The 136,208-nt window shown below is 48.3% G+C and overlaps 3 protein-coding genes across 3 annotated transcripts in view; 2 read left to right on the plus strand and 1 right to left on the minus strand.

Annotated features, from left to right (window-relative positions):
• Nucleotides 1–37,160: 37,160 nt before the first annotated feature.
• On the minus strand, nucleotides 37,161–41,704 carry EGR4 (early growth response 4). Its single transcript, XM_081960155.1, has 2 exons — nucleotides 41,338–41,704; nucleotides 37,161–39,429 (listed from the first exon to the last, which is right to left on the minus strand). Exons 1-2 carry the CDS (start codon nucleotides 41,471–41,473, stop codon nucleotides 38,081–38,083), a joined length of 1,485 nt encoding a protein of 494 aa, XP_081816281.1. The 5' UTR covers nucleotides 41,474–41,704; the 3' UTR covers nucleotides 37,161–38,080.
• Nucleotides 41,705–61,269: 19,565 nt separating this feature from the next.
• Nucleotides 61,270–114,556, plus strand: ALMS1 (ALMS1 centrosome and basal body associated protein). The gene is made up of 19 exons (XM_081960336.1): nucleotides 61,270–61,516; nucleotides 66,617–66,751; nucleotides 70,034–70,220; nucleotides 74,279–74,399; nucleotides 75,663–77,886; nucleotides 79,018–79,171; nucleotides 81,220–82,554; nucleotides 86,100–86,230; nucleotides 90,969–92,613; nucleotides 93,536–93,661; nucleotides 96,246–96,428; nucleotides 98,967–100,150; nucleotides 102,780–102,888; nucleotides 104,411–104,647; nucleotides 105,391–105,638; nucleotides 108,644–108,821; nucleotides 111,079–111,139; nucleotides 112,894–112,993; nucleotides 114,209–114,556. The coding sequence occupies exons 1-19, from the start codon at nucleotides 61,481–61,483 to the stop codon at nucleotides 114,251–114,253; spliced, it is 8,439 nt and encodes a 2,812-aa protein (XP_081816462.1). The 5' UTR covers nucleotides 61,270–61,480; the 3' UTR covers nucleotides 114,254–114,556.
• A 4,757-nt stretch (nucleotides 114,557–119,313) lies between these two features.
• ADAM33 (ADAM metallopeptidase domain 33) overlaps nucleotides 119,314–136,208 on the plus strand; it is a gene marked incomplete at its 5' end in the record, with an annotated part of 65,329 nt that continues 48,434 nt past the window's right edge. The window contains 3 exons of the mRNA XM_081959979.1: nucleotides 119,314–119,393; nucleotides 123,278–123,632; nucleotides 129,661–129,746. Of these exons, the coding sequence (XP_081816105.1) occupies nucleotides 119,314–119,393; nucleotides 123,278–123,632; nucleotides 129,661–129,746 (521 nt within the window). The remainder of the gene's footprint in view (nucleotides 119,394–123,277; nucleotides 123,633–129,660; nucleotides 129,747–136,208) is intronic.

Genomic DNA, 136,208 nt, shown 5'->3' on the forward strand with positions numbered 1-136,208 from the left:
CAGGGGGTCCCCTGCACATTTAGGGAAGATGCTGAGAAGCAGCCCCAAATATTTATTTATTTTTATTTATTGGTCAACAAGGACAAGGAAACGAATAGGAAAAAAACACATAAAAATGGCACAAATAAGTGGGTATAAATAAGCAAAACATAGCCATAAACACATAAAAAGAGTACATATAAATGGGGCAGTAGGACAGGGATGGTAGGCACACTAGTGTGCTTATGCACGGCCCCTTCACGCCCCTCTTCAGAAACGTGTAAGGTCCACAGTAGACAGATCAAAGGTAATGGGGGGTTAGAGGAACTAACAACAGGATCAGGTAGGGTATTCTTCACGTTTACTACCCTATGGCTGAAATCGTTTGTCCTGCAATCAAGATTAGAACGGATTACATTTAGTTTGGATTTACACATAGCCCTTGTGTTACTGTGGTCGAAGTAAAAGTAGTCAGTAACAGGTAGGACGTTGTGGTAGATTATCTTGTTCACTAAACTCAGGTTGGAAGGTAGACGGCGTAGTTCAAGGTTATCCAGGCCTAGAATTTCAAGCCTGATAGTATATGGGATTTTATGACGAGCAGAGGAGTTGAGTACTCTTCTTGTAAAATACTTTTGGACCAGTAGTGAAATTCATTTTTTTTACTATCGGTTGTGTGGGTGTGGCTTGCTGAGCGTGGCAGGGGAAGGATACTGCAAAATCCCCATTCCCTCCCCACTCCAGGGGAAGGATACTGCAAAATCTCCATTCCCTCCCCACTCCAGGGGAAGGATGTTGCAAAATCCCCATTCCCTCCCCACTCCAGGGGAAGGATACTGCAAAATCCCCATTCCCTCCCCACTCCAGGGGAAGGATACTGCAAAATCCCCATTCCCTCCCCACTCCAGGGGAAGGATGTTGCAAAATCCCCATTCCCTCCCCACTCCAGGGGAAGGATACTGCAAAATCCCCATTCCCTCCCCACTCCAGGGGAAGGATACTGCAAAATCTCCATTCCCTCCCCACTCCAGGGGAAGGATGCTGCAAAATCCCCATTCCCTCCCCACTCCAGGGGAAGGATGCTGCAAAATCCCCATTCCCTCCCCACTCCAGGGGAAGGATGCTGCAAAATCCCCATTCCCTCCCCACTCCAGGGGAAGGATACTGCAAAATCCCCATTCCCTCCCCACTCCAGGGGAAGGATGCTGCAAAATCCCCATTCCCTCCCCACTCCAGGGGAAGGATGCTGCAAAATCCCCATTCCCTCCCCACTCCAGGGGAAGGATGCTGCAAAATCCCCATTCCCTCCCCACTCCAGGGGAAGGATGCTGCAAAATCCCCATTCCCTCCCCACTCCAGGGAAAGGATGCTGCAAAATCCCCATTCCCTCCCCACTCCAGGGGAAGGATGCTGCAAAATCCCCATTCCCTCCCCACTCCAGGGGAAGGATGCTGCAAAATCCCCATTCCCTCCCCACTCCAGGGGAAGGATGCTGCAAAATCCCCATTCCCTCCCCACTCCAGGGGAAGGATGCTGCAAAATCCCCATTCCGTCCACACTCCAGGGGAAGGATACTGCAAAATCCCCATTCCACTACCCCCCCTCTTTCCTCACCATGGCAACTTTATGGCTTGAGCACTGCATGTGGAACTGCCCTTGAAGATTATCCTGGAGCTTCTACTGGTCCAGAATGTAGCAGAACAAGCAATCATGGGGATCCCTCGGTATGTCCATCTTAACTCTTCTGTTTAGTGATTTGTCCTGGTCAAATTGCTTCTCGCTGCACTAGGAGGTTACTTATAAAGCCCTACAGAGCACGGGGCCTGGTTACAGGTAGTCCTCATTTTACAACATTTCATTTTAATGACCGTTCAACGTTACAAATGGCATTGAAAGAAAGCAAGTGGAGGACTGCCTGTATTTGAGGGGGCCTCCTACCTCCGGTAACATTTTCCCAGCTGATTTGATGCTGTAAAGGGGTCACACTCCAGAATTCTTCAGCTGAGTTCTGACATCTATCAGTAACCTCTCTCGTCATGACTGTCCTCTGGAATAGGGTACCCTGTGTAATCCAAACAGCCCTCCCCACAGCTGGCTTTGAAGGGAAACCGAAGAGCTCCTCCTCCTCGCCACTTCTTTTAACTTACCGTATTTCTCAGACTATAAGACGCAGTGGTATATAAGGCGCACCAAGATTTCAAAGAGGTAAGTCAGGAAAAAAAGTTTTTGTCCTCCATGGCCCCCAGAAGCCCTCTGCAGGCTTCAGCAGGGGTTGGGCAAAAATGTCCCCAAAATGACATTTCCCCCCTCCCCCAGCCCTGCTGAAGCCTGCAGAGGGCTTCTGGGGGGTGAGGGAAGGCAAAAACGGCCCTATTTTGTGAAAAACGGCCTGTTTTTCACAAAAATGGGATGGGGTGGGGCTTCGGGAGGCCAAAAATAGCTGTATTTGGTGTATAAGACGCACCAACATTTCCACCCTCTTTTAGGGGGAAAAAGGTGCGTCTTATACTTTGAAAAATACGGTAGATTTTTTCTTCTTCTTCCTATCACCCAGTTTATTCCGCCCTATCCATCTATTTCTTGGTTGCTTCTCCTTGTCTTTATTGCCGTGCCTTTCATCTTTGAAAGAGTTTGGAAATCACCCCCAACTGCTCCAGGCAGTCTGGCAGCATATAAATTTAAATAAGAATAATTAATACTTGCTTGGTCTATCCACAGCTTGTTTACTTATCTGTTTGGCAGTTAAAAAAAAACTATATCTGTCCCATCTCTTTTTCTTCCTTTGCATAAAAGGAACGGTTGATTTGAATTTCCTGCACATCACTCAAGACTTTTCAAATACGCAGCTTTGATCATCATAACAGAGAGCGGGGGGGGGGAACCCCAAAACAACGCACATTAGCGGATTAAATTAGAGTAATTCAACAGTAGACTCAACCATCTGCCGAGATCCTGACCTCCACTTCACTATGAAGTGTTCAGATGGAAGCAAAGCAAACATTTGCTGGGAATATTTTGATCTGGATTGCTGGATGGACGGCTGGGGAATTCTGGGAGTTGAAGCCCATATCTCTGAAAGCTGAGCAAGGTTGACAAATAATACTATGGTATGTTTGATTTTCTTCCTTTCCTTGACTTACAACCACAATTGTGCTCCAAATTTCGGTTGCTAAGCTAGACCATTGTTGGGTGGATTTTGCCCCCTTTTACGACTGTGAATCACTGCAGTTGTTAAATTAGTCACAGGGTCATTTAAGTCAGGGGTCACCAATCTTTCGGACCTCAGGGACCACTAAATTCATAATTTTAAGTCCTGCGGACCACTAATACGATCTGCCTAATGAGCGGCTGGGTGGGCGTGACTAGGTGGTCATGTGACTGGGAAGGTGTGGCCAACTCAATTTCACTCACATCAAGGGGCAGCTTGCTGGCTTCTACTCACCCCTCCCTTCCTAGCCCTTCCTCCCCTGCCCGCCCAGACTCCTTAGGGCCCCCAACAGGAAGCAGTTGGCAAATTTGGATCTGTGGTATATACTCTGTGCCCTTTTGTTCTGAGTAGAGTTTCCTGTTTCCTGTTCCGGTTACAATAGTTGAGCAGTAAAGCACATGGTGACTGTTCTCTTAGGGCCCCAACAGGGAGCAGTTGCTGGAGCTAAGCAGCCCCCAGGAGAAAGAGTTGGCAAAAGAGCTCAGTTCAAATTGGATCTGACCAAGAAAGAGGCTCAGCAGAAGCACCTCACTGAGGACTAGGAGCATAGGCTTTCCAAGCAGAGGGACCTGAGGGAGTGCAAGGCCAGGTACCGGTGCCTGGAGGCTCAGTGGGCTGAGAGGGTCAGCCAGTTCCAGGCCATGATGCAGTCCCACTGGAATGAGGCCCTCCGGCTCTTTGCCACCCACGGCTCTTCCCTCCAGCCTTTGCCCAAAGCTCCCCCCCCCAGGAGGACGAAGCAGACCCCAAGTGGGAATTTCTGACCCCCTCTGACCCCCACAAAAAGACCCCAAAGGAGGAGACTCTCTGCAGCAACACAAACGTTCATTGCACGTATCCGTCCCAGGGGCCGTAGTTTGAGGATCCTGGATTTAGTGCAATATAAAAAAGCGCAAATAATTTTCCTGCCGACCACCAAAATTTTCTCGCACACCACCAGTTGGTGACGACTGGTTTAAGTAAATCTAGTTTCCCGATCGACTTTGCTGGTCAGTTTGCCAAGCTGAGTTTGCTTGTCAGAAGGTCGCAAAAGTTGATTGCGTGACCCTCGGACACTGCAACCGTCATAAATACAAGTCAGTTGCCAAGGGTCTGGATTTTGATCATGTGACCATGGGGACACTTCAACGGTCGAAGGAGTGAAAAATGGTCCTAAGTCTGTGTTTTCAGTGCTGTTGTAACATTGAACGGTCACTAAATGAACGGTCACAAATCTAGGGCAAACTGTACTTCAAAATTCTTTCCCCCTTGTTGACATTTGCAGCCTCCCCATGGTCATCTGATCGAAATTCATGTGGTTCTCCCTTTGGGACCTTCTGACAAGCAAAATCAGATTCGCTCAAAGACCGTGTTCCTCACTTAACCACTGGAAAGACTCACTTAACAACTGCGGCAAGAAAGGTTATAAAATTAACAATCTGTCTAACAATGTCTCACTTACAAACTAAGAATGTCTCGCTTAGCAACAGCAATGTTGGGCTCAATTGTGGTCATAAGTCAAGGACGATAGAGATTAGAGGCTGGGTGAATTGGATGACCTCAGGGGCCTTTCAGGACCTTGGAGAGCAGACAAGAATGGCAGCTTCCCAACTCGTCTATTGGCTTTCATACCTACATACCCATCATGCTCTTCCCATTTTGGGACCTGTAGTACCATGAAAAGTACAGAAAAAGAGTAAGAAATAGTAAGAAAAAAGAAATACAAGCCAGCGATCCCAACGTTATCCAACAATATGTTGTAGTGTGTAATTCTACATACCACTCAAAACACAAAGCCCAAAATAGGTCCTTGCCAGCACCCAACACCCAAATGAGCAGAGATTAAAACTAGATCAACAATCAGGAAGAAAGGAAGGGAAGGAGGGAGGAAGGAAGGAAGGAAGGAAGGAAGGAAGGAAGGAAGGATGATGGATGGATAGAAGGGAGGAGGGAGGGAGGGAAGGAAGGAAGGAAGGAAAGAGGGAAGGAAAGAAGGAAGCAAGGAAGGAAACAAGCTCTGGGATTTGGGATTGGCGGGATGGTGGATGGATGGGTGGTTGGGAGGGAAGAAAGGAGGGAGGGAGAGAGGGAGGGAGGAAAGAGGAAGGAAAGAAAGAAGGAAGGGAGCAAGCAAGCCCTGGAATTTTGGATGGGTGAATGGGTGAGGGGGAGGGAGGGAGGGAGGAAAGAAGGAAGCAAGCAAGCCCTGGGATTTTGGATGGGTGGATGGGTGGTATGGTGGATGGATGGGTGGTTGGAAGAAAGGAGGGAGGGAGGGTGAGAGGGAGGGAGGGAGGAAAGAAGGCAGGAAGGAAAGAAAGCAGGAAGGAAGGAAGGCCTAAAATTTAGAATGGATGGATTGATGGTGGGAGGAAGGGAGGGAGAGAGGGAGGAGGGAGGAGGAAGAGAAGGACGGAAGGAAGGAAGGAATTGACGAAGGAAGGAAAAGACAGGGAAAAGAAAGGTGTTTCCGTTGAGTGCATTAATTCCCCCCCAAAGCTGTCTATCATAACTCAGTGCTGACAAATATGCAAAACTTCTCAGCAAATGGGTTTTATCCCCCACATGTTATGCACCATTTTTAGATTTCATGACCCCCGTTCATGTTTCACCAGCTCAGCCCAGAAAGCTGCCTCCGTGCTCACCGTCCCGAACCCCTTGCCAAAGCCCGTCATCGATTCGCGCTAGAGATTCCTATCGCATTGATGCATCTTTATGTTCATTAGAGGAGCCCTCCCCCCCTCTCCTGTCGCTCAATCCCTTGTAAATTGGAATCCAGAATCTCCTTTGATTTTCACGGCTGCCACATGGATTCCGAGCTTTTCAGGAAACAAGACTGAGACCTGGGCAAGAGAGTGCTGCCCAACAAACAGTGGAGTGCAAGAATAAGAGGCACAGAAAGGCCATCAAAAGTAGAGTGTCCAACCTCAGCAACTTTAAGACTTGTGGACTTCAACTCCCAGAATTCCCCAGCCAGCATGGCTGGCTGGGGAATTCTGGGAGTTAAAGTCCACAAGTCTTAAAGTTTCACGATCAACTCCCAGAAACAGTTCTTTTTACCTTCCAAAGCAGAAACCCTTTCAATTTGCAGTAGCCTCCTTGGAGAAGGAAGGAAGGAAGGAAGGAAGGAAGGGAGGGAGGGAGGGAGGGAGGAAGGAAGGAAGGAAGGAAGGAAGGAAGGAAGGAAGGAAGGAAGGAAGGAAGGAAAGCTTAGAATTTGGGCTGGCTGGCTGGCTGGCTGGTTGGTGGGAGGAGGGAGGGAGGGAAGAAGGAAGGAAGGAAGGAAAGGAGGAAAAAGGGAGGGAGGAAGGAAGGAAGGAAAGAAGGGAGGGTGGAAGGAAGGAAGGGAGAGAGGGAAGGCAGAAGGAAAAAAGGAAGGAAGGAAAGAGCCTGGGAGGAAGGAAGGAAAGAAAGAAAGATGGAAGGAAGGAAGGAGGGAAAGAGGGTGGGAAGCAGGAAGGAAGGCCTGGAATTTTGGCTGGCTGGTGGGAGGAGGGAGGGAGGGAGGAAAGAAGGAAGGAAGGAGGGAGAGAGAGAGGGAGCGAGGGAGGAAGAAAAGATGGAAGGAAGGAAGAAGGGAAAGAGGGTGGGAGGAAGGAAGGAAGGCCTGGATTTTGGCTGGCTGGTGGGAGGAGGGAGGGAGGGAGGAAAGAAGGAAGGAGGGAGAGAGAGAGGGAGCGAGGGAGGAAGAAAAGATGGAAGGAAGGAAGGAGGGAAAGAGGGTGGGAAGCAGGAAGGAAGGCCTGGAATTTTGGCTGGCTGGCTGACTGGTGGGAGGAGGGAGGGAGGGAGGGAGGGAGGAAAGAAGGAAGGAAGGAGGGAGAGAGAGAGGGAGCGAGGGAGGAAGAAAAGATGGAAGGAAGGAAGAAGGGAAAGAGGGTGGGAGGAAGGAAGGAAGGCCTGGAATTTTGGCTGGCTGACTGGTGGGAGGAGGGAGGGGGGAGGGGGAGGGAGGTAGGAAGGCCTAGAATTTAGAATGACTGTTGGGAGGAAGGAAGGAAGGAACACGCAAAGCCAATGGGGAAGCCAGATTCATTTAACAACCGTATTCCTAACTTAACAACAGCGGTGATTCACTTCATAACTATGGCCAGGAAGGTCATAAAATGAGGCAAAATTCACTTAACCCCCGTCTCGCTTAGCAACAGGAATGTTGGGCCCAACTGCGGTTGTGAGTGAGAACAATCCACCCATGGAACAGAAGTTGCCTTCAGAAGTTCTGGAAGCTTTCAAGAAGAGACTGGGCTGCCCTCTGAAGTGGGCGGGGCTGGGGGCTGGGGTTGGACTGGATGACCTCCAAGGTCCCCTCCAACTCTGTCATTCTGTCATTCGTCAAGGACTGCCTGCATTACCCAGCGGGTTCTCCCTGATTGTCTTCCACCCATGCAAACTTAATTTCCATTTTCAGTGGGGGAGGAAGGAGGCGGTGGCCGCCTGCCATCTTTCGCCAGACGAATATCAATCCCACCCGAAGCTCCAAGGACGAAACCTTCTCCGCTCTCCAGACTGAAATCAATGGTTGGCATCGAGCGCTCCGGAGCTGCAGGCAAACGGTCAGTCTACGGTCGCACAACGGAGTGTCTCCTCTGACACGCAACTCAACCCTCCCCTGGCTGTTCAGTCGACACCCCCTGAAGCCTCAGCTGTTGTGTCTGAAGCCACGACACTAGGGCAGGGGCCCGTTTACATCAGGGGTCTCCAAACTGGGTGACTTTAAGATTTGTGGACTTCAACTCCCAGAATTCCTTAGCCAGCAGAATTCTGGGAGTTGAAGTCCACAAGTCTTAATGTGGCTAAGTTTGGAGACCTCTGATCTAAGTGGAGAGATTGCAGAGGAAGGGATTACAAGAGAGTAAGTTATGCTGGCTGGGGAATTCTGGGAATTGAAGTCCACAAGTCTTAAAGTGCCCAAGTTTGGAGACCCCTGCTTTACATAATATTCCCATACCCATCATCCCCAACGGGGTGTCAAATCAGCCACCGTGGGCTCTCGCCATCCATAGCGGCCTTGAATTCACTAATATATTTGAGTCCTCTACCTACTCTTGACTTACAACCATGATGGAGCCCAAAATTTTACATCACTAAGGGAGTTATTTGTCCAGAGAGCTTTGACTCGATTTACGACCTTTCTTGCCACAGTTATTAAGTGGAATATTTGCAGTTGTTAAGTAAGTCACAAGGTCGTTAAGCGACTCTCTGCTTCTCAGGAAGTCACAAAAGGGGATCGCGCGATCCTGGGATAATGCCACCGTCATAACTATGAGTCAGTTGGCAAGCAGCTGAATTTTGATCATGGGTCCACAGGGATGCAGCCATGGTCGTAAGTGTGAAACACGTTCAGAAGTCATGTTTTTCAGCACCATTTTAACTTTGAAAAACTGTTGTAAATTAAGAACTACTTGTATTAAGTTTCCTTTGACTATCTTTCTCTCTGTCTGTCTGTTTGTCTGTCTCTCTCTCCGTCTTTCTCTGTCTCTCTTTGTCTCTCTAGGTATCTGTCTGTCTCTCTCTATTTCTTTCTCTCTAGCTCTCTGTCTATCTGCCTGCCTGTCTGTCTCTTTCTATTCTATCTCTCTCTCTTTCTATCTCTCTATCTCTCTCTGTCTCTCTCGCACACACATACACACTCTCTCTCTCTTTCTATCTCTCTATCTCTCTCACTGTCTCTCTCTGTATCTATCTATCTATCATCTATCTATCTATCTATCTATCTATCTATCTATCTATCTATCTATCTATTTATCTCTATCCTATATCTATCTATCTATCTATCTATCTATCTATCTATCTATCTATCTATCTATCTATCTATCTATCTATCTTATCTATCTATCTATCTATCTATCTATCTATCTATCTATCTATCTATCATCGTCTGTCTGTCTGTCTGTCTATCTATCATCTATCATCTATCTATCTATCTATCATCTATCTATCTATCTATCTATCTATCTATCTATCTATCTATCCATCCATCCATCCATCCATCCATCCATCTATCTATCTATCTATCTATCTATCTATCTATCTATCTGACCTGGCTTTCTACCAAAGTCAATAAAGGCAGTCCTTGATTTACGTCCATTCATTTTGTGACATACAAAGTCACGCACTGAAAGCGTGACTTTGTACAGTTTTCATCCTTACGACCGTGGCAGCTTCCCCGTGGTTGTTCACGTGATCAAAATTGGGCCGCCTGGCCACTGACTCGTATTTATGACGGTTACAACACCCTGGGGGTTGTGTGATCTCCTTTTGTGACTGACAAGCAAGGTCATTGGGGAAGGCCGATTTGCTTAACAGCTGCGGTCATTTGCTGAAGAATTGTGGCCCCCCAAAAAGTTACAAAATGCTACGCAACTCCACAACTGCCTTGCTTACGCAACCGAAGTGTTGGTCGTAAGTTGAGGACTCCCCATACAGAAGCGACTTGTCCCATCAGCGTTGATGGGAATATTGTTGTGGTTCCTTGATTCAGGAACTTTGATTCTGGATTCAGCTGTTGTGTGTTGTGGACACTGTTCCTTTTTGGCTCCTTGGGGGATTTTTTTCCCCTTCTGGTTTTCATGTTCGGAGGGGCTGAACCCCCAGAATGGAACCTGGCCTGGTCTGCGTGAAAAGCAGCTGCCACGGTGGCTCCCTTTCCCCGCCTGGATGAACGCGGCAGGTAAACAGAGGTTGTCATGGAAATTGTGTGACGCATCGAGATAAAAGAGGTTGGAGAATAAGCCAGCTTTTTCCAATGGGGGCGGGGGGGGGGCCTCCAACGGGTTGCAATGTTGATCTTCCCTGGCTTGATGGGAAGACTCGCTATGGAAGCTCACCTGGTGGGCGCTGAGGGTTCAGAGGCCCCCTTTGTCACGAGGGAAGGGCTTTGACCCAATGCAATCCCTCCATCACTCACTCCATCATTCACTCACTCCATCAATCAATCATTCACTCACTCAATCATTCACTCAATCACTCATTCACTCAATCACTCAATCATTCACTCACTCACTCAATCATTCACTCACTCAATCATTCACTCAATCAATCAATCATTCACTCAATTACTCAATCATTCATTCACTCACTCAATCACTCACTCATTCACTCACTCACTCAATCATTTACTCACTCACTCACTCAATCAATCAATAATTTACTCACTCACACTCAATCATTCACTCACTCACTCAATCATTTACTCACTCACTTAATCAATCAATCAATCATTCACTCAATCATTCACTCACCCACTCAATCACTCAATCATTTACTCAATCAAGCAATCAATTAATCATTCACTCAATCATTCACTCACCCCCTTAATCACTCAATCATTTACTCAATCAATCAATCAATTAATCATTCACTCAATCATTCACTCACTCACTCAATCATTTACTCACTCAATTACTCACTCAATTACCCAATCATTTACTCAATCAATCATTCACTCAATCATTCACTCACTCACTCAATCATTTACTCACTCACTCAATCATTCACTCACTCAATCATTCACTCACTCACTCAATCACTCACTCACGCAATCACTCAATTATTCATTCATTCACTTAATCAATCATTCACTCAATCATTCATTCACTCACTCACTCACTCAATCATTCACTCACTCAATCACTCAATCAATCAATCAATCATTCACTTAATCAATCATTCACTCACTCAATCATTCACTCATTCACTCATTCACTCAATCATTCACTCAATCATTCACTCATTCACTCACTCAATCATTCACTTATTCACTCAATCATTCACTCACTCACTCACTCAATCATTCACTCACTCAATCACTCAATCATTCACTCACTCACTCAATCATTCATCACTCAATCATTTACTCACTCAATCAATCATTCACCCATTCAATCAATCATTCACTCAATCAATCAATCAATCACTCATTCAATCAATCAGAATAGAGCTGGAAGGGACCATGGAGATCTTCTAGTCTGGCCCTCTGTTCAAGCAGGAGACACTATACCATTTCAGACAGGTAGTTGTCCAGTCTCTTCTTCAAAACCTCCAGGAATGGAGCACCCACAACTTCTGGAGGCAAGATTAATTTTTGTTATGAAATTTCTCCTTAGTTCTAGGTTGCTTCTCTCCTTGATTAGTTTTCATCTATTGCTTCAGGTGCTTTGGAGAATAAATTGTCCCCCTCTTTTTTGTGACAGACCCCAAGAAGAAGCTGAGAAGCTGCTCTGATGTCACCCTTAGTCCTTCTCCTCTGAGCTCTTGCAGAATGCAGAATGATAGAGTTGGAAGGGACCTTGGAGGTCTTCTAGTCCAACCCCACTGCTCAAGCAGGAGACCCTGTGCAATTCCAGACACATGGCTCTCCAATCTCTTCTTGAAACACTCCAGTGTTGGAGCACCGACTACCTCTGGTGGCAAGCTGTTCCACGGGTGAGTTGTCCTCACTGTCAGGAAATTCCTCCTTAGTTCCAGGTTGCTTCTCCCCTTGGTTAGTTTCCATCCATTGTTTCTTGTCCTGCCTCCAGGTGCTTTGGAGAAGAGCTTGACTCTCTCTTCTTTGGGGCAGCCCCATGAGTTTGTATACAGAATGACAGATCTGACAGGGACCTTGAATATCTTCTACTCCAGCCCCCTACTCAAGCAGGACACCTATAGGGGGCTGGACTAGATGACCTCCGTGGTCCCTTCCAATTCTGTTACTCTATTAATTAACCAGGGAGGACATCTTGCCACCAGAAGGTCTTTTAATGGAGATCTTTAAGAAGAGATTGGACAACTGTTTGTCTGAAATGGTGTAGGGTCTCCTGCCTGAGCTGGGGGCTGGACTAGAAGACCTCCGAGGTCCCTTCCGACCCTATATTTTGTTACATCGATTGCTCCTCCGATCTGCAGTTCCCAGCTGCCTGTTTGAGATCAGCCAAAGGTGCAAGATTAGCACCGACTCTTAACGCCAAACAGGCCCACTGACCAAAAGGAGCCTGTGCCCCCCCCTCACCCCCTAATGGAGGAAGGAAGCAACCCCCCCCCCCCAAATAAACCATGGAGATGATGGAGAAACAAGCTGGGCCCTGGCACAACAACCACAGAGGTGTAAAGTAGATGAAAGAGCGAGAAAAATCAGTCAGAGGCTAAATATACACAGCTTAACACACACAAGTGAGCTAGCAAAGGAAGGAGAGGCAGGCCCGCAGCGAGTCCTCGCCTTATGACCACAACTGATCCACACGTTTCCACCGCTAAGGAAGACTGCTCAACGTGTGGCCTGCGCCCCATTTCACGACCCGATCGCTGCAGTCGTTAAGCGAACCTGGCTTCCCTCCCCTGTTGACTTGGCTTGTTGGAAGCCGGCTGGGAAAGTTACAAAGAGGAGAATCGCACGACCCTGGGGACAACGCAGCCGTCATAAATACGAGTCAGTTGTCCAAATTTTAACCGCACGACAACAGTGGGGATGGGTGCCAAGGCTGTAACTGTGAAAAGAGGTCACAAGAGAAGACTGTGCTGTAGCCATTTCGAATGGTCACTAAATGGGTGGTTGTAAGTCGAGGACTACCTGTGTTGCCTATTCAGAACAGGGCAAAAAATAATCCAACCAACTGAACGCCTCCAGAGATGGCTGGAGAAACAAAACCCTCGTTTTTGTACGTCAACAACAAGAAAGTTTACTCAGCAAAATTGTCTTGTGTCTCCTCAGGCAAGAAAAGAGGTCAGATGTGTTAATAAGGAGGGAGAAAGCAGGAGGTAGAGAAAGAACAGATGGTTGCAAAAAGGCAGAAGAAGGAGAAACAGCTCTTGAAAACGTCTATTTCCATGTTTCTCAGTCTTGGCCATGCAAAGATGGGAAGACTTCGACTCCCAGAATCCCCCAACTAGAATGCTTTAAGACGGCTGGACTTCGACTCCCAGAATCCCCCAGCCAGAATGCTTTAAGACGGCTGGACTTCGACTCCCAGAATCCCCCAGCCAGAATGCTTTAAGACGGCTGGACTTCGACTCCCAGAATCCCCCAATCTGCATGCTTTAAGACGGCTGGACTTCGACTCCCAGAATCCCCCAATCTGCATGCTTTAAGACGGCTGGACTTCGACTCCCAGAATCCCCCAGCCAGAATGCTTTAAGACGGCTGGACTTCGACTCCCAGAATCCCCCAGTCTGCATGCTTTAAGACGGCTGGACTTCGACTCCCAGAATCCTGAATGTTTACATCCACACATATTAACATTGCAAGATTGAAAAACATGCTCTATCTTGTTCCCAGCTTCTGTACTTTAAAGAATTTGGGCTGGGTGGGGAATGGCATCTATTAATTTATTTTTTTTAATGACCTGCAGATGACACCCATTTAATCTTAAGGGTAATCCTTGATGACCACAACTGAGCCTAAAATTTCCTTTGCTAACCAAGACAGTTGTTAAGTGAGCTTTGCCCCCTTTTACGACCTTTCTCGCCACAGTTGCTAAGTGAATGACTGCAGTTGTCAAGTTAGTCACACCGTTGTTAAGTGAATCCGGCTTCCCCATTGATGCTGCCTGCCAGGAGGTCGCAAAAGGGGATCACGTGAGCCCAGGAGGCTGCAATTGTTGTAAATACGAGTCAGTTGCCAAGTATCTGAATTTTGATCGCAGGAAGATGGGGGAAGCTGCAAGAGTCGCTTGTTTGAAAACCCGCCATAAGTCACTTTTTTCAGTGCCATGGCTTCGAACGGTCAGTAAACAAACCGTTGTAAAACGAGGACTGCCTATATTGGCCGGCAGTCAGGGTTAACACCTGTCCTTCTCTCCACTTCCAACATCCCTTTGCAAACCAGCCATCCCTTGACTTGTAAAAAGTGAATAATTGAAGCGTCTTTTGTTTTGAAACAGCCGATCCTAATTCGGGCCTTCCAAACTGTGAAATTATTATTACGTGTGAAATTATAATTGCACTCCAGTGTGACATTATTATTACTGCTATTATTGTCGCTGTTCGGATTGTCATTTTTATAGCAGCTGCGGCTTTTGCTGGCCTCCCACGTACCCAGACATTCCAACTGGCAGAATAAGTGTGCGATTAAATAACCTCGGAGCGGCCTACTCCAGCCTATCTTTTCTATCTATTTGAGCACCTATAAAACCAGGCTCATAAAAACTTATAAAACTAGAATTCCTCCTCTCCCTGTCACCCAGGACCATTCTTAAAAAAAAAAAGATGGTTTGTGTGCAAAGAGGCAACCATTAAGCTCAGGATAGCAGCGCCTGACCAAAACAACTTTTTGTAAATAAACCCAGTTACCCAGCAATTTATTTCCAAAATAAAACTTAAGTCTTTTCCTTAAAGGACGACACAAAAGGACTCCGTGGAATTTGGAAGAGGCCACACAGAGCAAGAAATGAAACAGCCAGGAGTTCATCTTCCCACGAATAACAGAGTCGGAAGGGACCTTGAAGGTCTTCTAGTCCAACCCCCTGCTCAGGCAGGAAACCCTCTACCATTTCGGACAATTGGCTATCCAGTTTCTTCTTGAAAGCCTCCAGTGAGGGAGCATTCACAACTTCTGGAGGCAAGTCGTCCCGCTAATTATTAATCTCAGTCAATCAGAATAGAGCTAAAAGGGACTTTGGAGGTCTTCTAGTCCAACCCCCTGCTTGAACCCCCTCCTCTACCATTTCAGACAAATGGTCATCCAATCTGTTCTTGAAAGCCTCCAGTGATGGGCCACTCACAACTTCTGGAAGTAAGTAATTGTTCTCACTGTCAGAAAATTTCTCCTCAGTTCTAGGTTGCTTCTCTCCTTGATTAGTTTCCACCCATTGCTTCTTGTTCTACCCTCAGGTTGAATCTCTCTCCTTGGTCAGTTTCCATCCATTCTTCCTTGTCTGGCCTTTGGGTGCTTTGGAAAATAGCTTGACCCCCTCCTCTCTGGGGCAGCCCCTCAAATATTGGAAGGCTGCTCTCCTGTCTCCCCTGGTCCTTCTCTTCACTAGAGTAGACATCCCCAGTTCCTGCAACCGTTCTTCCTATGTTTTAGCCTCCAGTCCCCTAATCCTCTTTGTTGGTGTTTCTCTGCACTCTTTCTAGAGTCTTCTGATGGCAAGCTGTTCCACTGGTTAATTGTTATAATTGTCAGCAAATGTCTCCTTAGTTCCAGGTTGCTTCTCTCATTGATTGGTTTCCATCCATTATTCTTTGTCTGGTCTTCGGGTGCTTTGGAGAATAGCTTGATCTCCTCTTCTTGGTAGAAACCCCTCAAATACTCAAACACTGCTATCCTGTCTCCCCTAGTCCTTCTTTTCATTAAACTAGACCTACCCAGTTCCTGCAACCGTTCTTCGTATATTTTAGTCTCAGGTCCCCTAATCCTCTTTGTTGCTCTTCTCTGCACTCTTTCTAGAGTCTCCACATCTTTTTTTTAAACATCATGGAGATGTTAACTGGATGGAATAATATTCCAACATTTGCCCATTCACAAAGGGACGTTTGCCCCTTCGCGCCTGTCCAAACCCAAATTCCTAAGGCCCTGCCTGCCTCCCACCCCCTCCGCGCTCTTAGCTCCCTGTGCAAACAGCCATTTCTAAAAAGCCACCCCAGCCGAGAGAAAAATCTCACCGCCCCTTTCCACCCAAGCCCACTCTTCCTCTCATGCGCAAATAATCCAGAAGGCAAACATGCCAGGCACCGTGGTTTTAAATGAACATTTTCACCCAGTTAAGCGAAGGGGAGGGAGGGAGGGAAGGAGGAGGTGTGTGGAGTTTTCAGGCGGCCCCCAATATTTGCAAAGGCCAGTCCGTCTTGCCCACTGCACAGATTTTGACCACTTCCTGGCTTCCCAAATGCACGGCGCCCGTTTCAAACCCTCGCTGGACCAACAGCCCCCAAGCTGGTTTTAAAAAATTTAAAGGGTTGGTTTTTAACTCCCTTTAAGCCTCTCCAATTTTCTCTTACTAAGTCGGTGGGTACTTTACGCTGCCTATATTCCAATAGGAAAGTTTCCCATCTGAGAAGTCAGCCCCAGGGGAGATCTGCAGTCTACTTTATTTCTTTATTTTATTTTATTTTTTTTAAAAAGGATTGAAGGGGCGTTTGTCATTGTGCTTGTGGCTTGGCATTTCTAGGAGCCAGGAAAGAAATGGGGGGGGGGGAATGGAAAGGAGTAATTGATTGGTGGGATGAAATGGCAGAAGTCAAAACTGATAAGACACACAGCATCTGTCTGTCTGTCTCTCTCTCTCTCTCTCCCTCCCTCTCTCTCCCTCTCGATCTCTTTCCCTCCCTCTCTCTCTCTTTCCGCCCTCTCCCTCTCTTTCCCTCTCTCTCTCTTTCCCTCCCTCTCTCTCTTTCCCCCCTCTCTCCCTCTTTCTCTCTCTCTTCCCTCTCTCCCTCTCTTTCCCTCTCTCCCCCCTCTTTCTCTCTCCCCCCTCTCTCCCTCTTCCCCCTTTCTCTCCACCCTCTTCCTCTCTCTCCCTCTTTCCCTCTCTCTCTCCCTCCCTCTCTTTCTGTCTCTCTCTTTCCCCCCTCTTTCTCCCTCCCGCATCTCCTCGCTTTCTCTCTCTCTCTCTCTTTCTCTTCCTCTCTCACTCTCTCCCCCTCTCTCTCCCCCTCTTTCTCTCCACCCTCTCCCTCCCTTACCCTCTCTCTCTCTCTCCCTTTCTCTTCCTCCCTCTCTCTCTCCCCCTCCCCCCCTTTTTTACAATAGTCCACATGTCGGTCCCCTTCTCCAGCATGGATAGCGCGCTGCGAGGCTGCCATAGCAAATTCTCACCGATGTACCAATGGGAGGGGGCGGGGGGTGGTGTCTGTTTTCTTCCCAGCTCTTTCAGCCAGGGGAAGGGGATTGAGGGGGGGGGGGTCGGAGGCGTTTTCCCCTCCCCAAAATCCCCAGCAGGGTCCCTGGCACCCCTGGCTCAATCCAGAGGGGCGCGATAGGGTGGGGAGGGGGGGGGGAAGAGAGACTTGGCCGAGGAGCCAGCATTGACGGTCTCGGGAAGGAGCCTCGGCCTCGCCACGCATAGCCAAGAGACCCCTCCCCGATTTCTCCTGCCCTTTGGACTCAGCCGAGCCTTTCCCGCCCCCCTTCCCGCTCCGGCCGAGGCTTTAACCCTTCCCGGGCTGCAAAGGGAGAAGGAGGGAGGAGGCGACCCCCATTCCCCCACCCACAAAGAAGCGACCCTCCCCAGGCTGCCCGCCCGCCCGCCTCCCCCTGGCCGCACCTGCGGGTCCCTGGCGCCTTACCTGCAGCGCCCGCCGCTCCTCTCCTAGACCGGCGGGATGCGGGGATGCGGAGGGGATGCTGATGCTGCTTCGGGGGGGGCGCGGCTGGGGAGCGGCCCCGGGCCCGCGGAGGCGCCGCCCGGCCGGGGAAGGGGAAGCGGCCAGCTCCCGACCCGCTGGCCGGCTGGGCAGAGACGCGGCGGTGAGGATGGAGGAGGAGGAAGGGCGCTTCCTCTCCTCTCCCCCAGGGGGCGCCCGCCCTCGGCAGCTGTGCCCGGGGAGCGCAGCTGGCGGCGCGCAAGGATGGGGATGGGGAGGGGGCGCAGGAAGCCCTTTGTTGGCTTGCCCGGCTTGCAGAGGAAGAGGAGGAGGAGGAAGAGGAAGAGGAGGAAGATGCTGCAGAGGCTTCAGCACCAAAAGAAGGTGGAGAGGGGTGTTGGGTTGGCAGCCCCCACCTCTCCGAGACCCCCCACCCAAAGCCGGCAGCGCTGCGGGCCACCCAGCTGCCTGCAACGCAGCGCTTTTTGGTCCTGGGGGTGTGTGTGAGAGGGTGGGTGGGCTGCCTGGCTGAAGCCCCCCTTTCTGGGGAGGCTCCGTCAGCCTGGATGAGACACGCGTGGCTGCCCCTTGCACGCCCCCCGGCTTTCTTCCCTTCTTGCAGCAGGAGGGTGTGTTGCATTACCCCCCCCTCCAAGGTCACCCCAAGCCGTGGACGCTGGGAGGGAGCGGCCAGGGGTCGGGCGGGGGGGGGGCGTGTTGGCGCCTGCAGTGGCCGGGCGGGGGGGGGCGCACATTTTGGACTCTGCGGCCCCCAAAGGTCTGGCCTCCCCCCTCTCCTCCCAGCCCCACCCTGAGAAACAGCTCCGTGGGGCAGCGTGGATCAGGTCCCACCACCCTCTCCTTCCTTGTCTGGAGGGAGGCTTGATGGAAATCCAGAGAAAGTAGGAATGGCAACCTCAGACCAAACACGTGTGTAGCTCGGCCCATCTGAACCCGCATGCCTTTTAAGAGGGGTGGGTTTCAATCTTGCGGGCAGGGGGATTCTGGGAGTTGGGAGTCCCACCCACCCACCCACCCATGGCTTAAAGTTATCTGGAAGAGATTGGATCACCCATTGGTCTGAAATGGTTTATATAGGGCTTCCTGCCTGAGCCAGGGGGGTTGGACTAGATGACCTCCAAGGTCCCTTCCAACTCTTGTCATTCTGTTATGAAAGGAGGGGCGAACTCCTGCAACGGCACACACCTCTGGTTTGAAACCTGGCCCATTGGTTCTTGCCCATCTACCTGGCCAGTGACAGATAGACTGGACTGATAACATGACAATCGCTTTCTATTTTGGGTGGGTGGGTGGGGAAATCAAATGGGTGGGCGTGTCCATGACGTCAGTAAGGGTTGGGCTTGACTCCGAGAGGCCTTTACCCTATTAATGTAGAGCCGAGGTCTTCAAACGTGGCCACTTTTAAGACTTGTGGATGTTTTACGCCCTTTCTTGCCACAGTCGTTAAGTGAATCATGGCAGTTGTTCAGTTAATAACATGGTTGTTAAGCAAATCGGGCTTCCCTGTTGACTTTGCTTGTCGGAAAGTCGCAAAGAGGGATTGTGTGACCCCTCGGGACATCGCCATTGTCATAAATGCGAATCTGAATTTTGAAGATGTGGCCAAGGGGTTGGGGTAATGGTCGTAAGTGTGAAAAACGTTCCCAAGCCACTTTTTTCCCCCAGTGCTGTTGTAACTTGGAACGGTCGCTAAATGAATGATAGAACCCAAGACACTTGAAACTTACTCATTTTCACAGAAAATACTAAGAAAATTCTCCAGGCCACTTTAAGACTTGTGGACTACAACTCCCAGAGATTGCAGAGGAAGGGATTACAAGAGAGTAAACTATGCTGGCTGAGGAATTCTGGGAGTTGAAGTCCACAAGTCTCAAAGTGACCAAGTTTGGGGACCCCTGATTAGAGGTTCTCACCATTGGCCCTGTTTGCACTTCTCTGTGCCTAAATAGAGGTGGTGCTCGATGTACGACCACAATTGAGCCCAAAATTTCTGTAGCTAAGCGAGACCTCGGTTAAGTGAGTTTTTTGCCCCACCGTTCTTGCTGCCGTTGCTAAGTTAGCAACACGGTTGTTAAGTGAACTGGGCTTCTCTACTGCTGGTCAGAAGGTCTCAAAAGGGGACCGCGGGACGCCCCAATCATCATAAATACAACTCAGTCCGAATTTTGATCACGTGGCCATGGGGAAATCCTACAACGGTTGTAAGTGTGGAAAAAAATGTCCTAAGTCACTTTTTTTCAGTGTCCTAACTTGGACTGGTTGCTAAATGAATTAGCTTTTTGCCTAGCAGAAGAATGAAGGCGAACAGACCACGAAGCCATCAACCCCAAGGACGCAAAGCCAACACCAACACCGAACCCACATCGCACACCGATTTGACACCTCGCACTACGCTGGGTTAAATAATCCACAACCCTCCTCGCGACAAGCCATCAATCTCGGCTTATGATCCTTAGGATGTTGTGTGCGACCAGGTGGCATAATGGGAGAAAAACTCAACTGCACTGAGGCCTGGTGTAATGTTTGAACCCTGCGTAATGTAGGGGGAAATTGGAAAGAATTGGACTCTGGGTAGCCTTTTGCTTTCCTGAAAAAGATATTTCTATATTTCCTTCCTTCGGTCCGTCTTTGGTTTCACCGTTTATCTTCGTTTGTTGTTGATTTAGCTTGTTTTATTATTATTATTATTTCTTTTATTCATAAAACATAAAACTCGGCCACCTGAACATTCAAAAACGCGTCCCAAATACCATTGACTGGTGCTAATGGTTGATACTGGTTGCTGCCAGCATCCTAAGTATCAACCAAGGACCTTCTTAAAATATAAGATATTCCGAGTAGCACAGTTTTTTGCAGTTCTGCTGGTGTTATTGCAGGAAGCTGCAGTTTGTTGATGTTGTTGTTGTTGTTGTTGTTATTATTATTATTATTATTATTATTATTATTATTATTATTATTATTATTATTATTATTATTATTATGTTAATCTTTGGTGAGATTTACAGCATTTGGGGCTGGTTGATAGCTCAGCAGCTCAAGTCCTAACCAAGGACCTAGGAACTGTTAAGATAACATTGGAGGATATAAGTTTTTCCAAGTAGGGTGGTTTTTGTAGAGTCAGAATGTTCAAGTCAGGTAAATTTAGAATTTCCAAATAGCGAGGTGGCCCTTTAGGTATTGCTCCAAGGGCTCCAATTACAATTGGGACAACACATGATTTCTTTTTCCACAGTCGCTCAACTTCAATTTGCAAGTCCCGATACTTTGTGATTTTTTTCTTGCTGTTTATCTTCAATTCGTGCATCACCAGGTATTGCAATGTCAATGAACCATACTTTTTTCATTATTATTATTATTATTATTATTATTATTATTATTATTATTACTACTATTATTATTGTTGTTGTTATCATTATTATAGCCCTCCGTGGGTTTTTACCATCTTCTATTTTCAGTGTCTCTGTCTCTGTCTCTGTGATATTTAGTTGGTACAATCTGTAATTTCTGGTGTGTGTGTGTTGCTTTTTTTTTTTTAAACAAAATGTGCTTTTCTTTGCTCTGGAACGTTTTGAGCAGATGGGACCTTCAGGGTGCACCAAGGCAACATTGGAATCAGCTGAGCATGAAGGGGGAAGAAGGGATTTCCAAGATTCGAGCAGAGAACCCCGGAGGTTTAGCCCCGGAGGCTGAGCTGGGAAGTCTACAAGGAACCTTAAAACAGCAGGAAGTCAAGGCAGGAAGGCAGGGGGGAGGAGGAGGGGGAGGAGGAGGAGGAGAAAGGGAAGGAGAAGGAGAAAGAGATGGAGAATGGGGAAGGCAGGAGGAGGAGGAGAGGGAAGAGGAGGAGGAGGAGGAGGAGAGGAAGAGGGGGGAAGAGGAGAAGAGGAGGAAGAAATGGAGTAGAAATAGGAATAGAATAGAATGTGGAATACAACAGAACAGGGAATGAAATTAGAATAGAATAGAATAGGAATAGAATAGAAGAATAGAGTATAGTATAGAATAGAATAAATAGAATAGAATAGTGGAATAGACTAGAAATCAGAATAGAATAGAATAGAATAGAATATAACAGGGAATGATATGAGAATAGAATAGAATAGAACAGTAGAATAGAATAGAATTCAGAATAGAATGGAATAGAATATAGAATAGGAATAGAATAGAATAGAATATAGAATATAGAATAGAATATAGAGTAGAGTAGAATAGAATAGAACAGGGAATGAAATGAAATGAGAATAGAATAGATGAGAGAAGAGAAGAGAATAAACAGAGTTGGAAGGGACCCTGGAGGATTAGAGGAGGAGGAGGGGAAGAGAGGGAAGAGGAGGAAGAACATAACTCTGGGAATTGAACTCCACAGATCTTAAACAGTTGGATACCCCTAGTCTAGGAGTGGCCTTCTACTTACGACCCATCACTTAGTGACCGTTTGAAGTTATGACTCTCTGGGAAAAGTGGGTTGGGAGCTGCTTCCAAAATTGCATCACCCCCCATGACAGCCCTTCGGGGACTTGTTAACACAGCCGCATTCACAGCCAATTGCAGCGTGCGATGGTCACGTGACTGCCTTTTACCAACCCCAAAATGAGAATCACTTCCGGTTTCCGTCAAAACCATGCCCTAGTGAACCATGAGTTCATTTAACGACCACCGGGTTTCCTTAACGACTGCTGCAAGAAAATCTAGTCAGTTTAGTCTAGTCAGTCACTTGATGACTCACTTTACAACTTCAGGATTAAGGACCGCAATAGGCAGGCTCCATAATGGTCGTAAGTCAACAGCAACCTGTACCGCTTCATTACTCATCAGAAAAAATTGAGCATTTCTTCTGAGCTCCACTAGGTGGCAGCACCTATTGTTTCCTGTTCTTTAGCGGCCAAGATCCTTCATTTTCATTTAGATTTTTTTAACATTCATTTTTATAGAAATGTTTTTTTTTTAATTTTTATTCATAATAGAATAAAAAAAATAGCTTCCCAACGATCGTGCGGCTCGTCGGAAGCTTTTTAAAAAGGTTTTTAAAGCATTTTTCCCTGCCAGCTCATCCGAAAAAATACTTTAAAAAGCTTTAAAAAGCTTTTTAAAAAGCTGAAATGAAGTTGGCCACGCCCACCCAGTCACATGACCCCTCCTCCAAGCCACGCCCACAGAGCCGGGTGGGGGGATTAGATTTCCCCACTGCATTAGGGGGAAGCTTAGAGCAATCCTGGTTTAGACTTAACCAAAACTATGGACAGAAGCCAGTTGTGTCAAAAGTCTGAATTTTGATCCCATGACCAAAATGGGGGGATGTGCGACAGTCGTAAGTGTGAGAACCTGGCATAAGTCCCCCTTTTTTAAAGTGTCGTTGTAACTTCAGTTACAAAGTCGAGAACTCCCCGTTTCTTGCTGCCGGTTTTACGACATTTTTGGATTCTGCACATCGCCTGGAGTCTTTGATTTTTCTGGCCTCGTAAATCAAAATTAATCATAATCGCAACCACGAGGTCAAGGGATTTCGCACTCTGCCTGCCAAGAAGTGAGCAGGAGAAAGAGGGATAAGGGTTGGACCTTGAGTGGGCCGTTATTGTGGGTTGTTTTTTAAAAAAAATATGGATGGTTTTTCTGCTGTCTGCTGTAAAATAAACTGAGAACGGAGTGCCTGAATTTCGCCTTCCCAGTGGCTTATCCAAATCTTGTGATCTAGGGGAAGATGGATTCCCATCATCCACTTCCTTAGAGGACTGGCAAATGGACAACTCAAAATAGTCCCACCTTGGAGGTGTGATTGAAACGCTGAAATTTGAGAGATACAACCCCCCCCACCTCACCCCGCAAAGCCAGGTTTTTAGAAAGTGGACGCTTTTCGTAACTCTTCGAATCTCATTTTATTCCTTTGGAGAAAGAGGGGAAAATACTTTTAGTCTCTAGTATGAAGATTTGGGAAGGAAGGAAGGAAGGAAGGAAGGAAGGAAGGAAGGAAGGAAGGAAGGAAGGAAGGGAGGAATCAAAGAAGAATGGAGGGAGGGAGGAAGAAAGAAAGGAAGGAAGGAAAGCAGGCAGGCCAGGAATTTAAGATGGATAGATAGATGGATGGATGGATAGATGGGTGGGTGGGTGGAGAAGGAAAAGGGAAGGAAGGAATCAAAGAAGAATGGAGGGAGGGTGGAAGGGAAGGAGGAATCAAAGAAGGATGGAGGCAGGCAGGCCTGGAATTTAGGATGGATGAATGGATAGATGGATGGGGAAGAAAAAGGATGATGAGAAAAGGACAGGAAAGAAGGAATCAAAGAAGAATCGAAGGAGGGAGGGAAGGAGGAATCAAAGAAGAATGGAAGGAGGGAGGGAAGGAGGAAGGGAAGGAGGAATCAAAGAAGAATGGAAGGAGGGAGGGAAGGAGGAAGGGAAGGAGGAATCAAAGAAGAATGGAAGGAGGGAGGGAAGGAGGAAGGGAAGGAGGAATCAAAGAAGAATGGAAGGAGGGAGGGAAGGAGGAAGGGAAGGAGGAATCAAAGAAGAATGGAAGGAGGGAGGGAAGGAGGAATCAAAGAAGAATGGAAGGAGGGAGGGAAGGAGGAAGGGAAGGAGGAATCAAAGAAGAATGGAAGGAGGGAGGGAAGGAAGAAGGGAAGGAGGAATCAAAGAAGGAGGGAGGCAGGGAGGCCTGGAATTTAGGGTGGATGGATGGATGGATAAGGAAAAAGGAAGATGAGAAAAGGAAAGGAAAGGGAGGTCTGCTGTCAGAGCCCTGGACTGTGTAACCTTGGAGGAAGCTATAAACAATGGTGGCCTTCTTGAGGAATAGCCAGAGAAGTTCTTAATGGGAGAATAAATCGATCCGATTTAGGCCAAACGCCAAGCCTGCCTTCCCCCACCTGGACCCCTTCACGACTGAACGGACTTCAATTCCCAGAGTTCTTGGCAAGGACCCTCTTGGCTGGGCAACGCAAGAACTGAAGGCCAGGGAGCTGCAGGTGGTGGAAGTTGGCGAGGGCCGCCCTAAACGCCCATCAAGTCATTCGTTTGATTGAGATCCTGGGCAACTGCATTTACTCTACTAAAAAATTTAAACAAAACAGACTTTAAACAAATGACGGCTTATCATTTTATAGTCCACTTGGAGAAGTCAAGCCAGAAGGATGGAAAACATCTCTCTGCCGGAGAGATCTTTTAGAAAAAAAATCCTTATTTTTGTCTTTGCTTTAATACACAACAGTGAAGGAGTTGATGATGGGAAAAATACATAGCAGGTTGAAGCCAAGTTGGTTTGATCATGTGTTTGTCTATTACATTAGAATTGGAAGGGACCTTGGAGGTCACCTAGTCCAACCCTGAGGTCAAGCAGAAGATCATTTCAGACAAGTGACTGTCCAGTCTCTTCTTAAAAACCTCCAGGGATGGAGCACCCACAATTTCTGGAGGCAAGTCCTTCCACAGATTATTAACCTCAGTCAATCAGAATAAAGCTGGAAGGGACCTTGGAGGTCATCTAGTCCAACCCCTTGCTTGAGCAGCTATGAGCCTATGCCGTTTCACACAGGTGACTTTCCGGTCTCTTCTTGAAAGCCTCCAGGGATGAAGCTCCCACAACTTCTGACTTCCCAGTTTCTGGGAAACTTACAAGACTTCCAGTGTTGGGGCATTCACAACTTCTAGAGGCAAGGAGTTCCACTGATTAATTGTTCTAACTGTCAGGAAGTTTCTCCTCAGTTCTAAGTTGCTTCTCTCCTTGATTAGTTTCCACCCATTGCTTCTTGTTCTACCCTCAGGTGCCTTGGAGAATAGTTTGACTCCCTCTTCTTTGTGGCAACCCCTGAGATATTGGAACACTACTATCATGTCTCCCCTAGTCCTTCTTTCTCTTAAGCTAGACATACCTAGTTCCTACAACCGTTCTTCATATGTTTTAGTCTCCAGTCCCCTAATCCTCTTTGTTGCTCTTCTCTGCACTCTTTCTAGAGTCTCCACATCTTTTCTACATCACGGCGACCAGAACTGAATGCCGTATTCCAAGTGTGGCCTTCCCAAGGCCTTGTAAAGTGGTATTAACACTTCACGTGATCTTGATTCTATCCCTCGGTTGATGCAGCCTAAGACTGTGTTGGCTTTTTTGGCAGCTGCTGCACACGGCTGGCTCATATTTAAATGGTTGTCCACTAGGACTCCAAGATCCCTCTCACAGTTACTACTATTGAGCATGGTACCACCTATACTGTACCTGTGCATTCTGTTTTTGTTGCCTAAATGTTCTATTTAATAGCAATAATAAAAAGAAGGAACAAAACTGAAAGATAACCATGGGGGAAAACGCATATATTCTCAAAGCGGAAAAAAACACTGCTTTTAGAAATAGAAATGGAATAACAGAGTTGGAAGGGACCTTGGAGGTCTTCTAGTCCAACTCCCTGCTTAGGCAGGAAACCCTATACCGTTTCAGACAGATGGCTACCCAACATCTTCTTAAAAACTTCCAGTGTTGGAGCATTCACAACTTCTGGAGGCAACTTCTGTTCCACTGATTCATTGTTCTAACTGTCAGGAAATGTTTCCTTAAGTTGCTTCTCTCCTTGATTAGTTTCCACCCATTGTTTCTTGTCCTGCCCTCAGGTGCTTTGGAGAATAGCTTGACTCAACTTTTTTTTAAAGGTGACAAAAAAAAAGGAAACAAAATATATAATTACAACCATAAGTTTCAAATTTATATGTACTCAACTAATACAAATATTATGCAAGTATGTATATATTTATTTCTAATGCACTTATATAATTATCATACTTAAAAAAAAACAACCTACTGTATTTCAAAAAAAACCAGTCCCACATTAGAACTGTCCACAGAGTAGCCCTGAACTTATGACCACAATTGAGCCCAGAATTAGTCGTAACTAATGCTGGTTGTTAAGTGGGTCACCGGGCTAGATTTTTTTCTGCAGCGGGTCTCACGTGAATAACCATTGTTGTTTGGGAAATGCCACCGTCCTTAAGTGAATCCAGGGTCTAAAATAGTGAGCCAGTTTCGTATAGTGGTTAAGGAAGCAAGTTAGAAACCAGGAAACCGGGAGTTCTCGTCCCATCTTAGGCATGGAAACCAGTTGGATGAGTTTTATTTTATTTATTTATTAATCATTTTTATATGCCGCACCCTCTCGACCAAGGGACTCGGGGCGGCATACAATTTACTACATAACAAATAAATGACAAGGAGGAGATATACAAAAAGCATTGTACACACACAATAAATAAATAATCAATTAATTAAAAACAGCAAAAGGCAATTAAAAAAGGCAATTAAAAAAACAATTAAAACACCCAGAGTCAAACCTAATTTAAAATTGTATCCAGAGGGATTAGAATAGCTATAATTCAAGCCAGGCCGGCTAGTCGGAACAGGTGGGTCTTGAGCTTCATGCGGAAGGAGCGGAGATCGGTTGTTGTCCTGATGTCAGGGGGGGGGGGGAGGTCATTCCAGAGGGCTGGGCCCATCACAGAGAAGGCCCTGCCCCTCGGCGCCGCCCTCTGGCACTGCTTGGTGGACGGCACCCGGAGAAGTCCTTCCCTGTGAGAGCGAATTGGTTGCAGGGATGTATGGGGCAGGATACGATGAGCAAATCACCAGGAGACAGTGAGTTCTAGTCCCACCTTAGGCACAAAATCTGGTTGGGTGACTTTGGATCAATCACCAGGAGATGGTGAGTTCTAGTCCCGCCTTAGGCATGAAAGCCAAGTGGGTGACTTAGGGCCAATCATCAGGAGACAGGGAGTTCTAGTCCCGCCTTAGGCATGAAAGCTGGCTGAGTGACAGCCATATAAAATTATGCTGTGAGATGGGTAGCAAGGAACTTTAATTAATAAAAACCTTTAAGCAAACAAAATAATAGCCAAAAGCCAATATGGGTTTGTCAAAAACAGATCATGCCAGACTAATCTTATTGCATTCTTTGACAAAGTGACAAAATTAGTGGACCAGAGGAATGCCGTCGATATAGTTTACTTGGACATCAGTAAGGCATTTGATAAGGTAGACCATAACCTACTACTAGATAAAGTAGAAGAATGTGGGTTAGACAGCATCACCACCAGATGGATTCGTAACTGGCTGACCAACTGCACTCAACGTGTAGTCCTCAATGGAACTGCATCTACATGGAGGGAGGTATGCAGTGGAGTACCCCAAGGCTCTGTTTTAGGCCCAGTACTCTTCAACATCTTCATCAATGATTTGGATGAGGGAATAAATGGGGAACTCATCAAATTTGCAGATGACACCAAGCTGGCAGGAATAGCCAACACTCCACAAGATAGGCTAAAGATACAGAAGGATCTTGACAAACTTGAACATTGGGCAGTATCTAATAAAATGAAATTCAATGGTGAAAAGAGTAAGGTTCTACATTTAGGCAACAAAAATGGAATGCACAGGTACAGTATAGGTGGTACCTTGCTCAACAGTAGTAACTGTGAAAGGGATCTTGGAGTCCTAGTGGACAACCATTTAAATAGGAGCCAGCCGTGGGCAGCAGCTGCCAAAAAAGCCAACACAGTTCTAGGCTGCATCAACAGAGGGATATAATCAAGATCACGTGAAGGGTTAATACCACTTTATAATGCCTTGGTAAGGCCACACTTGGAATATGGCATCCAGTTTTGGTCGCCACGATGTAGAAAAAATGTGGACACTCCGGAAAGAGTGCAGAGAAGAGCAACAAAGAGGATTAGGGGACTGGAGGCTAAAACATATGAAGAATGGTTGCAGGAACTGGGTATGTCTAGTTTAATGAAAAGAAGGACTAGGGGAGACATGATAGCAGTCTTCCAATATCTCAGGGATATTGGAAGAAGAGGGAGTCAAACTATTCTCTAAGGCACCTGAGGGTAGAACAAGAAGCAATGGGTGGAAACTAACCAAGGAGAGAAGCAACTTAGAACTGAGGAGAAATTTCCTGACAGTGAGAACAGTTAATCAGTGGAACTCCTTGCCTCCAGAAGTTGTGAATGCCCCAACACTGGAAGACTTTAAGAAGATGTTGGATAGCCATTTGTCTGAAACGGTATAGGGTTTCCTGCCTAGGCAGGGGGTTGGACTAGAAGACCTCCAAGGTCCCTTCCAACTCTGCTATTGTATAAAAAACAACAACCAAGCACTCCAGGAACTGCAAAATCAACATATCATCAGAGCTTCGTCTTGAGTTAACTGCCTTGCCACACGCAGATTAGTGCCAACCCAACTGATACATTCCGGATATGTAGATTTTTAAACCTTTGATTCTTCCTTTTGCAAACATTCCACGTTGCTGTTTTGTACTAAATACCGGCAAATACTGTTAACTGGACTCAGAAAGGGCTCAATGGGTGTCCCAAAAGCATTTTTCATCGTTCAGGTTCAGCGAATTCACATTTACCAAACTTTGTGGTTATCCCAGAGGTCTTCAAACTTGGCTACTTTAAGACTTGTGGGCTTAATTGTACAAATTGTATAAATAATAATAGCAGCTAGAATTGTTATTTGCAAAAAACTGGGAAGCAGACAAAATCCCATCGGAAGGGGAGGTAATAAAGAAGATATTAGATTGTGCAGAAATGAACAGAAATGACATTGAGAATAAAGGACAAGGAGGAATCAGTGTATTACAGGACATGGGGGCAATTTTACGAGTGGCTCGAAAAAAGATATAAATAGAAAGAAAAAGGAACAAAACATGAAATAAATATCTCAGGTGACACATGATTAAATTAGGGGGAGGGGAAATGAGAAAATATTAAAATATGAATATACAGGCAAAAAATTATATAAGCGGAACTAATGTTAGAAATAAAATGTAAACAGAGAAAATTATTGGTATGAAAAAATAAAGTTGGGATCGCTGAAACGTCACCCCAAGAATCCATCAGAGAAAGTAAATAAGCAAGGGCAACAACGGAAAGGAAAGGGGATGAGGAGGGAAAAGAAGAAAGGGTAAGACAGAGAAAGTAAGGATGGGGAATTAAGAGTAAGAGAGAGGGGAAGAAGGAGGAGAAGGAGGGAGGAGAGGGGAAAGAGGGGAAGAAGAAAGGAGGAAGGATGAGGAGGGAAAGGAAGGAAGGGTAAGACAGGGAAAGTAAGGATGGGGAATTAAGAGTAGGAGAGAGGGGAAGAAGGAGGAGAAGGAGAGAGGAGGGGGGAAAGAGGGGAAGAAGAAAGGAGGAAGGATGAGGAGGGAAAGGAAGGAAGGGTAAGACAGGGAAAGTAAGGATGGGGAATTAAGAGTAGGAGAGAGGGGAAGAAGGAGGAGAAGGAGAGAGGAGGGGGGAAAGGGGAAGAAGAAAGGAGGAAGGAAGAGGAGGGAAAAGAAGAAAGGGTAAAGCAGAGAAAGTAAGGGTGGGGAATTAAGAGTAGGAGAGAGGGGGAGAAGGAGGAGAAGGAGGGAGGAGGGGGGAAAGAGGGGAAGAAGAAAGGAGGAAGGAAGAGGAGGGAAAAGAAGAAAGGGTAAAGCAGAGAAAGTAAGGGTGGGGAATTAAGAGTAGGAGAGAGGGGGAGAAGGAGGAGAAGGAGGGAGGAGGGGGGAAAGAGGGGAAGAAGAAAGGAGGAAGGAAGAGGAGGGAAAAGAAGAAAGGGTAAAGCAGAGAAAGTAAGGGTGGGGAATTAAGAGTAGGAGAGAGGGGGAGAAGGAGGAGAAGGAGGGAGGAGGGGGGAAAGAGGGGAAGAAGAAAGGAGGAAGGAAGAGGAGGGAAAAGAAGAAAGGGTAAAGCAGAGAAAGTAAGGGTGGGGAATTAAGAGTAGGAGAGGGGGAGAAGGAGGAGAAGGAGGGAGGAGGGGGGAAAGAGGGGAAGAAGAAAGGAGGAAGGAAGAGGAGGGAAAAGAAGAAAGGGTAAAGCAGAGAAAGTAAGGGTGGGGAATTAAGAGCAGGAGAGAGGGGAAGAAGGAGGAGAAGGGGGAAGGAGAGGGGAAAGAGAGGGGAAGAAGAAAAGAGGAAGGAAGAAGGTAGAGAAGGGGAGTTAAGAAGATGGAAGGAGAAAGATGTTGCAGAACAAGATGGAAAACACATGGTGGCAAGAAAGAGACCCAAAATCCACACATTCAAAGTTGCTGGAACTGGGTATGTCTAGTTTGATGAAAAGAAGGACTCGGGGCGACATGAGAGCAGCGTTCCGATATCTCAGGGGCTGCCCCAAAGAAGAGGGAGTCAAGCTATTCTCCAAGGCCCCTGAGGGCAGGAGAAGCTGCAACGGATGGAAACTTATCAAGGAGAGAAGTGTAGGGGGAAAAAACCATCCATCTGGTTCAGTTCCAAGGGGGGGAGAAAGCCTTCCCAGATGTTGCTCCTAGATCTGAGATGAGGGTCTTTGGAGCTAAACCATGGTTAGGAGATGGCTTTGGGAGGCCACCTCCCCAATCACAGGCTGGTTTGGTACCTAAACTCCAGGAAGCCGCATGGAAGAGGAGACGGCATTCATCCTTCGGTGTTTGGTTGTTATGGCAACAACTGCTCTAAATTCCTCACGGGTAAACAAGCCACTTCTGCAGAAGGGGGAAAGGGAGAGGAACTCTTGAGTAGCAACCCCAGGTTTACTCATTGGGTACCATGGGTTGGAAGTTCCTGGAAGGGCTTTTCAGAAGGTCCTTGGTGTGGGGGAGCTTCAGACCTTGCTCCGCACCTGAAGCACCGGATCTCCTTCATGGTTTCCCATCACGTTATTACGGGAGGACACCAATTCACAAGGCAGATGCCCTTTCAGTCTAGTTAGGTCACGGATGGGCAAGTATGGTCCTTTGACGACCTGTGGATCTTTCTCCTTCTCCTTCTCCTTCTCCTTCTCCTTCTCCTTCTCCTTCTCCTTCTCCTTCTCCTTCTCCTTCTCCTTCTCCTTCTCCTTCTCCTTCTTCTTCTTCTTCTTCTTCTTCTTCTTCTTCTTCTTCCTCCTCTTCTTCTCCTCCTTCTTCCTCTTCCTCTTCTCCTTCTTCTCCTTCTTCTTCCTTCTCCTCCTTCTTCTTCTCCTCCTCCTTCTTTTTCTTCCTTCCTCCTCCTCCTCCTCCTTCTTTCTTTCTTTTTCTTCCTTCTATCTTCTTCTTCCTTCTTCTTCTCCTTCTTTCTTCTTCTTCCTCCTCCTCCTCCTCCTCCTTCTTTTTCTTCCTTCTTCTTCCTTCTCCTCCTCTTTCTTCCTCTTCCTCTTCTTCTTTCTTCTTCTTCCTCTTCTTCACTTCTTCTTTTCTTCTCCCTCTCCCTCCTCCCTTCTTTGCCTTCTCCCCCTTCCCCCCTCCTCTTCTTTCATCGTCATAGCTGTCTGGGGAATTCTGGACCTTGAAGTCTACATATCTGAAAGCCACCAAGGTTGAGAAAACTCTGGCTGAAAATATTCTTCAGCATGTTAAGAGTTTTACATTCATGATGAATTGTAAGGCGCAGCTCACTTAATGCCCTTGTTTGCCAGTGGAAATTCTGTTCCTGGTTGGAGTTTTACATCCAGATTTTCCGCATTTCATTCACTCAGCTGTAAAATCTTTTGAATTCCTGTTTGTCGGGTGGAGACTTTGTGGCCCTCAGTTAAGACCCAGAGCACTTTTCTCCTTGGAGAAATACAGATACGGTAGTCCTTGACGTACGACCCCAATTCAGCCCAAAATTTCTGTTGTTAAGTGTGACCTTAATTTTGCCTCCATCTTACGACCTTTCTTGCCACAGTTCTTAAGTGAATCCCTGCAGTCGTTCAATGAGTCGCCTGGTTGTTAAGTGAATCCGGCTCCCCCTATTGACTTGGCTTGTCGGAAGGTCGCAAAGGAGGATCGCACGACCCCGGGACACTGCGACCGTCATAAATAGGAGTCAGTTGCCAAGAGTCTGAATTTTGATCACGCGCGACCATGGTGGTGCTGCAGCAGCCGTCGTAACCACGAAAAATAGTCGCAAGTCCCTTTTTCATTGCCGTTGTAACTGTGAACGGTCACTGAATGAACTGTCGTAAGTGGAGGACTACCTGTAATTGTGACTGTGACTGTGTCACTCCTTGAAACGGGGAGAAAGCAATTGAGAAGGACTGAACGAACGATTGAAGTACGGAAAAACGTTTGACTCATCTGTCTGTTTTACTCACAGGAAACAGTCTTGTACTTAAACAGTTCTGAATGCCGGGGAAGATGACACACAGGGAAACATCCCTTGGTGTGATCTCACCGCTATTATCCTGGGTGCGCGATGCTGAAATTTCTGACAACAAAGCTCCCGATTCATCAGAAGAGAGCCAGAAGGGACCTTGGGGTCATCTAGCCCAACCCCCTGCTCAAGCAGGAGACCTTCACATGAAGTGTTAATACCCCTTTATAATGCCTTGGTAAGGCCACACTTGGAATATGGCATTCAGTTTTGGTCGCCACGATGTAAAAAAAGGATGTGGAGACTCTAGAAAGAGTGCAGAGAAGAGCAACAAAGAGGATTAGGGGACTGGAGACTAAAACATATGAAGAACGGTTGCAGGAACTGGGTATGTTTAGCTTAAGAGAAAGAAGGACTAGGGGAGACATGATAGCAGTGTTCCAATATCTCAGGGGTTGCCCCAAAGAAGAGGGAGTCAAACTATTCTCCAAGGCACCTGAGTGTAGAACAAGAAGCAATGGGTGGAAACTAATCAAAGGAAGAAGCAACTTAGAACTGAGGAGACATTTCCTGACAGTTAGAACAATTAATCAGTGGAACAGAAGTTGCCTCCAGAAGTTGTGAATGCCCCAACACTGGAAGTCTTTAAGAAGATGTTGGATAGCTATTTGTCTGGAACGGTATAGGGTTTCCTGCCCACGTAGGGGGTTGGACTAGAAGACCTCCAAGGTCCCTTCCAACTCTGCTATTGTATTGTATTACCTATACCATTTCGAGGCCCTTTGATTCTTAAGGCTTCACAGATGATACTGGCTTCACGGCCACATGCTTGCCACGCTCGCTAGAGGTCTTGGATGGCTTCCTGCTGGTGAACCGAGCCCGCTGGCATCCCTCCATCTTGGCAGCATGGAACGGTAGAGCAAGCATCAAAAAAGCTGCTTCGTTTCTCAACCGGGGTAACTTGAGGACGTGTGGACTTCAACTCCCAGAATTCCCCAGCCGGCTGTTTCAATCACTACGTGCCCACTGGGGAATTCTGAGAGTTGAAGTCTTAAAGTTGCTAAGGGGTGTCCAACCTTGGCAGTGGCAGCCCCCCAGGGCTTTGGTGCAGGCCCAGGCATCCACATCCCGGGCGTATCCCACGTGGCTAATTGTTCCATGTGGCGCAGCAGCTGAGGCAATTTCAAATTCAGAATAGAGCTGGAAGGTACCTTAGAGGTCTTCTAGACCAGTCCTCTGCTCTGATGTGGCCCGCCAGCGAATCTGGCAGCAGATTCGGGCAGATTGAGGAGGTTGGGGAGGAACATGGGCCAGTCCTGGAGTCTGGGGAAGGCTGGGATGAGGGCTCTGCGTCGGAGGCAGAGAGGGGACCAAGGCCATCTGGTAGTTATTTGCTGCCTCCAGAGCTTCCAGAGTCTGACATCAACGAGGCAGAAGAACAGCAGGAGCCTGTTCCCAGTGTGTGCATGCGCAGAGCTGCCAGAAGGCAAGAACAGTTAAGGCAAAAGGGGCGACTCAGGAGTAAGGCTTGGAGATGATTGGCTCCCCTCATACGACATAAAGGAGGAGCAAAGGGACGTGAGCTTTTGCAGGAAGCAATTAGTTCATTCTGGTCGGTTCAAGCTTTGAAAAGTTCTGTTTGACTCTGTGCTCTGTTTGGCCTTGCAAAACTAATTGGAAATGAGGTTCCCGGCAGCGTTTCAAGGGAGATAAAGGTGGGGGCTTATCAGCCTTACCCTGGAAGACTGTGGCAACTCGAGCAGACATCTGCCGGACTCTTCACAGAATGTTTGTGAATCATTACGGGCTGTGAATGACCACAATTTACAGCCGTATAAATAAAAGAAGGTTTTTGAAACTGTGATTTATGCTTTCTCAGGAAACCTCAGTCAGAACATGCTCAAGCAGGAGACTCTGTTCCATTCTGGACAAGTGGCTGCCCAGTCTATTCTTGAAAACCTCCAGTGACGGAGCACCCACAAGTTATGGTGGCAAGCTGTCCCACTGGTTATTTGTCCTCCCTGTCAGGAGATTCCTCCTTATTTCCAGGTTGAATCTCTCCTTGGTCAGTTTCCATCCATTATTCCTTGTCTGGCCTTCGGGTGCTTTGGAGAATAGCTTGACCCCCCTTCCTCCTCTCTGGGGAAGCCCCTCAAAATATTGGAAGGCTGCTCTCCTGTCTCCCCTGGTCCTTCTCTTCACTAGAGTAGACATCCCCAGTTCCTGCAACCGTTCTTCCTATGTTTTAGCCTACAGTCCCCTAATCCTCTTTGTTGCTCTTCTCTGCACTCTTTCTAGAGTCTTCTGGTGGCAAGCTGTTCCACTGGTTAATTGTTATAATTGTCAGGAAATTCCTCCTTAGTTCCAGGTTGCTTCTCTCCTTGGTTAGTTTCCACCCATTGCTTCTTGTCCTGCCTTCAGGGGCTTTGGAGAATAACTTGACCCTCACTTCTTTGTGGCAACCCCTGAGATATTGGAAGGCTGCTCTCCTGTCTCCCCTGGTCCTTCTCTAATACCTGGACCACTCTCAGTAATTACAGGTAGTAGGAGGCCTTGTGAACTCCTTTTCACACACACACACACACACACACACCCCTACTGTGAAAAGAACTGGTGTGAAGCTGTGGTTAAAGCGACCGATCTAGAACTGGAGGGGTCTCCGCCATGGGGCGGTGTTGGGCGGTCACAAGGTTTTGTTCACGAGGCTTGGGGGGGGGTTGTTGTGCGGGGGAAAATGCATGGCTTTTAGCTTTGGGAGGAGGAGTGGAAATAACCAGGGGGGGGGGGAATCAATACACACCGTGGGAGAATGGCAGAGATGCTCTTCGAGGATAAATGGGGGGATTTGTGAGTTGTGTGCCAAGACATGAAGGAAATTGTATTGTGGAGCAAAGTGGATAAACCCTGTTGATGAAGGGGGTCAAACCTGGTTTCATTGGGGGCTGCATCAGGGTTGGGTTTGACCTCGGAGGGCCATGGTGGGCATGACCCCAGACTCATGCTGGGGGCACCTATGGTGGCCAAGTGCTAAGGCAGGACTTTCCTGGGACCCTCCCTCCCTCTCTTTAGAACCTTCCTTCCTTCCTTTCCCTCTTCATTCTTTCTTCTTCCTTCCCATCTTTCCTTCTTTTCCTTCCTTCGTTTCTTCCTTCCTTACTTCTCTTCAATTTCTTTCCCTCTTCATTCTCCTTTCTTTCTCCTTCCCCTCTTTTCTTCTTTTTCTTTCCTTGCTCTCTTCTTGCCTTTTTTTCTTTCTCCTTTCCTTCCTTCTTCTTTATTTTCCTTTTCATTCTACTTTCTTTCTCTTTCCCCTCTTTTCTTTTTTCCTTCCTTGCTCTCTTCCCATCTTCCCTTTTCTTTTGTCTTTCCCCTTTCCTTTCCTCCTTTTCCTTCCCTCCTTCTCTTCTTCTTCCTTCCCTCTTCATTCTCCTTTCTTCCTCCTTCCCTCCTTCCCTTCTTTCCCTTCCTTGCCCTCTTCCCCTCTTTCCTCCTTTTTCTTTTTCTTTCCCTTTCTCCTTTCCTGCCCCTTCTTGCATGCTCAAATGCAAAAGAGGAAACATTTCTCCTTTTGTTTTGTTTTTAATTTGTTTTGCTAGCCCCCTGCCAGTGGGCTCAGCTCAAAAGTTGGCAGCCAGCCAAGCCCTCTAGTGAGTGAGGCCAGTGAGTGTCCATGAAACCAGTAATGTCCATGAAGCCTGAAGAATCACTCTTCCCCTAAAAGTCCCTGGGGAGGCAGGGCTTTGTGGCCCACCAGCGGCCGGTGGAGCTGGCAGCAGAGTCGGGCAGGGAGGAGGTTGGGGAGGAACACGGGCCAGTCCTGGGGGGCTGGGGAAAGCTCAGACGAGGGCTATGCGCCGGAGGCAGAGAGGGAGCTAGACAGCAGTGAGGCAGAGGAACAGCTGGAGCCTGTTCCCAGTGTGCACATGAGCAGAGCTGCCAGAAGACAAGAACAACTAAGAAAGCAGGGTCGACTTGGGAGTAAAGCCCCACCTCGGAGCTGATTGCCCCGCCCATAGGAAACAAAAGAGGGGCGAATGGGGAGGGGGCTTTTGCAGGAAACAATTCGTTCCTTCGGTCGGTTCAAGAGCGGGAAGTTCTGTTTGTGACTATATGAGACTCTGTGCCAAGGGTTGCCTTGCCCTGCGGTTGGAAACCAGTTATCTGGCAGCTCACCAAGTGAGATAAGGTTTGTGTTGATAAACATTCCTCTGAAAGGCTGTTTACCTTGCTGAGTGTGAATGAAAAAGATAATGTGCGAGATAAGGTTTGTGTTGGTAAAAATTCCTCTGAAAGACTGTTTACTAACTTTGCTGACTGTGAATGAAAGAGATAAGGTGCGTGTGGATAAACATTCCTCTGAAAGACTGTTTGCCAAGCCTTGCTGACTTGGATCCCCTCCTGGGCTTCAAGCTGGTGGTGGTGGTGGGTGTCCAATCCAATCCCCCAGCCCATCTCCACCTGCCCTCCACAGCGCATGGCACTGTGCCATTAGGGCTCGACCCATCTCCCCCATTCCCTCCCCAAAACCCATAGCTGCACTTCAGACGGGAGTTGTACATGAAAGCAAATTTGTTTATTGTAAAAATAAACATGGTTTTTTTTTCTCTTAACACATATCATTGGTTGTTTTTTTGTTTGTTTTACAAAGAAAGAGATTTGCATTTCTTTAAAAATGAAAAAAACCCCACCCCACCCCTTCACAATGTTTATAGCAAAAATGTTCATTGAAAGCCAAGGTTGGTTATTTAAAAAAAAAACAGAAAATTCCAGAGCAACAATTGGGATTATTCACAAGAAGCCATAAATCATGCTGTTATTGTTGTTGTTTTTACATATTCCCAAGGATGATTCTTCTTCTTTCTTTTTTTTTACACATCCTGCTTTTTAACATGAGGAAACGTAATCATGGCATTTCTTTTTGTTGTTATTATTGTTGTTGTTGTTTTTTAAAAAATGGCCCTTCTCTGGAGGTTCGTTAAAGTGCTTATGAAAGAGAAAGGTTCAATTCATACCAAATTATAAAGCGCTTCCAAGGTGATCCAAGGTATAAAACGTAGGCAGTTATTCACGCGCGCGCACATGCACACACACAGAGAGCTTTAACTAAAGCTAAATACAAAAGAAATAATAATACATTTTTTTTCTTTGATTTTTGTCAAAGAAAACTCCGTCCTGCTGCCTCGGAGCTGTCCAGAGGGCATGGTGCTGAAGTGCATTTAAAAGCTGTAACAGTTGAGGAAAACGGGCCCCTACGTCACTATGGAGGCCCACCATAGATGAACACAGACTGAGTTTGAACTGTGGCTGGATCCCAACAGTCTTTTCTGCCCCTTCCCTTCCCTTCCCTTCCTTCCTTCCTTCCTTCCCTCCCTCCCTCCCTCCGTTCATCTATGGAAGTTGTTTTCTCCTCGGCTTCCCTTAGCCAGTCAACCAGCTGGATGGCCTACCCTTCTGCCCATCAACGCTCATTTCCTTTCCCATGTTCCCTGCTGCGGACAGGTATCTCCTCTCCCCTGAGCATCCCTGCAAAGTGCTTCAAAGAATTGCCACTCCCACCCACTCACCAAAACAGCAGCGTGTCCCCCTCTCCATCCCCGGGGGAGGGGCCCAGGGGCCGTGCCGTTTAGAGTGTCCCGAACGAAAGCCCCATGGTGTAAAACCCGAGTCCTTTGAGTTTCTCCTCGGCCCGCGCCTTCTGTTTCTGGTGAACTTTGCTGTGCCTTTTTTTCTCGTCGCTCCGGGCGAAGCGCCGCCCGCAGTCATCGCAGGAGAAGGGCTTCTCCCCTGTGTGGGTCCGGATGTGGGTCGTCAGATGGTCACTGCGGCTAAAGTTCCTCAGGCAGATGCGACACTGGAAGGGCTTGTGGCCCGTGTGGATGCGCAGGTGTCGGTTGAGTTCGTCAGACCTGGCAAAGCTACGGACGCAGTTCTCCACCGGGCAAGCAAAGGCCTTCTCATGAGGTTTGGGACAAAAGCATTTAGAAGAGCATTTCCCACGGCGTGTCTTCTTCTTGGGCCCCGCCAAGCCGCCGGAGGTCCGGTTAAGTCCCAAACTGTTGGCCGAAGAACTCGGGAGGTGAGCTACAAAGTCCGTCATGGGGACCGACGACGAGGATGGTTGGCCAGGCAGCTTGAGACCGTTGGGGTTCATCAGGGAGGTGAGGACGTCCGGGTGGGGGACAGGAGCTTCAAACTCTTGGCTGAAGGGCGGGGAAAGTTTAGGGGCCTTGGTGTCTACAAAGTCGGTGGGGAGTGGGCCGTGACTCAAGAATGCCTCAGTGTTGCAACCAAAATCCAAGGGAGGTCCGTAAGAGCTGGAGTGTCCCAAGAGAGAGTTGAGCTCCGACTGGCAGCTGACCGTCAAGGCGTTCTCCGTCTTGGAGACCATGTGGGGAAACAAGGTGGGACTCGCCTCCACGGTGGGGTGGAAGGTCTCCGAAGGGGGGACCTCGGCTGGCAGGTAATGATGAGGCTGGTTGAGGGGCTCCCAATGGGAGCAGGATGACTTGAACTTCTCCGCGGTGGGGGAGACGGAGGACAACTTCAGCTCCTGCTTGGAATCCAGCAGCTTCTCGTGAAAGAGACAATGGGAGGAAGAGGTCCGAACTTCCGGAGAGGCTCGGTACTGCGGGAGGCTCTCCGGACTCGGGAAGGACGAATAGGCTTGTTCGGGCAACGACGGCTGCACAGATATGTTGAGTTCCGGTTGGCAGGTGGAGTAGAGGTCCAGGTGGTTTTGCAGAGCTTCCGGGATGGAGTAGCTGGCCTCGGGGGGCCGCGGTTGAACTTCTGGAGCAGAGAAGGGAGAAAGGCCTAGGATCCCCGACATCAGGTTGAAGAGGGATTCCTGATCCTGGCATTGTTCTGTCTTGATGAACAGGCTGCCGGAGTAGCTGACCGGTGGAGACGCCTCTCCCGAAAGGAAGTAGTAATCCACTGGCTCGGAGTTCATAGTTGCTCCCATCAAGTCGCCTGGGGGGGAAAAACCAGCCAAGGGGAGAAGTTTGAGAGTCAAGGAAAACTACTCCGGTTTCTAGACTTTGATAGTATGATTTATTTTTTCTGCACCGGGTGTATCAAGGGAATCACCGGGGTTATTAAGTGAATGCCATGGTCGTTAAATGAATCCGGTGTCCGTAATCATGAGCCAGTTTCATCTAGTGGTTAAGGAAGCTTAGAAACTAGGGAAACCGGGAGTTCTAGTCCTGCCTTAGGCTGGCTGGGTGATTTTGGGCCAATCACCAAGAGACGGTGAGTTCTAGTTTTGCCTTAGGCAGGAAAGCCAGCTAAGTGACTTTAGGTCAGTGTTTCTCAAACTTGGCGACTTTAAGTCCTGTGGACTTCAACTCCCAGAATTCCCCAGCCAGCTATGCTGGCTGGGGGATTCTGGGAGTTGAAGTCCACAGGACTTAAAGTTGCCAAGTTTGAGAAACACTGCTTTAGGTCAATCCCCAGGAGATGGTGAGTTCTAGTCCCGCCTTAAGCAGGAAAGGTGGTTGGTGACTTTGATCCAATACAGTGAGTTCCAGTCCTGCCTTAGGCATGAAAGCCAACTGGGTGACTTTGGGTCAATCACCAGGAGACAGGGAGTTCTAGTCCCGCCTTAAGCATGAAAGCTGGCTTGGGTGATTTTGATCCAATCACCAGGAGATGGGGAGTTCTAGTCCTGCCTTAAAACTACCTCATTTTGCGATCTTCTCACCAGCAAAGTCAAGGGGGAAACCAGATTCGCTTAACGACGATGTTACGAGTGTAACAACTCCAGGGATTCGCTTAACCCATGTGGCAAGAAAAGTCGTCAAAGGGGGGGGGGGGAAACTCACTTAACAAATTTCCTCACTTACAAACATAAATGCTAGGGTCAATTATGGTCGCAAATTGAGGACTACCTATATAAAATGAACTTCTGTGCCTTGGAACATAAATAACAGGGATAATATTGTTAGTGCTAACCTGGGTTTCTCTAGACTAGAGTACCATTACCCAAGCTTAGGAACCTTAGGATGTGTGGACTACAACTCCCAGAATCCCCCAGTTCTAGTCCCTCCTTTGGCATGAAAGCCAGTGGAGTGACTCGGGAAAGCTGGCTGGGTGGCTTTGAGATGATGACCAGGAGACAGAGAGTTCTAGTCCCGTCATAGGCATGAGAGCCAGCTGGGTTGAGCTAGATGACATCTTGGGAGCCCTTCCTGATTTGACTCTAAGGGCCTTTGTTGATGCAAACATCCAGCTCCAAGCCCCCCTCCCCTTTCAGGTGATCTCAGCAGTAGGAGGTCACTCAGTGACCTCTTCCAAGCTTAGCTACCCCTTTAAAAATCATTCCAGGACGATGGGAAAAACCTAGCATGAATATTATCAGGTGGGGAAAAAGATGTGACTTTTTAGCTCCAGGGCATTCCCAACACCGAATCCTTCTCCCTGCACCTTCCAAAGGTGGTCATCCAAAAATACAGGGGATCAAGATGAGCCCCAGAACCACTCCGCTGCGTCTGGGCAAGCTTCCCCAGTCATGGCTGCTGAAAACAGGTGGTAGGAATCCCTGCCATTTTGAGATGGGCATCACTCAATTGCATTCCTCCGCTCCAGAGGCGGCTTAGGAAGAAAAACAAGGTTTTTTTTTCTCCCCCCCCCCTGCAGAGTCCCCCAATTTCTACCATTGCATCATAAACACACACCCAGCTTCCTGCCCTTCAGCCCCCTCCTCCAAATGCTGAAAGGTACCCCCTGGCTGCCCACTGCTGGCGTAGAGAGAGAGAGAGAGAGAGAGAGAGTGACAACAAAGTAGACTCCATTTAAAGCCTCATCTTGAAGCTTCCCCCAAAGGGGTCACCTATGAAGAGTTTGCAGCCTGGTCTTCACCTCCTCCTCCTCCCTCCTTACCTGCGAAATAATCGGGGGCTTCTTCCCTGGGGGGCTGCTGGCTCAGGAGAGGCGGCAGCTGCTCTCCTTGCTGGGGGAAGCGTCCGTCTTCGAGTCTCGGGTTTTCCTGGCGAGAGAAGTCCATGAGGTTCAACATATCCCAGGAGGAAGAGGAGGAGGAGGAGGAGGAGGAGGAGGAAGGCAAGTGGGTGGAACCAAGCCCCCCGAGAGGGGCGACTTCCAGGAGCGCACGTGGCCAAAGGGGAACCTGGCGCGCTCCCCACCCGGCGTCCCCTGCCTTGCCTTGCCCTGGGCCGGGCCGGCCGCCTCACCTGCCCGCCAGCCTCACCTGGGCTGGCCGGGCTCCGCAGGTGCTGGGCTGCCTCCTGTTGTTTGTAAGCAAAGAGCCCAGGCGCTGCAGCGTGGCTTTTTATATCTGCCTCGGATCTTCCGTTGCAGCCCGGTGCTTCCATTTCTGGAGTTCCCAAGCCGGGTTTGGCTGTGACGTAAATGCCCATATATGGACTCAGGATGCAGGTTAGGGAGACCCAATAAGGAAATCTCTGCTGGTGACGTTGCTCTGCCCTCCCCCCACTCCCCATTTCTCTCTCTCTCTCTCTCTCTCCTCCCGCCAGCAATTTTGGCACCTCTCTTTACCATCTCACCCTTTCTCTTTTTTTCCCCTCTCCCTCTTTCCAACGATAATTAATCTTTCTCGGGTTTTTTTTAAAAATACACAAAAACCCTGGGAAATCGCTGAAGCATCAGGAAGTGGCGGGATGGGAGTGGGGGAGAGTCTCTCCCCACCCGCCCCCCACCTCTTGCCAGAAATCTGGGGGAAGCCAGCTGCAACCCACACATCTCCCCCCCCCCTGCTTCTGCACTGCTGCAATGGAAGGGCAGATTTTGGAGGCAAAGTTCTCTCTCTCTCTCTCTCTCTCTCTCTCACACACACACACACACACACACACACACACACACACACACACACACGGCCTCCACTGAAGCTCTCTGCTCCACTGGTGGTTTCTGAGCTCTGGGTCGTCGTCCCCCCCCCCCCCCCCCCCCCCCCCCCGCCTCCTGGGAGAAAGGTGGTATTCAGGTCAGTGGGACAGGAAGGCTTTGAATAACAAAAAAAGGGGGGGAAAGGGTTGGAAGGAGGAGGAAAAGTGGACCAGGTGACTCTTTTTAAAGGCAGGTGAGTCATCAGGTGTTTGAATGGATGCTTCCATCACTTTGTGCTGGGGGAGAGCCATTGTTTTGTCATAGTGTTGTTTTGTCAGCACTATGAAGCGGTATATAAGTCTAAGTGCTATTGCCCCTTGGACTGCAAGGCCATCCAACTGCAAGTTCAGTCCTAGAGGAGATCCACCCTGACTGCTCTTGAGAAGGCCAGATCCTGAAGAGGAAACTCAAGTACTTTGGCCACCTAATGAAAAGGAAGGACTCCCTGGAGAAGAGCCTCATGCTGGGAAGGATGGAGGGCAAAAGAAGAAGAAGGGGACGGCAGAGAATGAGGTCGCTGCATGGAGTCACCGAAGCAGTAGGGGTGAGCTTCAATGGACTCCAGAGGATGGGAGAGGACAGGAGGAACATTGTCCATGGGGTCGCGATGCATCGACTTCGCAACTAACAACAACAAAAATTGCTATTTCTCCTCCCTGGTGGACTGACTTACTTCTTACTTCTCCTATATGGGAAAGGCTGACTTTGGAATCATTTGGACAAAGGGTGAGTTAAGAACTGTGGCCTTCTGGGTCTGGAAGAGAATTCAGGTAGTCCTTGACTTACAACAGTTCCTTTAGTGACCGTTCCAAGTTACGAAAAAGCACTGAAAAAGGCTACTTGTGACCATTTCTCACACTGACGACCTTTGTAGCATCCCCGGGATTGTGTGTGTGATCAGAATTTGGATGCTTGGCAACTGGTTCATGCTTGTGACTGTCGCTGTGTTCCGAGGACGGCCTTGGGAGGCTTGAAGGACCAGGTTAGCCCCTGATTGTCCTGATTCAGTTAGTCACTAAATACATAGACCAGAGAACTCCTCGAGAAGTTCCTTATGCAGAGAAAGATGAAAGCAAGCAAGCAAGCAAGCAAGCAAGCAAGAAAGAAAGAAAGAAAAGAAAAAGAAAGAAAGAGAAAAAAGAAAAAAAGAAAAAAGAAAGAGAGAAAGACAAAGAGAGAGAGAGAGAGAGAAAGAAAGAGAGAGAGAAAGAAAGAGAAAGAAAGACAAAGAAAGACAAAGAGAGAGAAAGAAAGAAAGAAAAGAAAGAAAGAAAAGAAGAGAATGATCAGCAACAAGGCGGATGGGCTCAGTTACAACAGCGATGTGGGCATCTTTGGAACATCTGGTTAGGGACAAATCATTTTGGAGAAGATCTTATCTATGTATACATTAAGGGTCAACTTAACTTGATAGTGCATAGTCAATCAATCAGTCAGTCAACGCAAAGAACTCTGCAGAAGGCTCTGATGTTGGGAAAGGAAGAAGATGAAGATGACAAATCGACAAATTGGATGGACTGAGCTATAGTAGCGATGGGGGCAGCCTTGGAAGACCAAGTTGGGGACAGATCACCTTGGAGAAGGTCTATCTATCTACATAGCCATTAAGAGTCGGCCTGACTGGATGGCACATACATATTATCCAATCAGTTAATCAACGCAAAGATGCAGCTCTCTGGAGAAGCCTCTCAGGCTGGGAAAGATGGGAAGAAAGAGAAGAAGGGGACAACCAGCAGGAAGGACAATGGACTCACAGATGGTGGTGGTGCAAGAAGAATGGAAGGATCGGGTTAGCAACAGCTCACCATGGAGAGAAACTCATGTGGTTGCTGGAAGTTGAAAATGACTTAATGGCACTCACTCACTCACTCACTCACTCACTCACTCACTCACTAACCCAACCAACCAACCAACCAACCAACCAACCAACCAACCAACCAACCAACCAACCAACCAACCAACCAACCAACCAATCTGCAGGCACCTGTGCAAAAGTCCAATGCTTATGTTTTGCAAGAATGAAGTCAAGATCTCGATTGAGCTTTGAAAGCTGATGCGGAAAACAGACGGGGAATTTCGCCTCATTGCGAGAACTCTCCAAGGTGCTGAAATCGCTTATTTTCTGCCTGACTCGAGTCTACACCAAGCAACGTGGAGAATCCTCAACTTAACATCATTTAGTGACCTTCGATCGGCGTTGGAAAAAGTGAGTTGTGACCATTTTTCACACTTCTGACCATGGGAACAACCCTATGGTCACGCGATCAAAATTCAGAACGCTTGGCAACTGACTCATATTTATGACGGTTGCAGTGTCCTGGGGTCACGTGATACCCTTCGGCGATCTTCTGACAAGCCAAGTCAATGGGGAAGCCAGATTCACTTAACAACCGTGTTCCTAACTTAACGACGGCAGTGATTCAGTTAACAATCGTGGCAAGGAAGGTCGTAACAGGGGGCGAAATTCCACAAATGTCTAAGAGCCGTGGCGGGACGGTGGTTAGAATGCAGTACTGCAGGCTAGCTCACTGCTTACTCCAGGAGTTCGATCCCGACTGACTCAAGATTGACTCACCCTTCCGTCCTTCCATGGTCAGTAAAATGAGGACCCAGATTGTTGGGGGCAGCACGCTGACTCTGTAAACCACTGAGAGAGGATTGTAAAGCACTGTGAAGCTGTATATAAGCCTAAGGGCTATTGCTATTGCTCACTTAGCAACAGAACCTTTGGGTTCAATGGTGGTCATAAGTCGAGGACTGTCTGTATTGACAATATCCAACCTTGTGCCCTATCTGGTCTGGCCTCAGAAGCTAAACTCTGACTGTGCATCCTAGGTTTCATTGTAGTCTGTTGAAACCAGCCCTTGTGTCTAAGTTGAGACCTCCCCCCCCCATAGTGGTGCAAGGAGAACCCCATAATGAAGTGAAGAAGTTTTTAGATTCTAGACTGCCGAGGGGCCGTTTGCAATATTTAGTTCATCGGAAAGGCTGCCCTTTGTCTGAAGTGACCGGAGTGAAGAGTTGGGATGTGAAAGCAGACAGGCTGGTTAAGCAATTCCATGATCATTCGAATTCCACTTGTGACTGCAGGACTGTATCTTTGTTGCTTGTATCCTTACCATTCATACTGATATGGATTGTTTCCTGAGTACTTACAGTATTTGTACCTTATGACTATCATTAAGTGTTGTGCCTTATGATTCTTGACTAATGTATTTTGTCTTTTTATGTACGCTGAGAGCATCTGCACCAAAGACAAATTCCTTGTGTGTCCAATCACACTTGGCCAATAAAGAATTCTATTCTATTCTATATTCTATATTCTATATTCTGTATTCTGTATTCTGTATTCTGTATTCTATATTCTATATTCTATATTCCTTATTCTGTTCTGTTCCATTCCATTCCATTCCATTCTATTCTCTATTCCTTATTCTATTATTCTATTCTATTCTATTCTATTCTATTCTATTCTATTCTATTCTATTCTTATTCTATTCTATTCTATTCTATTCCCTATTCTATTCTATTCTATTCTATTCTATTCCATTCCATTCCATTCCATTCCATTCCATTTTCTATTCTATTCTATTCCATTCCATTCCATTCTATAAATATCCTGATAAGCCAAAGGGTCCCCCCTGGGGTGGTGGGAGAGGTGGTTAGCTGTATTTTAACCCCATATTACAAGACACACTTTTCTGCTGGGGGGAGGGGTGGCTTGTCAGACCTGGAACCCAATTTTTGCATTGGGCCTTCAGACCTGGCAAATTTTTCTACTGTGGGAAAACGGGAGGCGGTATTATATGGAGTATGGTTGATATATAGTCAAAATAACGTTCCTTTCTCGGAGAGTCAAGGACACCTTGCCCTGCAGCTGCGAAGGTGTGACTGGGAGGCATCTCCAGTTTTGGATGGTGCCTGATTGGGACGTGTGAAGGACAGGTGGGAGTGCTGGGCAGGGACCTGGACTTTCTTTTGGGTGGGGAAACTCTGGAAGCTTTTAGATTCGGGTTTTCCCAGATGTACCAACATGACATCTCTAATAAAGTGGAACGTTTGAGGAAACTCAACCCTTGGAGTCTCCGTTCATTGGGGGTGTTACTTGGAACCCCGACAGGAAGGAGATGGCCAGTAGCTGGACATCAGGAAAGGAGCTGGGAAGACATGGCCAGGGGCTTCCTTACTGCTGCTGACACACCAATACGGACAGGTCGATCTTCCTTCCTGGTGATTGGGTGGAGTGCGGTCTGGATTCCCAGGAGGGAGGGGCTGAATTCCAGAGGAACAAGAGGCAGCAAAGTTTAGAGAGTTGGGTTGGGAGGAAGAGGATTCAGAGAGCTCCTCCAAAGATATCGTTTAAGTCTGACAAGCAGTTGTTTGAACTGGGCACGATTTGTGTCTGCAGGTCTGTGATCGCCAACCTCTGGCAAGGCTGCCTCGAGTGGCACACAGAGCCCATTCTGCGGGCACGCCAGCTGTCGCCAGAGCTGAGCTGCACCCCGCATGCATGCCCACCTCCCGCCAGCCAGCTGGTTTACTCTTGGGGTCTCGGCTTTGCATGCACAGGGAAATGGCGCATGCATGCGGGGTACATGCTCGCATTGCATTTTGGGGCCTCATGCACCACCCCTGCACCTCATTTTGGCATTCAAAAACAGGGCACGGCAGCACCACATAAGCCCTCCCTGCACCCCCTTTGGCCTGGAAAACTCCTGCACCAACCTGGAAGCCAAAAATGGGCAAGAGGGGGGAGGAAGCGGGGCGCATGAGCGCGGGGCAGGGGGTCACACACGCATGTGCGGTGGGGGGGTCGAGCATTCATTGTATTATGGAAGTGAGTGCATACGGATCAGGAGTACAGCTAGTCCTCAATATACGACCACCAGGGAGCCCAACATTACTGTTGTCAAAGGAGACATTTGCTCAGTGGGTTCTGCCTTGTGTTACGACGTTTCTTGCCACGGTCGTTAAGCGAATCCATGCCGTTGTGAAGTGAACCGAGCTTCCCATTGAGTTGGTTTGTCGGAAAGGAGAGCACGTGACTGCCCCCCCTCCAAAGACACCGCGACCGTCATAAATATGACCCAGGGGGCCAAGCCTCTGAGTTTTGATCAGATGATCCCAGGGAGGCTACCAAGGTCGTAAGTGTGAAAAATGGTCGTAAGTCCCCTTTTTTGTAGGGCCGTTGTAACTTGAAATGAACTGTTATAATTTGGGGGCTGCCTCTACAGTTCAAAGTTACAGCAGCACTGGAAAAAGTTACTGATGCCTGCTTTTCACACTTAACGACCGTTGCAGCATCTCTCGTCCCGTGCTCACAATTCAGGCACTTGGCAACTGACTCATATTTATGACGTTCGCAGGGTCACGGGATCCCCTTTTGCAACCTTCTGACCAGCAACGTCAAGGGGGGAAGCCCGCTTCGCTTAACAACAGGTTACTCTTTTAACGCCTGCGGTGACTCTCTTAACCCAGGGGTGTCCAAACTTTGGAACTTTAAGACTTGTGGACTTCAACTCCCAGAATTCCCCAGCCGGCTAGCTGGCTGGGGAATTCTGGGAGTTGAAGTCCACAAGTCTTAAAGTTCCCAAGTTTGGATACCCCTGCTTTAACCGCTCTGTCAAGAAAGGTCGTAAAGTGGAGGCAAAGCTCGCTTAACGATGGTCTCGTTTAGCGACAGCAACCTTGGTGGTCCCTTGTGGTCGTAATGCGAGGACTAGCTCTAACTTGGGGTGCTGAAGAGGACAGCAAAGCAGCCTTGCATTACGCAGCAGAAAAGGCCTTAATTGTTTTAGGGAAAGGGGGAAAAAGTTAATTTAGGTTTACACCTCCTCTCTCTCTCTCTCCTTGTACTGTTTACACCCAGAATGCACCAGATCTCATCCAATCAGGAACTACGAGGAGCACCGGATGGTTTCGTTTGCTTCCTGTTTGCCCCCCCCCCTCCCTCCCTCCCTCCTGCCTTCCTCCTCGCTTTTCTGATTGTGGGCTTGTGAAGGTTGCGTTGCACTCGGCAGAGGAAGCCTTGAGACGGGGAAGGGGGCAGCCTACTTCCTTTGCCCTCCTCATCCACAGGGAAGGCGATGCCTGGACTCCTGCTCGGCTCTGGCACTGGGAAATGGGCCAGGTGCAAGGCTCACCTGGGAGGGTTTTATCTTGATAGAGAGATAGATGATAGATAGATAGATAGATAGATAGATAGATAGATAGATAGATAGAGAGAGAGAGAGAGAGAGGCAGGCAGGCAGGCAGGCAGGCAGGCAGGCAGGCAGGCAGATAAAGATAGAGAGATAGATACAGATAGAGAGAGAGAGACAGAGAGAGAGGGAGAGATAAAGATAGAGAGAGAGAGACAGAGAGAGATAAAGATAGAGAGACAGACAGACAGACAGACACAGATAGATAGATAAAGATAGAGACAGACAGACAGACAGACAGATAGATAGATAAAAATAGAGAGAAAGAGAGATAGATAGATAGATAAAGATAGATAGATAGATAGATAGATAGATAGATAGATAGATAGATAGATAAAGATAGATAGATAGATAGATAGATAGATAGATAGATACCCATCTATCATCTATCATCTATGTATATGTATTTATATATATCTCCATCTGTCTGTCTGTCTATCTATCTATCCATCCATCCATTTATCTATCGTCCGTCCATCCATCTATCTATCTACATCTCTATCTCTATCTACATCTATACCAATACATCTATCTATCTATCTATCTCTCTATCTATCCATCCATCCATCCATCCATCCATCCATCCATCCATCCATCGTCTGTCCATCCATCTCTCTATCTACATCTACATCTATACCAATACATCTATCTATCATCTATCTATCTATCTATCTATCTATCTATCTATCTATCTATCATCCATCCATCCCTCTCTCTCTCTCTCTCTCTCTCCATCTCTATCTACATCTATACCAATCCATCCATCCATCTATCTATCCCGTGTGTGAGTGTGTGTGTGTGTGTGTGAATAAAGTCAGGATGTAAATAAACAAATAAAACCTAAAATAATCAATCTATCTATCGTCTGTCCATCCATCTATCTATCTACATCTCTATCTCTATCTCTATCTATCTCTATCTATCTATCTATCTATCTATCTATCTATCTATCTATCTATCTATCTATCTATCCATCCATCCATCTATCTATCTCTAACACACACACACACAGGCACACAGACAAATACTTTTTGTTTCAATTGTTTTACAAATAATTCAAGGCAGTGGACATATCCAGCCCATCTTCCTTCTCCTATTTTCCCCGCCACAACAACCCTGTCAGGTGGGTTGGGCTGAGAGATGGTGGTGGGGATTTATATTGTAGATTTTTAAGGTTGGAAGCAGTTCGGATCCCCTGTTTTAAATCTGTTTTTTAAAAAACAACATTAAAATAAATAAATAAGACTTGTGAAGGAAGTTTATCCCCATTTTACGACCTTTCTTGCAGCTGTTTTTTAAGTGAATCTCTGCAGCTGACAAGCTGGTAACCCGGTTGTTAAGCAAACCTGCCTTCCCCCTTGACTCTGCTCGTCAGAAGGTCGCAAAGGGGGAAATCACATGACCCCGGGGACACAGCAGACCGTCATAAATATGAACCCCCTGCCAAGCATCTGAATTTTGATGGCGAGACTCTGGGGATGCTTGGAATGGACATAAGTGTGTGAAAAACAATCCTTTTTTCAGTGCAGTTGTAACTGTGAATGGTCACTCAAAGCTGACCTCCATATTTGTGTATTTTTACACACTTTAAACTTTTTAAAGGTGGCTCAGTGGCTAAGACGCTGAGCTTGTCGATCAGAAAGGTTGGCAGTTTGGCGGATCGAATCCCTAGTGGCGCGTAATGGAGTGAGTTCCCATCACTTGTCCCAGCTTCTGCCAGTGCCAACCTAGCAGTTCTAAAGCACATAAAAAATGCAAGTAGAAAAATAGGAACCACCTTTGGTGGGAAGGGAACAGCGTTCTGTGCGCCTTCGGCATTGAGTCATGCCGGCCACAAGACCACGGAGACGTCTTTGGACAGCGCTGGCTCTTCGGCTTTGAAACGGAGAGAGGAGCAACGCCCCCTAGAGTCGGGAATGACTAGCGCAGATGTGCAAGGGGAACCTTTACCTTTACACAATTTTTTTTAAAAAAAAAGCAAAATAGGACTCAGAATGCTGGGATTCCAGGACTTTGAAGGTGTTTTTTAGGGATGCAACAACTTTTGTGTGCACACCTCTGGAGACCTTTGGGGAGATGGACTTCTTCCTTGCTTCCTAACAAAGAAGTCCATCCTCGGAGTTTAACTCCTGGACCAGCTATGAAACATCTCGCGTATCTGTCGATCTTCCCCCTTCACTCCTGAGAGAACATCAAACGTGGGGATGGGAAGACAAACGATGACTTAGGGTTGGTTTGTTGCCAAGAAACTCACCCAATATTGCTTTTCAAAGGACGGTGGAGCTGACCCTTCGAGGCAACTGCCCAACTGACCGGGCTATGGTTTTCTTTTCAGGAAAAATTCTAGAATATGCTGTTGAGTTCCTATAGCAACCGGCCTGGGGCAATCAACTTGACACGTTCTGGCCAACACTCTTGGTAGCTTCTGGACATCTGGCGTGGAGTCATGACTTTGGAAGAGAAACCAAGAGTTGAATCAAGAGGAGGAGAATTCTCTTCTCTTCCGGCTGGTCAGCAACCTAAACAACCTGGGTCTGTTGATGCTGAAGACGGATGCCTTGGGTGGCTTCATCCTGGAAAGAAGACCTGAAGGAACCATGAGAACTTCTCAAGAGCGTGAATGAGTTAGGACAGGCAGGGATTGGCTCCTCAAGGATGCAGAACAACAGAGTTGGAAGGGACCTTGGAGGTCTTCCAATCCAACCCTTTCCTCAAGCAGAAGACCCTACTCCATTGTGGAAATTTTTTTGTCCAATCTCTTCTTTAAAAAACCTCCAGTGTTGGAGCATTCACAACTTTTGGTGGGAAGTTGTTCCACTGATTAATTGTTCTAACTGTCTCCTTAGTTCTAAGTTGCTTCTCTCCTTGATTAGTTTCCACCCATTGCTTCTTGTTCTACCCTCAAGGTGCCTTGGAGAATAGTTTGACTCCCTCTTCTTTGTGGCAACCCCTGAGATATTGGAAGACTGCTATCATGTCTCCCCTAATCCTTCTTTTCATTAAACTAAACATACCCAGTTCCTGCAACCGTTCTTCATATGTTTTGGCCTCCAGTCCCCTAATCCTCTTTGTTGCTCTTCTCTGCACTCTTTCTAGAGTCTCCACATCTTTTTACATCGTGGCAACCAGAACTGAATGCCGAATTGCCCAGTTTTCTTTCAACCTTCTTTGCCCCCGTTGTTAAGATAATCACAGCAGTTGTTAAGTGGATTACGCAGCCGTGGAACGAATTTGCCTTCCCCTCAATGACTTTGCTTAGTTGGAAACCAGCTGCCAAGGTTGCAAACAGAGATTTTACAGGATGTTGCCAATGTCTTAAATCCATTTTAATCGCTTTGTTATCAAGGCCTGAATTTTGACCACGGGACTGTAAGGACTGGCGGTCCCAAGTTTGAGGACTGGCTGTCAGTCGCTTTTTTCCCCCTATGCTGTTGTAACTTTGACTGTTTGCTGAGCGACCGTTCATAACTCGAGAATTCCCCAGAAAGGAGAAAAGAAGGGAAAAGATTTAGTAGTAGAATAGAATGAAGTTTGGTAAATATAGCCAATGGTATATATAGGCAATAGGATGTGGGGGAAATAGATTAATCCTATTAATTGTGGAAATTAATTAAGTGAAAGGTTTAACTATATAAAATTAAACTTGAGGATATATGTTACTGATAGTAAAACAGAATAATAGATGGAAATGATGTGTTGAATTTGATTTAATTGGAGAGGCAAAAATGATATTACAATACAATACAATAGCAGAGTTGGAAGGGACCTTGGAGGTCTTCTAGTCCAACCCCCTGCCTAGACAGGAAACCCTATACCGTTTCAGACAAATGGCTATCCAACATCTTCTTAAAGACTTCCAGTGTTGGGACATTCACAACTTCTGGAGGCAACTTCTGTTCCTCTGATTAATTGTTCTAACTGTCAGGAAGTTTCTCCTCAGTTCTAAGTTGCTTCTCTCCTTGATTAGTTTCCACCCATTGCTTCTTGTTCTACTCTCGGGTGCTTTCGAGAATAGTTTGACTCCCTCTTCTTTGTGGCAACCCCTGAGATATTGGAAGACTGCTATCATGTCTCCCCTTCTTTCTACTAAACTAGACATACCCAGTTCCTGCAACCGTTCTTCATATGTTTTAGTCTCCAGTCCCCTAATCCTCTTTCTTGCTCTTCTCTGCACTCTTTCTAGAGTCTCCACATCTTTTCTACATCGTAGTGATCAGAACTGAATGCCGTATTCCAAGTGTGGCCTTACCAAGGCCTTATAAAGTGGTATTAACCCTTCACGTGATCTTGATTCTATCCCTCTGTTGATGCAGCCTAGGACTGTGTTGGCTTTTTTGGCAGCTGCTGCCCACTGCCTATTGTTTATATAGTAAGAAGAAATTAAAGTTAAGCTGGACAATATGGAAAGGAAATAAGATGACTGAAATGTGAAATGGAAATAGGATGTAAAATGAACTATGCAAAGCAGAAGATGGAAAGGGGGAAAAAACTGGACAACACTTGGTTTATAAAAGAAGTTGAAATACGTAATAAAAAAAACTGTTTTTTAAAAAAAGAGAATTCCCCATCCTAAAACGAAAAGGGAAAGAAGAAAGAAGAAAGATGCCTTCTCTGATTTTATTTTTTATCGATTTTTACCCCCTTTCTTTCTGATGAAGGTCTGCTTGTCTAGCCAGGAAGGAACATTTATTTATTTATTTATTTATTTATTTATTTATTTATTTATTTATTTATTTATTTATTTATTTATTTATTTAGAAAGAGAGAGAGAGAGAGAGAGAGAGAGAGAGAGAGAGAGAGAGAGAGAGAGAGAGAGAGAGAGACAAAGATTTGGAAGGGAAGTGCAGAGGCGAAGAATTGACTCCACCGTCTCCATTCCACGTTCTGCGTCAGGCGCTCCTGATTCCCCAATTCTTCGGCAATTATGCACAATATTCCTCTTGCCAAAAAGCCTCAGTAAACACCGTGGTTTCCTTTGTCTTGTGTGCGTTTAACAACTTTGAACAACTTGTGATGAACCAGAAAATGGGAGGTATGACTAAAAGAATACGGCGAGACCCTTGTCTGCCTTTGGCTGAGTCACAGGGACCCTGGACGATTCTCCTTCTGCGGAGCGAAGGTGACAGTTACACAATGTTGACAAACACCGGTGGGATTTAACTGGAAGAACCACAAGAGGGAAGGGGGTCAAACAGCCCCTGGGAGCATCAGCAGCTGAGGACAGGCGCGGGGGGGGGGGGGGGAAACATTTGTATGATATGGATCGGGATGTGCGGTGTAGAGGTGGCATTCAGCCGGTTCTGACCGGTTCTGGAAAACCGGTAGCGGAAATTTTCAATAGTTTGGAGAACCTCTGGCTGGCCTGGTCCGTCTCACCCCTTCCGGGAGCCCCCACGGGCAGCATTTTGGCTCCCAGGTAAGGGCAGGGAGGCCCACTAGGCCCAAAACGGGGCACGGGGGAGCGTGGCACATCCTCCTCGCAGCCCACTTTTGCTTCCAGGCGGCTTCAAGGAGGCCTAGCCTATAAGACTGGGGCACCCAATCGATCTCTTTGCTGCCTCCCAGCTTATCAGGTGGGTCTTCTTTTGTTTCCCTGAACAGGAGAACAGAGCTGGAAAGCAGGTTAGTGGGTTCGGGAGGGAATGGGGATTTTGCAGCATCCTTCCCCTGGAGTGGGGAGGGAATGGGGATTTTGCAGTATCCTTCCCCTGGAGTGGGGAGGGAATGGAGATTTTGCAGCATCCTTCCCCTGGAGTGGGGAGGGAATGGAGATTTTGCAGTATCCTTCCCCTGGAGTGGGGAGGGAATGGAGATTTTGCAGCATCCTTCCCCTGGAGTGGGGAGGGAATGGAGATTTTGCAGTATCCTTCCCCTGGAGTGGGGAGGGAATGGGGATTTTGCAGTATCCTTCCCCTGGGGTGGGGAGGGAATGGAGATTTTGCAGTATCCTTCCCCTGGAGTGGGGAGGGAATGGGGATTTTGCAGTATCCTTCCCCTGGAGTGGAAATGGAGATTTTACAGCATCCTTCCCCTGGAGTGGGGAGGGAATGGGGATTTTGCAGTATCCTTCCCCTGGAGTGGGGAGGGAATGGAGATTTTGCAGTATCCTTCCCCTGGAGTGGGAGGGAATGGGGATTTTGCAGTATCCTTCCCCTGGAGTGGGAGGGAATGGAGATTTTGCAGCATCCTTCCCCTGGAGTGGGGAGGGAATGGAGATTTTGCAGTATCCTTCCCCTGGAGTGGAAATGGAGATTTTACAGCATCCTTCCCCTGGAGTGGGGAGGGAATGGGGATTTTGCAGTATCCTTCCCCTGGAGTGGGGAGGGAATGGGGATTTTGCAGTATCCTTCCCCTGGAGTGGAAATGGAGATTTTGCAGTATCCTTCCCCTGGAGTGGGGAGGGAATGGAGATTTTGCAGCATCCTTCCCCTGCAAAGCCACGCCCACCAAGCCACGCCCACAGAACCTGTAGTAAAAAAATGTGAATCCCACCACTGGTGTCGTGGGGAAGCCACAGGTCAGGATGGATGAGCAAAACAAACAACAACAAAAAAATTCAGAGATTTTCCAGGTTGTCCTCGACTTACGACCACGACAGAGCCCAACTTTTCTGTTGCTAAGCGAGACATTTGCTCAGGGAGTCGGAACTCCGTTTTTTACCCTGGGAAGAAAATCCCTGCAATCACTGAGCAAGCGACGTGGTCGGGGATGCGAATTGTGGCTTTCCTGTCGACCGTGCCATTGTAACTTGGAACGGCCTTTTTTTTTTTGCAAGCTGATGCAAAGTGGGGTTTGTTTTTTTTTGCAAGGGGCCGGGATTCCCATTTCTCCCAGTCCGCTCCTGGGAGCAGAGCAGCCCTCCCTCACCCTCATTATACCACAGATCTCTCTCTTTATTTTTATGCCCAGCCCACACAAGAAAAGGGCAACGTGTTCGAAGCTGCCAAGCGGCTGATTTTATAACCGCCAATTCACTGAATCGGACTGAATCCCTCTCTGATATTCTCCCCCCCCCCCCGTTCTCCAGCAATGCCGTCACATGGCAAGATTTTAAAATAGTCTCTTGCCAACACGCTGCCACGAGCAAACAGGGATTGCATAACGGGCAAATATATATATCCCCAGCCTCGTTTTCTTCATTGGGATCATGTTCTGGATGGCACCAGAAATCTCCCGCCCTGTCCTGCCCTGAAGAGATGCAGGTGGGATGGATTAGAGGTAGCCATTGACTTACAACAGGATAGAAGTAGGATAGGATCACGGGTGGGATTGAGATATTTTAGCTACCGGTTCTCTGCCCAGTTGCTGAGTGGGCATGGCCATGGGGCATGGCCTACTCAGCTTCCTGCACCATGGCAGTGGGGTGGGGGGGCATGTTTTCACCCTCCCCAGGCTCTGGGGGTTTTCTTTGAACCCCCATGTGGGCGAAAACGGCCTTCTCTGGGCTCTGGAGGCCTTCCAGATGTTCCCGGACTTCCGGTATGCCAGTTTTTCACCCTCCCAGAGCCTCCGTGCGGGCCCTGGCATCCAAAATAGGCTGCGGGGAGCAGTGGTTCCGGATCCTGTTCCAACCGTACTGGAACGGGCCCAGTGGCTTCCTCATGGACGCGCTGTATGTGCCATGCACTTGCACGGTAGCGCCGAAGACTTAAAAGACCGGTAAGGAGTTTGGGCGGGCGAGTGGGCTCTCCAGAGCACCGGAACGGAACGGGCTCCGGTGCTCTGGGCAGGCTCCGGTACCCCCGTACCGGAGCGCACTGCCTGCAACCCACCACTGGTGTGGAGACTCCTGGGCAGGGTGGGGCAGAGTGGGACGAAGCCAGCCGGTCGTGCGAACAACTGGTTCAGCGAACCATATTAAAATTAACATCCGCTTCGCCTGAACCGGCCTGAACTGGTTGAATCTCACCCCTGGATAGGATAGGATAGGATGATAGCATAGCATGGCATGGGTGCCATAGATTTGCCATCATGGGGATAGAGTTTTATTTCCCCCCCCCCTCCCCCGCAATATATTTTTTCCCCCAGATTCTCCAGATTTGTTTTTCCTGGAGATCCACCAAGGCAAAATGGATTATGAGCGCCTTAGTCATGCAATTAATTTCTGAATCTCGTCTGTTCGGCTCCTGTTACGAAACAGGCTGTTTTTCCCCCCTTCTTTCTCAAAAAAACCCAACATTTTTTTAAATTAAAAAAAAATCAGCAATGGTTTCCACAACGAAGACGGCAATCTAACACTCTTGAAAGGAACCGGAAAGTTCAGTTTATTCTGTGTTATGGATCTTGACTCTTTTTGGGGGAGGGGGGGAATGTCGTTGGAGCGCTGAAGGCGGTGACGTCTGCATTTCCTGCGTTGGATGAGGAGAGCACCCTTTTTCTCCTTCTACCCTGGCCCCTTTTTACAGAGGTATCCTTGAGAGCGTCTTAACAAACGGCATCCTGCTTTGGTTTGGTGGAAGCAGCAGCAACTCAGATAGAAAGTCCCTACAGAGAGTGGTGAGGACAACCAAGATCATAGGAAGCTCACTTCCCATTATTCAGGATACTGCTTGTAAGCTCTATATGTTTAGAGCTGAAAACATTGTTAGACACACACACACACTTTACAACCTCTTTCTGTTGCTCCCTTCTGGGGGGAGGTTTCAAAGTATTTCTAGCAGGATTCTGGAAGAGCTTTGTTCCCTTGTGCCATTCGTCTGGTAGAACTCGCAAGATTCGTTTTTCTCGCCATAAACATTTATATCTCCGAACTAGACCGTGTTGTTTCTCTGTGTCATATCATATATGTGGGCATGTGCATCATTTTTCTATTTGTTGATTTATTTTGTCGCGTTTATGAGGTGTTTATCGGAGGGGCGTGTGTGATCCTTTTGAGAGATGTACGCAACGAAACTTCGTTTTAATGTACGCCGATTACGGTACATTCGAAGTGACAATAAAGTCAGGCTAAGTTGTAAGTTCGTTTTAGGCAGGAAGAAAAAGTGCTTCAGCCCCGCCAGGAAACCCTCATTGCAACAAAAATGGCCGACTAAATACAGGGAGTCCCTGACGTACGACAGTTCGTTTAGTGACCGTTGAAAGTTGAAACGGCACAGAAAAACGTGAGTTAGGAGCGTTTTTCTATGATGACCTTTGCAGCCTCCCCATGCTCACACGATCCAAATTCGACCGCTTGGCAACTGCTTCATATTTATGATGGGGCCCTTTAGCAACCTTCGGACGAGTGGAAGCTGGATTCACTTAACAACCGGGTGACTAACTCAACAAACGTTAATGGTTCACTTAACGACTTTGGCCAAAAAAGTAGTAAAACAGGGCAAAATGCACGTTTCGGTTAGCAACATAAATTTGGGGCTCAGTTGTGGTTGTAACTCGAGGACTACCCGTAATTACGGATCAGAGTTGGAGGATTATAGGCCTAGAGCAAGGGGCTGGACTAGATGACCTCTCAGGTCCCTTCCAACTCTGCTCATGTTCTAGGATAGAAACATTCCTGGGAGTCTTTACTCCAATGCTATCAAAGCAGGCTTAGAACACAGACCGTCCTCGACTTATGACCGTTTGTTTAGTGTTTGTTTGTTGTTTGTTTGTTGTTTGTTTATTTGGATTTATATGCCGCCGTTCTCCAAAAGGACTCAGGGCAGCGTACAACATTAAAAAAACACACATCCCAAAGTTAAAAAATTATATACATATCCAAAAAAACAACCGAATTTATAAGACAATACATTTAAAAATGAGTTAAAATTAACAGGCCAGGCCGGCTTGCTGGAAAAGCCAACTTTTTAGGGCGCGTCGGAAGGACCGGAGGTCGGGGATTATGTGAAGCTCCCGGGGCAGCTCATTCCAGAGGGAAGGCGCTCCCACAGAGAAGGCTCTCCCCCTGGGGGTCACCAGCCGACACTGTCTGGCTGACGGCACCCTGAGGAGGCCAACTCTGTGGGATCGTACTGGACAGTGGGAGGCTACTGGTGGCAGTAGGTGGTCTCGCAGGTACCCTGGGCCTAAGCCATGGAGCGCTTTAAAGGTCATAATTAATACCTTGAATCTCACCCGGAAAACAACCAGTGCAGGCCGCCTAAAAGGGGTGTAACATGGGAGCACCTAGGTACCCCCATGACAACCCGCACGGCCGCATTCTGGACCAGCTGAAGCCTCCGGGTGCTCTTCAAGGGCAGCCCCATGTAGAGAGCATTGCAGTAGTCCAGGCGAGAAAGGACGAGGGCATGAGTGACTGTGCACAGAGCATCCTGATCCAGGAAGGGGCGCAACTGACGTACCAGGCGAACTAGGTTTAGTGACCGTTCAAAGTCACAACGGCACTGAAAAAAGTGACGCCTGACCAGTTTTCACACTTAATGACCGTTGCAGCATCCCCGTGGTCAAAATTCAGACGCTTGGCAGCCGACTCATACTTACGACAGCCGCACTGTCACGAGATCCCCTTTTGCGACCTTTGGAGAAGCAAAGTCAATGGGGAAGCCAGATTCCCCGAGTAAGTGTGTTCTTAACCATTGTCTTGCTTAGCGTCGGAACCTTTGGGATGAATTGCGGTTATACATCAAGGACCAGCTGTGTACAGGATCCCAATAAGGGCTGGAAGGGACCTCAGAGGTCTTCTAGCTCAACCCCCTGCCCAAGGAGTCCTTATATCATCCCGGATTAATATAATACAGTTAATGCCCCTAAATGACTTTATTTTTTTGCCCCACATTTTTATTTCATTTCGTTGGGCTCCATTACTAGCAATCGGGGTGTTGGAAGAAACGTCTTTCTGGGTTCAGCTCCAAGTGGGGAAAAAAAGACACTGGAAACACGGAGGCTGCTTGGAAAGATGGTTTAAAGGTGGATAGGACCACGTTTCCTGAACAGAAAAGGGGGATCCCAGGCTTCCAGATGTTGGGTGAAGAAGAGAAAAGAGGGGGGGAAAGGGGGCTTGCTGAGAATTTCTGAGTTTTTTTATACTCTCTGTTCGGCCCACACCTCTCTGTTTCCTGTTCCTGTGTAAGAAATGCATTCTGATGGGTTGTCAGACTCCCGGGGGCGGGGGGGAGGTCTTAGCTAACTTTGTAGGATGTGTGTCTTTTGAGTCCCAAGCTTGGCTGAGTTCCCAGATGCCATGTGGTGAGTTTCTATAGAAGGCCAATCCTACCTCTGTTATGTAGAGTAGACCAGCTCCGGCCTTTTAATGGCCCATTGACAAAGGTGGGGGTAGCTATGAAAAGTGAGCCTGCTTCCTGCCTAAAAACATGTTTCTCCCATTTCTGATCCAGGGAAATATAATATTCTGCCTTTTCAATATTTCCCAGGATATTGAGAAGGGCGGGTTTTAACTTCCTACAGGGGCGACAGATTGTACGCGCCTGATATAATGCAGTATATTTTTGTGGCTTTTTAAAAATCTGCCTTCCTGTCAGTCTTGGCTCCAGGACATGGCAGGTTTTTTTTTTTTATGGCAGGGGTTTTTTTTTGTGGGAGGGGGAGAAGTGAGTTGTTATTGCCTGTTTCTGAGAGCTACGAGATTTGGGCTGGCCCAAGATCTCTCAGCTGGCTTTATGCTTAAAACAGCACTAGAACTCCCAAATCTCCCAGTGTCTAGCCTGGTGCCAACCACACCACCAAACTGGCTCTTTTCGTCTTGTTGTTGCTTTACAGCAGGGGTGTCCAAACTTGGCAACTTTAAGACTTGTGGACTTCAACTCCCAGAATTCCCCAGCCAGCTGCCATGTCTTAAGTGAAGTTGATTTATATCCTGGCTTAAAATATATATATCTATAAAGGCGGGCTTTGCTGGACCAGATCCCATAAACTATTCCAGCTTGAGCTTGGTTGTTTTCTTGAGGACGTTTCATGACCCAACTCGGTAACTTCATCAGTGGTAGAAGGGAGTAGGGTTTGCTGGGAGGAGGGAAGGAAGGAGGGAAGGAAGGGAGAAATGGAGGGAGGGAGTGGAGTATGCAGGAACGAGGAGGAGGCAGCTGTGTTGTCCTTGGTGCTCTCTGAGCTTGGTAGTTTTCTTGCAGATGTTTCATTACCCAACTAGGCAACATCATCAGTTGTAGAAGGGATGGAGGTTTGCTCTCTGTCCCCTTCACTTTTAACACTGATGATGGTACCTAGTGGGGTCATGAAACGTCTGCAAGAAAACAAGCAAGGTCAGAGAACACCAAGGACTCCACAGTTCTCCTCCTTCTCCTCTGTACAAACCCCTCTCCCTTCTACACACACACACACACACACACACACACACACACAGATATACCAATGTGAGCTTAAATAAAGCATACATAATGTCTGTGTGTTCGCTAATGCTTTATTTAAACTCACATTGGTATATCAGGGATACGCTATGTAAAATAAATAAGGGGAAATAAGTAAGGGAGAAAACAGAAGGGCCTCAATGGAACCTCCAAAGCTAGGCGCAGTCATTCCTAACCGGCGGGGGGAGGGGGAAGGAGAGGATGGAAGAGCGGCTTTCATCCGGGTCTTTTTTTTTTCTTTCAACCCTTCCGCCTCTCTCCTTCCCTCCCTCCGCGGGAGATGAGCCAAAGTGGGCGGAAAGTGAGAAGCGCCGCCTCCTCACGCAGACAAAACCTCCCACCTCCGCGCGCGCCTTCCCCCCTCCCCAACTCATCCCTTGAAGCTCCTCGCCCAATCAAAACCGGAGGCGGGCCGCCCCTTTGCCTTTTGAGCCGATTGGTCCTCCGGAGGAAGCCGCGTTGATTTTTGGCTCCACCCCCGTCCCCAACGGTCGGAAGGCGCGAGCGCCGCGGGGAGGGAGGAGCCGCGGCGAGCCCCGCCTCCTCTCCTTAGAGCGAGTCCCTAACAACCAGGCAGCTGGCGCATGCGCACATAGAGTCTCCTCCGGACGCCGAGTGAGGGGCGCGTGGGGCTCCCTCGTCTCGCGGTCCTCCCCCCCCCGGTCGTCTTTTCTTCCCCTCCCCCGGCATCCCGAAACCATGGAAGCGCCTCCTCAGGGGAGCAGCCAGGTGCCTGTGAGTAGGAGGGGAGTTGCTCGGGGGTCTGAGGGGTCGGGGGGGGGTCTTTGGTCTCCAGCCCCCTCCCCACATTTCTCCTCTTGACTTGGGGACCCCATTCAAGCCCTTCTTCCCCCACTTTCCAAGGACAATTTGGCATTGAAAAAGTTTAAATCCCCCCCATTTGACTCCCCCCCTTTCCATGGAAGAAAACCTCCCCCCCCCCGCGCTTCAATTACAGGGAGTCCTCGACTTACGACCGTAATGGAGCCCAGATATATGTTGCTAAGTGAGACATTGCTTAAGGGGCTTTTCTTGGCCAGGTTTGACGACTTTTCAGGTTTTTTTTTTTGCAACAGTTGTTAAGTGAATCCCCGCAGTTGTTAAATGAGGAACGTTGTTGCTAAGTGAATCACCGGATTTGGATGCTCGGCGGCTGACTCGTAGTTATGACGCTCACGGTGTCCTGGGGTCATGTGAATCCCCTTTGATGACCACCTGGGACAAGCAATGGGGATAGCCAGATTCGCTTAACAACGGGGTTGCTAAAGTTATATCTGCTGCAGTAACTTAACTTGGGCAAGACAGGTCGTAAAATGGAGCAAAACTCACTTCAATAGACGTTCTGGACTTAATTGTGGTTGTAAGTCGAGGACTTACCTGTACATTTACTGAATCAGTGAATGTCTCTTGAGATCAAGCTGAGAGGCTGAACTAAGCTTGAAGATATCCAGGTAGCCCTCGATTTACGACCATAATGGAGCCCAGAATTTCTGTTGCTAAGTGAAACATTGGTGAAGTCAGTCTTTGGACAGCGCTGGCTCTTTGGCTTTGCAATGGAGATGAGCACCGCCCCCTAGAGTCGGGAACGTCTAGCACAGATGTGCGAGGGGAACTTTTACCTTTTCCTTATGCTTGGGGTGTCAATTATTATGTCAATAATCACAACAGCTTTTGATTGATTGATTAAGCATGAATGTATGTTGATTACACACAGCCGATCTTCAAGTGTAAAAAAACCAGTTACCGCCGTGGTGGCGAACCTGTGGCATGCGTCACTAAAAGAACTGTTGTAAGTCGAGGATTATCTATACAAGCTAATAAAAATTTAACTTTGATCCCTTGCAGCTTTATGAAGGTTGGGCCAAACCTCAAAGGAACTAGATACTTGTATTAGTGTGCTAGGCTCTACCACAGGGGTGTCCAAACTTGGGAACTTTAAGACTTGTGGACTTCAACTCGCAGAATTCCCCAGCCAGCCATGCTGGCTGGGGAATTCTGGGAGTTGAAGTCCACAAGTCTTAAAGTTCCCAAGTTTGGACACCCCTGCTCTACCATGAGGATTCCTTTGAACCCATCCGCAGAAGTGGGGAAAGTTGGCCCTTTAATGGCTTGTGGACTTCAACTCCCAGAATTCCTGAGCCGGTCCTAAGTCACTTTTTCCAGTGCCGTTGTAACTTTGAGTGGTCACTAAACAAACTCATAAATCAAGGGCTACCTATGTACTCTTTTATGCTTCATATGTTCATTTAACCTGAAACCGGATGAAATCCACATTGCCTACAGATTTGATGCAGGACTTTGCAATCTTTCTTTTCCCCTGGGTTGTGTGTGTGAGTGTGAGAGAGAGAGTGTGTGAGAGATCCGTGTGCATATCATACCTAACAAAAGGTGACACTTGGTGTTTTCAGTTAAGCATGAGCACTTCCTACCTGTGTGTGTGTGTGGGGGGGAGTATAACGTGATGTGATAATTTCTGAAATGGGCTGAGATGAAGTGGGCTAAAATCTCCGAAAAGGTCCTCATCTTAATGACAGCAGCCACAGAAGAAGCGAAAGGGAGGGGGGGGCTCTGCAGCTCTCTGGCCTTGCCACGTTCACGTGTCCATACTTCACACGTGTTTCTGGTGAGGGACGTTGTAGTAGGCGCCAAGATAAATTCCCATGTGCGGCTTGGCTTGGAATTGCTGAACTGTTGTAGACAGGAAATAGATAATGTTGTATCCCTCCCCTTCTGTTGAGAAAGGGCTGGTCAATTCGGGCCTAGATGGCCTCTTTGACCCCTCTTTCAAACCAGCAGTCCTCTCTGTCCAAAATGTGGACTTTGTTGTCTTCAAAAGAGCAGCCTTTGTCTTCCCAATGCAGACTCTCCTCCTGCTGGGTTTGTTCTCCAGTGCTGTGCCATGCGGCTGTGAAGTGGATGTTTTGTTTCCCCAATGTTTCCCCGCAGATAGCTCACTGCATTGAACTGCGCATACCACGTTGTTCTCTTCCTGCCTCCACCGATCCCGTGTCAGAACAAAATACAGGTAGTCCTCAACTTGTGACCATCATCGCCAAACTCAATTACTGGTCGTACGTTGAGGACTGCCTGCCTGTCCTTTCGACACAGGGTCAGTAGAGGCAGGAAGAGATTCCTTGTAAGTTGCGATGGTCTTAAAATGGCTCATCCCATGACCAGAGCTAGTTGTATGACTTTTGTTGTTGTTGTTGCTGCAGTCATTAAGCAAACGCAGAGGTCATTAAGAGAACCCCGCAGTCATGGTTTGCAATGGGGTGTTTCCCCCCCCCCCAGGGTTTACATCGTAACTCACGAACATGTGACTGTGGGTTGCTGTAAACGGACATAATTGCAGGTGCTTTGCTGAATGTCCAAAATGCGGTCACATGACCGTAGGGTGGCCTTGTCAGAACTTAAAAATAGGATCATAAGCGAGAGCCAGTTTGGTCTAATGGTTAAGATACCGGGCTAGAAACTGGGTGTTGATGTATTCTAGTTCTGCCTTAGGCAGAAAAGCTGCCTGGGTGACTGGGCCCATCACCAGGAGACGGTGAGTTCTAGTCCAGACTAAGGTATGAAAGCCAACTGGGTGACTTTGGGCCAATCACTGGGAGACCGTGAGTTCTAGTCCCACTTTAGGCTTGAAAGCCAGCTGGGTGACTTTGGGCCAATCTCCAGGAGACAGTGAGTTCTAGTCCCGCCTTAGGCATAAGAGCCGACTGAGTGACTGGGCCGATCATCAGGTGATGGTGAGTACTAGTCCCGCCTTAGACATGAAAGCTGGTTGGATGACCTTGGGCCAATCACCAGGAGAAAATGAATTCTAGTTCCACCTTAGGCACGAAAGCCAGCTGGGTAACCTTGGGCCAGTCCCCCTCTCTCTCAGCCTACCCCACCTCACAGGGTTGTTGTTGGGGGGGAAATGGGAGAAGGAAGGTGCGCTGGATACGTTTGCTACCTTGAGTTACTGTAATTGTAAAAGTAATATAAGTGGGGTGCAAATAAACAAGTACCTTTTGGGGAGGGAGTATGTGTTGTAACTTTGATCTCGAAGCGATTCGTCGTAAAGTGAGGACTGCCCGTATTGAATTGTCACATGAAGATACAAAAGCAAGAGAGGATTAAAAAGACCGAGATGAAAGGAGCATTTCCTGTTTTAAAGAACTGTCTGATGTTGACCGAATTCTGCTTCCGAATCCTTTTCCTCTTCCAACAATCCTCATTTCTTCTCTTGTTTTTCATGGAATTTGCACGACGACTTCAGACCCCTTGCAAGGACCAAAGGATGACTTATTGACTTATTGATTTCGCTTGTAGTAGTTTTGCTCTGTGCCACAACTGGAGGCAGCTGCTAGCTGGAGAGAAGAAACGGGCTTTACTTTGATCTTGGTCTCTTTCCCGAAAATCAGTTTATTTGAAAGTATATTGTAGAAGTGGCGAGAGAGTGCAGCCCATTGATTTAAAACCAGCAATATTTCTCCTGGGGATCGTACCTGAAACTTACAGTAAAGAGTACACATATTTAATTATTCACGTATTAACCAAAGCTAGAATTGTATCTGCACAACATTGGAAAAGTGCAGAGATCCCTATTGATGAGAAGGTGATTAGGGAAATATTAGAAATGTGGAGAAATGAACAGATTAACGCTGGCAACGAAGGAGAAAGAACAAGCTGAATATTGTATGCTATGGGAATTATTTTATCAATGCTTAGAGAAGTTGGAAATAAAAGAAGGAGTTTAAAGAAGAGTAGAAAATGCATTAAGATAGAAATGTAAACAATATGATAATTGTTGATATGATGAGGATTATTATGCTTAATGTTGTTATTACATTTTTATTAGAAGAATGCGTTAAGCGGGAAAAACGAACAGGTTCACTATATTCAATTGTTTAAAATACTGTAATTCTAAGACTAGAGAATTAATATCAACGTGAATGATGTTGTAAATCTTGATGAGATATTTGAACCCAGACGACACACTGTTTATGGAAAGAGAAAATGTTCATCTTTAAAAAAATAAAAACTTTTTAGGAAATAGACAGGGATAGAGAGTGGACGAGTAGGGAGCTTTCTAACCCAGAATTTGTAACGTATTCCTCTTTCGTAGATATATATATATCTTACTTCGCTTGGAACCTGAACCCGGCCACGTGCATAAAAATATAGCTTGAAATACACATGCACACTCCCATGTGCATATATACTGAGCATTTTGTGTCACTGTTCAGAAATAGAACATATTGCACATTTTGTCACTAACATGTGCCAGGATGCTGCCCACTGAAATCCATTTTCTGACTGTCAGGTGTCCATAGTCTCCTCATATACATTGGAATTTCATCCAGTGCCATTTCTCTCCCCCACAGCCTCTCTTCCGGCACAACTACACTATCCTGTATATGCATATTTAAAAATAAGGAATTGGATTCTTGATTGTGTGGACAGAACTCTGGATCCAATTGGGGTTATAAATCGAGGATTGCTTGATCTTAAAAATATGCCTTAAAATGTCCTGGAACAGATTAAAGCTTGATATACGCAGGATTCATTTTGTGAGTGGTGCGGTGGCCGAGAGGTGGAGCTCTCGCCTCACAATCAGGAGGCCATGAGTTCAATCCTGGGTAGAGGCAGATATTTATTTCTCTGGGCACACTGAGAATATATCTGCTGAACAAAACTCTGCACTGGCGACAGGGAAGGGCATCCGGCCAGTAAAAAAACTCCGCTAGCTCCGTTCAGTTGGCCAGACTGCACGCCGCAAGGGATTATGGGGGCGTTAAATGATGATGATGATACGCAGGGTTCCTTTTAAGACGGTTTTGTGTGTTTCAGCCGATCGCAACGACGCCACTGCACCCCAGATTGAAAGAGGAGCTCCTGAGCCAAAGTAGCAGCGGGACCCAAATCTCAAATGCCAGCGGGGTGTCCTTGGGAGAAGCAATTAGGCAGAGGTCTCTCATGGCTCAGGTACGTGTGAGATGCTCAACGCTTTCGTTTCCTGGCATACGGTTGGAATACAGGGAGTCTTCGACTTACGACAGTCCGTTCCAAGTTACAACACCACCGAAAGATGCGACTTATGAGCATATTGTGACACCTTTGCAGCATCCCCGTGGTCACATGATCCAAATTCAGCTGCAACGTCAATGCAAATGGCCGATTTGCTTAACAACCAGGATGCCAACTTATCAACTGCAAGTGATTCACTTAACAGCTTTGGCAAGAAAAGTCGTAAAATGGGGCAAAACTCACTTAACCCTTAACCACAGATGTACTATTTGAGCTACACTACCCTGTTTCCCCCAAAATAAGCCCTCCCCGGATAATAAGCCCAATTGGGCTTTGGAACGCACGGGCTAAAATAATCCCTCCCCAAAAATATTGCAACACATCAGCAGCCACGAGGTGACCACGCTCGCCGCCTCCTGCACTTCGAAAATAACAAGACCTCCCCCAAGATAAGGCCAAGTGCTTATTTCAGGGGTCAAAAAAAATAAATAAGACCCTGCCTTATTTTCAGGGAAACACAATATTCAGACATGAGGTCATAATGACCACTCATAACAATTTTCTTAATCTATAAAAATAATGCGTGGGATATGTTGTTAAATTTACTTTGCGTAGTTCCAATTTTCATGTATTGCTCAAATGAACGAATTTTATAAATTCTATTCGCCACTGGCACAAATTTCTAACAATAGGGGCATCCCGAACATTTTGGAAAACTCTTGCCGTCACTGTGACCTCAGATCTGTGGTTAAGGGTTGACTAATGTCTCACTTAACAACAGAAATTTGGGGCCCCATTGTGGTCGTAGGTTGAGGACCACCTGTATTCACATATTCCGTCATGAAACGGTGCAAGTAGAGGTAATCCTTGACTTACAACACAGTTCATTTAGTGACTGTTCAAAGTTACAACGGCAATGGAAGATGTGATTTGTTAGCACTTTTCACAGTGACAACCTTTGCAGCATCCCCATGATTACGCGATCAAAATTCAGACACTCGGCAACTGACTCATATTTATGACGGTTGCAGTGTTTCTGGAGTCATGTGATTCCTCTCTTGCAACCTTCAGACGAGGAAAGTCCATGGGGAAGCCCAATTCACATTTAACAAACGGGTTAACAAGTTATCAACAGCGGTGGTTCACTTAACAACGGTGTCACGAAAGTGCATCATAAAGTGGGGCAAAATCGACTTAACACGTGTCTCACTGAGCCACAGAAATGTTGGGCTCCATTGTGGTCGTAAGCCGAGGACTGCCTGTATGTGGAACTTTTATATCGATTTCCTTCAGATTGGCTAAATGCAGGTAGTCCTTCCCTTATGACCGGTCAGTTAGTGAAGTACCACTGGATCTACCTGGGGTACTTAATGACGCAGATCCGAAACCCTGATGGTCATTTCCCCCGTCACTTAGGGCTCTCGACAGCTGGACCAGGTTTATGGCCCTTTGCAGGGTCCCACAATCACATGACCAATTTGCTCTGATGATAAAAACTGGCATTTCCCCCCACCAAACCATTGGGTCGCTTAACGACCTTGGATCCACTTAACAACTTCCATAAACACTCACAAAAAGAGGACCATAAAATGATCATATGCAGATTATATGTAGATTATATATATATGATCTACATATCTCTTATCTGTCTGTCTATCCATCCATCCATATCTGTATGTCTGTGTCTATCTCCATGTATCTATCCATCCATCCATCCTCTATACATACATACATACATACACCAATACATCCATCCATCCACTATATATACATACATACATACATACATACATACATACATACATACATACATACATTCATACATACATACCTATCTGTCCATCCATCCATCATCTATGCATGTCTGTCTGTCCTAGGCTGCATCAACAGAGGGCTAGAATCAAGATCACGTGAAGTGTTAATACCACTTTATAATGCCTTGGTAAGGCCACACTTGGAATACTGCATTCAGTTCTGGTCGCCACGATGTAGAAAAGATGTGGAGACTCTAGAAAGAGTGCAGAGAAGAGCAAGAAAGAGGATTAGGGGACTGGAGACTAAAACATGAAGAACGGTTGCAGGAACTGGGTATGTCTAGTTTAATGAAAAGAAGGACTAGGGGTGACATGATAGCAGTCTTCCAATATCTCAGGGGTTGCCCCAAAGAAGAGGGAGTCAAACTATTCTCCAAGGCACCTGAGGGCAGGACAAGAAGCAATGGGTGGAAACTAATCAAGGAGAGAAGCAACTTAGAACTGAGGAGAAATTTCCTGACAGTTAGAACAATGAATCAGTGGAACAGAAGTTGCCTCCAGAAGTTGTGAATGCCCCAACACTGGAAGTCTTTAAGAAGATGTTGGATAGCCATCTGTCTGGAACGGTATAGGGTTTCCTGCCTAGGCAGGGGGTTGGACTAGAAGACCTCCAAGGTCCCTTCCAACTCTACTATTGTATTGTATTGTATTGTCCCTCCCTCTCTCTCTTTCTCTTTATCTCCATCTATCTTTCTGTCTATCTCCATCTATCCATCCATCCATCCTCTATACATACATACATACATACATACATACACCAATACATCCATCCATCCATCATCTATACATACACTATATTGCCAAAAATATTCGCTCACCTGCCTTTCCTCGCATATGAACTTCCTGCTAGTGGCATCCCATTCCTAATCCATAGGGTTCAATATGACGTTGGTCCACCCTTGGCAGCTATAACAGCTTCAGCTCTTCTGGGAAGGCTGTCCACAAGGTTGAGGAGTGTGTTGATGGGAATTTTTGACCATTCTTCCAGAAGTGAAATTTGTGAGGTCACACACTGAGGTTGGACGAGTTTACGTGGCCTCCCACTTCGTGGCTGAGTTGCTGTCGTTCCCAAACACTTCCACGTTCTTATAATGCAGCTGACCGTTGTCTGTGGAATATTTAGGAGCGAGGAAATTTCACGACTGGATTTGTTGCCCATTTGGCATCCTATCACAGTTCCACGCTGGAATTCACTGAGCTCCTGAGAGCGACCCCTTCTTTCACAAATGTTTGTAAAAACAGTCTGCATGCCTAGGGACTTGATTTTATACACCATGGAAGTGATTGGAACACCTGATTCTGATTATTTGGGTGGGTGAGCAAATACTTTTGGCATTATCGTGTATGTATGTATGTATGTACGTACGTACATACATACATGTCCATCCATCCATCCAATCTATCATTTTTTCTCCTCTTCCTTCAGAACCCGGAAGCATGGTATCGTCCTTGTGCCGAAACAGATGTCAGCAATCTCGTGGGTTGGAGGCTGGGCCAAACCCCAGGGGGCTGCAACGCAACAGAATTCCCAACTATGGAGGAAGGCCTGCTCACTCCCACCATGGATTTGGGAAGGCCTCAAGCGTCTGGAATGACCCACTCCCCCATCTTGGGTGAGTTTTGCCCTCCTGTTTTTGTTTTTCTGTTTTTTAAAAAAAATAGCATTAACAGAAGTTGGTTTGTAAAGTTTAGAAAGAAACAATTAAGAGTAGGGTTTCTCAATCTTGACAACTTTAAGACTTCTGGACTTCAACTCCCAGAATTCTTCAGCCAGGCATGTTGGCTGTGGAATTCTGGGAGTTGAAGTCCACCTGTCTTAAAGCATGCTGGCTGGGGGATTCTGGGAGTTGGAGTCCATGCATATTAATGCATTTTGGCTGTGGAATTCTGGGAGTTGAAATCCAAAAGTCTTAATGCACGTCGGCTGTGGAATTCTGGGAATTGAAATCCAAAAGTCTTAATGCATGTCAGCTGTGGAATTCTGGGAGTTGAAGTCCACCTGTCTTAAAGCATGCTGGCTGGGGGATTCTGGGAGTTGGAGTCCATGCATCTTCAAGGAGCAACTTCAGGTTGGAGACTGTTCCGTGCCAGCCTTATTTCTCCTTCAGGAACAATCTTCTGCTGGGCAATTGGGAAGCCCCTGTGGTAGCTTTCATGCGTGCCTCCTCTGAAATGCAGGGAAGCCTACAAGCCAATCTGCGGTCCCTTCCTTGCCCTCCGGTTGACTTCAGCCTTCATTCAAAAGGCTTCCTTCTTCCAAGCCAGATAGAAAATAAGAAAATCATTTGCTGGCACCCCTTCCGCCATCCCTTTCTTTTGCCGCTCTCTTTGTGTGCCGGTGAGATGTGCCAGCAAATTGGAGATGGGGTTGTCATGGGAAACTGAGCAAGGGGAGATTGGCTGTCAAAGAAATATAAATATAAGCACTGAAATCTTCCAGAAGCGCCTGTCAGCTGGAAAGGTGAAATGATGTCATGTTGACAAGGGGCCAGCGGGCATTTTTCCAGCAGCTGTGACTCCGGTGGCATGCTGCCATAGCAGCAAGATAGGGGGAGGAGGGTAGAGGGGCATTTAGAGGGGAAAAAAATATAAGCTGACCACAACTGTAAATTAGAAGTAGGGATAATAGGTCCTTGGTGCTCTCTGATCTTGGTTGTTTTCCTGCAGAGATTGCATTAGCCCAAAGAAGGGAACGGGGTTTGTGGAGAGGAGGAGGGCATTGACTATGGGGTCCTTTAGTGCTCTCTGAGTTTGGTTGTTTTCTTGCAGATGTTTCAACACCCAACTAGGTAACATTATCAGTGCTTGTATCATCAGGACTAGCACTGATAATGTTATTTAGTTTGGTAATAAAATGTCTGCAAGGAAACAACTAAGCTCAGAGAGCACCAAGGACCTGACAGTTGTCCTCCTCCTCCTCCTCCTCCTCCTCTCTGCAAAGCCCACTCCCTTCTGGCACTGATGATGTTACATAGTAGAGTCATGAAACGTCTTCAATAAAGCAACCGAACTCAGAGAGCATCAAGGACCCCACAGTCCTCTTCCTCCTCCCCCTTCTTCCTTCCCCCTTTAGCACTGATGATATTACCCAGCTGGGTCATGAAACATCTGCAAGAAAACAAACACGCTCAGAGACCTCTCATTTCAACCCTGAGCTAAAATATTCTCTTTTCTTGGTATGCCTATGTTGTGACAGAAGGGCCAGAGTCCCACTCAACCTGTTTGAGTAAGGAAAATTGGAAGAAACTGCTGAGTGGCTGGTTTGGTAGCTTTGGAAAACAGACCGTTGATTAAGGAAGCCAGCTAGAGTTTGTTAAAATGGGTCTGTGTGTGTATTACGTGTGTGATTTTGTTATACATTATTAATACATTTGATTCTTTTTATTAGGTTTATTGTTTTAAATGTGGTTTTACATTCTGTAAGCCGCCTTGAGTCTCCGTGGGTGAATAGGCAGCAATATACATTCAATAAATAAATAAATAAGCAGGATAGGATAGGATAGGGAATGGAATGGAATAGAATAGAATAGAAAATATGGAATGGAATGGAATGGAATAGAATAAAATAGAATAAAATAGAATAGAAAATATGGAGTGGAATAGAAATAGAATAGAAATAGAATAGAAATAGAATAGAAATAGAATAGAAATAGAATAGAAAATATGGAATGGAATGGAATGGAATAGAATAAAATAGAATAAAATAAAATAGAATAGAAAATATGGAGTGGAATAGAAATAGAATAGAAATAGAATAGAAATAGAATAGAAATAGAATAGAAATAGAATAGAAAATATGGAATGGAATAGAATAGAACAGAATATAATAGAATAAAATAACTTTATTGTCACTTTGATTGTACACTAATTGGCATACATTAAAAATGAAATTTCATTGCATTAAGCTCTTCAAGGGTCACCACCTCCGATTTTACACTACATAAACATGACTAGATAGATAGATAGATAGATAGATAGAAAGATAGAAAGAAAGATAGAAATAGATGGATGGATGGATGGATGGATGGATGGATAGATAGAAAGAAAGATAGAAAGAAAGATAGAAATAGATAGATGATAGATACATAGATAGATAGATAGATAGATAGATAGATAGATAGATGATGATAGATAGATAGATAGATAGATAGATAGATAGATAGATAGATAGATGATAGATAGATAGATAGATAGATAGATAGATAGATAGATAGATAGATAGATAGATAGAAAACTATGTATATACCCCCATATATCATGACACAGAGAAACAACCCAGTCTAGTTTGGATGTATCCATGTCTATGGTGAGAAAAACAAACCTTAGCACAAGGGAGCAAAGCTCTTCCAAAATCTGGAAGTCCTGCTAGAAATACTTCCGAGACCCCCTCCCAGAGGGGCAGCAACAGAAACAGACCGTAAAGTGTGTGTGTGTGGGTGTCTTAAAACAAGGCTTGCCTTGAAGTCTCTGTGAATTCACATACGCTTCAGCAGTCCTCCTTCAGCTTCCTGTTTCCCCAGAAAATGCGATCCTTTAAAGAACATTTCAGTCTCGTGTGTGTGTGTGTGTGTGTGTGTGTGTGTGTGTGTGTGTGTTAAAGACATCAGGAGGGGCAGGCTTTTAAAAAGCCAATTGGAGAACGCCCCCTTCTCTCCCCCCCCCCATAAAAAGATTTCTGCACCGATGAGAGATGGGCTAAGTAGTCGTTGCCTACACCGGCACTTCTGCCTAGTAACCAAAGGATTAGCATTTCCACAGGAAAGGAAGGCAGGCAGACATAAGGCACCTACACGCTCTCCCCGCATATCTGATGGGCAGGTTTTCCCAACGGAGGAAGTTGAACATATATGAAGTCCCGGCTTTGGCTTGTCTTCAAATAGGGAGCCTCCCCCAGCTAATGATGCTTCAGGGGACGCTAAAACGAGACTCCTCTGGAAATTGACCAAGAGGAAATTGACCGATGCCTGCAATCTGTTTTTTTATTTTATTTCTCCCTATCAGTTGGCAAACCAAAATAATGATTTCTAGATTGTGGAGTCCATCTACAAAAGGCTCTCAACTCATAACGCCTTGTTTAGCAACATCGCCGAAAAAAGCGGCATGACCGTTTCCCCCCTCCCCACACTTATGATCGTTGCAGCATCCCCTGGGGTCATGTGGTGAAAATTCAGACCCTTGGCCACTGGCTCCCCTTAATGACGGTTGCAGCGTCCCTTTTTGTGACTTTCTGACAAGCAAAGTCACCGGGGAAGACGGATTCCCTTAGCACAGGGGTGTCCAAACTTGGGAACTTTAAGACTTGTGGACTTCAACTCCCAGAATTCCCCAGCCAGCATGGCTGGCTGGGGAATTCTGGGAGTTGAAGTCCACAAGTCTTAAAGTTCCCAAGTTTGGACACCCCTGCCTTAGCAACTGTCTTACTAACTTCACCTCCACCACCGGGATTCATTTGCCATTTGTGGCAAGAAAGGACGTAAAGTGGGGCAAAATTCCCTTGACAGTCTCATTTAACGGAATGTCTCGGAGGTTATTCAGTACCGTTGTCACTTGGAACCGTCACTAAATCAACGGTTATTAGCCAAGGACCCCCTGTGGAAGTTGTGTTGATTGTCAAGCTGGCCTGTTTCCTTTTGCCATCATGGTCATTGTGGTGTTTTTGTTTTTTTTACAGAGATGGTGGATAGCCAGCTTTCCCCCAACCTCCCTCTGCTGACGACGAATGCAACCGAGGGCCAGACTTTTTTCAACGAGACCGTCGGTCAGCAAACAGGCCTGGATTTTGCTCCCTTGAGGTAAGGCTAAACTCCCCATCTTTTTTTCCTTAAGGCCCCGGGTGTCTCTTTTGGTTTAATCGTGGTGACGTTTAAATCCTTTCCAGATCATGTACAACACACACACACACACACACACACCGTAACATTTGACTTGCCGGCAGAAGAGAAGATTTGTAGCTTGGGGTTGAACTGTGGGGGGGTCCTTGGTGCCCTCTGAGCTGGGTGGCTTTCTTGCAGACGTTTCATGACCCAACTAGGGAACATTGTCAGTGGTAGAAGGGTTTGTAGGAAGGAGGGGAAGGAGGAGGAGGGCTCTGGGGTCCTTGGTGCTCTTTGAGCTGGGTGGTTTTCTTGGAGACGTTTCATGACCCAAATAGGGAACATCATCAGTGCTAGAAGGGAGTGGGATTTATAGAGAGGAGGAGGAGGAGGGCTCGGGGGTCCTTGGTGCTCTCTGAGCTGGGTGGCTTTCTTGCAGACATTTCATGACCCAACTTGCTAACATCACCAGTGCTAGAAGGGAGTGGGGTTTGCTCTCTGTTTACATGCAGGGGTCACCTGTCAGTGTTGGCAGAACCACCAAGGAACTATCCAGAATACTCTCAAGAATATTGACAGGGCAATATGTAAATAGAGAGGAAAACCCCTCTTCCTTTTAGCACTGATGATGTTACCTGTTTTGGCAATGAAATGTCTGCAAGAAAACCACCAGGCTCAGAGACCATCAAGAGCCTCACACTCCTCCTCCACCACCACCACCTCCTCCTCCTCCTCCTCCTCCTCCTCCTCCTCCTCCTCAACCCCACTCCCACCTACCACTGATGATGTTACCTAGTCGATTCATAAAATGTCTGCAAGAAAACCACCAAGCTCAGAGAGCACCAAGGACCCCTAAGTCTTCCCCCCCCCACACTTCTAGCACTGATGATGTTACCTAGTTGGGTCATGAAACGCCTGCAAGAAAGCAACCAAGTTCAGGGACCACCGAGGACCCTAGAGTCGTCCTCCTCCCTCTTTCTCCTCCTCCTCCTCCTGTTTCCCTCCTCCTCCTCCTTTCCCTCCTTCCCCTCCAATCCCACAAACCCCACCCCCTTCTAGCACTGACGATGTTATCTAGTTGGGTCACGAAACGCCTGCAAGAAAGCCACCAAGCTCAGGGACCACCAAGGATCCCTCCACCTAAACCTTGTAGTCTGTCTGTGTGTGTCCGTGTGTCCAGAAACGATTTCCATTGACGTGTTGGATTTTTAATACAGGATTTTTCTCCTCCGTCCATTCCAGAGCAACTCCAGATGTTTCAGCCGCGGTCGTCGAGAGACCCACGGCACGTTTGCACATCAGTGAAGCTGTGCAACTGGCAACCCGGGAGGTTGGCCCAGAGTCCTCCCGGGAGGCCTCTCTCTCCCAGCATCCCCTGTCTTTCAACCTCACGGCTCCAAACAACGCCAGCCTGGGCAGCTACTTATCGCAGCACCCGCTGAATTTTTCGGAACACATGCGTGCCGAGCAGAAGCATTGGCCTGCTGACCTCAGTGCCAAGCCCCCAGACCCCAAGAGGGAGAATTCACAAGGGCCATGTTCACCGATGTGGCCCAACCAACCCCTGGCCACACAGCGTCTTCCGAACAAAAATCGGAGAGCTGAACCCAGCCAAGATTTGTTCCTATTGGATAACAGCCTGCAAGCTCCTCTCCTCCTTGACTTGCTGGAGGATGAGATGGGCTTTCCCAAGCCCGATGGCTTCCTGACTTCCGGAAGCTCACCTTGTAAAAGTGGCTTGGGAAAGGATCCGGGAGAAAACGTAATTAACCGGCTCACGGTGAACGTGGACCTGTCGGAAAGAGCCCCCAAACTGATGCTGGAACTGCGCCAGTCGAAAGGCCAAACCACCCCTCCACCGCAGTCACCCCGACCACTTTCGGATATGGCAGGAAAGACCTGGAGACGGGCTAGTGATCCGGAAACTTTCGCGGCAAACCTTTCTCCAGCCTTGATGTCCCCCAGGGCTCCTAGGCTTGGTTCGGTGGATTCTTGCCTGATTCCCGAGAGATCTCTGACCACGAATCGTTCGCACGCGGGCGAGAAATTTCAAAGCAGGGCCGAAGAAGACCAACGAACATTTCTGCAAACTCCGGTGGATAGTAAACCTCGTGCTTCGCCGGCGTTCCAGCTGATTCCGGTGGCCGCAGACATCAGCGATCGGACGGACGCCTCAAAAGCCATCCTGACCAGCGTGAGAAAAAACGAACTAACGCTCTCCTACGGGAGAGTAGAGAGAGAGCCCAGAAATAATGAAATCTCTCCTTTCGACGAGGCCTCCTCCTTTGTACACCTGGCTCACCCGATTCATCATTCCACCCCCGGTTTTTGGACAACCAGAACCTTGAACCGCGAAGGGCCCGGCCCGGCGTTGCCATCCCAATCAGGATTTCAACATCCTCTTTCTTGCTTGCACGAAGAGATGTCAAAGACCCTGCACACCAATGCGCGCGATTCTTCAGTGACGGAGCCTCTTGGAAACCCCCGCCCCTTTCCCACGAAAGAGAGTTTTACGTCGCACGGCACCCCGGCTGTGCCAAACGACAAGAGTGACGGTTTTTCCGCTCTTGAACCTCTGAAAGGCCGGATTCAGTCCATGCCTTCTCTGAATTTCCTGGAGAAGGTCAGAGCGTGGCACCTGAGCTATTCGGTTGAGAAGCTGCCTGAAGTGTCCGGTTTGGGGACCCCCGTGCCTGGTCCAGGTGGCGTCTCCCCCAGGCGGAAGGCCTACGATGCGATCGCCGATTCCTTGAACCGCATCTTGCTCAAGCAGCAGAGTCTAGCTGACCTCAAGGGTGCCCCTTTTTATGGGCCGAGCTCCATGACCGATCTTCACAGCTCCCAGAAGGAGCCTCCTCCGCGGGCATTGCCCTTTACCCGCTCGCAGTCGGAAACCTCGGTGAGCGCCCTCAGCCGAGAGATTTCGAGGACAGACATAGGGAACGAAAACAGAGCTGACGACGCTCTTCGGCGAGTCGACGTCCACACAGAGGCTTCCACGGCCTCTCGGATCCAACCAACCATGCCGGCTGAGGAAGACTCGCTTCACCGTCGTTACAGAGCCGTTCCTGTCTTCGCAACCGTCTCCAACGACGAGGAAAGTGTTAGTTCAGGGGGACCTTCGGAGACCTTCATCAAGAGCAGGAGGATGGCCGAGCTCCTTCGAGGAGAAACCAGCTCATGCGATGGGAGAAAAGAAGACTTGCGGGGACCCGAAGAGAAGGCGAGGGAACTGTCGGGCTGTGGGTTTCAGGATGGTCAAATGAGGATGGATTACTTCAGAGATCTTTCCCCGGATGATTTAAACCAAGGGACCGATTCCGGAACGGACAGCTGTACGGATTTCAGGCTGTCTTCCAGAGTGTTGTCCAGGTCTTCCCCGGCTTTGAGCGAGTTGCAGAGCAGTTTGGAAGACGAACTGCAAACTTCCCATCACAGCGAGCTCAATATTGATGAGAGAATACCGGTAAGGTCCATCGCGTCCTTCCTTTTATTCTTCTTCTATTCTTTAAGGGCTAAGGTGGGACTAGAACTCCCTGTCTCCTGGTGATTGGCCCAAAATCACCCAGTTGGCTTTCATGCCTAAGGCGGGACTAGAACTCACCGTCTCCTAGTGATTGGTCCAACGTTATCCATTTGGCTTTCATGTCTAAGGCGGGACTAGAACTCACCGTCTCCTGGTGATTGGCCCAAAGTCATTTAGCCAGCTTTCATGCCTAAGGCGGGACTAGAACTCCCCATCTCCTGGTGATTGGCCCAAAGTCACCCAGCCTTCTTTCTTGTCTAAGATGGGACTAGAACTCGCCGTCACCTAGTGATTGGCCCAAAGTCACCCAGCCTTCTTTCATGTCTAAGATGGGACTAGAACTCCCTGTCTCCTGGTGATTGGCCCAAAGTCACCCAGCCTTCTTTCTTATCTAAGATGGGACTAGAACTCACCGTCTCCTGGTGATTGGCCCAAAGTCACCCAGCCTTCTTTCATGTCTAAGATGGGACTAGAACTCCCTGTCTCCTGGTGATTGGCCCAAAGTCACCCAGTGGGCTTTCATGCCTAAGGTGGGACTAGAACTCACAGTCTCCTGGTGATTGGCCCAAAGTCATCCTTTTGGCTTTCATGCCTAAGGCGGGACTAGAACTCCCTGTCTCCTGGTGATTGGCCCAAAGTCATCCAGTTGGCTTTCATGTCTAAGGTGGGACTAGAACTCCCTGTCTTCTGGTGATTGGCCCAAAGTCATCCAGTTGGCTTTCATGCCTAAGGCGGGACTAGAACTCACCGTCTGCTGGTGATTGGCCCAAAGTCATCCAGTTGGCTTTCATGCCTAAGGTGGGACTAGAACTCCCTGTCTCCTGGTGATTGGCCCAAAGTCATCCAGTTGGCTTTCATGCCTAAGGTGGGACTAGAACTCCCTGTCTCCTGGTGATTGGCCCAAAGTCCTCTTGAAACGTCACCTGTGGATTCCTGCAGGGATTTAGCAATGGAACTATTTCCATGTGCATCTTTTGGGCCTCCTTGTGAAATGATGGGGTTTTGGGGTGAAATGTTGAACCAAAGTTTGTGCGAGACTTCCTTCTTCCCGGCCTCCCTGTCTCCTGCCAGGTGTACCTACACAACCTGGGCATCGATCAGTCGCCTTCTTCTATTCTGACACCATTTTTGCCTCGGGGACCCATTCGTGAGATCGAATTCTCTCCCACCGAGCTCCGGACGTTGAAAGCATCGTCTGATGTCTTCCGCCTGCACCTCTCGGAAGGTACGGTGGGGAAGCTGTCTTGGGCCTCACCCAAGGGGGGATTAAGTCTATCTGGCAGTCGTTCAGTGGGTGGGCTGAGTTGGGCATCCATAAAATAGAACAAAAAATGAATGAATGAAAGAATGAGTGAATGAATGAAAGAAAGAATGAATATTTTTCCATCTTTGGGCATATAAAATAGGATAGCCTTTTTAGTCACTTTTTCTATGTACATACTGGCACACATTAAAAATGAAATTCTGAAGCCTGCTCTCAAGAGTGTGTGTGTGTGTGTGTGTGTAATATATGTGTATATAATGTGTGTCTATTCCCTCTCACGCAAAAAGAACACCTCCCACCAAGCCCCAAAGATAACGGCTGCCTGGCTGCTTCCCTTCCCCGGCGTCCCTTTAGGGAGGGGTAGCAGTGGGGGGAGAAGCGAGATGCGCGTCCTAGTGCTACCGGAGACTGACACCTCTGCTGCGTTCCTCGCCCTTTTGTCCAGGGAAGCCCCTTGTTAAAAAAAACCCTCATGTTCAAGTTGCGAGTTTTTTTTACAAGGGGTTTCCCTGGACGAAAGGGCAAGGAACGCGACGGATCTGGAAAGGTAAGAGGCAAGCCTTGCTTCTCCCCCCCTCCTGCCATCTCTCGCTAAAGGGACGGCTGGGAAAGGAACCAGGCAGGCTGCCTTTACCATTGGGGCGAGGTGGACGGTATTGGGCTGCGAGGCGCGCCTCTTTCCTTTCCAGATCCCCCGCGGTCCTCGCCATTGTATTCAGGGAAGCCCCTGGTAAAAGACAAAAAGAAACCCTTCTCGCGACTTTAAGAAGTTAGATAGAACTCGCGAGAAGAGGTTTTTTTTTTACCAACGGCTTCCCTGGACACAGTGGCGAGGAACGCAACGGAGATGCAAAAGTAAAAGTTGTGCCTCGCTTCTCGCCTGCTCCAGAAACTAATAAGCCCTCCCCCTATAAGAAGGCCAAGGCCATATTTCGCGGGTCAAAAAAATAAGTCCCTGTCTTATTTTCGGGGAAACACGGTATTAATCACAGTCCATTTTGAATAGATAACAGGAAAAAAAATCTTGAAAGTGAAAATCTTGAAACTATATTCCGTATACTATATACTGTGTTCTATGTGCTGTATATATCGTATACTATATATATTGTGTACTATACCATCAGTGGTGGGTTGCAGGCAGTACGCCCTGGTACGGGCATACCGTTGGCTGCCGGGAGCACCGGGTACCGTTCTGGTACAGTGCTCCGGAGGGCTCACCTGCCCGCCAGCCTTACCTGTATTTGAACTCTTCCGCGCACAGAGCGTACGGCGCCTGCGCGACGCTTCGCTAACAACTGGGGCGTCGCGGAGCATCTCAGGAGGTGAAGACACTGCACGCATTCATGTGGTGGACACCGGGCCCCGTTGCACCGTACCGGTTGCACTGGGATCCAGAACCATCACTGTATACGATATACTAAGTTTCTCACCACTGCTAACATATAACAGGTAGTTCTCAACTTACAACCGCAGTTGAGCCCGATATTTCTGTCACTAACCGAGACGGTGATTAAGTGAGTTTTGCCCCACTGTACGACCTTTCCTCCCACCGTTGTTAAGCGAATCCCTGTGGTTGTCAAATTAGTAACCCGGTTGTTAAGTGAATCTGGCTTCCCCATGGAGTTTGCTTGTCGCAAAAGGGGATCGCGTGACCCACTGCGACTGTCATAAATATGAGTCGGTTATGCAACCGCCTGAATTTTGATCTCATCCTGACCACGAGGATGCTACAGCGCCCATGGTGTGAAAAATGGTCCCAAATCACTTTTTCTGGTGCCACTGTAACTTCGGACGGCCATAAAATGAATACACACAGTATAAGTCAAGGACTCCCTTTGATAACAGTTGATCTTCACATGTTGATGGTTATCTGACATGTTTGAAGCAATTTCTTCTCCTGGAATCACCACCGGCAACATACTGTGTTTGTTTTGTTTATTCTGACAACAACATTTTACAGGGATCGACCCTCGCAGGCAATCTGACATCCTTTCCTTTTCCTCCCAAAGACTCGCAGTCGGTGAAAGACGCCACGCAGTCAACCTTCAACTCTTCCCTGCTCAGTGGCCCCGCTCTGGCAGGTTCGGCCGTTGCCTCTGACATGTGGCAGCCCGCCAAGCCGCCTCCGCAACGCACCAGAGATCTCCCCCAGCCGAGCACCGCTCCCTGGAAAGCTCATGCTGTCGCACCGCCTCTCAACGTGTCTGTTTCCGAGTCCCCTCCCGCTCCCGTTTCAACTGAAGAGACTCACATCATCCCAGGACCTCCCTCCAACTCTGCCGGGCAAAGATCCACAAGACGCGTGGCGTCGCCAGAGGACAATTTAGGCCCGAACCAACTTGGCACGAGTCGAGTAAAATCCGGCTCTTCGTCTCAGGGCAACGCTGAAAAACCCGCAAGCGAAGAAATCGCGCGATCTTCCAGCTCAATTCCTGGGGGAGGGAGAAAGGATTCCTTCACAGGGTCAAACGCCCCAAAAGAGAGCCAGAAGGTCCCAGCCGAGGTAGACCCCAGGCCTTCAAGCGGAAAATTCAGATATCGTTTATCCACCTCTTCTTCCGGCTCGCTAAAACAGATCGATCGAGGCGATTTATCCGGAGGTCTCGGATCCAGTGAGAGAAGCATGCTGAAGATCCAAAGAGGTTGGTCGTGGGACGGGAGCATGGCCAAACAGGAGATCACCGGTAGTTTAAAATGGGATGATCTGCAGCTGGTGGACCTATTCAACAAGGAGCCAATGGCATCTCAAGAGCTCAGGTCGGGATCCTGGAAAGCCAACGAAGACCGTGGGATGACAAAACCCATCACGCGGTCAGATCCCGAAGGTTGCACCAGGACGTCTGTGAACCAGAGTCTTCCGCTTCCAACAGGCAGATGTCCAGACATTCAAGCAAGCCCTTCTCCAAACCTCCAAAAGATCCAATCTCTGTCCAATATGGACGACGTGGCTAAACTCTTGAGAGGTTTCCCGTGCGTTGAGGAAAAAGCGAACGAAAGTCATCCGAAAGAGATTGGCGGCTCTCAGGAAAGCACCAACAGCAGCAGCGTGGACTCTCTGGGCATCCGAATGAAGAAACTTCTCCAGTATGGACGTCCTGCGATCTATCGAGCGCCCCGGATGGAGACGGCGGAGGAACGCGATGGGTCAGCTCCGAAAGAGTCATCCCTGTCACCTGCTGGTTCAGCGTTCGTCAGAGGGGAAGGCGGTGCCCAAAGAAGCGATAACGGCAGCAGTATGGACTCGTTGGCGCTACGGGTTAAAACCCTCCTGGAAGAGGAACAGCCTGTGCAGCATGCAACCCAGATTCTCCGGAGCGTAGAGGAAGAAGAAGAAAAAGCCCGTGGTAAGGAGCTGCCATGTTGTATGGTTTATTCATTGGTTACGTTTATATGCCACATTTTGTTTATTTTACTAGCTGTTAACCCGGCATTGCCCGGATATTTGTTTATCCCAATCCTGTACTAGACATTTACACGCATCCGGACCAAACGTAATTTCTAAGGTTGAATTTTCCCCCTTACCAGAGGGAGCCCCCTTGTGGAGGACTGTGAAGCTGTTACCATGGCAACTCCACTGCGCTGTACAGTAGAAGCCATTTTACAGCACAACAGGCTGTATCTTAACAGAACACACACCCCGAGGGGTGTTGGGGATGTCTTATCCCCACAGTATTTGTTTCCAGAGAGTAAATCATCGGTGTACCAAGTTTGGTTGAAATTGCATTTTTAGATAGATGATAGATAGATAGATGATAGATAGATTAGATAGATAGATAGATAGATAGATAGATAGATAGATAGATAGATAGATGATAGATAGATAGATAGATAGATAGATAGATAGATAGATAGATAGATAGATGATAGATAGATAGACAGACAGACAGACAGACAATAGATAGATAGATAGATAGATATAGATAGATAGATGATAGATAGATGATAGATAGATAGATAGATAGATAGATAGATTAGAAAGATGATAGATGATAGATAGATGATAGATAGATAGATAGATAGATGATAGATAGATGATAGATAGATAGATAGATAGATAGATAGATAGATAGATAGATAGATAGATAGATGATAGATAGATAGATGATAGATAGATAGATAGATAGATAGATAGATAGATAGATAGATAGATAGATAGATAGATAGATATGTTGTATTTGTGCTGATAAATAAATCAAGGGAGACTAGTATAGATCTATTTCAAGCTATTTAGCTCTCATCAGCTAGCCATACCCTTGCTGGGATTCGAACATGGGCTGTTTTTACATAGGCAGTTATATTAACCTCTAAGCCACAAGTTCTCCTCCCTTATCAGCTGAGCCAGGGGAATGATTAAGTATTTTTTCTTTTGTCAAAGCACCTGATGTTCCCAAATAAGGGGGGGGGGGGAGGAAGCCGACTAGAACTCACAGTCTCCTAGCGACTGTCCCCAAGTCACCCAACCATTTTTGATGGCTAAAGCACAACTAGAACTCCCCGTCTCCTGGCAATCGACCCAAAGCCACCCAGCCGGCTTTTGTTGCCTGGACTGGAACTCAGAGCCTTAATATTCCTTGGTTAATTGGGTCCAACCTGACCATGCCAGATTGTTCTTTTTTTCTTCCTTCCTTTCTTCTTTTAAACTGATTTTGGAAACAGAGGAGAGAGAAAGGATTTTCCAAGAGTTGCTTTGCTGCTAAAGGCAATTATGTCCCACGGGAGATTTCTATAATTGATCTTTTCCGTAATTAGTAATCAGTTTGCAAAATAACTAAGAACAAACCAGCTGCGGTCGTTCCTGTCACAGGGAGTCCTCGACTTACGACCACAGTGGTGGCCAAAAGTTTCTTGTTGCCAGGCGAGACAGAGGTGAGCTGAGTTTGGCCCCAATTTTGCGACCTTGCTTGCCGCCGTCATTAAGTGAACCCCTGTCCTTTGTAAAGGGAGTGACAGGGCCGTTAAGTGAATGTGGCTTCCCGGTTCGCTGTGCGGGTCAGAAGGTGGCCAACGGGGGATCGCGACCGTCATAAATGCGAGTCATTTGACAAGCGTCTGAATGTTGATCATGGGACTTGCGGGGAGGCAGCAATTGGGGGATCGGTGTGAAAAACCTCCCTTAGCAACCGAAGTGCTCGTCCCAATTGTGGTCATAAGTCAAGGACAACGTATAGCAAAACAAGGCCCATATTGGTGGACGGCGAGAATTTCAAGAAATGAGTGGCGGGCTATAAAAGCTTATGCAAAATGCCTGGGATGGAAGGCAGGTGAAGCAGACATATTTTTGGAACAAACAATATTAGGGTGGGGGGGTCAGTCAAAACTTAGAAGTTTATTTTTCTCTCCTTCTCCCTTTCTCATCCTCCCTCCCTCTTTCTGCCTCTCCCTCTCTCCCTTCCCTTCCCTCCTCCTCTCTCTCTCTGTGTCTCTTCCTTTCTCTCCTCCTTCTCTCACCCTCTCTGTCCTCTCCATCTCTTCCTTTCCTCCCTCCCTCTCCCTCTCTCCCTTTCCTTCTATCATCTCTCTGTCTGTCCCTTCCTTTCTCTCCTCCCTTTCTCACCTTCTCTGTCCCTCTCCCTTCTATCCCTCTGCTCTCCATCTCTTCCTTTCCCTCTCTCCCCTTTTCTCCCTCTCCGTGTTTTCCTTTCTCTTCTTCTCCCTCTTTTTCCCTCCCTCTCCCTCTGTCCCTCTGTCTCTCCAACTCTATCTCTTCCTTTCCCTTCCTCCCTCTACCTTTCTCCCTTTCCTTCCCTCCTTCTCTCTCCCTTTCCCTGTGCCTCTCCATCTCTTCCTCTCTCTCCCTATTTTTCCCTCTGCTTCCTTCCCTCCTTCTCCCTCCCCCTCTCTCTGTCTCTTCCTTTCCCTTCCTCTCTTTCCCTCTTTCCCTCTGCCTCTCTCACTATCCCCCCCCTCTCTCCCTCTCCTTTTCTCTCCCCTCCCTCTCTTTCCCATTCTCTCTCCTTCTGTCCCTCTTGTCTCTCCATCTCTTTTTTTCCCTTCCTCCCTTTCCCCCCCCTCTCCCTCCTCTCTCTGCCTCTCCATCTCTTCCTTTCTTTTCCTCTATCTCCCTCTGCCTCCCAACCTACTTCTCCCTCCCTCCTCCTTCCTCTCTCTCTCTCTTCCTTTCCTCCTTCCCTCTCCATCTCTTTCCCTCTGCCTCTCTCTCAATCCCGCCTCTCTCTCCCTCTTCTTTTCTCTCCTCTCTCTCCTTCCCTCTCTTCCCTCTTTCTCTTTCCCTTTCTCTCTCCCTCCGCCTTTTCTCTCCTCCCTCTCTTTCCCTTTCTCTCTCCCTCTGTCCCTCTTGTCTCTCCATCTCTTTTTTTCCCTTCCTCCCTTTCCCCCCCCCTCTCCCTCCTCTCTCTGCCTCTCCATCTCTTCCTTTCTTTTCCTCTATCTCCCTCTGCCTCCCAACCTACTTCTCCCTCCCTCCTCCTTCCTCTCTCTCTCTCTTCCTTTCCTCCTTCCCTCTCCATCTCTTTCCCTCTGCCTCTCTCTCAATCCCGCCTCTCTCTCCCTCTTCTTTTCTCTCCTCTCTCTCCTTCCCTCTCTTCCCTCTTTCTCTTTCCCTTTCTCTCTCCCTCCGCCTTTTCTCTCCTCCCTCTCTTTCCCTTTCTCTCTCCCTCTGTCCCTCTTGTCTCTCCATCTCTTTTTTCCCCTTCCTCCCTTTCCCCCCTCTCTCTCCCTTCCTCCTCTCCCTGCCTCTCCATTTCTTCCTTTCCCTTCCTCTATCTCCCTCTGCCTCCCTCCCTCCTCATCCCCCCCTCTTTCCTCTCTCTCCATCTCTTCCTTTCCCTCTTTCCCTCTGCCTCTCTCTCAATCCCTCCACTCTCTCCCTCTCCTTTTCTCTCTCTCCTCTCTCTTTCCCTCTCTCCCTCCGCCTTTCTCCCTCTCACAGCCTGGGTGAGACTAAAACTGGCTACGGAGCCTCAGTACTTCATTCCTGAACTGACCGAGGAAGAAAGGCAGTTGATACAACAGATGAAGAGGGCACAGCTGTCGTCTTCTGGAGAAACGGAACATCTGGAGGTAAATCCCAAAACTGGCTGGGAGGGAGAAGGGGTTGACCACAATTAAAGGACCATTGAGAACTAGACTAATAGTACATTTTTGCTTGCAGGGAACTTTTCTCATCAGCAATTTTCTAAGTAATAAAAGAGGGTGGTGGTGGTGGGAGAAAAAGTTTACCCAGGGCACAGTCTTTCCAACAACGCGACCCTGGTGGAGATGAAACGCCCACATAAACAACTGTTGTAAAGTTCTGCTTGAAGACATTGTCGAACTCATAGCGTCCCCATCTGATGTTGGTCTTGTCTGTTTCCAGCCTGAGCTGAGGACGGCTGCGGCGCTTGGGCTGGCCCAGGGGTGAGCTTCCTGGTGTGGCTTTCCGGCGTGTTTTGAAGCAGGCACACGTATGCTCCCTCCTTCCTTCCTTCCTTCCTTCCTTCCTTCCTTCCTTCCTTCCTTCCTTCCTTCCTTCCATATCTTAATTGCTAGCAAAAAATGTCCTGTCGCAGGAGGTGGATGCACCCAGCATGGGAGCTTCTGCCTGCTTCTTTCTGAAGGAAGGCTCTCGGGCTCTTTGACTGACTGCTGTGCAAGCTTTCTTTGATTGATGTGGTCCTGGCTTTTCTTTGTGAAAGGGGCCAGAGGGTGTCTACACCTGATCAGCCCCCCAAAAAGCAAGTGGAGGCAACACTGATTACGTTCCTTCCCTCCCTCCCTCCCTCCCTCCCATGCATGCATGCATGCATCTCCTTCCTTCCTCTCCTTCCTGTCTTCCATCTCCTTCCTTCCTCTCTTTCTCTCCTTCCTTCCTCTCCTTCCTTCCATCTCCTTCCTTCCTTCCTTCCTTCCTTCCTTCCTTCCTTCCTTCCTTCCATGCATTCATGCATCCATCCATACATGCATCTCCTTCCTTCCTCCCCTTCCTGTCTTCCATCTCCTTCCTCTCTTTCTCTCCTTCCTTCTTCTCCTTCCTTCCATCTCCTTCCTTCCTCTCCTTCCCTCCTCTCCTTCCTTCCATCTCCTTCCTTTCTTCCTTACATACATACATACATCTTCATTCCTCTCCTTCCTGTCTTCCATCTCCTTCCTTCCTTCCTCTCTTTCTCTCCTTCCTTCCTCTCCTTCCCTCCTCTCCTTCCTTTCTTTCTTCCTTCCATACATACATCTTCCTTCTTCTCCTTCCTGTTTTCCATCTCCTTCCTTCCTTCCTGTCCTTCTTCCTTCCTCTTTTTCCTTCCGTCTCCTTCCTTCCTTACATATATACATACATACAGTACTGTGCAAAAGTTTTAGGCAGGCGTGAAAAAATGCTGTAAACAAAGAATGCTTTCAGAAATATAAATAATGATTGTTTATTTTTGTCATTTTTCAAAATGCAAAGTGAGCGAACAAAAGAAAATTCTAAATCAAATCAATATTTGGTGTTACTAACTTTTGCCTTCAAACCAACATCCATTCTCATAGGCACACTTGCACAAAGTCAGGGATTTTGCAGGATTATAGTCAGGTGTATGATCAACCAATTATACCAAACAGGTGCTAACGATCATCAATGTCACACATAGGTTGAAACCCAGTCATAAACTGACACAGAAACAGCTGTGTAGGAAGCTTAAAACTGGGCGAGGAACAGCCAAACTCTGCTACCAAGGTGAGGTTGTGAAAGACAGTTACATGTCATGGCAAGATTGAGCACAGCAACAAGGCACAAGGTAGTTATCCTGCATCAACAAGATCCCTCCCAGACAAGGATTTCAAAGCAGACTGGGGCTTCAAGATATGCTGTTCAAGGTCTTTTGAAGAAGCACAAAGAAACGGGCAACGTTGAGGATCGCAGACGCAGTGGTCGGCCAAAGAAACTTAGTGCAGCAGATGAAAGACACATCAAGCTTATTGCCCCAAAATTGGAAAGTGTCCAGCAATGCCATCAACTCAGAACTGTCAGAAACCAGTGGGACCCAGCTATACCCATCTACTGTCCGGAGAAGTCTGGCCAGAAGTGGTCTTCATGGAAGAATTGCAGCCAAAAAGCCACACTTCTGACGTGGGAACAAGGCCAAGCGACTTAAGTATGCATGAAAACATAGGAACTTGGGGTGCAGAAAAATGGCCGCAGGTGCTCTGGACTGATGAGTCAAAATGTGAAATATTTGGCTGTAGCAGAAGGCAGTTTGTTCCTCGAAGGGCTGGAGAGAGGTACAATAACGAGTGTCTGCAGGCAACAGTGAAGCATGGTGGAGGCTCTTTGAACGTTAGGGGCTGCATTTCTGCAAATGGAGTTGGGGATTTGGTTCTCAATGCTGAGAAATACAGGCAGATACTTATCCATCATGCAATACCATCAGGGAGGCGTAGGATTGGCCCCAAATTTATTCTGCAGCAGGACAAGGACCCCAAGCGTACAGCCAAAGTCATTCAGAACTATCTGCAGCGTAAAGAAGAAGAACAAGAAGTCCTGGAAGTGATGGCATGGCCCCCACAGAGCCCTGATCTCAACATCATCGAGCGTGCCTGGGATTACGTGAAGAGACAGAAGGATGTGAGAAAGCCTACATCCACAGAAGATCTGTGGTTAGTTCTCCAAGATGTTTGGAACAACCTACCAGCCGAGTTCCGTCAAAAACTGTGTGCAAGGGTACCTAGAAGAATTGCTGCTGTTTTGAAGGCAAAGGGTGGTCACACCAAATACTGATTTGATTTAGATTTTTCTTTTGTTCGCTCACTTTGCATTTTGCAAATTGACAAAAATAAACAATCATTATTTATATTTCTGAAAGCATTCTTTGTTTACAGCATTTTTTCACACCTGCCTTCAACTTTTGCACAGTATTGTATATCTCCTTCCTTCCTTCCTTCCTTCCTTCCTTCCTTCCTTCCTTCCTTCCTTCCTTCCTTCCTTCCTTCCTTCCTTCCTTCCTTCCTTCCTTCCTTCCTTCCTTCAGTGGTTCCTGCCCTTGCAAACATACAGTAAAAAAGTATTTGGTAACAGCCAGTCCTGATACCGTCTTGAATATGTCCCGTTCATTGGAAGAAAAAGCTTTCAAAAGAAATGTCACCGTTCTCCCCCAAAGCACATTGAAAAGTCCTTTTTCATAAGACAACTGCATCTTTTCCATTAATATTAATGGAAATATTAATATATTAGATAGGGAGATGGATAGATGAACAGACAGATAGATAGGAAAGAATGATACATTGAGAGAGAAAGTGGATGGATGGATGGATGGATGGATGGATGGATGGATGGACGGACGGACAGAGATAGATAGATAGATAGATAGATAGATAGATAGATAGATAGATAGATAGATAGATAGATAGATGAAGAGAGAGAGAGAGAGAGAGAGAGAGATAGTAGATAGATAGTGAATAGAATATTATAGAATCAGATAGATAGAACAGAACAGAATAGAATATAGAAGAGAAGAGAATGATTAGTTAGATGATTGATAGATCGATAGAATGAATCTCTCTGAAGGGTTGCAGAGAGAAATTGGGTGCTTTGGCCTCCCGAGCTCACTTCCTGCTAAGAAAAATGTCGCACCCAATCGAAAGATTTAAAAGCGACACCTCAACATCTTTATGTATTATCCGCTTTGGCAGGTGAATTAAATCAGCTTTCTGGGCATGAGTCACACCGGGGCCCCTCTCCTGGCATGTAAGGTGCAAAGAAATGATTTCTATTGTGCCGCTCTAGCCATGTGCCTTTTCTCCTGGGAAACCTGCCCAGCCCCGTTGCCTTCCAGTCTTCAGCTCACATAATTGTCCTATTTTGTAGCATCCTTTGTGACTGTTTTTCCTTCGCCTCTCATGGATTTTGTTTATTATTATTTGGATCTTTGCGCATCTGATAATCGCAGAGCGGTTATCCTATTCTTTATGGAAAGCAAGCAACCATTGGAAACCTTTGCTTTATCTGTATTTATTTTTTTTAAAGATGGCACGTAACGGGTGAGAATGAAAGGGAACACCTGGCCACCCCTGTTTTATGCGGCTCTTCGCAATCTTTACGGTTTATTTCTTGTTTCTTCCTTGTTGGTTTTGTGGCCTGATGGCTTCTTTTCATTCTATTTCTGTCTCCAGAGAGGAAGCTGAAGCCACGGCCGATTCCTAGAAAATAAATATCAGGATTTCTGGAGAGGATTTAAATTGGGATACTTTATATATTATCATTAACATTCGTTTAATTTGTACCTCGCCTTTATTATTTTTACAAATAAGGCAAGGCGGCAAATATCCAACACACCTTCGTCTTCCTCCTCCTTTTTGCCCCACAACAATAATCCTGTGAGGTGGGTTAGGCGGAGAGAGAGAGAGAATGATTGGGCCAAAGTTATGCAGCTAGCTTTCATGCCTAAGGTGAGGTTAGAACTCACCGTCTCCTGGTGATTGGCCCAAAGTCACCCAGCTGACTTTCCTGCCTAAGGTGGGACTAGAACTCACCATCTCCTAGTGATTGTCCCAAAGTGACTCATCTGACTGTCATGCTTAAAACAGGACTAGAACTCACCGTCTCCTTGTGATTGGCCCATAGTCTCCTGCTTTCTAACCTAGTGCCTTTACCCCTAGACCAAAGTCGCTCACAATGTCCCAAACTCTGTACTTCTCCTCTGAGAATTTGGGGGTAAATGAAAAATTCAAGTCACACCGCCCCCCTTCATTTTGCCAGATAGGCCTTAAAAACTCATATTTAAACGCCCCATATGCTAGCGTTCTTATCTGCCTGTTGTGAATCTCTTCCTTTTTGAATTCTGAATAGAACCAGCAATGGAGAAGCAGCAGCTTCCAGAAGCTTCCAAACTTCAGCCCGGCTGCATCGGTAGAGTTGGGCTCCTTGCAGAACCTAAGAGGCCCTGACCTGCAATTGGCCCTTCAGAAATACGGTTTGGAGCTAACTGAGTTCTCCGGGCAAAACGCGGCCCCTGCGACGGAGAACGCCTTCACAGCCGAGCCAGAGGTTAAACTCTCTCGCAGCGCCCACATTCCTATCTCCAGCCAACTACAGCCACTTCCCGGTAATGCCTCGGACTCCAAAGCCAATTCTCACCTTTCTTTGGACACGCATCTCCGGGGGGCCCCAAAGGCCCCCACACAAGAGGACGGGAGCGTAGCCGGCCCATTGCATCTCTCCGAGAGCTCCACATCCGTCGAAGCTGCCATTCAAATCACCTCGATCACTTTTGCCTCGCGGAGGAGGTCGCCTTCTCCCGCTTCCCGCGTCCCCCAGAGTCTCCTCGCTGACGTTTCCCCACCTCACGATCTCGTATCTCTGGAAACCCGGCCCACGAGCCCCCAGGAACGGCAGAAGGTGGACAGCTCGCCGTTGCAAAGTTACAAAGTTCATCCTCCTGCCGGCCTCGCCTCAGAGAAGAACGTGGCATCTCCTTCCACCAAAGTCTGTTCTCCTCCCCTTGGGTCTCTGAAGGCAGCCAGGGATGACCCTCGCCGAGAAGATTGGGGACCCTCCCCGGAGGAATCCCCAAGAAGAGGCCTCGAACCAAAGGACCTCGTTCAACAGACCGACAAGGACAAGCGCCCTTCTGATCCAAGTCAGGCCGAGCAGAGGCGCTACGCGAAAACGCTGGACGATACTTATGCTAACAGATCGAACCTGGAAAGGCCATTGTCTCTGCCAAAGACGGGCGATGTGCGTCCCCAGAATTCCTCGGCCGGTGAGGCAAGACGTGCTGCTCTGAAGTCCCCTTTTCCTGCAGTCAAAGAAAAGACGCCGATACGAGAAGATTTGTCCACTTCTGATTCGTATTTACATAAGCCCAGGCGTAGAGGCGATGGGAGTACTCCTCTGTTACACTTTGCTTCCCTCGATTGTATTTCTGCAGCCGTGCCGGTGTCACCTATGTCACCCACAAGGAAAGCCTTGTCTGGTGTCCACCTTACTCTCTCTCCCAAGCGTGTGGAATTGGACCTTTTGGGACCCACGGACGCTGGTCCAGAAGGGAGGCAAGTGGAGGTTCTTAAGCCAACCGCTTCAGATGTCCCCGGTCCGTCCTCCAAGCCCACAGAATCTAAGCAAAAGGCTCAAGGATCCTCCTACTTCTCCCGAGAGGCATCATCTCAAGAGGTTCCAGGGGGGGATGAACCAGCCCTACAGCAGCCCGCTCAAGAGTCCCGGGCGAGCCGCGGTGGTGTAGCAGACGGCGGGACACGGAGCTCAAGGGCAAGTGACAGCCTGAAGGCGACGGCTTCTTCCCAAACTGAGTGGATGTCTTCAGATGCCATCACTCAAATCACCACGGAAAGCCCCCAGAAGACTACCTATTCTGCCGAAATCTTTGTCTCTGCTGAGAACGGGGAAGCTCCCGATTGTCCCAAGAGTCCCAAAAACCCCGACGACACGATGCTCGGTCTCTCCAAGATCTCTGCTTTGGATGGACAAACTGGAGGTGAGAAATGTCTGTCTCTTCAATCTATCAATCATGTACTTACCTACCTATCTATGTATCATCTATCCAATCTATCAGCTATATACCATTTCTCTCTCACTCTCTCTGTCTATCATCTGTTCGTCCATCCATCCATCCACCTATCATCTATATCTATCATCTCTCTCTCTCTCTCTCTCTCTCTCTCTCTCTCTCTCTCTCTATTCTATACATACATACATATATATCATTACCTACCTACCTACCTACCTACATATCATCTATCCAATCTACCATCTATCTACCATCTCTGTCATCTGTCTGTCTGTCAGTCCATCCCTCCCTCCCTCCCTCCCTCTCTCTCTCTCTCTTCTATACATACATACATAGATATATATCATTATCTATCTATTTTCTCTCTCTCTTTCTCTCTCCCCCCCTCTCTCTCTCCTGACAAGCCAAGTCGCTGGGGAAGCCAAGTTCATTTAACAACCATTGTTACTAATGTAACAACTGCAGTCATTCACTTAACAACTGTGGCAAGAAAGGTACGGTGGGGCAAAATCCCCTTAACCAATACCCTTCCTGGGGATTGCAGCCCCCAGCCCCCTATTGGTGTCAGCTTCTGTCTTTAGAGTCGTTAGGGCCTCTGCCTGCCTAGGAAAGCTCATTCCTGCTTCCTTGCTTAAGCATCAATGTACAACGTCCGAAAGTCCCACGGGGGTCTGGCTTTGGCTTATAGGTGGTGGGTTGCTGGCGAGGAGGCCGTTTCGTGGTTTTTTTTCTTCCTTTTTTGGCCGTTGCCTTCTCCCTCTTTTTCGAGCGATGTACGCCAATGTTGTTGGTCTCTCTGTGCCTGTCGATGACCTCTTTCCAGGCCTCCGGGAAACACTCCCCTTTGCAGCCCCCGACAGTAATCTGACTCCAGCTTTTGTTCCTTCAGACCGGCCGTTGGTGCTGCCTTACAAACCTCCCAACTGCTCGGAGGTGTATTACGTTCCCTGCGGGAAAGAAACCTTGAGGATCGCGAGGGTCCGGTCCGAGACCACCGTGGAGAGCTCCCATTCAGGTAGGCCGCCTTCCGTTGACCTCCAAGCCTCCCTCGGTCTCTTGCATTTTATAGCCACATTGATTGGGGGCCTCGTTTTGGATGGCCCCTGAACAGATGGGAGGTAATTTATACCCCTGTGGCATTTAGGTTAGAATGACTACCTGATTAATAACTATTTCCTGAGCTAGTCCAGAGAATAGAAGGGCTAGGGAGGGACGACATGATAGCAGTCTTCCAATATTTGAGGAGCTGCTACAAACAAGGGGGGGGGGGCGACCTATTTTTCCAAAGCACCTGAAGGCAGGAGAAGAAACGATGGATGGAAACCCATGTGCACGCTCTAACAAAATGAAATTCAATGGTGAAAAGAGTAAGGTTCCACATTTAAGCAAGAAAAACAGAATGCACAGGTACAGTATAGGTGTTACCTTGCTCAGTAGTAGTAACTGTGAAAGGGATCTTGGAGTACTAGTGGACAACCATTTAAATATGAGCCAGCAGTGTGCAGCAGCTGCCAAAAAAGCCAACACAGTCCTAGGCTGCATCAACAGAGGGAGAGAATCAAGATCACGTGAAGTGTTAATACCACTTTATAATGCCTTGGTAAGGCCACACTTGGAATACTGCATTCAGTTTTGGTCGCCACGATGTAAAAAAGATGCGGAGACTCTAGAAAGAGTGCAGAGAAGAGCAACAAAGATGATTAGGGGACTGGAGGTTAAAATATATGAAGAACAGTTTGCAGGAACTGGGTATGTCTAGTTTAATAGAAAGAAGGACTAGGGGAGACATGATAGCATCTTCCAATATCTCAGGGATAGCCACAAAGAAGAGGGAGTCAAACTATTCTCCAAGGCACCTGAGGGTAGAACAAGAAGCAATGGGTGGAAACTAATCAAGGAGAGAAACAACTTAGAACTGAGGAGAAACTTCCTGACAGTTAGAACAATTAATCAGTGGAACTCCTTGCCTCTAGAAGTTGTGAATGCTCCAACACTGGAAGTCTTTAAGAAGAGACTAGACAGCCATTTGTCTGGAATGGTGGGGGGTCTCCTGCTCAAGCAGGGGGTTGGACTAGAAGACCTCCAAGGTCCCTTCTAGCTCTTTTCTGATTGACCGAGATTAATAATTAGTGGAACGGCTTCCCTCCAGAAGTGGTGAATGCTCCCTCCCTGGAGGCTTTCAAGAAGAGATTGGACAGCCGCACAGGGTGACGGGATCAAAATTCGGACACTTGGCAACTGTCTCGTATTTATGACGGCTGCAGTGTCCTGGGGGGTCATGCGATCCTCATTTGTGACCTTCTCACAAGCAAAGTCAGTGGAGAAGCCGGACTGGTTAAACAACTCCGCAGGTAACCTAACCATCGCAGCGATGCGCTTAACAACGCCGGCAAGAAAGGTGGTGAAACAGGATAGTTTGGGAATGGAAGGATTTCGAACTAGGAAATGGGTTTCCAGAGGAAAAATTGCAGACTACAAGAACCATTTGCACCACTCGGGGGACCCTGAGGACACATATAAACCTCCAAGTGGCCTCAAGGACCCTCTAAAACAGGGGTGTCCAAACTTGGCAACTTTAAGACTTGTGGACTTCAACTCCCAGAATTCCCCAGCCAGCAGAGCTGGCTGGGGAATTCTGGGAGTTGAAGTCCACAAGTCTTAAAGTTGCCAAGTTTGGACACCCCTGCTCTAAAAGGATGCAAATGACTAATTTACTGCAAGGAGTATCAATCCTCCCATTCCCCTTCATCCACTCAGAGCTGAAGAAGCTTCTGGGATGAGAAGCGAAATGTCTTCAAAGGAAATACAAGAAAGTACAATTGCTTTCCTTCCTTCCTTCCTTCCTTCTTTCCTTCCTCCTTCCCTCCCTCCCTCTCCTTCCTTCCTTCCTTCCTCCTTCCCTCCCTCTCCTTCCTTCCTCCCTCCCTCCTCCTTTCCTCCTTCCTTCCTTCCTTCCTTCCTTCCTTCCTTCCTTCCTTCCTCCTCCATTCCTCTCTCCCTCTCCTTCCTTCCTTCCTTCCTTCCTTCCTTCCTTTATCTCTCCTCCCTCCCTCTCCTTCCTTCCTTCATCTCTCCTCCCTCCCTCTACTTCCTTCCTCCCTCCCTCCCTCCCTCCTTCCTCCCTCCCTCCTCCTTTCCTCCTTCCTTCCTTCCTTCCTTCCTCCTCCATTCCTCTCTCCCTCTCCTTCCTTCCTTCATCTCTCCTCCCTCCCTCTCCTTCCTTCCTCCCTTCCTTCCTTCCTTCCTTCCTTCCTTCCTTCCTTCCTTCCTTCCTTCCTTCCTTCCTTCATCTCTCCTCCCTCCCTCTCCCTGCTTCCTTCCAAAAGCACCTTTGGGACCAGCATGACCTGGATGACGGAGAATCTCCACAGACTGGAAACGTCTTGAGATACGAGCGGGACCCACCTCCCTCCCAGCCCTCCACCCTTCTCTCTTTAGTTGAATATTATTCCATATTATGGCAGTTCTGCAGCCTCTTTTGGCCGCCTGGTGTGATTATAGGCTTTGTCGCTCTGTGTCTAATCCGATTTGCTGCCTTTTCCGCCCCGGCTTCTCTCTTTTTCTGAACGTTGTCCCTACGGCTTTTTCTTCCCAAATAGGCTCCAACGATGCCGTCCCTCCAGATTTCCCCCCGCAGGCACTGGGTTCGCGGAAGGATCATCCCTCGGACACGGCAATCGTCAAACACAAAGAGGGCATTTATAGTAAGAAGGCGGCCCCCAGGGTGGGCTGGATGGAGGAGAAAGCAGCGACGGCAACGACGACCACAGGTGGTCCCAGAGGTAATACCTTCCTGATGCTTTAGAGCAGGGTGTCAAACTTGATTTCATTGAGGGTCGCATCAGGGTTGAGGTTGACCTCGGGGGGGACCAGGGGGGGCATGGCCAGCATGACATCACTCGTGTCGGGGGCACCCCTCCCAGGCTCCGCTTTTGGCTGCCAGCGAAAATGGAGCTCAGGAGGGCCGTGTGTGTGTTGTAACCCACCAGCAGAGCTGGCAGCAGATTCGGACGGCGAGGAGGGTTGTGGAGGAACCTGGGCCGGTCCTGGAGTCTGGGGAAGGCTCTGATGAGGGCTCTGTGTCGGAGGCAGAGAGGGGGCCAGGGCCGTCTGACAGTTATCAGCTGCCTTCGGAGTCAGACATCAGTGGGGCAGAGGAACAGCTGGAGCCTTTTCCCAGTGTGCGCATGCGCAGAGCTGCCAGGAGAAGGGAAGTGTCAGTGTTCCAAATATCAGGCAGAATTAAATCAGAATCCAAGGCAGAGCTATCCTTAAAGTTCCAATTTAATAAGACAGAAATGTTGGCAACAAACTGTGGAATCCCAAATCTAAAAGCTTCCTGGGATTCCACCCAGTTGAAAGTTCACGATCTTATCCCCACACCCATAAATCCATCACATGGTCCAATCTTCTTCAGCCACGCTGGCATCTCCACCCTGCTGGTTCCGGTCAGGTGCAGAGACAAAAGATGACCTTGGGCTTCTAGAAAAGAATGACAACAACACATTCCACATTTCTACTCCTTTCTATTCCTCCCAATTACTACACTAATGAAACAGCATAATGAAATAATAGAGAGTGTGGCAGGCCAAAGATCCTAAAAAGGAATATAACTGCAGGCTTGACAGGAAGAGCTAAAGAACAAGGGTCGACTTGGGAGTAAGGCCACAGGTGGAGGATGAATGGCCCCTCCCAGAGGAAATAAAAGGGGAGCAAAAGGGGAGTGGAGTTTGCAGGAGACAATTAGTTCGCTTCATTGGTTCGTGACTCTCCGAGACTCCTGGCCAAGTTCTGCAGAGATCGGCCTGGCAGCTCTCCAAGCCAGAGAAGGTCTGTGACTGTAAATCCTCCCTTGAAAGACTTTGCTGGATGCGAATGAGCAGAATTCACAGCCAATTAATAAAAGGGGTTTTTGTCGGGACAAGGAGTTGGCTTCAGGCTCTCGGGAAGCCTCGGTCAGAACATTGTATAGCTTGGTCCAGTTTTAGAATTCTGTTCACCCTTTCAAAATTCCTTTATCCGTCTTTCCCAGTTACGTATTTTTGTGGTGCCTTGTGTTGTTTTTGTGTCTGTGGCCTGTGCTTTGCAGAAGGACAAACCCTTCAATGGTGCAGCATCGGGGGAGTGGAGATCCCGGGCAGGCCCATCGTAAAAGAGATTTCTGTTCTGGGATTGCGACCCCTCCGTCCTCCGGATGATCGGTTGGTTAAAAAATAAAAAAAAAGCAGCAGGTCCTTAAAGAGGAAAAATGGTTGATGTGTTTAGTGTGAGTGGAGGTGATGAGGTCACAGTGGTTGCCACGATGCCCCTGAGGAGTGCCAGGAAACTTTGGCAGGGGCAGAGTGGACACCAACAGCCTGGACACCAACAGAGTGGACACCAACAACAGGGAAGTTAAGGCTTCCCTGAAGGGTATGTTTCTTCAGCAAAATCAATCAATCAGAATAGAGCTGGAAGGGACCTCAGAGATCTTCTAGTCCAACCCCCTGCTTGCTCTGACCTCGGCTTCCCCAGCAGCACGAAGCCAAGTTCTCATACCGCTAAACCCCTTTTATTGAATGGACAGTGAATTCCTCTCCAGCAAAGTCTTTCCTCTCCCACAGTCTTTCAAGAGAGTTCACAATCACCGACCTTTCTCAGGCTTGGAGAGTGGCCAGGCCCAGATCTTTCACACTTTCTATTACTCTACTATGCATTTTCTATTGTGGGGAAATGGGAGGGGGGATTGCATAGAGTTGGGTGATATGTAGCCATAACAACATTCTTTCTACAAAGCCAAGGTCATCCTTTGTCTCTGTACCTGACTGGAACTGGATGGGTGGAACTGCCAGTGTGGCAGTGGGAGATGGGACCACGGGATGGGCTTGTGGGTCTGGGGGGGCAAGATCTTGAACTTTCAACTGGGTGGGGAAAACCGGGAAGCTTTCAGATTCGGGTTTTCCCAGATGTGCCATCATGGCTCTCTTCATCAATTGGAACTTTGAGGAATCTTTTGCCTCGGACTCTGATTTAATTTGGGATGCTATTTGGAACCCAGCAATATGGCCCCAAACTGTTGGAAATGTAAACAAATACCTGGCACATACTACCACATGTGGTGGCCCTGTCCAAACACAAGGAAAGTTTGGATACAAATTCATATGTGGTTAGGAAAAAATGATTAGACAAGATATAGAGGTTAAGCCAGAATTATTTTTATTAGGCATTATATCAGGTGGCTGTAATAAAGGGGATAATATATAAATATTGCCTCGATCCGAAAGGAATGCAGTATCTAACTTTTCTTTTTCCTCCCTTGTCCCCCTCCCCTTTTTGCTTAGGAAGCTGCAACGGCCGGAATTCCTCGGAATCGCTCAAAACTTCCCAGTCTGGCTTTGAATCTGCTCCGCCCCCCTTGAAGCCGCCTTTGCAGGATGCCCCAGGTTCCCCTCCCAGGAGCAGGGCTTTGGGGCAGGTGGACACGGCTTCCAGGGGTCCAGCCCCTTTCCCCCAGGATTTACTGCAGCGTAAGGGGATCCTAGAAAGCAGCCCCTCACCGTCGCCCCCTCTGCACCTGACCCAAAGGGAAGATCGTTTCATCCCGCTGACTGGCGAGGTAGATTATAGCTTTCTGGAGGAGATAAGGCTCATGCACGCTTCCAAACGAGAGCTGCCCGATGTCCCAGAAACGAGCTTTGGAAGAGCGAGTCCGCTTCCTTCGGGGAGCCAGACGATTAAGGAGAAGCGGGTAGCGGATCAACCGAGGGGGCCGAGCGCCCATCGAACCAGCACTTTAGATGATCTTTGGGCCACGTATTTGGAGCGACAGAACCAGCACCGGCAGCTGAAGGCTGCCGAAAGCAACCCGAGAACCGAGCTATCGCTGGTGGAGCGGCTGGACCGGCTGGCCAGGCTACTGCAGAATCCCCTCCGGCATTCGCTGGCCCTTGTCCTGGAGGACCAGAAGGACAGCCAGAAGGAGCCCAGGAGGAAAGTAGCGAGGCTGGGCAGCCCTCGAGACAAAAAGATGGCGGCCCGAAAGAAAGTGCCATCGCGGCCCAGCGTAGAAACCTCGGAGGAAGCTCTCGTCGGCCCCAGTAGCGCCTGGCACTCTAAATCCAGGTGTCCGAAAACGGGACGCCCCAGGGCTGTTGAACCCGGGGCGAGGAACTGGGAGGGGTCCCTGTCCTCCCAGACTCCGAGCGAGACGTCTTCCGACCGGAGGCCGCTGAGAAACGCCAGCGTGATAACCGTCGCGACCTCCGGATCCGAGGGGACGCGGATCGACACCGAAAGCGCCACGCAAACCGAGGCCAGCGAGTCGGTGTCGACCATCAACACGGCCAGGTTGATCCGAGCTTTTGGGCAGGAGAGGGTGGAGGTGTCGCCCAAGCTGTCCCAGCTCTACGGCACCATCGACTTGCAAAAGACGCGCTCGGAGACCTGGACGAAGCGGGGCAAGAAAGCCAAGGGGGACGGCTACCCGAAAATGGTCCACGTCGAACAGAAAAGGAAAGAGGAGCAGGTAGGCGGTGGAGCAGGAGACCGAGGGGATGGGGATCGACCTCTCCCCTAGAGGGGCTTTGCCCAACCTGGGGTCCTGGCAGGGGTATAAGCCATTGTGGGGTGCTTGGGGCTCTCTAGGCTTGGTTGCTTTCTTGCAGACGTTTCATTACCCAGGTAGGTAACATCATCAGTGTTGATGATGTTGACGACAGCAATAATAATGTTGCCTAGTTGGGTCATGAAACGTCTGCAAGAAAACCACCAAGCTCAGAGAGCCCCAAGGACCCCATAGTCCTCCTCCTCCTGCTTTCCCCCTCCCCTCCTCCTCCTCCTCCCTTCCTCTCCACAAGCCCCACTCCCTTTTAACACTGATGATGTTCCCTAGTTGGGTCATGAAACGTCTGCAAGAAAACCATCAAGCTCAGAGAGCATCAAGGATCCCACAGTCGTCCTCCTCCTTTCCCTCCTTCCCCCTCCTTCTCTCCTCTCCTCCTCCCCCCCCTTCCTCTCCACAAGCCCCACTCCCTTCTAACACTGATGATGTTCCCTAGTTGGGTCATGAAACGTCTGCAAGAAAAACACCAAGCTCAGAGAGCACCAAGGACCCCACAGTCCTCCTCCTCCTCCTCTTCCTTCCTGCAAACCCTACTTCCTCCTAGCACTGTTGGTGTTACTTAGTTGGTTCATGAAAGTCATCAAGCCCAGAGACACCAAGGACCCCACAGTCCTCCTCCTTCCCTTTCTTCCCTTCCACCCTCCTCTTCCTCCTCCTCTTCCCTTCCTCCTCCTCCTCCAACCCCACTGCCTTCCAGCCCTGATGATGTTACCTAGTTGGGTGATGAAATGTCTGCAAGTCCAGACAGCACCCAACACCCTCTTCCTCCTCCTCCTCCTCCTCCTTCCGCACACATAAACCCCTGAATTCTTGCCAGAAAACAAGCTCTGGCAGTTCCTTTTGTTGCACCCTCCTCGTCTTTCCTGCAAAGCCGAGTAAAAATCTATGTGTGGGGTGCTTTTTGGGGGGGTAAATAAAACCAAAACGTGGCAAATTTTGCAAGAGCCCTCCTCCGCTCTATTACGGAGAAAAGAAGGCCGTGGGGAAAGGACATTTTCATTATTATGGAAAGCTCCAGCTTTGGATAATTAACTCCCAGTTTTTCAAAATAAATCCTGGACCAAATGTCTTCCAGCCTCTTTGTTGGCCAGTCGGTTCTCTCAATTAGGCAGGAGCAAAATGATTAAAGATAAACAGTCCTGCGGCCCGTTGAACACCGACGTGCGCAGATCTCCCGCTAAGTAGTCCTCGCCTTACGACCGTCATGGAGCCCAAAATATTTACGTGGCTGAGAAACGTCTTCAGTCACTTTTGCCCCGTTTGACCCCTTTCCTGGCCACGTCGTTAAGCGAAGCGCTGCCGTTGTTAAATTAGTAACACGGTCCTTAAGCGAATCTGGCTTCCTCCTTGATGTTGCCTGTCGGAAGGTCGTAAAAGGGGACAGCGGGATGCTGCCCCAGTCATAAATGTGAGTCAGTTGCCCAAGGGTCCCAATGCAAATCATGAAACCGTGGGGGATGTGGCAACGGTCGTCAGAGTGAAAAATGGTCATAAGTCATAACTTCAGTGCCATTTTAAGTTTGAATGGTCACTAAGTGAACCGTTGCAAGTCGAGGACTTCCTGTCATTTACTTCCCAATTTTCTTCTCTCTCTTTGGTGGCAGAAAGACGATACAGGTAGTCCTTGCCTTACGACCAGAAGTGAGCCCCAAAATTTCAGTTGCTAAGAGAGACAGTTGTCCAGTTAATTTTTTCCACCCCGGTGTTAACAATCCTTCTTGCCACAGTCATTAAGCGAATCACTGGAAGTCAGTTAAATGATTTCCGGCTTCCCAGAAGGTCACAGAAGGGAGTCACAGTGACCGTCATAAATATGAGTTCATTGCTAAACCTTTGAAATTTGGATTACGTGACCCTGGGGGAGGCTGCAATGGCCATAATTAGAATAGCAGAGTTGGAAGGGACCTTGGAGGTCTTCTAGTCCAACCCCCTGCTTAGGCAGGAAACCCTACACCGTTCCAGACAAACGGTTGTCCTACCTCTTCTTAAAAACCTCCAGTGTTGCAGCACCCATGACTTCTGGTGGCAAGCAGTTCCACTGGTTGATTGTTCTCATTGTTAGGAAGTTTCTCCTTAGTTCCAGGCTGCTTCTCTCCTGGATGAGTTTCCATCCATTGCTTCTTGTTTTCTTGAAGACCAAGCAGGACCCCTCCCCTCCTCCTCCTCCTCCTTTTGCTCCCTTCTTCCTTCTAGCACTGATGATGGTACCTAGTTGGGTCATGAAAAGTCTCCAAGAAAACAACTAAGTTCAGAGGCCACCAAGGACCTCACAGTCCTCCTCTTCCTCCTCCACTTCCTTCTCCTCCTCTTCCTCTTCCTCCTACTCCTACTCCTCTTCCTCCTCCTCCCTGCAAACTCCCCTTTCCTCTAGCGCTGATGACATTACCTAGTAGGGTCACGAAACGTCTGCCAGAAAACCACCAAGCTCAGAGAGCACCAAGGGCCCCACAGTCTTCCTCCTCCTCTTCCTCCTCCGGCTGCTGCTGCCCTCGAAGCCTTACTCCACTCTCTGAAACCTCCTCCTCCCTTTCAGCCCAGCCCGTCTTCCACGTCCTCCGATTCCGTCTCCAGCCTCCGGAGTTCCCGAGGGCCCAGCCCGGCCCTGAGCAGCAAGCGGATGTCTCACAAGGCCGTCCAAGCAGGTGAGTCCCTTCGCTTCGCTTCCATCTTCCTCCTCTCACACCTTCCTAGCGGAGATGGGACTTTAGCGGAGAAATCTCAGCTCCACCTCGGCGGAGTCGATCTTGAGTTGGATTCCTCCCCGGGCTTCTCTTCTGGAAGGTTCTTGCCTTTCGTGCTTCTACGCAAAAAGGGAAAGGCCCTCTCTCCTTCCCTCTCTCCCTTTCCCTCCCTCCCTCTCTCTCTCTCGCCCCTCTCTCTCACCCTCCTTCCCTCTCTCTGTCTCTTCCACCCTCCTTCCCTCTTTTCTTCCCTCTCCCTTCTCTCTATCTCTTCCTCCCTCCTTCCCTCTCTTCCTCCTTCCCTCTCTCTTCCTCCTTCTCTCTTTCTCCCTCTCTCCCTCCCTTTCCCTCCCTCCCTCCCTTTCCCTCCCTCCCTCTCTCTCTCTCGCCCCTCTCTCTCACCCTCCTTCCCTCTTTTCTTCCCTCTCCCTCCTCTCTGTCTCTTCCTCCCTCTCTCCCTCCTTCCCTCTTTCTCCCTCTCCCTTTCCCCCCCTTCCTTTCCCTCCCTCTCTCTGTTTCTTCCACCCTCCTTCCCTCTCCCTTTCCCTCCCTCCCTCTCTCTCTCTCCCCTCTCCCTCTCTCTCGCCCTCCTTCCCTCTTTTCTTCCCCCTCTCCTCCTCTCTGTCTCTTCCTCATTCCCTCTCTCTTTCTCCCTCTCTCTCTCCCTTTCCCTCCCTCCCTCTCTCTCCCTCCCTCCTTCCCTCTATTTCTCTTCCTCCCTCTCTTCCTTTCCCTCCCTCTCTCTCTCTCCCCTCTCCCTCTCTCTCTCCCTCCTTCCCTCTTTCTCCCTCTCCCTTTCCCTCCCTCCCTTTCCCTCCCTCTCTCTGTCTCTTCCACCCTCCTTCCCTCTCTCTTTCCCTCCCTCCCTCTCTCTCCCTCCCTCCTTCCCTCTATTTCTCTTCCTCCCTCTCTCCCTTTCCCTCCCTCCCTCTCTCTCTCTCCCCTCTCCCTCTCTCTCTCCCTCCTTCCCTCTTTCTCCTCCCTCCCTCTCTCTGTCTCTTCCACCCTCCTTCCCTCTCCCTTTCCCTCCCTCCCTCTCTCTCTCTCCCCTCTCCCTCTCTCTCACCCTCCTTCCCTCTTTTCTTCCCTCTCTCCTCCTCTCTGTCTCTTCCTCATTCCCTCTCTCTTTCTCCCCCCCACTCTCTCTCCCCTCTCCCTCCCTCTCTCTCTCTCCCCTCTCCCTCTCTTTCTCTCCCTCTCTCTCTGTCTCTTCCTCCCTCTTTCCCTACCTTCCTCCCTCTCCCTCTCTCATATCTAACAACCATGTTCATAGACAAATGCAGAAGTGTCTGACACTGTTGCAGTGACACTGGGCGTCTTTTATTGGGCTCGTTGCTAGCATGACCTTCCCTGGTCCTCTCCCCCCCCCCCGCCACCCCATCCCCAAAGGCCCCCCAAGATCCCCTTGGCCCACAACAGAAACCAAGACACTCTCCGCATCGGGGTGAAAAAAAACCGTGTTTTCCTTTCACACGCCCCCCAGGTGACTTTGAGATTGTGAACAGCGCAACCAAGAAGCACACTCGCGACGTGGGCTTGACTTTCCCGACCCCAACCCCAAGCCAAGCCACGCTCCAGGGAGGGGCTAGGAGCAGGACGGACCACCGGCTGGCTCAGCACCATGGGCTGCCAGCGGAAGACGAGGAGCAGCAGGCATGGCAGCCGGGCGGCTTCCTGGAAGGGAGGAGGCCCAGAAGAAGCCGGTCGGAGTGGACGCAAGGTGTGTGTGTGTCTGTGCTTGTGGATTTGGGCTACGTTGCAAGAGCCAGCGTGGTGCAGTGCCAAAGCTGCCGGGCTAGAGACCGGGCGACGGTGAGCTCTAGTTCTCTCTGGCTCTGAAAGCTGGCTGGGTTTTCGTTCTACGTATCCCTCTCTCTCTCTCGCTCAGCCCAGCCCACCTCCGAAGGTGGTTGTGTTTGTAGAGAAAAGAGGAGGTGGGAGCATTGGGTGTACACACACTGCCTTCATCGTCGTCTTTTAACGGCCCCATAATCCCTTGCGGGGGTGATGGAGCCTGAGCAACTGAATGCAGCTAGCAGAGTGTTTTCATGGCCGGATGCTCTACCTGTCGCCAGGGCAGAGTTTTGTTCAGCAGATATATTCCCTGTGGACCAAACGGCGGAGATGGGGAAGGAAGTCACAGGGTAAGTTTTGAAAGGCGACCCTGAATCCCCAAATCAAGATGTCTGCGAGGTAACATAGATTATGTCCAACTTTAGCTACTTTTATAAGACACGTGGACTTCAATTCCCTGGGGAATTCTGGGAGTTGAAGTCCACACAAGAAAGTGGGCAAAGTTGAGAAATCCTGATCCTAGAGCAAAGCTGTTGGACCTTCAGCCTGACTCCGAGGGCCTCTTCGAAGCCGAAACCCCTCCCTGTCAATCATAGTCGGCCATCTTGGCAAGGATCACCGAAACTCACTGCGCCGTTGTTCTCTTTCCTCCCCTTCTCCAAAATCCAGGAGTGTCTTGGTTCGTCCCGGCAGCAGATCTCAAACCGGATCCCCTGGAAGAGGCCGGGGGTGCCGGCTTCCTGCCCGGTCCTGTCCTCGCGTGGTCCGAGCCCTCACCCAGAGGGAAGCCCTGGCGAGAACCTCTCCGCGAGCAGAATTGGCCGGAACGTCCCGGGGGCCTCCAGGTGCGTCTGGGAGCTCCGGCACGTGATGTTGAGAATGAGCCTCCCTCACCTTTGGGGGAAATGACCCTGCAGGTAAAATCCAGGCTTCTGGCTTTGTCCCCTTCTCTCCCCCTCCCCTTCCCTTCAACTCCCCCCACCCCCTTCCGTACTAGAGATCCCGGCGCCCAGGCGCGGCTCTGTTCCTGCTCGGCTGGAAGGAAGGAATCTCCAATCCCTTCATATAGGTAGCCTTTGACTCACGCTAGTTCATTTTGAGAAGGAATGGAAAGTGTCCCTTCCACCTTCGATTGAGGTGCGGACCCTCGCCCCTCCTTGTTAGCCTATCTCCAGATAAGAAATAAAACCCCGAGAACATGTTCTGATGAAAACAAACTTTAATATGAAAATAAAAATGAACAAAACCTTACTATCTAAATTAATTGCATCTCTGCAGAACTATGTGCTGCCTTGAAGTTCAGAAGTCTCTGGAATGTGTGTGAGCAGGCGCAGTGCATCACTTGCTGATAAGACCTGTGACCTGCGCAGTAAATCTTCAGCTCGGCTAGCAAACAATTAACGCAGTGACACATTTAGTGACTGTCTGGAGTTACAACAGCACTGGGACAACGTCCCTTATGGCCGTTTTTCACTCTTTACGACGTTGTGGCGTTCCCCACGGTCACGTCATCCAAATTTGGCCGCTTGGCCACAGGGTCCGATTTATGACGGTGGTTGCATTATCCTCGGGGGTGGGGTGGGGGTTGTTGTGTGTCACATGACCCCCTTTTGCAACCTTCGGGCAAGCAAAGTCGACGGGGAAAGCCAGATTCACTTAACAACCATGTGATTCACTTAACATACGGCACTGATCAAAGCGACCTATGAGCGTTTTTAATGGCTGTGGTGCCGCAGTGGTTAGAATGCAGCATTGCAGGCTAACTCTGCCGACTGCCAGCAGTTCGATCCTGACCGGCTCAAGGTTGACTCAGCCGCCCGTCCTTCCAAGGTGGGTCAAATGAGGACCCAGATTGTTGGGGGCAAGAGGCTGACTCTGTAAACTGCTTAAGAGAGGGCTGTAAAAGCACTGCAAAGCGGTATATAAGTCCAAGTGCTATTGCTATTGCTATTCTCTCTTCTTTCCTTCCCTCTCTCCTTCCTTCGCGCCCTTTTCTTTCTATTTTTCTTTCCTTCTCTCTGTCTCCTTCCTTCCCTTCTTTTCCCCCATTTTTTTTCTCCTGCTCCCTCTATCTCTTATTTCCTTCTCTTTTTCTCTCCCTCTTCTTTCCTCTCCTTTCTTCTTTCCTTCTTTCTTTCCCTCCCTTTTCTTTCTTTCTTTCCTTTTCGAGTCGTGTTGGCCCAGTGGTTAGAATGCAACATTGCAGGCTAATTCTGCCCACCACCAGAATTCCGATCCTGACCAGCTCAGACTCGGCCTTCCATCCTTCCAAGATCAGTCAAATGAGGACTCGGACAAGAGGCTGACCGCAAATAGCCCAGAGAGGGCTGTAAAAGCACTGCGAAGCGGTAGATAAGTCTAAGGGCTGTTGTTATTTTCACACTTAGTGACCTTTGTATCCCCCATGGTCACGTGATAGAAATTTGGGTGCTTGGCAACTGGTAGGCCTTTATGTCAGTTGCACTTGCTTGTGTGATCACCTTAAGCAAAATGAGTGGAGGAATTCCAGATTTGCTTAACAACTGCGTAATTCACTTAAGAAACCCAGCTTTTGGCTTAAAACGTGTTGCAGGAAATATCCATAGCACTTAAGACTTCTATATCGCTTCACGGTGCTTTTATAGCCCACTCTAAGTGGTTTACAGAGTCAGGCTCTTGTCCCCCCCCACACACACACAAAATTTGGGTCCTCATTTGACCGACCTCAAAAGGACGGAAGGCTGAGTCAACTTTGAGTCTGTCAGGATCGAACTGCTGGCCATGGGCAGAGTCAGCCTGCAATGCTGCATTCTAACCACTGCACCACCAGGAAGAAGAATGAGAAGGAAGGAAGGAAGGAAGGAAGGAAGGAAGGAAGGAAGGAAGGAAGGAAGGAAGGAAGGAAGGAAGGAAGGATAGGGGAGGAAGGAGGGAGGGAGGGGAGGAAGGAAAAAGGGAACAAGGGAAGGAAGGAGAAAGGTGAGTGGAGGAAGGAAGGAAGGAAGGGAGGGAGGGAGGAAGGTAGCAATAGTACTTAGACTTATATACCGCTTCAAGTGCTTTTACAGCCCTCTCTAAGCGGTTTATAGAATCAGCCTCATTTGACCCACCTTGTAAAGCTGGAAGGCTGAGTCGATTTTGAGCCGGTCAGGATCAAACTCCTGACAGTGGGCAGAATTAGCCTGCAATGTTGCATTCTAACCACTGGGCCACCAAGGTCATAAAATGGGGCAAAAACTCGCTTAACGACTGCCTTGGAAATCTTTGCACCCAAATTACGGTCCCAACTCGAGGACACCTAGAATCGTCCGTGAGACCGGCACACGGAGTTTCTTAACCCAATGAGACCCCCCACCCTTTCCCCAAATCCCCAAAATGTTTGGCGTTTTGAAAAACAGAGTGCTTTCATTTTGGGGGGCGGCTTTCGAACTCCTGGAGCCCCAGACTGTCTCGGCATCGGAACGCTGAGATTCCGCCCTTCCGCTTTCCCCCGTGGAGATCGGAACCCCCCCCCCCCTTTCCCCAAGAAGGGCTGCGAGCGAATTTCGATTTTCCCAGGGATTTCTCTGCGTTTTGTTTGGGTTAGACGCTTTCCTCTGCAGCTCCCTGGAGCCTTCTGCCTTGTCTCCGCTGGGCTTGTTCAAAATATGCCTTATTATTCCCCCCCCCCTTTAAAAAAAAAAAACCACAATCACACGGCTAGGCTTATTCCCAGGTCTGGGGTCTTTCTGGCAAATAGTCCGGCATCAAAGCGTTTTCTCTGGAATCTCCGGAGCTTTAACGGAGGCCTCCTTCTCTGCTTTGCAAAAATATATATATATATTAATTTCCCTGCCTCGGAGGCCTCTTTTTTTACAGGAAGCTTATATATCGTTCTTCCCCCGAAGCGGTTTATTTATTTTCTTCTTCTTTCTTTCCTTTTTTTTTTCCCTCTCCCACTTAGGAGTCGCTCGCATTGCACCGTCCCGATTTCCTTTCGAGCTCCGGGGAGCGTCTCAGGCGGCTGAAGCTGCTGGTGGAAGAACGGAAGCTTCAGGGGGTCTTCCAGGAGGAGAGGAACTGCTTGTTTAACCCCCCCGATGGGATGAGTTGTAGGAACGCGGGGGGCCTGGCTAACCGAGGTACCCCCCCCCCCCATCTCCTAACACGGGAGCTGAGCTCCAAAATGCATGTGGGGTCGGTTTGAAAGACTGTTGAGAGGGGGGCGGGGAGGGGGGGGCTGGCAGGCTATTCTTTGGCAGCGGGAACAGAGAGGGAAGCCACCCCACCACCCCCAAATCCTGGCTGCTTCTGCTATAAGGGATCCTCGGTGCCCTCTGAGCTTGGTGGTTTTCTTGCAGGCGTTTCATGACCCAACTAGGGAACATCATCAAGGCTAGAAGGGAGGGGGATTTGAAGAGAAGTAGGGGAGGAGGGAGGGGGAGGAGGGGAGGAGAGGAGAAGGAATGGGGGGAGGAGGAGAGGAGAGAAGGAGGGGGAAGGAGGGAAAGGAGGAGGAGGAGGAGTGTGGGGTCCTCGGTGCCCTCTGAGCTTGGTGGTTTTCTTGCAGGCGTTTCATGACCCAACTAGCGAACATCATCAAGGCTAGAAGGGAGGGGGATTTGAAGAGAAGTAGGGGAGGAGGGAGGGGGAGGAGAGGAGGAGAGGAGAAGGAATGGGGGGAGGAGGAGAGGAGAGAAGGGGGGGGAAGGAGGGAAAGGAGGAGGAGGAGTGTGGGGTCCTTGGTGCTCTCTGAGCTTGGTGGTTTTCTTGCAGGCGTTTCATGACCCAACTAGGGAACATCATCAAGGCTAGAAGGGAGAGGGGTTTGCAGGGAGGAGGAGGAGGAGAAATAGAAGGAAAAAGGAGGAGGAGGAGGAATGTGGGGCCGTTGATGCTCTCTGAGCTTGGTGGCTTTCTTGCAGACCTTTCATGACCCAACTAGGGAACATCATCAGTGCCAGATGGGAGTGGGGTATATAGAGGAGGAGGAAAGCAGAGGGGGAGGACAGTGGAATCCTCGGTGCTCCCTGAGCTTGTTTGTTTTCTTGCAGACATTTCACGGCCCAACTAGATAACATCATCAGTGCTATAAGGGAGTGGGGATTGGGAGGAGGAGGAGGGGGGGATGGGGAGGAGGAAAAAGACTGTGGAGTCCTTAGTACTCTCTGAGCTTGGTGGTTTTATGGCAAACGTTTCCCGGCCCAACTAGGTAACATCATGAGTGCTAGGAGGGGTTTTCGGAGAGGAGGAGGAGAAGGAGTGCTGGAAGCGAGGGGGGTTTGTAGAAACGAGGATGGGAGGAGGAGGCGGAGGAGGAGGAAGACTGGGGGGTCCGTGATGCTGCCGGAGCTTCCTTGTTTTCTTGCAGACGTTTCGTGACCCAACTAGGGAACATCATCAGTGCTTAGAAGGGACTCTTCCACTGGGGGAATTGAAACTTTGCCTTGGCTTCCAACGGGGGCTCAAACCTGCAGGAAGGGGAGGCCCTGGCTCCCTCTTTCAGGGACGGGCAACGTCTTTTCTCCCAAAGCTTCCTTGCAAGGGCGGCTGATTCTCCTAAAACCCACCTTTTCAATGTCCTTAGGCCTGGGGGGGGAGGGGTTGTGATCCTCTTAACAAGGGGTCTCCAAACTTGGCAACTTGTGGACTTCAACTCCCAGAATTCCCCAGCCAGCTTCAATCCCCACAATGGAACAGTCCTTTCCAAGCACAGATGTTGATACCTAGTTGGGTCCTGCAACATCTGCAAGAAAACCACCAAGCTCAGAGAGCATCAAGGACCCCACAGTCCTCCTCCCCCCCACCTCTTCCTCCTCTTCCCCCTCCTCCTCTCTACAAACCCCACTCCCTTCTGGAACTGATGATGTTCCCTAGTTGGGTCATGAAAGGTCTGCAAGAGAACGACCCAGTTCAGAGAGCACCAAGGACCCCACAGTTCTCCTCCTCCTCCTCCTCCTCCTCCTCCTCTTTGCCAACCCCTTCTCTTCTCCTCCTCCTCCTTTCCACAACCCTCACTCCCTTCTAGCCCTGAGGATGTTACCTAGATGGGCAACGAAACGTCTCCAAGAACACCAACCAAGTACCCCACAGTCCTCCTCCTCCTCCTGCTTTCCCCCTCCTCTCCTCCTCCCCCCCTTCCTCTCCACAAACCTCACTCCCCTCTAGCCCTGAGGATGTTACCTAGTTGGGTCATGAAACGTCTGCAAGAAAACCACCAAGGACCCCACAGTCCTGCTCCCGTCTGGCTGGGGAATTCTGGGACTTGAAGTCCACAAGTCTTAAAAGTTACCCCCTGTGGAGACCATCAAACCAGGGCGGAGTTCCTTGGCCATCTGGAGAAACCAAGGTGTGGGTGGAGAGCTGGCCCTCACCCGGATGTGTTCCTCCTCTCTTTAGGGTATCGGATCATTCGGAGCAGAGCGATTTCCAAGAACGAAATGGTTGAGCGCTCCAAACGGTAAGGGGGGGGGGGGGGTTGTGGTTAACTTTTGGCCAGAAAAATGACTCCCTTGGACGACGTTCAGAAGCGATAAAGGATAAACATCATAAATAACCAGAGACTCGGTTACTTCTGCATTCCTAATAAGGAAGCAACCAAATTGCTCTTTAGACGCCCGGGCTGAAAAAGGAGAAGAATTATATTAGCTTGCTTTTTAGTTCCTTCCCGATGCTAAATTAGCCGGGGTAACTGTTTGCCAGATTCTGCTGCCCCAGATTGGGACTCGGAACTAGGCCTTTTGTTTATGGCTAGTCCCGCACTTAACGACCACAATCGAGCCCAGGATTTTTGTTGTTAAGCGAGACACGTGTTCAGTGACTTTCCCCCGGTTTTACGCCCTTCCTTGCCTTCGTTAAGTTTAATCACTGCAGTGTATAAGTTCACAGCCCAGTTGTTAAGCGATTCGGGCTTCCCCCTTGATTTTGCCCGTCAGAAGGTCGCACAAAAGGGCAATCCCCTGACCCCGGGACGCTGCAAAACCGTCATAAATACGAGTCAGTATATAACCAGGTGAAAAATAGCCCTAAGTGACTTTTTTTCCAGTGATTTTCTCATTTTTAACGCTCACGAAACGAACCGTTGTAAGCTCTTCTCGTTGTGATTGTGGTGACAGGCCGACAACCGCACCTTTGTATACCTGCCCATTGTGTTGAAGTGTGTATTGAATAATTAAAGTATTGAAGCAAGTAAGAGACGAAAGATAGATGATTTCTTTTCATTGTTAGTGTTCTGATCTCCTTTCCTTTTTTAGGTAAACGACATGACGAGAAGTTAGGTAGGATAGAAAGAAAACGTCTCATTATAAAGGGTGACATAACTAAAAGTTAGAATTAGAGATAGAAATAGGAGAAAGGGGGAATGTTAACGTATATATTTTTAGAGCAATAACAAGAGAAAACAGAATAATTGAATAATGACAGACTGCAACAATATAATTATGTATTACTATTAGAAATAAATAAGTTGGTTGAATGTAATAATTATGATTAATTTCATTAGCTTTATTTGTATTTGAATTTATGACATCCAGGTGCCTCACTATTCACGCCTTGATATGTTTGTTAAAAAAAAAAGAACATTAATTGTTCAATACACACTTAAGGACCTCATGGCAGCATTACAGTAAAGGTAAAGGTTCCCCTTGCACATATGTGCTAGTCGTTCCTGACTCTAGGGGGCGGTGCTCATCTCTGTTTCAAAGCCGAAGAGCCAGGGCTGTCCAGAGACGTCTCCGTGGTCATGTGGCCGGCATGACTCAACGCCCGAAGGTGCACGGAACGTTGTTCCCTTCCCACCAAAGGTGGTTCCTATTTTTCTACTTTTGGAAGAAGCTGGGACACGGAATGGGAGCTCCCTCCATTATGCGGCGCTAGGGATTCAAACCACCAAACTGACCACCTCTCAGATCGACAAGCTCAGCGTCTGAGCCACTGAGACGCAGAGTAACAGACCTGCAGTGAGCGTTGCTTGTTTCTGGCCAGTTTATTTGCACAGGCGGTATTTTTAACCGTGTGCGTTTTGTGTTTTAAATTTTACGCCGTGCCTCCTTTTAATTCTTTGATGCTCCTGGCACGAAGAAGCCAACTCTCTCTCTCTCTCCCCGGCCTGGCATCAGCAGCGCTGCTCCTCCTTGCCATAAACTAAAGATAACCTGGGCAGGTGAGATCGCTCTCCTCTTAAATCCCCTTCCCGCTTTCTCTTCCCTCGGCCAGCATCTACGAGCAGCTGCCCGAGGTGCGAAAGAGACGGGAGGAAGCCAAGAGAAAATCGGAATATTCCACCAACCGCTTGAAGGCCCAGCTGTACAAAACGGTGGGTGGCCCTTTCTCCCCCCTCCCCCCCTCCCTCCCTCCCTCCCTCCCTCCACTCAGAGCTGGTGGGGCTGCCTTCCTTCTCAGGAAGCAAGTCAGAGGTGGATTTGGAGCAAGCAAGGCAGGAGATCATGGGCTTTGGGGATGGGGGCGTAGTAGGCAACAGCTCCTTGGGGTCCCCAATCTGGACGCAAGGGGCATCTTGCAAAAAAACGTGAGCCTGGGGCCCTTGCAGGGGGCTGCGGACTGACCCACGACAGGCAGAAACTCCTCGGGGGAGAACGGCCGTATGTCTGAAGCAGCAGGGCATTAAACAGGAGAGAGATTTCACCTTCCCGGGGGAGAAATGCTGGGTTTAATCCTGGCCAAAGGAAGGAGCATCGCAGAGTCCTGGGGGGAAAAAGGAAATGCCTGAACCACTAGGGGGCAGTAGAGCCTTCTTCTTTCTCTCTTTCCCTCTCCCTCTTCTCTCTGTCTCTTTTCTCTCTTCCTTTTCTTTCTCTTTTTCCTTCTCCCTGGTCTTCCTCCTTTCTTCCTTTCTCTTTCTCTTTCCTCTCATCTTTTCTCTTTTCTCTCTCTCTCTCTGTCTCACTTCTCTTCTCTTTCCTTCCTTCTCACTTCTCTTTCTCTCTCCCCATTCTCCTTCCTCTTTTCTTTCTTTTCTTTCTCTTCCCCCTTTCTCTTCCCCCTTTCTCTTTCCTTCTTCCTTTCTCTTCCCTTCCCTCCTTCCTTCTCCTTTCTCTTCTCTTTCTTTCTCTGCACTCTCCTTCCTCTTCTTTCTTTCTTTCTTTCTTTCTTTCTTTCTTTCTTTTTCTGCACTCCTTTCTCTTCTCTCTCTTTTCTCTCTGTCCCCTTTTCTCTCTCTGTCCCCCTTTCTCTTCCCTTTCTTCTCCTTTCTCTTCTCTCTCTCTCTCTCTCTCTCTCTCACACACACACACACACACACACACACACACACACCCCTGGCCTTGTAACCTGTCCCAAGCAGTTCAGACAAGTTGGGTTTTCCTCTATCTGTTCCTCTCCACCACCATCTAAAACACACGTGGCACATGTTTTCGTGGGTCTTTTCTTCCTCCTCTCCCCCCCTCCTCCCCTTTAATCTGGACCCTGCCCTGTCCTTGTAGGGCAAAGGGACCAAAGGGGCTTCCTCAGATGCGGGGGGGGGGGGGGTGTCCCTTCACCCTTACAGGTTTCTTCTTCTCTTTTCCAACAGAAAATCACCAATCGTCTCTTGGGAAGGAAAGTGCCCTGGGAATGAGGCGGAAAGAAGGGAAGAAAAAAAAAAAAAACCCCAGAGCGACGGACGTCCTGTTTAATAAACCTTATCGCACGAAGTAGGGTTTTTAACCTCTTTTTTAACATTTTTTTTAAAAAAAAATACGAACTTGTGCCTCTGCTGTAGATTCCTCGGGCAGTTTCCCTCTGACGCCCCTTAGATTTTCCTGCCCTTCACTGGGGTTCGGGGCTTCCCTCCCCTGCCCCCCCCCCCAAACATGCTCCACCCTTGCGTTTTCAAACCAATGTATTGAAGATTTAAAAAAATAAATCAATCAAGAAGCGATGATTTTTTTTTTTCCATATTCTGCCTGCCTTCCCTTGGATCAAAGGCTTTGTTGAACGAATTGATCACCGGTGCCTTAAATGGGTGGTTTTGTGTGTTGAAAGTAGCTTTTTGTTATTTATATATGTGTGTATTTCAGGTACTTTGCGTCACTGAAGATTGGAAGATTACTCTGGATTTTTTAATGTCTCCATGGTGGGGGAAAAAATTAAAATATCTGACAATATCCCTTCTTCCTGATAACTTCCATTGAGCGTTTTTGTCAGCTGTCAGTTCACAGTTGGCTGGACTTCAACTCCCAGAATTCCAAGCAACAATGGGCCAAGGCCTCTTTTTCCACCAGGGCAACATTAAGATGGGTGGACTCCCAACTCCCAGAATTCCCCAGCCAGCCTCGCCCAAGGCCTCTTTTTCCAGCAGGCCAGGGTGATAGTAAGATGGGTGGACTCCAACTCCCAGAATTCCAAGCAGCCTGGGCCAAGGCCTCTTTCCTCAGCCTTAGAAACTTTAAGATGGGTGGACTTCAGCTCCCAGGATTCCAAGCAACATGGCCCAAGGCCTCTTTCCTCAGAATCTTGATGGGTGGACTCCAACTCCCAGAATTCCAAGCAGCCTGGGCCAAGGCCTCTTTCCTCAACCTTAGCAACTTTAAGATGGGTGGACTTCAGCTCCCAGAATTCCCCAGCCAGCCTCGCCCAAGGCCTCTTTTTCCAGCAGGCCAGGGTGATAGTAAGATGGGTGGACTCCAACTCCCAGAATTCCAAGCAGCCTGGGCCAAGGCCGGCTGTGGAATTCTGGGAGTTGAAGTTCACCCATCTTAAAAGTTGCTAAGGTTGAGAAACGCTGCCTTAATAAGAGATCCGGAGCTGGCTAGGCTAGAGTAGGCCGTTGTGAGACACACAGACTTTGAGACCAACACCCTACACACCCACACAACCCTGTTTTCCTTCCTTTGTCGCTCTGCCCCTCCCTCCCTCCCTCCCTTCCTTGCCATCTCTGCTCTTTCTCGCTGTCTGGTTGCAATTCTGCCAGCCAGCTGCTCTTTTGAGTCAGAGGGTGTTTCCCCCCCAGAACCCTGAACAACGGCCAAGCACAGCTGTGTTGCTTTGCACACACACACACACACACACACACACACACACACACACACCCTGTGTTGCCGAAAAAGCTCTCCAACGGGACAGAATCCCAAATTAGCCAGGACTCTGTCGGGTCAGCAAAACCTGAGAAGGTTTGGCCTCTTGGGGTGTGGATTTGAACCAGGAAAGTTGCTTCTGGGTCAGTCTGGGTGGTCCTCGACTTACGACCACCATTGAGCCCCAAATTCCGATTGATAAGTGAAACAATCATCCAGGTCATGGTTCCTGAAGAGCTAAAGAAGCTTTTTGGATGAGAAGGTGAATTTTCTTCCCATAGTACGATCTTTCCCGCCACCGTTGGTGAGTCCCTGCAGTGGTGAAGTTAATAACGCGGTTGTTAAGCGAATCGGGCTCCCCCCCCCCCCCGTCAGACTTTGACTTTGCCCGTCAGAAGGTCACAAAAGGGGATGGCCTGACCCTGGGGACATTGCGGCGGTCGTAAATGTGAACCAGTTCCCGAGCGTCTGAATTTTGAGCTCGGAAATGCTGCGGTGGTCGTAAGTGTGAATAACGGCCATCAGTCGCTTTTTTCAATGCCGTGGTCATTTTGAACAGTCACTAAATCAACGGCTGCAGTTCATTTAGTGACTGAAGTTACAATGGCACTGAAAAGTGACGTTTTCCACACATCCCCATGTTCACACGATCAAAATCTGGATGACTGGCAACTGGCATGTACTTGTGACTGTTGCCGTGTCATGTGATTTCTCCTTTTGTGACCTCTTGACAGGAAAAGTGAATGGGAAGGCCAGATTCACTTAACAACCGTTTTGCTGTATCAATCAGAATAGAGCTGGAAGGGACCTTGGAGGTCTTCTAGTCTGCTCAGGCAGGAAACCCTACACCATTCCAGACAGTCTCTTCTTGAAAAGAAAGGGAAGAGGATATTAGTTTTAATATAAACTATTAATATAATTAATGTAATAGTTCATATTAAAGGTCGTAAAACGGATCAAACCTCACCTAACAACTTCTTGGCGTAGCTACGGAAATGTTGGCCTCCATTGCAGTCCATGCTACGAGGACTTCGGGGAAGAAGCAAAATGATTTCTGAAAATAAAATAAAAGTGTGAAATACTTCCTTATTTCAGTGGGTTTTTGGGCAGAGTTTGGGTGGAGGTTTGTTTCGTGGAATAAGGGAACTGCGGTTTGGAACAAAATGATGACTCTGGGCTTTATAGAAGACCAAAAATGGCTTGATTGTTATGACTATGTGATTCAGGTCTCCAAAAAGGAGCCTGTCCGTCAAAAACGCCAAACAATTGACACTTGGGGCTTCTTTGTATATCAATTTAAAATGCTGAACTGGCATTTTTTCAAACTTCTTGCTCAACAATGCAGCGTCTAACGAGCCTTGTTTGCGCTGAAAAGCTAAACAGAGTTTTTTCAAATATTGGAAGGCTGCTCTCCTGTCTCCCCTGCTCTTTCTCTTCCCTAGATCAGCCATGCCCAGTTCCTGCAACCGTTCATCGTATGTTTTAGCCTCCCCTCCCCTCATCATCCTGGTTGCTCTTCTCTGCACTCTTTCTGGAGTCTTCAGGTGGCAAGCTGTTCCAATGGTTAATTATCCTCACTGTCAGGAAATTCCTCCTTATTTCCAGGTTGAATCACTCCTGATCAGTTTCCATCCATTGCTCCTTGTCTGGCCTTCAAATGTGCCTTGGAAAATAGCGTGACCCCCTCCTCTCTGGGGCAGCCCCTCAACTATTGGAAGATGCTATCCCATCTCCCCTGGTCCTTCTGTTCACTAGACTAGCCAGGCCCAGTTCCTGCAACCATTCATCGTATGTTTTAGCCTCCAGTCCCCTCATCATCCTGGTTGCTCTTCTCTGCACTCTTTCTAGAGTCTCAGCATCCTTTACAGATTAACATAGTTGGAAGGGACCTTGGAGGTCATCTATTCCAACCCCTGCCCAAGCAGGAGTCCCTACACCGTTTCTGAGAGATGGCAGTCCAGTCTCTTCTTGAAAGCCTCCAGGGATGAAGCTCCCACAACTTCCGAAGGCAACTTCTGTTCCATTGGTGGATTGCTCTCACTGTCAGGAAATTCCTCTTTCTTTCCAGGTTGAATCGGTTTCCATTCCATTATTCCTTGCTTGGCCTTCAGGTGCTTTGGAAAATAGCTTGACCCCCTCCTCTCTGTGGCAGCCCCTCAAATATTGGAAGGCTGCTATCCTGTCTCCCCTGGTCCTTCTCTTCCCTAGACTAGCAGCCTGGCAAGCTGCCTGCTGCTTCTTTGATGGGGCGAGCTGAGTGGCTCTCATCTTTGGCACTTTAGCAGAGGGGGACTTCATCTCCCAGAATTCCCTAGCTTTCCCTACGAAGATCTCTTGCAAAGTTGATTAAAGATCATTCTCCTCCTCTTCCTCCTTCATGCAACCTAGAACTAAACAGAAATGTCCTGACGGTGAAAACAAGGAATCAGTGGAACGGCTTGCGACCAGAGGTTGCGGGTACTCCATCCCTTGGAGGCTTTTAAGAAGAGATGGGACAGCCACCTGCCTGAAATGGTAGAGGGTCTCCTGCCTGAGCAAGGGAGGGGGTTGGACTAGAAGACCTCCACAGTCCCTTCCAACTCTGCTCTTCTTAGACGGCCCGGCATCCCACGGCAGAGGACACAATGTTTTGCAAGGTGGCTCAATTCCTTGAAGTTCCGGATCTACTTGTGGCCCCCACTGATGTCTCCCATGGGTCAATGTCTCTGGAGGTCAAAAGCCCCCCCCCCACTTCCCCAATCATGCCAGGACCTCTGCTTTGCATGCGTTGGCTGCCCAGAAGTTGGAGGCAGAGGAAGGGAAAGCGGTGCTTTCCACATGACCGCAGGCTCCCTGGGGCCCTCGGCCACATCCTGAACCGTACCAGTCATTCCCCACAGGCACAGGTGGCAGGGGTGGGGGAAGGGAGCCCTGCCCCCATGATTGATGGCTCAATGTCTCCCCCCAGTGTTGGGTTTTCCACGGGGAGCCTTGTTGGGCACCTCTGCAAAGACGGTTCATTCCTAATATGTGTTTGTGGGGGCTCCCCGAGCTTGCAGACCTTTCATGACCCAACTAGGGAACATCATCAGTGTTGGAAGGGAGTGAGGGTTGCAGAAAGGAAGTGGAGGAGGAGGAGGACTTAGAGGTCCTGGTTGCTCTCTGGGTTTGCTTGTTTTCTTGCAAACATGACTCAACTATGTAGCACCATTAGTTCTAGAAGGGAGGGGGGTTTGCAGAGAGGAGGAGGAGGAGGAGGAGATCTGTGGAGGAAGACTAGGAGGACCGTAGGGTCCTTGGTGCTCCCTGAGATCAGTTGTTTCCTTGCAGACGTTTCATGACCCAACTACGTAACATTATCAAGTGCTAGAAGGGAGGGTTTTTTTATTCTCTTGGTAGCTCCTTCATTTTTTGGCAAAACGTCCCATGGGGAAGTGGGGTATCTGTCTGATCCCCCGGTGGTCTGAATCAGCCGCAGAAAGGCAGACAAACAGGTTTTATGGATGAAATGGACTTGTGAGGAGGGGGGTTTGCAAGAATTTGGCCAAACAGGAAGCCGGGGATACAGAGGCTGACCCCCCACCCCATCCTCTTACGCCCACACCAGCGGGGTTGACTCATGGATCAGTTATGCTGGTGCAGGATGCCACCCTTGGCCCAGCACATGGAGGAAGGGACATCTGGAGGAAGGGGACCTAAACCAGGAGAAGAACGATGGGATCCGTAGCTCTCCCATTCAATGCTATTAGATAGGGTGGGGGGGCAGAGAATTTAGCGGCATTTGGGGGGGTCCAATTTCCATGGAAAACCTTACCTGGGGACCAGGTGTTGGGGGAGTCCTAGACCTATGACTTAGCCCTCAATGGAGTTCTAGTCCTGCCTTGGGCACGAAAGCAAATTGGGTGACTTTGGGCCTATCACCAGGAGACGGTGAGTTCTAGTCCTGCCTGAAGCACGAACGCCCGGTGGGTGACTTTGGGCCATTCCCTCTCTCTCTTAACCCAAACCACCTCACAGGGTTGTCGTCCTGTGGCATAAATAGGAGTAGGAAGATTGCACTGTATAGATTCACCGTCTTGAATTATTTCTTAAAAACATATGGACAAATGCATCACATTTTGAGCTTTTCCTTTGAGATTTAAAGGAGACCCATCAAAATTGTATTTATTCCTCCAACTGTATCCTGCCTGCGGTGTGGTCCCAGCCATCTCTAGAGCAAAGCCGCTAAAAACTCACAGCTTCCTCTCAGAGGCGGGTGTAGCTACACTGGGGCGGAGGTGTTATTAGCCTCTTTGCAGCAATGGAAAGATTTTTGCACATGGAAAGATGTTTCGGTGTTTTGGGGAGCAGGGGACTCCAACCATGGCAACTTTAAGACTTGGGGACTTCGACTCCCAGAATTCTCCAGCCAGCAAAGCTTAAAGTTGCCAAGCAAAGTCAGCTGGGGAATTCTGGGACTTGAAGTCCACAAGTCTTAAAAGTTGCCAAGCAAAGACGGCTGGGGAATTCTGGGACTTGGAAGTCCACAAGTCTTAAAAGTTGCCAAGGAAAGACGGCTGGGGAATTCTGGGACTTGAAGTCCACAAGTCTTAAAAGTTGCCAAGCAAAGACGGCTGGGGAATTCTGGGACTTGAAGTCCAAAAGTCTTAACATGGCCAAGGTTTGAGACCCCTGTTGTGGAGGACCATTAAGCCTGCCGCCACCCCACCCCACCTTCCCAAAAAAGGGGGAGGAGAAACCTTGGGCCTTCAAATGTCTTCTCCTTGGAAGCTTCTAGAACCTAGATGGATTAACGGGGCCGTTGCTGGAAGCGGAGAAGAGGAGGAGAAAGACGAGAAGCAGAAGCTGGCTGTGGATTTTGTGTGTGTGTGTATTTTGGCAGCCGAGGGGAGAGAAACTCACGGAGGCTTTGAATTCTCCACCCTGAGCAGGAAGAGAGTGGGGGAGACGGGAGGCCGAGAAGGGCTTAGAGCCGCTTCCCGGCCTGGTCTCACCCCACCCCACCCTACTCAAAATGCTTCTGGCAAGGGAGGACACAGTGTGGCCCCCGTATGCTCTAGGTGGGGAGAATAACAGAGTTGGAAGGGACCGTGGAGGTCTTCTAGCCCAACCCCCTGCTCAAGCAGGTGTAGGAAGTTCAAACCCGCCCCTCTCCTAGAAAAAAAAATGAAATATCCTGGGAAATGTTGAAAAGGCAGAATATTATATTTCCCTGAATCAGAAAATGGAGAAACATGTTTTTAGGCAGGAAGCAGACTCACTCTTCATAGCTACCCCCACCTTTCTCAATGGGCCATTAAAAGGCCTGAACCAGTCTATTCTACATAACAAAGATCTTCTCCCCTTCAGCTCCAGGGCGATGCGAACATTCGCTCCCAATCGTTTGTGTTTCCTGATAACAACACACCGTCAAGCTTGGGGTTTTCATTCCCCCCAAACCTGCAAAAATCAAACCCCAAGCACATATAGATTCTAAAGCCAGAAATATTTCTGTTAGGTATATTACCACAAAACTATGACAAATGGGGTTGTATATTTAATATTCCATGGGAATTGCAAAAGATTGGGAAAATGAGGATAGAAAACATAATTTTAAAAAATATTAGATTGCGCAGAAATGGATAGGTAAGATAAAGGATAAAGAAGATGCAGAATATTTTTTTAACCGATAGTTAGATCCTAAAGGTAGAAATTAGAAGTTGGAAGAATACCAGGCTATATAAGTAAATATTGTTACTATGACTGATGTTACGTATAAGTCAATTGACCCAGACAAATACACTGTTTATTCAGCAGTCATTTATGTCAAAGAAAAATGTACAAATGAGATTTATATAGATATTAAAAAAAATCAAACCCCAAGCATTTTTTCACATTTATTCATAAATTCATAAAACAAGCAGAGAGGCCATTGACTCACCCACTAAGAATTCTGACCGTGCTTACTCAGAGTTTACTTCTATTCGTTTCTCTTCTTAGACGCCTCAATCAAATCTACGTTGGGGCAAAACAAGGATCCCACCATTCAGACCTACAATAGAGATGGTCCTCGACTTACGACCGTTCGTTTGGTGACCGTCCCGAGTTTGAACGTCCCCGAAAAAAGTGAACTTTGGACCGTTTTTTTCACACTTACGACTGTTGCAGCCTCCCCGCGGTTGCGTGATGGCGACTGCCAACCATTCATTTAGTGACTGTTCGACAGTTACGACAGCCCTGAAATAACTGACTTATGACCATTGTTCACTTTTATGACCGTGGTGGCGACAGCCTCCCCATAGTCCAGGGGTGTCCAAACTTGGCAACTTTAAGACTTGTGGACTTCAACTCCCAGAATTCCCCAGCCAGCTCTGCTTGAAGTCCACAAGTCTTAAAGTTGCCAAGTTTGGACACCCCTGCCATAGTCACATGATCAAAATGCAGCCAACGACTGTGGCAAAAAGGTCGTAAAATGGTATGTGACACTTAATAACCGCTTCACTTACCCCATACCCATCCATCCATCCATCTCTATGTTTATCCTATCATCACTCTCTCTCCCTCCCTCCCTTTACCCACCCCACCCTCCCTTCCTCCCCACCCAACTCTTCCATGCCTATCTGTATCATTTAACCTTTCTCTCTACTATTTCTCTCCCTCTCTTGTATCCATCCATCACTCTATCTCTATTTAACTTTCTATCTATACCCCTCTCTCCCCCTCCCTCCCATCCATCCATTGCTCTATCTCTATCTCTTTCTATCTATACCCTCCCTCTCTCTATCCCATCCATCCATCCCTCTATTTAACTATCTATCCCTCTCTATCCCTCCCATCCATCCCTGTATTATTTAACTTTCTATCTATACCTCTCTCTCTATCCCATCCATCCATCCATCCCTCTATCTCTATTTTAACTTTCTATCTATACCTCTCTCTCTCTATCCCATCCATCCATCCATCCCTCTATCACTATTTAACTTTCTATCTATACCTCTCTCTCTCTATCCCATCCATCCATCCATCCCTCTATCACTATTTAACTTTCTATCTATACCTCTATCTCTCTATCCCATCCATGCATCCCTCTATCACTATTTAACTTTCTATTTATACCTCTCTCTATCCCATCCATCCATCCATCCCTCTATCACTATTTAACTTTCTATCTATACCTCTCTCTCTCTATCCCATCCATCCATCCATCCCTCTATCACTATTTAACTTTCTATTTATACCTCTCTCTCTCTATCCCATCCATCCATCCATCCATCCATCACTCTATCACTATTTAACTTTCTATCTATACCTCTCTATCCCTCCCATCCATCCCTGTATCTCTATTTAACTTTCTATCTATACCCCTCTCCCTCTCTCCCATCCATCCATCCATCCATCACTCTATCTCTACTTAACTTTCTATTTATACCTCTCTCTCCCCCTCCCTCCCATCCATCCATTGCTCTATCTCTATCCCTCTATCTCTATTTAACTTTCTATCTATACCCCTCTCTCTCTATCCCATCCGTCCATCCATCCATTCTTCTATCTCTGTTTAACTTTCTATCTATACCCCCCCCCCTCTCCCTCTCATCCACTCCCTATTCTCCCTCTATTTCTCGCCTTAGAGACTCTCTCCCTCCGGGGGCTTCGGCGTCCGAGCGCTCCGGCCGGGGGAGCGGCGGCTGCTCCCCTTCTGCTCCAGCGGGGTGGGTGGGGGGGGCGTGGGCGTGGGGGCGTGGCTGGGACCCTCCAGGGGGCGTGGCATGGGCGTGGCCGGGGGCTGCCCTGCCATGTGGTTCTGGTTACGGCCGGGCAGCGGCGAGAAGGGCGGGCCGGGGCGGGCGGAGGAGCTCCGCGGCATGGCTGGCCGGCCGCTCCGGGATCTGCCCGCCGGACGCCGCCCGCTGCTGGCCGGGCAGGCGCTGCTGCTACTGGCGGGGCTTCTGGCGGGGCTGGGACCGCTTCGCTCCGAGGCTGCAGGTCAGCGGGGGCTTCCCCGGGGGAGGGGGAGGGAGGGGTGGTCCGGCCGGGGAGTGGGACCCAGGAAGCCCCTTTTCCTCAGCCCCAAAGCCCATCAGGCACAGCCGGGGGTGGGTGGCTCTCCTAGCTTTGCCCTTTTGGGATCGACGCCCCCCATCCCAAAAAAGAGCTGAAGTCGCCTTGACTCTCAGCGACTCCAAGCAGCCCTGGGGGGGGGGGGGTCTGGTCGTTTTGGGGAGGGGTCCCTCCGAGCCCTGCTGGGGAGACGAACAAGGCGCCTGGGTGGGAGCCAAGACCCTTTTCCAACAACAGCCCCCTCCCCTCCCCAAAAAAGCCCAGAAGGAACCTTCCAAACTCGAGAAGAAACTTTGAAGAACTTCTGTAGAACCTGGGAGGGGAGGGGGGGACTTCTCCTTCCTCTTCCCCGGTATTTTACGACCTCTCCCTCCCGAGTGTAAAATTTGGGGGTCCCGTCCCGGACTGTCACCCCTGAGACCCCCGGGCCAAATCCGGCCTCCGGAGGTCTTGCTTGCCCTCAACGCCCCTCCGTCCAAACACGGTGGAATGTCACGAATTAAGAAAGTGAGTCTTGAAGCCCCTTCAAGAGGAGGGGGCTTATCCAGGCGGTTTTTTTGGGGGGGGGGGACAAGGGCTATCCCAGCGGCCTTCCTCTCCCCCCAATGCTGCGTTTCCTCCGTGGGAATTTTGAGGGGGGGGGGTTCGCATGGGTGGGGGAGCAAATCTTCTCCTAAAATCTTGGGCCCTGTAGACTTTTTTCCTCCGGTGGGCTTTTTCCCATGCGAAGCCCCCCAACTGTGGGAAGGAAGGAATTGGCTGGGATTGGATCCCGAGCATTGGAACGTTTCTTTCGCTGCTGCTGTTCTTTTTCTCTGGGAGGCATTCCTTCCCTCCTTCCTTTCCTCTCTTCCTTCCCGTGTGCTTCCTTCCTCTATCTCCTTCCTTCCTTCTCTTTCTCTCTGTCTCCTTCCCTCCTTCCCTCCCTCCCTGTCTCCTCCCTTCCTCTGTTTCCTTCCTTCTCTCCCTCCCTGTCTCCTTCCTTCTTTCCTTTCTTCCTTTCCTCTCTTCCTCCCCGTGTGCTTCCTTCCTCTATCTCCTTCCACTTTCTCTCTGTCTCCTTCCTTCGTTCCCTCCCTCCCTCCCTCTCTCCTTCCTTCCTTCCTTCCTTCCTTCCTTCCTTCCTTCCTTCCTTCCTTCCTTCCTTCCTTCCTTCTTTCCGTCTCTTGTGGCTTCTGGCCCCGCTCCATCATGCCTCTATATGGTCGATTTGGGTTGCAAAGGGTGGGTCAATCCAGCGTTTCCCTGACCCGTCAGGCAGGCCAAGCGCCATTCGCTCCCGGCTCCCTCCGCAAAGCCAACTGGCCGGGAAAGAAACGTTTGTTCCTCACGCCCAGCCCTCCCTCCAATCAGGCCTCTCCCAGCTGCTGCAGATGTTTTAGCACCGTCCCGTCTTCTGACGGTTTCTGTTCCCGAGACAAACAGAGAAAACTCACGGCAGAAAAAGATGCAGCTTTCTTTCTTTCTTTCTTTCTTTCTTTCTTTCTTTCTTTCTTTCTTTCTTTCTTTCCTTCCTTCCTTCCTTCCTTCCTTCCTTCCTTCCTTCCCTCCCTTTCTCTTGCTCTCGCTCTTTCTCTCTCTACTTATAATCATTTCTCTCTCCCTCCCTCCTTTCTCTCTCTCTCTCTATCATCCATTTCTCTATATATATATCTTATCTACCCACCTACCTACCTATCATCTATCTACTGTCTGTCTGTCTGACTGTCTATCTGTCTATCTATCTATATCTAATGTATACATGCATACATATATATCATCTATCTATCATCTATCTATATCTGCCTCTATCGGTCTGTGTGTGTCTGTCTATCTACCTATCTACCTCTTTATGTCAATTATTATCTATATTTATCTAATCTATATATACATACATATCTATCATCCATCTATCATCTCTCTCTCTTTTTCTCTCTGTGTGTATCTCTATTTCTCTCTCTCTCTATCCCTCTCTCTACTTATAATCCATTTTTCCCTCTCTCCCACCCTCCTTCTCTCTTTCTCTCTCCCTCTCCCTCTCTCTCTCTCATCAGGGACCACTAAATTCATAATTTTAAATCCCGCGGACCAGTAATATGATCTGCCTAATGACCGGCTGGGTGGGCGTGGCTAGGTGGTCATGTGATTGGTTGGGCATGGCCAACTCGATGTCACTCATGTCAAGGGGTGCTTTGACGGCCTCTACTCGCCCCTCCCCTGCCAGCCCCTCCTCGCCTGTCCGCCCAGGCTCCTTAGGGCCCCAACAGGAAGCAGTTGCTGGAGCTAAGCAGCCCCCAGGAGAAAGAGTTGGCAAAAGAGCTCAGTTCAAATTGGATCTGACCGAGGAGGAGGCTCAGCAGAAGCACCTCACTGAGGACTAGGAGCATAGGCTTTCCAAGCAGAGGGACCTGCGGGAGTGCAAGGCCAGGTACCGGCGCCTGGAGGCTCAGTGGGCTGAGATGGTCAGCCAGTTCCAGGCCAGGATGCAGTCCCACTGGAACGAGGCCCTCCGGCTCTTTGCCACCAGCGGCTCTTCCCTCCAGCCTTCGCCCAAAGCCCCCCACCAGGAGGCTGAAGCAGACCCCAAGTTGGAATTTCTGCCCCCCTCCAACCCCCACAAAAAGACCCCGAAGGGGGAGACTCTCTGCAGCAACACAAGTGTTCATTGCACGTATCCCTCCCAGGGGCCGTAGTTTGAGGGCCCCTGATTTAGTGCAATGTAAAAAAATGCAAATAATTTTTCTGCAGACCACCAACATATTCTCACGGGCCACCCGTTGGTGACCGCTGTGTTAGAGGGTGGTTTACACCCTCCCACAACCCCCTTCCCGAATGAAAATATAGCATAGAGGTGAAGGATTTGAGCAAGTCAGCAAAAATCCCCTTCTGGGTTCGGTACAACTTGTGCCCTGGGCCGTCGGTTGGGGAGAAAGGATGGTGAGGACGAAGAGCCAAAGAGTAGAGTGGCCTTTTCCAGGAAAGCTTCACACTTTTGAACGGTTGGGAAATCCAGCGGTTATTTATAAAGATGACACCATCTCCAAGAAGTTATCTCTGGCCTCCAAGGAGCTGGGGGAATAAAATGCGCAATGAAAACAAACGGAAGGCGGAAGGGAGGAGGGGAGGAAGAAGGAGGAAGGGAGGCAGGACGACAAAGAAAAGAGAGCACGGGAGGAAGGAAGGAAGGAAGGAAGGAAGGAGAAAGATGGAGGGAAGGAGGGAGAGAATAAGAAGAGAGAGAAGGAGAAAGGAGGAAAGAAGGGAGAGAGGGAGGGAGAAGAAAGAAGGAGGAAGAAGGAGAGTAAGAAGGAGAAAGAAAGAAGGAAGGAAGGGTAGAAGGAAGAAGAATTGCACTAGAACTCACCGTCTCCTGGTGATTGGCCCAAAGTCACCCAATTGGCTTTCATGCCTGAGATGGGACTAGAACTCACCATCTCTGTTTTTTGTGCCTAAGACAGGGCTAGAACTCACCATCTCCTGGTGATTGGCCCAAAGTCACCCAGTTGGCTTTCATGCATAAGGCGGGACTAGAACTCACTGTCTCCTGGTCATTGCCTCAAAGCCGCCCAATTGGCTTTCATGCCTGAGGTTGCACTAGAATTCACCGTCTCCTGGTGATGATCCAAAGTCACCCAGTTGGCTTTCATGCCTCAGGCAGAACTAGAACTCACTGTCTCCTGGTTCCAAGCCTGGCGCCTTTACCATTAGACAAAAGGGCATAGCTTGTGTTGCAAACTTTGTGCTAAATCCCCCTTGGCTGATTTGTGGGCGGTTTAGCAAGTGGCATCATCTCTTAAATCAGAGGTCCCCAATCTTGGCCACTTGAAGACTTGTGTCTTCAAGTGGCCACGTTTGGGGACCCTTGTCCTAAACCATTGAGAAATATTTGCTGCTGGATCTGGCCCACACTTCTCCAGAAAGAAGAAAGTCCAAGAAGAAATGCTTCCCAAGACTCTTCCTGAAATTGGGAAGAGGGGAGAAACCAGTGAGACCTCAAAGATAGAAAGATGTCCAAGGAGAACTCCCCCCACCCCAACTCACTCTCTTCACAATAACATGAGCCCAGAAGGACCAACGCTCAAGAAGCGGAGAAGATGTTCTTCAGAAGATGGAAGTGGTTTTCCTCCACCAAAGTGGTGATTGCCATCACTTCCACTTCCTGCCGGCTTCTTCCGTACGCTGAACTCCACCCATCCTGATTTGATCTTCTGAGATCAGAGATTGCCACCTGTTGCCACCACCCCAAGTGTTGTGCACAACAGCAGGAAGTTGTGGTGAGCTTCTGGTGCCCCAACCCAACCCAACAGGAAGATGGAAAAGAACGTTCTCCTCTTCTGCTCCTCGCTCTGCAACCTCTGTGGATCGGCTGAAGCTCTCAAGGCCGTCCAGATCGTTCCTGAAACCCACGCCCAAGTTGGGTTCCCACTACTTGTTGACACAGGTGTCATCCCACGAACACACCCCCTGTGGTCTATAGCTGAACTTCGGCAATCAAGACTCCCCAGGATATCCCCAAAAGTCACTCCAAGTTAGAGCTGGGTTCACAAAACATGGTGACCCAAGTTTCACATCCCAACAAACACAATCCGTCGGGAGCTGAGTTTAACCTATCAAATTCACCCAGAGCTTCCCTGGAACCTACTGCCAATCAGAGTTGGGGTCACACAACATGATGACCCAGGTTGAGATACCACAACTCAATCAATGTGGTCTTTATGATTTGATTGCTTATTAGTAACCTATGACTAAGTGTTGTACCTTATGATTCTTGATGAATGTATCTTGTCTTTTTATGTACACTGAGAGCATAGGCACAAATTCTCTTGTGTGTCCAATCACTCTTGGCCAATAAAGAATTCTACTCTACTCTATTCTATATTTCTATTCTATTCTACTCTATTCTGTTCTATTATATTATATTCTATGCTATTATTCTACTCTACTCTACTCTACCCTACCCTATGTTACCCTACCCTACGCTACCCTACCCTACTCTATTCTACTATTCTATTCTACTCTACTCTCTACTGTTCTCTACTCTAACTCTCTATTCTATTATTCTACTATATTCTGCTGTATGCTACTCTATTCTATTGTATTGTAGTCTATATTTCTATTCTATTGTAGTCTATATTTCTATTCTATTCTATTCTATTCTATTCTATTCTATTCTATTCTACTCTATTCTACTCTATCCTGTTCTATTCTATTCTATTCTATTCTATGCTATTATTCTACTCCATTCTACTCTACTCTACCCTATCCTATTCTACTATTCTCTACCCTATTCTACTATTCTCTACTCTACTCTACTCTACTCTTCTACTCTATTCTACTGTATTCTACTGTGGTCTGATCTGGTCTGGTCTAATCTAGCCTTTAGCTGAGCTTTACCTGACAGGACCACGCAGGACACCCCGAAACCTCACTCCATGTTAGAGCTTGGTTCCCACAACATGCTGATCCAGGTTTCATCTCTCCACACCATCCGTCTGTGGCTGAGTTTGGCCTATCCAGTCCGCCCACAATTTCCCCCATACCTGCTGCCAATCAGAGCAGGGTTTTACACAACATGGTGACCCAGGTTAGATCCCATAACCGCATTCTACCGGCTCTGTAGCTGAGCGTGCTGTGGGAACGCAGCCACGACGTGGTCATCCCGTCTCCCGCCCGTTTGAATTCCCTGCAGGTTCTACCCTTCATCTGGATGGAACCAAAGAAAATGAGTCCCCAAGGAGGGTCTCTACCGGGTCTGTGCCCACCGACTTTGCCATCTCTGGGAAAATGCTCGTCTTTAATTGGGTTGGGCTAGGGGACCTCCAAGATCCCTTCCAGCTCTATTCTGATGGACGTTCTTTTTTTAAAAAAATAAAGTTTTATTTTAGGGGTCTTCCCTCTCTCTCTTTTTTTGGGGTGGTGGTGGTTTGCAGGCTGGTTTATAATTATTATTATTATTATTATGGTTAATTTTTAGAATGGCCACCCCAAGGAGAATCTGTCACTCCCCGCTGGATTTCCAGAGCTGGCCGGAGCCGCCGATCGGTTGAAGGGGCAGAAAAGGTAAAGATTGGCTTGGATAATTCGTGCTTGTCCGGTTTCGCTTTAATTTGGCACATCTGTAGACATTCTCCAAGGGATGCACGGTGGCTCAGTGGCCAAGACGCTGAGTTTGTCGATCAGAGAGGTCGGCAGTTCGGCGGTTCAAATCCCTAGCGCTGCGTAACGGAGTGAGCTCCCGTCACTTGTCCCAGCTTCTGCCAACCTAGCAGTTCGAAAGCACATAAAAAATGCAAATAGCAAAATAGGAACCACCTTTGGTGGGAAGGGAACAGCGTTCTGTGCGCCTTTGGCGTTGAGTCATGCCGGCCACATGACCACGGAGACGTCTTTGGACAGGGCTGGCTCTTCGGCTTTGAAACAGAGATGAGCACCGCCCCCTAGAGTCGTGAACGACTGGCACATATGTGCAAGGGGAAATTTACCTTTACTTTTACTTTTTAGAAGCTTCTTCAGCTCTGAGTGGATGGTGAAGGATGGAAGGATTTATGCTCCTTGCAGACAGAACTGGTCCTTGGCATCCTTTCTAGAGGGTCGTTGAGGCCACTTGGAGATTTATCTGTGTCCTGAGATGTCCCAAAGGTGCTTTTTTCAGGAGGCAACTGGACTTTCCAGTTTTTCTTTGAAGACATTTCCCTTCTCCTTCAAGGAGCTTCTCCAGCTCTGACTGGATGGTGGGAAACAGAAGGATTTATGCTCCTTGCAGACAAAGCTGGTCATTTGCATCCTTTCTAGAGGGTCGTTGAGGCCACTTGGAAATGAGTTAAAATGGGACAAAACTCATTGTTTCACTTAGCAACATAAATTTTGGGCTGAATTATGGCTATAAATCGAGGACTACCTATAGGTCCAACCCAGACAAAGTTGACTAGAGTTGGTGACCAACTAGAGGCTACTAAGATCCGCTTAAGACAGAGGTTCTTGGTAAGAAAACACCAAGAAGTTTAGATGTTTCCATTGAACAATGACGATTCAAATTCTCCCCCCAAAAAAGGAAAAGAAAAGAAATACAGAGAGTCCTCGACTTACAACGGTTCATTGACTGACCGACCAGACAACAGTACTGAAAAAAGAGACTTTTCACCATTTCCTCATACTTATAACCATTTTTTCACACTTACGACCATTTTTTCACACACGACCATTTTTTTCACACTTACGACCACTGCAAATTTGGAGAACTGGCAACAGGTTTAGCGATCATTGAAAATCACTGGAAAAAAGTGACTTACGACCGCTTTTCACACTTACGACCATTGCAGCATCCCCAAGGTCACGTGGTCAAAATTCAGGTGCTTGGCACCTGACTCATATGTATGACGGTTGCAATGTCCCAAGGTCACGTGACCCCCTTTTGCAACCATCAACGTAAAGGGGAACATCAGATTCACTTAACGACCGCATTACCAGTGCGCCAACCTCAGGAATTCCCTTAACGGTGACACGGAATTCACTGAATTGGTGCTTCACATAACAACAGACGGGCTCCATTGTGGTTGTAAGTTGAGGACTACCTGCATAGACATAGGAAATGCTCAGTTTTCGGAGCGCTTTTGACCCAAGCAGAGAAGGGATGGGGGTTGGGTTGGGGGCTGTGATTTCAGCTGTTCGCCCCGGGGGAGGGGTCTTCTCTTGATAGAGACCCCTTTGTTCGCTCAGGCGCTGGCTTAAGTTACCCGAGCCCCCTCTGGGAAGCAGCTGTTTCCCAGCTGCAGGGGGCTTAAAGCATGTGTGAGGTTCAAAGCCCATCATCCCCAGGCACTTGGATTAAAAAATTATATTTTGGGGGGGAAAGTTGCTACCATATTCCTCCTGCTAATATCATGGGGATCCCCGGGGTCCTCTTCCTGTGCAGGTGGTCCTTGATGTATGACAGTTGTAGCCCAACATTTCTATTGCTAAGCAAGACAGCCGTTAAGTGAGTCTGTGGCCTGGGAACTGACGGCTGTGGCGTTGGGGAATGTGTTATAATTGGGCAGGATGGGGGTGAAGAGGAGGAGGATCTGGAGGACTTATTGGAAGCCTCTGAAAGGGGGGAGGGGAGATCTATTGTGGGGGGGTGAAGTTGTCGAAAGCCCTTTTTGGGGGATCTTCCTGGTTGTTGGACACAAAGTTCTCTTTCTAAGTCCTTGGACCAATTTTAATCTCTGGAAGGAAATGCTCTCTCTTCCTCTTCCTTCCTTCCTTCTTCCCTCCCTCCCTCTCTGTATTCTCCCTGCTTTCCTTCCTCCCTGCCTCCTTCCCTCTTCCTTTCTCACTCACTCGCTCACTCACTCTTTCCTTCCTCCCCCTCCACTTCCCTCCCTCTCCTTTTCCTTTCTTCCTCCCTCCCTCTCCTTCCTTCCTTCTTTCCTTCCTCTATTCTTCCTGCTTTCCTCCCTCCCTCTTCCTTTCTCATTCCTTCCTTCCTTCCCTCCTTTCTTCTTTCTTCTTCCTCCCTCCTTTCTTCCCTCTGTCCCTCTCATTCCTTCCTTCATCACTCTCCTCCCTCCCTTCTCCATTTCCCTTCCTTCCTTCTTGTCTTCCTGCCTGCCTTTTTTCTCTTTCTTTCTTTCTTTCTTTCTTTCTTTCTTTCTTTCTTTCCTTCCTTCTTTCTCTCTCTCTCTCTCTCTCTTTTCTCTCTGTTTTTTCTCTCTTTCCCTTTCTGTCTTTCCCTCTCTCTCCATTTTTCTCTTTCCCTTCCCCAACTCTCTCCCTCTCTTTCCCTCTTGCTTTTTCTCCCTTTCTTTCCCCCCTCTTTCTCTCTTCTCTCTCTCTCTCTTAGTTTCTCTTTCCCTCTCTTTTCTCTCTTTCCCTTTTTCTCTTTCACACTCTTTCTTTCCCCACTCCCTTTCTGTCATGCACCCAGAAGAGCCGCAAAGTTGTTTCTCTCCTGCCAGTTGTGTGTATTGCTCTGAATTCCACTCACAGCCCAGAGACGCAGCCCAGGTTCCTCTGGCTGGCTGCTGGTTGCTTCGGCGTCTATATTTAGGGTGCCGGGACTGGGTGGCAGGGAACGTGGGTTTATTTTGTGCTTGGCACGTCCACCCCATGCTGGGCATTCCTCCTTCGGGCTGAGGCTTGGCCTGCCTTGCACCACGCTTGACCTCTTCTGTGGCTGCAAACAGGGGGGGAGGGCTTGGCGGGGAGGGGGCTGGAGCTGGTCTCTGGGCGAGGAAGGCGAAGAGGGCGGTCAGCAATCCAGAGCCTTTCCTGCAGGAAGGGGGTACCAGCATGGATGCCCCAAAGCCCAGGGGCATTACCTGGCCGTGAGCAGAGGTGGGTTCCTACCAGTTTGGACCAGTTTGGCTGAACCAGTAGTAACTTGGCAGCTTGGCTTGCTGGAACGCCTCCAAACTGGTTCTCTTGGTGGTGCCATCTTGTTTTTGGCTGCGAATAAGCATTTTTTTAGTCTTGGGCATGCATGCAGGGCGCATCTCTCAGCGAACCAGCAGTAGCAGCATCTGGGACCCACTCCTGACTGTGAGTCACGAGGACGAATCGTGGTGTCCAGCTGCTATTCGCCTGCAGCTCAGCATCTCCCTGTTTAATATTAGTTTGTCTGGCGGTTCCTTGATTGGGGTATCGTTTACTTCTTGTCCGCCTGGTGTTAATCTTGGAGTGAATCTACACTCATCTGGGTGCTGATTGCTGGCGTGGAGGTGCCTTGTGGTCTTTGTAGTTCCCCTTTGGGCTCCTGGATTGTCTCTTTTGCACAGTCTATGGATATAGTATATTAGAACAAGCCGCTAGGATATGCATTGAGAGCAAAACCCCACTAGCACTGACGGTGTTCCCTAGCTGGGTCATGAAATGTCTGGAAGAAAACCACCGAGCTCAGAGAGCACCAAGGGCCCGATAGGGAAAGGGGAGTGTCTCAATTCATGTGCCACAGCATTGCACATGGCTCAACAGTGTTTGCAAAGGGAGTTGCGATGCAGCTGCTGCTTCTGATCTTGGAGCCATGGCCATCTATAGTATAGTTGCTTTCAATTTGGCAACTTAAAGATGTGTGGAGTTAAAGTTCACATTTAAGATATGTGAATTCTCACAACTCCATACCCAACGTATCTGGACATGAGCTTGTAGAATTCCCCAGCCCGTATGTGAGGACTTCAACTCCCAGAATTCCCCAGCCGGTATGTGAGGACTTCAACTCCCAGAATTCCCCAGCCGGTATGTGAGGACTTCAACTTTTTAACTTTCTTTTTAACCTCCTCCATATTTACCTATCTACCTATTTAACAATTTTAATTGTTCAGTTATTTAATTATATTATGATGTATTTCTTGTATGGACTGTACACCGCCCCGAGTCCCTTTTGGGAGAGGGGGCGGTCTAGAAGCGCAGTAAAATAATAAATAAATAATAATAATAACTCCCTGAATTCCCCAGTCAGTATGTGAGGACTTCAACTCCCAGAATTTCCCAGCCAGTAGGCGAGGACTTCAATTCCCAGAATTCCCCAGTCGATATGTGAGAACTTCAACTCTCAGAATTCCCCAGTCAGTTTGTGAAGACATCAACTCCCAGAATTCCCCAGCCAGTAGGCGAGGACTTCAATTCCCAGAATTCCCCAGTCGATATGTGAGAACTTCAACTCCCAGAATTCCCCAGCCAATGTGTGTGGATTCCAATTCTTTATGCTCGCTGGGGAATTCTGGGAATTGAAGTCCACCCCTCTTACATTTGCCAAGTTTAAAAAACCCCGACCCCTAGGGTGGGCCATGGAGGTCAGGCGGGTGGGTGGGGAGGGGGCAAATGATTTGCAGACGTGTCTCCTCTAAAGACCCCCAGCTGGTAGAAGCCAAGGATTCCGGGGTCGAGAGAAAATGACCCTCTTCTCCTTTTAAGGCAGGAGGGGAAGAGGGGGCCCTGGGGGGCTCTGCCCCATGCCTGCCTTCCTTCTTGCCGGGCCCGGAGTCGTTTCTTGGAATCCGGCAAGGGCTTCAAATCTCACAGCAGCCAGGAGGAAGTCAGCAGTAACCCAAGAAAGACAAAATCAAAGCGAAAACAAACAACTGGGCTAAAGTGGTGTGGGTGCTAGTTTGCAGCTGCAGTTTGACATCTGCCCCCCTCTCCTCCTCCTCCTCCTCCTCCTCCTCAAACTTTATTTAAATTACACTAATTTTTTTTATTTGCATGTGATTATTTTCAAATCTTGGACATCTACTGCAGGCAGTCAAAATTTTGCTGTCGGAGTTTAGTTTAGTTTAGTTTATTATTTTATTTTATTTTATTTTATTTATTTTTTATTATTATTTGTAATACAATAGCAGAGTTGGAAGGGACCTTGAAGGTCTTCTAGTCCAGCCCCTGCCTAGGCAGGAAATCCTATACCGTTTCAGACAAATGGCTATCCAACATCTTCTTAAAAACTTCCAGTGTTGGGGCATTCACAACTTCTGGAGGCAACTTCTGTTCCTATTTTATTTTTTATTTTTATTATTTCACTTCATTTTATTAATTTATTTTCATTATTATTTTATTTTATTCTAGTTTAGTTTTACTTGATTATTAATGTTTATTCTCCGATGTATTTATTTCATTGTCCTTTTATTTTTATATTTTATTTCCACTTGCGTTTTGCTGCCTTTATTTTCGTTTCATGTGTTATTTCTTTACTGACGTTTTGTACTTCGTTTTATTTTACACCCCATTTTTTCCCCCCCTCTTTGTTCAGTTGACACCTCGGGAAGATGTTCCAAAAGCAGCGCCTGGGAAAGCAGAGAGAAGGGGCCGGCCCCAAATTCCGCCCCCCCGCCCCCCACTCGTCACATCATACATGGCGTTGCTGTGCATTTCCCCGGAATGTTTGTCCTCTTTATTGTCGGGCACAAAGTTCTCTGCGTTGTTGCCTCGTCCTGGGGAAAATTGGGAAAAATTTCTTCGGGAAACCGAGGGAACACGAAAAGCCACGTTGCTATAACAGCTGGGTTTTGCGCGACCTTTGAGGGTGGGTGTGGGGCTTGGGCAGCTTCACAAGACACACGGACCCTGCATTTGTCTCCGTCGCTGGTTTAAGGCGCGTCACGAACCCAGAGTTGAAATTTAGCCAGGGTTTGTGGGTGGAATTGCGGTGGAACGAATCTCGTGACACGCGATGTGACATTGTTGTGCCGATGAGGGAATTGGGGAAGGCAGGCCACACCTGCACCTGTGGGATGCAGAGGGGAGCTGGGGATGAGCGTCTTGAGAGTCTCTTAGACCAATCTGTGCTGTAAACACGGCTCCTTTTTGTGGGGGTCTTTGGTGCTCTCTGAGCTTGGTGGTTTTCTTGCAGATGTTTCATGACCCAACTAGGGAACATCATCAAGGCTAGAAGGGAGAGAGGTTTGCAGAGAGAAGGAGGAGGACGAAGGAGAGAGGAGGAGGAGGAGAATTGTGGGGTCCTTGGTGGTCTCTGAGCTTGGTGGTTTTCTCGCAGGCGTTTCATGACCCAACTAGGTAGCCTCATCAGTGTTAGAAGGGAGTGGTGTAGAAAGA

The sequence above is a fragment of the Natrix helvetica genome (genome assembly GCF_964273705.1).
Source record: "Natrix helvetica genome assembly, chromosome: 7".
NCBI lineage: Eukaryota > Metazoa > Chordata > Lepidosauria > Squamata > Natricidae > Natrix > Natrix helvetica.

Coding starts and splice junctions, on each gene's coding strand:
- EGR4 (XM_081960155.1), bottom strand. CDS start 41,473: ATGTTGAACCTCATGGACTTCTCTCGCCAGGAAAACCCGAGACTCGAA. Junction 39,430..41,337: donor AGCCCCCGATTATTTCGCAG/GTAAGGAGGGAG, acceptor TTTCCCCCCCAG/GCGACTTGATGGGAGCAACT.
- ALMS1 (XM_081960336.1), top strand. CDS start 61,481: ATGGAAGCGCCTCCTCAGGGGAGCAGCCAGGTGCCT. Junction 111,140..112,893: donor ATGGTTGAGCGCTCCAAACG/GTAAGGGGGGGG, acceptor TCCCTCGGCCAG/CATCTACGAGCAGCTGCCCG. Junction 112,994..114,208: donor AGGCCCAGCTGTACAAAACG/GTGGGTGGCCCT, acceptor CTTTTCCAACAG/AAAATCACCAATCGTCTCTT.